At 40.7% G+C, this 115,974-nt stretch overlaps 3 protein-coding genes across 5 annotated transcripts in view; 1 reads left to right on the top strand and 2 right to left on the bottom strand.

Annotated features, from left to right (window-relative positions):
* Positions 1-694: 694 nt before the first annotated feature.
* Positions 695-55,814, bottom strand: LOC133531593 (kinesin-like protein KIF3A). 3 transcript variants are annotated; one of them, XM_061869903.1, is made up of 14 exons: positions 55,655-55,814; positions 55,107-55,316; positions 20,794-20,999; positions 17,918-18,048; positions 15,191-15,390; positions 14,122-14,319; positions 11,434-11,564; positions 10,598-10,650; positions 8,410-8,540; positions 7,483-7,559; positions 5,821-6,001; positions 4,084-4,320; positions 2,770-2,886; positions 695-1,989 (listed from the first exon to the last, which is right to left on the bottom strand). In XM_061869903.1, exons 1-14 carry the CDS (start codon positions 55,658-55,660, stop codon positions 1,870-1,872), a joined length of 1,998 nt encoding a protein of 665 aa, XP_061725887.1. In that variant the 5' UTR covers positions 55,661-55,814; the 3' UTR covers positions 695-1,869. The 3 variants fall into 3 exon arrangements, with proteins under 3 accessions (XP_061725887.1, XP_061725886.1, XP_061725885.1); XM_061869902.1 differs by lacking the exons at positions 20,794-20,999; positions 55,107-55,316; positions 55,655-55,814 and adding an exon at positions 20,616-20,740; XM_061869901.1 differs by lacking the exons at positions 20,794-20,999; positions 55,107-55,316; positions 55,655-55,814 and adding an exon at positions 20,434-20,582.
* Positions 55,815-56,528: 714 nt separating this feature from the next.
* Positions 56,529-100,545, top strand: LOC133531612 (coiled-coil domain-containing protein 186). The gene is given in 18 exon segments (XM_061869927.1): positions 56,529-57,842; positions 58,237-58,449; positions 59,424-59,543; positions 59,643-59,740; positions 70,181-70,388; positions 71,073-71,182; positions 71,582-71,741; positions 77,534-77,671; positions 78,665-78,766; positions 80,349-80,433; positions 82,290-82,396; positions 84,969-85,007; positions 86,559-86,690; positions 87,893-87,967; positions 89,527-89,547; positions 91,172-91,318; positions 93,106-98,705; positions 100,193-100,545. Coding segments are annotated over 17 exon segments (2,991 nt in total). The 5' UTR covers positions 56,529-56,675; the 3' UTR covers positions 93,175-98,705; positions 100,193-100,545.
* Positions 100,546-105,031: 4,486 nt separating this feature from the next.
* Positions 105,032-115,974, bottom strand: part of LOC133531613 (non-structural maintenance of chromosomes element 4 homolog A) — a 24,845-nt gene continuing 13,902 nt past the window's right edge. The window contains exons 6-7 of the mRNA XM_061869928.1: positions 111,994-112,100; positions 105,032-108,066 (exon numbers count right to left, since the gene is read on the bottom strand). Of these exons, the coding sequence (XP_061725912.1) occupies positions 108,010-108,066; positions 111,994-112,100 (164 nt within the window). The 3' untranslated portion in view covers positions 105,032-108,009. The remainder of the gene's footprint in view (positions 108,067-111,993; positions 112,101-115,974) is intronic.

Genomic DNA, 115,974 nt, shown 5'->3' with positions numbered 1-115,974 from the left:
CTCATGAGGCCCTGGTACTTGCTCCTAGCTAAATTAAATTTTTGGGCAGTTTATTTCTCGATTTTGGCCACAGTAGCCTATGGAGACTAACAAGCAACGCTAAGCAGTCTTCGTAGTCTGTGGGTGTTGCTATATTACGGGTATCACATGCGTGTTTCTGACTTATGAAGCAATTGTTTCTACTATGCAACCAAATGAATGTTTTGTGAGTTGGCAGCAATGCATTTAGTTATTTTAGTTTAAAAACGTATTTTGATTTTGTCAGGTTGGTAGCCATTAATCGCAGTAACGTTATAGCGGTTTTAAAGCACAAGTGCTGCTAAGAGGAATAGACAATATAGACTTATCTTCAAAACTTTTACGTATGTTCTTATATTCGTGTTATGGAAGGAAAATATTTCGGTGACGCTGCCAAATATCCGCGAGTTCCGCCAAGAGAGCAATGATGCCCCAACGTTGGCTGTAATTTGGGTCAGTGAAATATATCATAGAAAGTTTATAATATGTGTAGATAAAATAGTGTATGTAACTGTATATAATTACTAATTAGGTATTAAAACACTCGTGTGATCCTTTTAAGAAACTCACTTCGTTCGTTTCTTAAACCCACACTCGTGTATTTTAATGCCTTTTATTACGTAGCAGTCACATAAACTATTATTATGATAGAGGTTTGTAAATAAAACAATTCAAGTAGGTTATTTAAATTAATATTTATTAAATATATTAGTAGTGTGTTACAGTTAGAAGTGTAAAAATACGAATCAATACGTCGTTCGAAATCACATAATAATATCAATATCACAAGCAATACAGAGATCATTAATCTAGTGACATGAAGAAACTTCAAATAACCAAATTATACTAGTTAAAATATAATAAAAACAAAATAAAACCAAATCACTGGAATGCGACTAGTATTAAAATACTAAAGAACAGTTCATTCTAGATTCTAGTAATATAAATGTCATTTGGTTATCAAGTTATGTATAAAAATACTTTTATATTGACTAATCATTTTGTTCGAAATACAATTATAATACTATAACATAACTACGTTACTAAGTGTAAGTTACAGATAATATTATATTATATTTGATAGCATTATGGCTCAGTTTCATGGGTCGATAGGGCTCGCGTGCGGGGCGTGGGAGATTTCCAAAACGCATGCCATTATGAGTTTCATTAGGCGTTATACCACCTTACCGCCTGCGGGGAGTCACGCATGCTGTATATCGACCGAACTATCGACTTATGAGTTTCACTAGTCGTTATACCACCTTACCGCCTGCGGGGAGTCACGCATGCTGTATATCGACCGAACTATCGACTTATGTTTTTCACTAGTCGTTATAACACCTTACCGCCTGCGGGGAGTCACGCATGCTGTATATCAACCGAACTATCGACTTATGAGTTTCACTAGTCGTTATACCACCTTACCGCCTGCGGGGAGTCACGCATGCTGTATATCGACCGAAATATCGACTTATGAGTTTCACTAGTCGTTATACCACCTTGCCACCTGCGGGGAGTCACCCGCATGCTATACATCGACCGAACTATTGACTTATGAGTTTCACTAGTCGTTATATCGCCTGCGGGGAGTCCCCGCTTTATATCGACCTAGTTATCGACTTATGAAACTGAGCCATTAGGTCTGCCGGTGAAAATCGTTTGACAACGTGTTCATGAAAGATTTTAAAATAAATATCAAAGTTTTAGTAATAGAGACACACGTTTCAAATGCTCGATGGGGTTGCTAAATAGCCTCTGGCTTGACAATGATCAATTCTAGCCAGTGAATACTGAGTATAAAAGCTGCCACCCAATTTTGAGGTTGAATGGTAATACGGCTGGAATAGTTGGCTACGGGCGGGCGCGCGCCGCCGCCGTGTGCGGGCGCGGCACGGCGGACGCGGCGGGACGCGGGCGCGCGTTCACGGCCGCGTACGACAGGTAGCGGCTCGACAGGTCGGGCGGCTCCAGCTGCAACGTACACGGTGTATCGATATTAAACCCACTCAAGCATCAACACGCCACTGGAATGATAAATAAATAAATAAATATTATAGGACATTATTACACAAATTGATTAAGTCCCACAGTAAGCTCAATAAGGCTTGTGTTGTAGGTACCTACAACACAAGCCTTATTGTTATTGGAATACGCTAGCGAACGTCATTAAGTCATTACACTCGAATTCAGAAAATATTGCGTATTTTTTTTAATGCTGTGCCCTACCACACAAAGCGAAATGACATTCATAGTGCCATATTTCTCTTTTGGACGTAGTTTAAGGAATTAATATTCAAATGCTAATTTATAAAAAAATATATACAAATAATTGATGTTGTTGTTAATGCATTGTTCTTGTTAGTGCTGTTTTTTTGTATAGAAATTTGTTTTCCAAAAATAAAAAGTAAAGCTGTTGTACTTTTGCTAGCAAGAACTGTTACGCGTACGAGCACTGCCCGCGCAGCCAACGTGCACATCGTACACGCTCCGTGGCGAACGAAACGCAACCGTCACAGTCGCACTAATATTGAAGGGTGATAGAGAGAGATGACTACGCTACGCTACGGAGCGTTAACGATTGTAACGTTGCCTACGCGGCCTGTACTCCCGCAGCTTTCGGCCTCGCGTGCTTGGACGATCCGATGCAACGCTCCGGGCCTTCGGACTTTCGTTAGCGCGATGTAGGAATCGCCGCGCTCAGTTCAGCGCCACCTAGCGTGCTATTGGGTAAACTTGTTAGTAAGAACGTACGTGCTTGTGGTGGCGCGGCGGCGCGGGCGCGCTCATGTTGTTGCCGGTGTAGGCCACGCACTTCACCTGCCACTCGCCCAGCTGCTCGTTCCAGTGCACGTACTGCTCGATCAGCGCCTGGAAAACGTCATACTCATGGTAACGTGATTTATAAAGAAGCAAATTTAATTAATCATTAATATTTATTTTCAGGAAGTTTAGTAGGTAGAGTCAGACGAAGCGAACTGTGCAAGTGTTATTTTAAACGTCATAATTTTATAGAAGTTTAAAGTCTGTCTATAGGAAGTATCTTTTTAATTTGTTTAATTCTGAGTTGTCGGAGATGGCTAGATCCGTTTGTAATTTTTTTAACCCTTTTCCAAGCGTAGCACGATTTGTCGACTACATGGGCACCAATAGAATTTCAACTTTAGCATTCCGATTTAAGGTTCAAATTGGATTGTACTTTCAGAAAATGTGACTTCTTTTCAAATGAATAATTCATCTGATGGCCTTACCTGGTATTCCTAGGCCCTAGGGTATGTACGAGTCCACCAACAGACTGCCAGCTATATCTCCCTCCTCAGAGCCCTGACGGAATCCAGGATGCCCTCCAACTCACTCTGCTCATCTTATGGTCTTACCTGGTATTCCTTGGGTATGTACGAATCCAGCACCAGGTCTGCCAGCTGTATCTTCCTCCTCAGAGCCTTGACTTAGTCCAGGATCCCCTCCGTCTCACTCTGCTCATCTGATGGCCTCACATGGTACTCCTTGGGATATGGACGAGTCCAGCACCAGCTCTGCCAGCTGTATCTTCGAACTCGGAGCCCTAGGATGCCCTCCATCTCACTCTGCTCATCTGAAGGCCTTACCTGGTACTCCTTGGGTATGTACGAATCCAGCACCAGGTCTGCCAGCTGTATCTCCCTCCTCAGAGCCTTGACTTAGTTCAGGATCTCCTCTGTCTCACTCTGCTCATCTGATGGCCTCACATGGTACTCCTTGGGTATGGACGAGTCCAGCACCAGCTCTGCCAGCTGTATCTTCCTCCTCAGAGCCCTAGGATGCCCTCCATCTCACTCTGCTCATCTGAAGGCCTTACCTGGTACTCCTTGGGTATGTACGAATCCAGCACCAGGTCTGCCAGCTGTATCTCCCTCCTCAGAGCCTTGACTTAGTTCAGGATCTCCTCTGTCTCACTCTGCTCATCTGATGGCCTCACATGGTACTCCTTGGGTATGGACGAGTCCAGCACCAGCTCTGCCAGCTGTATCTTCCTCCTCAGAGCCCTAGGATGCCCTCCATCTCACTCTGCTCATATGAAGACCTTACCTGGTACTCCTTGGGTATGTACGAGTCCAGCACCAGGTCTGCCAGCTGTATCTCCCTCCTCAGAGCCCTGACGGAGTCCAGGATCCCTTCCATCTCCCTCTGCTGCTCCCTCTGCTGATCAGCCAGCTCCGCTTTGGCGGAGTTGAGGAGTTGGACGGCGCGCTTCAGTTTTCTGGTCTTGGCTGCGTTCTCTTCTTGGAGGGAGGAGTAGCGTTCTTCTATGTCTAGACGTTCGGCCTGCAAATAAACAACAAAGTAAAATTGGAGAGATCGAAACATCGGTTCAGAAATTCTCTAAAGTTTCAACTGAAGCACTCAATGAACAAGATGTACAAAATTTTCTTAACACAACCTAATTTTTAAGCGAACAGGAGAGTATGTAGTTCATTATGGACACATCACCCACGGACTATGCCTGCTGTTGATTATAATTTAGTCTTTACTAGGAGTTGAAGCTAGTTTTGTTCTGATTAATTCGTAGGCCAACCTTCACAGCTTTCCTCTCTATATTCTGGACCGCCCTGCGGACATCACATGAATATTTAGATACAAAAACACGAGAATTCGTAGGAAAGATTGCACAGTGGGTGATACATAATATAAAGGCGTGGAGAGGTTCAAGTATCTTTGCTGCATAGTTCACGAATACCAGAGTGAGGGCGAGATACAAGTCCAGATCCAGGACGCTCTACATTGTGCGGCTGCCCTACGCACAGTGTTGGTGTCCAAGCTACCAGGAACACGAAGCTCCGGATCATATCCGATCCGGTCATAAAGCCAATCCTTATGTACGGATGCGAAGCTTAGACACTAAGACAAAAGGAAGAGCGCGCGCTACTGGTAGCTGAGAGGAAGATCTACCGAAAAATCCTAGGACCCACGCGTGGAGAGACTGGAGAAGATGGAACCTGGAGACTCCGCAGGAACCAGGAGATTGAAGATCTTAGAATAAATATAAAAGTGGAAAAATTACTGCCTTGGATGAGACTTGAACTTACGGCCTCTGGATCTTTTGATCGAGCCGAACATCATTGGAGAAAAGAAAGCCGCCAGACTCCGATGGCTCGGGCGCGTAGTCCGGATGGGTGAGGATCGTGCAGTCTGGAGGGCGTAGTCTGGAGTTCCAAATGGCTGAAGACCGTCTGGACGCCTTAGGTACCGCTGGAGAGACGAAGTGCAAAAAGACCTTAGCGAACAGAGAAGCATGGCGGTCTTTGGTGTCGGAGGTTAAGATCCAGTTCGGGTCGCTGCGCCACAGCAGTAAGTAAGTAAGGAGGCGTCATCTGCAAGGCTATTATTAATACCTATTAGTGTCAAAAGATTCGAAGTTTCGATACTCTGTGAAGCCCAAAGGCAGAGCTCCGCGTAAGGCCGCACCTAAAGAGTCAGAGTTTCCGCTGCTCTAGCTCCTTGGCTGCTTGCTCCAGGAACCTGCGCTGGTTTGGTCCAGCATTTAGCAAACCTCCTTCTGCAGACCCTCCTGCAGCAGCTCGCTGAGTCTCCACTGCTGCGATTAGAGCGAGAACAGTAGTGCTATCTCTGTCACACTTGAGGCCGCCTGTACCAGGAGCCTGTCGGCCTTATCCAGGTGCCCCATACCTTCTTCTTCTGCAGACCCTCCTGCAGCAGCTCGCTGTCTCCACTGCTGCGATAAGAGCGCGAACAGTAGCGCTATCTCTGTCACACTTGAGGCCGCATGTACCAGAAGCCTGTCGGTCTTATACAGGTGTCCCATACCTCCTTCTTCTGCAAGTCCTCCTGCAGCCGCAGCTCGATGAGTCTCCGCTGCTCCAGCTCTCTGGCAGCTTGCTCCAGCAGTCGCCGCTGGGCATCGGCCTTGTCCAGCAGGTTCTCGCCGCCGACGAGCACCTTGGACTCCAGGCGTTGCAGCTTGTCCTTCAGCTCTTCCTGCTGTTTCCTGGAAATAAAAATGGGGATAAACGCGTGAATCTTAACGCAGATGGCGATGCCATCGTTTCAAATAAGGTCTTTAGGTTTAGATATATCAAATCCAAAGAAACATAAAGTGTAACGGCATAGACTTTAGTTCAGTTCCAAGACAGTTGGAACCATTAATAGTTTTAAAACAACTGATTGTGAGTCATATAGGAAGGTCAGCAACACGCACTATTTTTGGAGTGGTTGTTGCTGTTTAGCTTCTATCATTCGCTTGCCCTTATCCCATTCATTTGGGGTCGGCGCAGCATGTCTTTTCCTTCCATATCCTTCTGTCACCCGTCATCTCATCGTTCCCTCGCGTTCGTTTCATGTCATCTCTCACACAATCCATCCACCGTTTCCTAGGTTTTCCTCTGCCGTTCCATCCCTCCACATTCATTCGTAATACCTTTCTCGTCACATGACTTTCATCCCTCCGCATCACATGCCCATACCACGCTAGGCGATTCGCTCTTACTTTTTCTATTATGGGTGCAACTTTCAGACTTCCTCTTATATACTCATTCCTTATCCTATCCATTTAGCTTCTATATGACTCATTTAGTCTGTGAGGAAGGCTTTGCATTTTTTGACTCGAAACAGAAAACAGTCCCATCTGGAAGAATCAAGAAAAAGTCTCAAGAAAGTAAGTAAGTAAACACTTTATTGTACGAGAAAAATAAATATTGATTACATCAGATAGAAAATAATGGTGTAATACAAAGGCGAACTTATCTCTAAGAGGGATCTCTACCAGATGGAAGAATCAAGAAAGCACGGCAAGCATATTGATCCTAAGTACTAAGTACAGAAACTGAAACAACTCGCCAAGTGGGAGTTCCCACGTTTGTGTCCAATTTGTAGAAAAAGTATTGAAGTTACAATAAAACTGCCAAAGAGTAATGTATGTGTTTGACGACCGGTCTGGCCTAGTGGGTAGTGACCCTGCCTACGAAGCTGATGGTCCCGGGTTCAAATCCTGGTAAGGGCATTCGTGTGATGAGCATGGATATTTGTTCCTGAGTCATGGGTGTTTTCTATGTATTTAAGTATTTATAAATATTTATATATTATATATATCGTTGTCTAAATACCCTCAACACAAGCCTTATTGAGCTTACTGTGGGACTTAGTCAATTTGTGTATAATGTCCTATAACATTTATTTATTTATTTATAATGAAAGGCAAAGAAGGAGGACCCGTTAACGTTTAGGTCATACTGAGCAACTTTTACTATGGGTACAACCCCAAAAAAAAGGACTCCCATAGGAAATGTCAACATCAGACCAGAAAAATTTATGAAATAGCCAATTTTTTCACGATTTCAGGGTTGGTCTCGTAGTAAAAGTTACTCAGTATGACATAAACATGAACGGGATTAAGTAATTGCTTTATGTTCATATAATGTAATTACTGTATTCTTCATAAAATGTATAGTTATCTTAGATTTAAATACGTACTTGGTCCTCTGCAGCTCGGCCTTCTTCTCTTCCAGCACTTTTCTGGCTTGATTCGCTTTTTCTCGGTTCAGCTTTTCCTAGGAAAACAAGATTTTATAAATCAATTTTAAAGTAGAGTTTGATTATCGATTTACAATAAGGATTTGGTGTTGAGTGCCAGTAAACTTATTGATTAGATATATGTGACACGATGACACGAATTTCGAATAGCACGAACAGAGAAAATTTTAATTTTAGAAATACACTTTAATTGAGACCAAATGTACCTCCACCTCACAGAGAACAGCAGCCAAATAACACTAGACCCTACTCATAGTGTTGTGTTCCTGCTGGTGAGTAAGGTTGCCTAAGCTCAACGAGGAGGGGGGGGGGGGGGAATGCTAGGCTCTGGAGTTGCAGGCGTACATAGCTTACGGAGACTGCTTACCATCAGGCGGGCCGTATGCTAGTTTGCCACCGACGTAGTATAAAAAAAAAAATAAGATTAAGTGTTTCTACACATATATACTAGATTCTGTTATCCGCAACCAAGTACCCGTGCGGAATTACTGCAATTTGTTTATTTAAAAGGTACATTTTAAAATGAGACTGAAACGCTTTATTTTAAGGCATCTTAATGGTGGAGGGATATTATTCCAGCACTTGGTTGCGAGATAGCGAAAGCAGCCCGTAAAAGCGACGGTTTAGTGAGGGTGTTTTTCTAAAAGACAACGCCTGGTGGATCTAGTACCATGCCGTCTGTGGAATGAGGAAATATGTATTTTTAAGTATAAATATTCTTTTTTGTCATTCAGGACACCAAACAAAAAAACTTGCAAGGTGTAGTTGTCTGCAAGACGTAATGTAGTTTGGAGGGAACTAGTGACTCGCATAGAATCTTACGTACTCTATATTTAGGTTACACGGCGATTGTATTATGTATGTTACCTTCTCTTCCCGCCTCAGCCTGCGCAGCTCCTTGCGCTCCTCGGGGCCGAGCGAGTCCAGCTCGGACTCGGTGAGCGTGTCATCGGTCAGCTCGCCCTCGCTCAGTTCGGCCTCTTCCTCCTCTTCCAACTCTGTATCACACATTATAGTCAGAAAATTCAAGTAATATAATTCATATACCAAAGAAAAAAAACCGGACAAGTGCGAGTCGGACTCGCCTACCGAGGATTCCGTACTTTTTGGGTACGGAACCCTAAAAAAGGAGTGTGATGGCCGGGGATTAAACCAGCGTCTTCAGTTTCGCGGCTGAGTATGAGCGATATACACGGTGTAACACGAGGGACTCGAAAGACTTTAACCACGCAATTTTGAGGCCGAAAGAAGGGAAAAAATGTATATGAGTTTAAGTAAATTTTGCTACAAAAAAATATATTAGTATAATTTTTTTATGTATTTGATAAATGGCACCAAAAATGAATTTTAACGATTTTTTTATAACCTAGTTTTTGCAAAGGTTTTTAACATCTATCATTAAGGATGTTTAGACTACGACCCATAATGGCATTATCAATCAATCAATCAATAAATCAATTTATTTATTATAGACAACATAATGGTCCACATAATTGTTAGTTTTGAACTTAATCTACATGTTAGTTTACTAACGCTAATAATAAATTAATAAAAGTGATTTAGTCCTCTGGCTCATTTTGAGTCGATTATCGCCATCAAAAAAGCTTTTTGCACTAAGTTACAATAAGATGTTTTTTTTTTATTGGTATTTACCCTGAAACTAGGCGAAATCCAGAAAAGTTCTTATGACATTTTAATCTCTAAATGTGATCAGGAACTGTTAAAATATTTCGGTTTCCTCATGTTACACCGTGTATAAAGTTTAGTTTTGACTCTGTCTGTCTTATCTGTATATCAAATATCAAACATTTATTCAGCAAATAGGCCACAGGGGCACTTTTACATGTCCATTTTTACAAACAATAAAAATTACAAAAAACAATTACAAATATGGAATCGATGAAATAATATATACTTTATTAGAGATGTATACTGTCTCTAAATGTCAAATTACACAAAAAAAACCCAACAAATTCTTTAGAGATGTATAAGTCTATAAGTGTCAGACTAACAAGTGAACAACTTGCGAGGCTTTGTGTACGGAAGGTCTCCATGTGCCAAAAAGTGTCATCAAAAAACTTTAAATAGGTGGCGCTACAATACCTAGAGTACTTGAACAAAAAAATCAAATCATAGACAGCGCACTTCACTCCGTCAATAACGCCTAGGTTCTTAGCTACTCTAGCGCTACTCTGGAGAGATTTGAAACTATTATTTATAACTGACAGCTGTACACTTTTGCAACAGTTCTACCATAAGAGATGCCACTCCTCTTAATTCCACACTCCATAGCTTTGTGTGTGCATCCTTAGAGCATACAGTAACTGGAGTAGGCTTTCAGTAACTTACCCCTCTGTCAATAACCTTGCACAACGTCATAGATAAATAAGTAACATAGAGTGCTCACTCCATACATCAGTTTTGGTACCAAAACGATTATTATTGTCGTAGTGGACATCTACAATCGAGTAGCGGAAATAACAGTACTGCTACTTGACACTAGATGTCGCGACCAACGAAAAGTCTAATGCTCATTTTCAGCTAATATTATAACCAAATTAACCGAAACTCTATTTTCAACTCCTGCTTGTAATATTAGTTGTAAAATGTTGTACAATTTTCGTCAGTTGCAACACTTGAGACATCTACCCCCTTATTCATAAACGTGTACTAAAGTTACGATGCCGCTAATCATCGTTTGTCCCTTTCCATCATACCAATACGTCGGAAAGGGACAAACGATGGTTAGCGGCATCGTAACTTTAGTACACGTTTATGAATAAGGGGACTAGTGTCAAGTACCGGTAGTGACTTCAGAAGCTATGACACAAATACAGGAATTAAAGGAACTTTCCACTCTGGAACGTTCCCCAAAAATCTTTTAGCCATCATTATATGGGGAATTAGTAATCACTTCCAATAGGGCTAAGATTGTCGGCTCTTTATCATTTATCACCATGCCTGTCACGTTCTAACAAGTATGTAAGTGCGAAAGTGACGGGCATAGTGACATCTAATAAAAATGGAACCATGCTGCCAGTAAAACGCTGCTTACCATTCTCGTTCTCCTCCAGCTGCTTCTTGAGTTGATCGATCTCTTGTTGGAACCTGTAACCAACACATTCAGTTTATATTGAACACCCTATCACCCTATGGTTGGACTGGCACCAGTAATGGGATGGTATAGATAGACAAATCCTGTAAAATAAGTATTTACCATCAGTTTTTGAACTCTGGCAACATTTTACCAAAAACAAGAGCCCGCTTAAGTTTAATTTTTCATTAATATTTGTTAGTTTGAAATTTAATGGCGCCATACATAAGAAAACATAAAGGACGAATAGGACATTCAAATTTTAATGCACAAAACGGTAGAAATTTTAAAGGTGTCGCTGAAATATTAAAAATACTCAAAATTTTCTTTTAGATAAATTTAAAACATTAAAAGTGTTTTAAATCGACACGAGTTGCGAATTACCTATTCGATCATATATCGTACAACGTTTAACAGTACATATGGTCCTTTAAATTTTCGACATATTTACGTAATGTGCCAATTATGGCACAAGTGCGGTAAAGTAGCACCATATGTATAAAGTAACGTCCCACATCCACTATAATTTTTGGCGTTTCCAGATAATGGTTTTCTTACAGCACTATTTACAATTATTATTACTATTTATATTCTTCTCGGAATGTGGTTTAGTGGAACTCTTGATAGTCTTCCCTCATGGCATACTGATGAAGTCAGTTCTTCTTTTGTTATTTATTAACAAAGTCCATACCTTGTAAAAAGCGTCTCCTGGCTCACTGTTGACACCTGGCTCACTGTTGACGCGCCTCTTCTACTCTTGCAATCTACACATTAAACAAGACTACAACGAATCATACCTTGTAAGTAAAGCGTCTCCTGGCTCACTGTTGACGTGTGTCTTGTTCTCGATGTTCTTGGCGCGGTTGGCGTACCGTAGAGTACTGATTGTTTCCACGTAGTTGCTCTCCGCCGGTCCGATGGTCGCGATCTGTACACAAATTATTATAATAAGTATTAGGTAAATTTATACAAATTGACACAATGATACACTACCCATGCTTTCTTGGCACAACATACCGCGGCATTTTGACCTTTCCGCGCTGCTAATCAAATATCATTAAAAGTTTCAGTATGGATGTACTGACCATGACAGTCTTAGAGTTGCCTCCCAGCGAGTCCTGCAGCAGCCTGGTGAGCTTGGAGTTGCGGTACGGGATGTGGTGCTCTTGTCCATGAGACCACGAGGACAGTGTGGATGTACTGACCATGACAGTCTTGGAGTTACCTCCCAGCGAGTCCTGCAGCAGCCTGGTGAGCTTGGAGTTGCGGTACGGGATGTGGTGCTCTTGTCCATGAGACCACGAGGACAGTGTGGATGTACTGACCATGACAGTCTTGGAGTTGCCTCCCAGCGAGTCCTGCAGCAGCCTGGTGAGCTTAGAGTTGCGGTACGGGATGTGGTGCTCTTGTCCATGAGACCACGAGGACAGTGTGGATGTACTGACCATGACAGTCTTGGAGTTGCCTCCCAGCGAGTCCTGCAGCAGCCTGGTGAGCTTGGAGTTGCGGTACGGGATGTGGTGCTCTTGTCCATGAGACCACGAGGACAGTGTGGATGTACTGACCATGACAGTCTTGGAGTTGCCTCCCAGCGAGTCCTGCAGCAGCCTGGTGAGCTTGGAGTTGCGGTACGGGATGTGGTGCTCTTGTCCATGAGACCACGAGGACAGTGTGGATGTACTGACCATGACAGTCTTGGAGTTGCCTCCCAGCGAGTCCTGCAGCAGCCTGGTGAGCTTGGAGTTGCGGTACGGGATGTGGTGCTCTTGTCCATGACACCACGAGGACAGTGTGGATGTACTGACCATGACAGTCTTGGAGTTGCCTCCCAGCGAGTCCTGCAGCAGCCTGGTGAGCTTGGAGTTGCGGTACGGGATGTGGTGCTCTTGTCCATGAGACCACGAGGACAGTGTGGATGTACTGACCATGACAGTCTTGGAGTTGCCTCCCAGCGAGTCCTGCAGCAGCCTGGTGAGCTTGGAGTTGCGGTACGGGATGTGGTGCTCTTGTCCATGAGACCACGAGGACAGTGTGGATGTACTGACCATGACAGTCTTGGAGTTGCCTCCCAGCGAGTCCTGCAGCAGCCTGGTGAGCTTGGAGTTGCGGTACGGGATGTGGTGCTCTTGTCCATGAGACCACGAGGACAGTGTGGATGTACTGACCATGACAGTCTTGGAGTTGCCTCCCAGCGAGTCCTGCAGCAGCCTGGTGAGCTTGGAGTTGCGGTACGGGATGTGGTGCTCTTGTCCATGAGACCACGAGGACAGTGTGGATGTACTGACCATGACAGTCTTGGAGTTGCCTCCCAGCGAGTCCTGCAGCAGCCTGGTGAGCTTGGAGTTGCGGTACGGGATGTGGTGCTCTTGTCCATGAGACCACGAGGACAGTGTGGATGTACTGACCATGACAGTCTTGGAGTTGCCTCCCAGCGAGTCCTGCAGCAGCCTGGTGAGCTTGGAGTTGCGGTACGGGATGTGGTGCTCTTGTCCATGAGACCACGAGGACAGTGTGGGTGTACTGACCATGACAGTCTTGGAGTTGCCTCCCAGCGAGTCCTGCAGCAGCCTGGTGAGCTTGGAGTTGCGGTACGGGATGTGGTGCTCTTGTCCATGAGACCACGAGGACAGTGTGGATGTACTGACCATGACAGTCTTGGAGTTGCCTCCCAGCGAGTCCTGCAGCAGCCTGGTGAGCTTGGAGTTGCGGTACGGGATGTGGTGCTCTTGTCCATGAGACCACGAGGACAGTGTGGATGTACTGACCATGACAGTCTTAAAGTTGCCTCCCAGCGAGTCCTGCAGCAGCCTAGTGAGCTTGGAGTTGCGGTACGGGATGTGGTGCTCTTGTCCATGAGACCACGAGGACAGTGTGGATGTACTGACCATGACAGTCTTGGAGTTGCCTCCCAGCGAGTCCTGCAGCAGCCTGGTGAGCTTGGAGTTGCGGTACGGGATGTGGTGCTCTTGTCCATGAGACCACGAGGACAGTGTGGATGTACTGACCATGACAGTCTTGGAGTTGCCTCCCAGCGAGTCCTGCAGCAGCCTGGTGAGCTTGGAGTTGCGGTACGGGATGTGGTGCTCTTGTCCATGAGACCACGAGGACAGTGTGGATGTACTGACCATGACAGTCTTGGAGTTGCCTCCCAGCGAGTCCTGCAGCAGCCTGGTGAGCTTGGAGTTGCGGTACGGGATGTGGTGCTCTTGTCCATGAGACCACGAGGACAGTGTGGATGTACTGACCATGACAGTCTTGGAGTTGCCTCCCAGCGAGTCCTGCAGCAGCCTGGTGAGCTTGGAGTTGCGGTACGGGATGTGGTGCTCTTGTCCATGAGACCACGAGGACAGTGTGGATGTACTGACCATGACAGTCTTGGAGTTGCCTCCCAGCGAGTCCTGCAGCAGCCTGGTGAGCTTGGAGTTGCGGTACGGGATGTGGTGCTCTTGTCCATGAGACCACGAGGACAGTGTGGGTGTACTGACCATGACAGTCTTGGAGTTGCCTCCCAGCGAGTCCTGCAGCAGCCTGGTGAGCTTGGAGTTGCGGTACGGGATGTGCGTGCTCTTGCCGTCGACTAGAGCGGAGATGACGTTGCCGAGGACGGACAGGGATTGGTTGATCTTGGTCGCTTCTTTGAGACGCGTGCCGGTGGCTTGCGTCTTGCTTTGGCGTTCAGAACCCTGGAAATAAGAATAATATCTCATCTTGGCTTGACAATTGTTAGTTAAGAGGAGGTACTGATATGCCACTTCCCGGTTTCCGATGAAGCTGAAAATTTTCATATATATGGAAGTCGGGTGACAATGCATTATTATGGTACCATCAAGCTGATCTGATGATGGAGACAGGAGGTAGCCATAGGTTCTTCTGTGATGAAACAACGCAACCTAATTGTGTTTGGGGTTTTTAGAATTGTCTCGATGAGTATTAGTTGCCTGTGGAAAAAAAGTACAGTCAGCGATAAAAGCTTGTTCCAAAAATTAAACTATTGCCAAAAACTTATTTAAATTTCTTTATGTACATCGAAGAAACACAATGATTTTTGTTTAACAGATAGGTTTAAGAAACAATATTACTTCAGAAAATTTTGACTGTAAATCCAATGGGTTTATTGTTGCCTTGTGTGGTATTGAGACTTTGAGACGTGAAATATTGATTTTGAAATTTTGCAATCCCTTTCTGCCGGTGATTATTTTTTAACAGCCAATAAAACGTAAAGCATTTTCAAATAAATAAATGGCGCTGGTGGCCTAACGGTAAGAGCGTGCGACTTGCAATCCGGAGGTCGCGGGTTCAAACCCCGGCTTGTACCAATGAGTTTTTCGAAACTTATAATATCATTTGATATTTACCAGTCGCTTTTCGGTGAAGGAAAACATCGTGAGGAAACCGGACTAATCCCAACAATGCAGATGTCAGTTGCTTTCGTAAAAACTAGTGCCTACGCCACATCTTGGGATTAATTGTCAAGCGGACCCCAGGCTCCCATGAGCCGTGGCAAAATACCGGGACAACGCGAAGAAGAAGATTTTCAAATGAATAAACACTCACGGCGAGGTCCACAAGATGTAGCTTCCCCATCTTAACGTGGGTCTTGTTGTCGGCTCCCTTCTTGCTGCTCTCCACGGTGATGGAGAAGATGGCGTGGCTCCGGGAGGACTCCGTGTTCATGGCGGTGGCGCCGATGTGCCGGTTCTTGTTGCCCACGAACATGATCTTTTCCAGCTCGTCTGCGTTGTGGACCACGTAACCTACGATGGATAAAATAGGTATGGATTTTGGTAACTCACTAAGCTCAACGAGGGTGCAGAGTGTTAGGGTTGGCAACGCGCATGTAACTCCTCTGGAGTTGTAAGCGTCCATAGGCTATGGAGACTGCTTACCATCAGGCGGGCCGTATGCTAATTTGCCACCGACGTAGTATTAAAACAACAATAATATCAAGTTTGGATGTAAGAAACATCCGCAGCAAGCTTTTTTTTTATACCACGACGGTGGCAAACAAGCATACGGCTGCCTGATGGTAAGCAATCACCGCAGCCTATTGACGCCAGCAACTCCAGAGGTGTTACATGCGAGTTGCCGACCCTTTAAATTTATTTAAGCTCGGCTGTATTTCACATTCCCATACATACGGAGTTTCGTTCTCATTATAAAACTGTGTGTTGGATTGTAATGAAATTTTGCAAGCACAATGATATGAGGCAAACATATATATATGCCTGTAATTAGTTTATAAATCCAGCTTATAAAACGAACGAAATACAGTAAAACTAAAAACTTATATTAGCTGTATTTTTAGGGTTCCGTAGCCAAATGGCAAAAAACGGAACCCTTATAGATTCGTCATGTCCGTCTGTCTGTCCGATTATGTCACAGCCACTTCTTTAACTACGGTATCTGAAGCTACATAAACTAATTACAGCCATAGATATACCTTATCCTATTGTAAGTACAAAGTTTCAGAGTAATCTAGCTAGTCTTATTAACATGAGAACGTAAATACGTTTGTATGGAGAACCGAGCTTGCGGAAAACTCGACCCAAATTTTCAAACGATGAAACGAAGTGTAATGCTATTATACCCACTATCGCATTGAGAAACTGTAAAGATAGCTGTAAGATTTATTATAGTATTTTATGCAACAGTTGTATAAGGGTCAAAAAAGGCGAGTGGCGTGAGTTACAATGTGAGCCGGAGCCGAAGGCGTAGGCGAACATTGTAAAGGAATACGCCACGAGCATTTTTCGACCTACTTATACAACGTTGCATACAATATTTTTCCTACGAGTCAACAAAAATAAATCTTAATTTAGGTAAACAAATTACAGCAAAAGTATATAGCCAAGACGCGCGAGCATACCTTGTTCCGCGCCCGGCCCGCCCGGGCCGCGGCCGGCCGGTCGGCGACACCTCCTCGTAACTCATGAGGCCCTGGTACTTGCTACTTGCTAAATTAAATTTTTGGACAGTTTTTTCTCAATTTTGGCCACCGTAGCCTACGGAGACTAACAAGCAACGCTAAGCGGTCTTCGTAGTCTATGGGTGTTGCTATATTACGGGTGTCACATGCGTGTTTCTGACTTATGAAGTAATTATTTTTACTATGCAACCAAATGAATATTTTGTAAGTTGGCAGCAATGCACTTAGTTTAAAACTGTATTCGTTTTGGTTTTGTTAGGTTGGTAGCCATTAATCGCAGTAACGTTATAGCGATTAAAAGCACTAGAGCTTTTATGAGGAATAGACAATATAGACTTTTCTTGAAACCTGTTATGTATGTTCTTATATTCGTGTTAATGAATGCATAAATGACAGATAACAGTAGAGGAGTAGGAAAAATACATAAAATAATAATACATTACGATACAAGTGCGAAAAATAGGAAATTCGAAACGAGTGGCGATAAATTGAAACACGACCGAAGGGAGTGTTTTAAATCGACACGAGTTGCGAATTGCCTATTCACACATGTATCGTACAACGTTTTACAGTACATATGGCCCTTTAAATGTTCGACACAGTAACGTAATATGCTAATTTTCGCACTAGTGCTATAAAGTAGCACCATATGTACTGTAAATATAAATATCCTTGTCTGACTACCTACAACACAAGCCTTCTTGGCTTAGTCCCAAGGACTTAGTCAATTTGTGTAAGAATGTCCCTAAAATATTGATTTATTTACGGTAGGTACTTGTCGCTAGGCGAAAATGAAGAATATGTTGTAAATATTCGCTGCATTCGGGTAAGTCTTGTTAGCTCAGTTGGCAGAGCGATGGGCGCGTAATTCAGAGTGGCGAGTTCGTGTTTCGCCCGAGACAGGTTTTCCACTTTTCCTTTACAAAATACTTTTACTTTGCTAAAATATTTTTTCTCCGTTATTGGGTACCTAATGTGTCTATGCTTGACGCGGTATCAGTTTCTCGATTTCACTATTAGATAGACTTAATTTAAGAAATAATTATTGAAGTAATGTGTTTTTACCGTATTTTTATTACTAAATTGTTACATTTCTCAATAAAAAAAGTGTTAGAGTACCAAAAAAAAATCCAAAAACATTTGACATTGACAGTAGGTACTCCATACAAAAATGAACTGTCATAGGGATCATCATTGGCCGCGTCAAGTATACTTTCTAATCCACCAACGGAGCGCCAGCTGACGTTCACACTTCATGATCCAAATGGATATGCTAACCGCTTTACGAATTATTGCCCGGGAGTTCTGTTCGTGGTCAAATATTATTATTATTAAATATTCTGTAACGCACTAACCAGTGAGGTCCTTGACGAAGACTCCGATATCTGGTCTCTCTTTCACCTCGAGCGACTGGTGCGGATTATTTCCCAGCAGGTCCCGCACTTCTTCGTTGTAGATCTCCAAGTATGTCACGCATACCAGGAACCTTTAACAAATAAAGTATAAATAAATATTGACGACCGGTCTGGCCTAGTGGGTAGTGACCCTGCCTATGAAGCCGATGGTCCCGGGTTCAAATCCTGGTAAGGGCATTTATTCGTGTGATGAGCATGGATATATGTTCCTAAGTCATGGGTGTTTCCTATGTATTTAACTAAGTACCCTCAACACAAGCCTTATTGAGCTTACTGTGGGACTTAGTCAATTTGTGTAATAATATCCTATAATATTTATTTATTTATTTGGGGAGAATCTCACACAGGTCGTACCTAGCCCCAAATTAAGCAAAGCTTGTAATATAGGTACTAGGCGAACGATATAAATACGTATATACACAGTGTTTTTATTTATTTCAGTTAATTTCAAGGGTGCATCCCTGAGCTTAAATTAAGTAACTTTCTCAAAAACACCGGTATTTTCCTCTAATTATTGATTACCTCCATTTTGGAAATAATAATTAGGTTTTATCTGGTAAGGCCCTTACCAGCGTGTACACTTGCCTTAGGCGCTGTTTACATATTGATTAGTGATTAGTACGAATTCATACATTTGCTACTAAACGTAAATAAAGATAAAGATAGTTTATTATTCAAGTAGACAAATTACAATTTGCTTATGAACGTCAAATAAAGCTACACCGGCTCTAACCCTACACCTCTGACCCGAGAAGATTTAAATCCCCCCTCAATTGGAGGAGGGTATCCCAATATGGACCGGCAAGAAACTCGGCGGGACTCATCTTTTCAAAACATTACATCTTATAATTAACATGCATTAAATAAGAAAAATAAAATACAATTTAGATTACTATAGAAATCATGCAATTACATACAGTAGCTACTTTTCTTTATAGAAAATTGATTAAAAAAAAAAAAATATATATATATATATATATATATATATATATATATATATATATATATATATGTCATATAAAATCATACAAATACGTAGCTCTTTCAGAAAACATATCGAATTCTCACAAAAGAAAAAGAATAACGAAATGAATAAAGAAATGAGAATATACATTATATAAGTCTGACAGATTGCCATACCTATGAAATGCTATCTCGGACGATCGATGTTCGAAATGACATCGATATGTCACAGTTTTCAATTGTTTGGTTGAGTTAAATGTAATGCCCGTGTTACAACAACGCTATATGCAACTTTTAATCCTTCCAGGGCACTATGTCCAAAGGTCAAAACGTCCAAGGAGTCAATATGTCCAAGGGTCAAAACGTCCAAGGAGTCAATATGTCCAAGGAGTCAACACATCCAAAGGTCATAATTACTTTTAATTAAATTTTTTTTTTTTTGGAAAATTAACTATGCCATTCGGTTTCCTTACACGTACTACCCCGATACCCCGAAGTTAAAGGAATTGAATAACACGGTGTAATAAATACATACTTATACATACACATAGAAAACACCCATTTTTTTTATACTACGTCGGTGGCAAACAAGCATACGGCCCGCCTGATGGTAAGCAGTCTCCGTAGCCTATGTACGCCTGCAACTCCAGAGGAGAAAACACCCATGACTCCGGAATAAATATATGTGCTCATCACACAAATAAATGCCCTTACCGGGAGCCGAACCCGGGACCATCGGCTTCATAGGCAGGGTGACTACCCACTAGGCCAGACCGGTCGTCAAAAGTCAGAGGGAGGAAATTTTTAGTCAAAAGTTTCATCCTTTCATCGCGAGTATCGCGACAGTTTGTTTAAACTTTATTGCACATATTTACAAAAAGAGTACAAATGGCGGACTTAACGCCTTGAGGCATTCTCTACCAGTCAACCATTGGGCTAAACAGAAATAGTTAGTTTGGTGCAGGATTGTAAAGAGTTGATATGGATACATTTTAAATATACCTACATATAAACATACTCAATATATATAAATAGACATACTTATATATAATAAATATGTTCCTATTAGTGTGAAATATCACGCAGACATTTAGTCACGAATGGTTTTCAAATAAATGCTTACGCAACTTGCTTTTGAATGTAAGCTTGCTCTGAGCTTGTCTGATAGGCAGAGGGAGAGCATTCCACAGATTCCATAGTTCTATAGTTCGAGATTCTAATATAGTTGTGTATAAGTATAGTTTACAAAAACGCATTTTATTGACAATTTTGCCAAAAATCTTCCTGTTGCATCTTTATTCTTAATCCTTCGATCGCCACGCCTGTTGTGCGCGGCGCGCCATGGTGAACCTTGTCGGAATGCACGAAGTTTGATATTCGGATGCCGCGCGTCAGTTGAGCCAACGCGGCCATGGTGTACGTTTTACCGGTGCCCATTTGACCGTATCATGGTTTCTTTGTGTATGATGAAGGCACCATAATGTAACACTTACTTTTCATCATCCTTAGCTGTGGCGATATGACTGAAGATATGCGCGAACGAGTTGGGTATGATGCCTTGGAGCTCGGGCGCGGCCGTGGCGCCGGCCATGGTGTACGTTTTACCGGTGTCCATCTGGCCGTAACATGATTTCTTTGTGTATGATGCCTAAAGGCACCATAATGTAACACTTACTTTTCATCATCCTTAGCTGTGGCGATATGACTGAAGATATGCGCGAACGAGTTGGGTATGATGCCTCGGAGCTCGGGCGCGGCCGTGGCGCCGGCCATGGTGTACGTTTTACCGGTGCCCATTTGACCGTATCATGGTTTCTTTGTGTATGATGAAGGCACCATAATGTAACACTTACTTTTCATCATCCTTAGCTGTGGCGATATGACTGAAGATATGCGCGAACGAGTTGGGTATGATGCCTCGGAGCTCGGGCGCGGCCGTGGCGCCGGCCATGGTGTACGTCTTGCCCGTGCCCGTCTGGCCGTACGCGAAGATGGTGCCGTTGTAGCCCTTCAGGACCTGCTCGACGATCGGGCTCGCGGTTTGCACGTAGATATCCATCTGGAGAATAGAAGTTTTTATTTAGTTACCCATGTTATTTTTTGTACTAAATAAAATAAGTCAAAATTTATTGCACAAGTTTTTATCGCTGGCTGTATTATATACAAGTAGCTAAGAGGAAAGGGGGAGTGGGGGGGAGGTCGAAGATTTAAAATTATTTGCAAAATTGTATGTCAGAATTTCGGTATAATATACCAAAGAATGTTCTAATGATTTTAAATTTTGAATCAAAATATTAAATCGCGTAACATATCCACCCTGGCCTATCAAAAACTGAGTTTACATTTCCGTGTCCTGCGTTGGCAGCATGGTTCCATTTTTATCACCTGTAACTATGCCCGTCACTTTCGCACTTACATACTTGTTAGAACGTGACATGCATGGTGACAAATGATAAAGCCGACCATCTTAGCCGTACTGATGACAATGCATTTTGTACAATTAAGCTAAATACTTAATATCTTATATTACATGCTTATAGAAATATAGCTCAGAAAAATACATATTCTTGTAAAATAAGTTTTCTTTTGAAAATCATTTTTATTTTTTCGAGCTAAAAACTCATATAGTGTTAGTACATACAACAATTATTATTTATCTACCTATATATCTAAGTTAGTACAATATAAACAAAACAATAAATACCTAAAACTACTTAACATAATCTATGTCGATGATGCGTTGGTCCGTTGGGTTCATGCAGTTGGTTCCAACGCCTCATCAGTGGGCAGTCCACTCTGACGACAAATACGTTTAGGAGACTGTTGGTGCTACCCTGCAACCTATGCAATAGGGATGCCGCTCTTTTACGCATAATAGCGTAAAAGTCATCCGTACGGGCATCGGCGAACATCCCTGATGCACTGCAGTACCGAGGCAGACCCATCAGTATCCTAAACGCATTATTATATTGCACACGCAGCGCATTGTACGATCGCTGCGAGAAGCTGGTCCACAGGCTGCAAGCATAAAAAGACTGACAATAAGCTTTAAAAAGTGTAACCTTTACGTCATTGCTACACTTTGCAAACCTGCGCACCAGCATATTGCATCTGACCGTCAACGCCCTGCGCTCTCGTTCCAAATCAGGATCGTCATTAAGGCTTTCGGTGAGCCATTGACCCAGGTACTTAAACCGCTCTACTCTCCTCAGGGCGGTACCATTTAACTCAACCCTAGGAACTTCCTCTAGTTTCTTGTTGCCGGCCCTGAAGATGAGTAGTTCACTTTTTGTAGTGTTATACCTGAGCCCATGTCTCTCCGCATAATGCTCACATATTTTTAGGAGCTTCCTGAGCGCTCTGATTGAGGGAGCCAGCAGCACCATATCATCAGCGTAACTTATGTTGTTGAGGCAGGTACCGCCAATGTTACAACCAACCTTGGCGCCACTGAGTTCCTCAATCAGCCCGTCCATATATATATTAAATAGGGTCGGAGAGGTTACCCCCCCCCTGCCGCACTCCACAGTTCAGCACGTATTCGTCTGAGTGCACGCCTGCCCACCGCACAGAGTTGATTTGGTTGCTGTACCAGTATTCAAAGACCGCTAATAACTCTGCAGGGAGACTGGTCTCGGACGACACCTTGCTCCACAAGATGTCGTACGAGACCAGATCGAACGCTTTGGAAAGATCCAGAAAACAGGCGTACACTGGACTATCTTGCTTTCCATAGTACTGGACTGTACTTTTTAAACAAAATATGGCAGATTCCGTCGACACTCCTGGCTGGAAACCGAACTGAGCATCTTTAGCCTTATAGTGTTTCCGAAGCTGCCTATCCAGAAGCCTGTCCAGCACCTTAGCAGTAATTGTCGCCAGCGAAATCGGCCTATAATTGCCCAAGTCAGACACATCCCCCGTTTTGTTTTTTTATTATAGGCACTACAATAGTTTGCATCAGTGCACTCGGCAGGTACGAGTGACTAACACACAAATTAATTTGGTTTTGCTTTTGGTTATATCAGAAATCATAGCATTTATTCATATCATAGAGAAATAAGTAAGCATAGAGTACTCACTCCATACATCTTCTTACCAAAACGCTTATTATTTTCGTAGTCGACATCTAGCGTCAAGTAGCGGATTTATCAGTACTGCTACTTGACAATAGATGTCGGTCGGTCGTCAAATATTATAGAAATCTAATGAAAAAAGAGGGGTCGAACTCGCCCACCGAGGGTTCCGTACAAATCTGTAGATACATCTATATTTTACGATTTAATTACAAATGTAGTTTTCACATTTTTCCAGATACTTGTACTTAAAATGATTATCACTTGCCAAATTTCATAGTTCTATGTCAATGGAAAGTACCCGATAAATGTGGCATTATCTATGAAAAGGGACCTTATTGTCGATGGCGCTTACGTCGCGCGGTATTGTATTTGTAAAATGTAAATATTAATTGTGTTAATTATCACGTAAGCGCCATCGACAATAAGGTCCCCTTTCATAGATAACGTCACAAATATTGATTCCATTGAAAGTGTCGAAAACGTAATATACGTTTTTGTGGCACGACGGCCGTATTTTTTTTTTTTACGTTAACTTAGAAGTTTGATTTTTCCACAGCTTCAAGGGACATAGACCTGAGTAATTGAGTATATGGTTTTAATTTCAACCAGATACATCCCGAGATAAAGGGTCTTGATAGGGCTCCTCGACACGATGGCCCATCGTAGGCTAGTCTAAGGGATGCAGCTATGCGGTGAAATGAGATAGCAATATCACTTGCTCCCTCTAACGTATAAACGCGTCCCTTGGACTGGCCTACGCTGGGCCATCGTGTAGAGGAGCCAATAGACAGACGAACGGACAACAAAGTGATCATCCGTTTTTTCTTTTTGAGATATAATAACCGGCCAAGAGCATGTCGGGCCACGCTCAGTGTAGGGTTCCGTAGTTACTTTTCCGTCACAATAAGCTAAACTGGAGCTTAAAGTATAGTAAATTGTTAACCAAGGGATGAAACGGTACCTTTCACCCGAGTTAAACAAATAGGCAAATTTGCATAATCAGTACCTAATTAAAGTAAGTCTTTTTACTATGAAGGGAAAACTTTTTGCGATAACCCAAAAACAGCTAAACTGATCATGTCCGCTATAGTTTTCATTTAATGTCTTTCTTAAGCTACTTCCACGATTTTTTTCATATTTTTTGGACCTATGGTTCAAAGTTAGAGGGGGGGGGGACACATTTTATTTTTCTTTCGGAGCGATTATCTCCGAATATATCACTTTATCAAAAAATGTTTCTTCAAAACCCTTATTAGTTTTGAAAGACCTTTCCAACGATATCCCACACTCTAGGGTTGAAGCGAAAAAAAAATTCACCCCCACTTTACGTGTAGGGGAGGTACCCTAAAAAAAATTAAATTTTTAGATTTTATTGTACGACTTTGTTGGATTTATTGATTTATATATCCATGCCAAATTTCAGCTTTCTAGCACTAACGACCACGGAGCAAAGCCTCGGACAGACAGACAGACAGACGGACAGACATGGCGAAACTATAAGGGTTCCTAGTTGACTACGGAACCCTAAAAACGATGACTGAATTGAAATCGGCCCACCTATGTTTTCAAAGAAACGATAAATTCTCATTTCTGCTGACGTATGCGTTCGCAGGAGCGCCATGTCATGCGTTGCGTTACGTCATATGATAGGTGTCATGCAAGAAATAAGAGCTTTCAGTGGCGAACGTACGCGTCGCCATTAGTTAGGTTAGGTACTTAAGAGGCTGTCAATACCTAAAGCGCGCACACTGTCTATTTGTATCGGAGTAAATGAGATAGCACTGTCGCATGTTACTGGGCATGGGCGAGGGAATAATAAGAAAAATATTTAAATAAAAAAAAGTGGATTATTAGTGTAATATTTTACTCATTAGCGGTTTACATATAAATGTTTTGAAATTGTGATTTTAATTGCAGACCCATAAGTCAAAACAATAAAGACATAGAACCGTTTAATTGTGATTTTAAGACCAATCTTTGCAATTATTTTCTATCGAGCAGATTTCGTTCAATCATGTATCGAATACAACCACGGTCTTTGAAATATAATTAATATGAACATATATTTTTCTTACTTGACTAAAACAAATAGTCTTTCTTAAAAAACTGTTTAAGTAACATCAATTTCAAGGACATTGGGTGTTGACAGCCTCTTAATTATAACAAAGGCAAACAAATACAGTTTTCTAAGAAACTCTCTACAGAGGGCCGATTTTATAATTTCGATATGACAGCAACGAAACGGCCAAGCCGTACTGTTTGACCAATCTGTTGGCTTTATTGAGTTAGAGCTGATAGTTTGGGGTTACAAAGTAAAAGTCTTGGTGCCTACTAGGGGATCTCATAACTTTTTAGTGTAAAAGCCCTAATGCGCCTGTTAGTCTTAGCAACACTTTACATGAAATGTTTTTGCTGGGATACAGTTTTCTAAGAAACCCACTACAGAGGGCCGATTTTATAATTTCGATCGCTCGATTTTGTGTTTTCCTTAAGAGCAATTCCTAGCTGAGCAACTTTTCAAATCTCGAATTTTTGAAGCTATGTTTCTGTCGTGCTGCGGTGGGCGGGAGTGCGTGCGTGCGATAACGACAACTGCAGCTAAGACTAAAAATCCCACGCAAAAAACTCAAAAATCGAGGTTTCGCTCTCGACTGTTTCCTCCTCTAAAACGCAACCAATGATTATGAAATTTTGGAAACTGCAAGGGGAAGAAATAATACATGCTGCTAAGTATGTTTTGATTTTATGGATATTTGTATACTGCGCCTTTTTTTGCAGCCAATTCAATTGAGCCGTTTTCCGATTTTCGAGGCGCTGTAAGTTTCTTCAAAATAAAATAATCCAAAAAAGCAAAACATAGCGGCACAGATATTGATCTTATTGGAAAAAAACATTGCTCTAGGTTAAAAATCCAGAGAGGAAACAGTCGAGAGCGTTTGTATGGAAAAATCGCAACTAGGAATTCCTCTTAATATCTCCATTACTAACTCTTCTTTAGCCAGCCCTCTTCCTAGCGCATCTGGGGTCGGGTCTCCTTGTAGGTTTGCGCCAGAGAGCTCTGTTCTGGGTTGTCTGCGTAGTTAAGCTGTCCTGCTTCATATATCCTTTTGTGCTTTGTTCCACCATGTAGCGGGGGGTCTACCTCGTCCTATGGATCGGTTTGGTAAATCTCCACTACTAACTAAAACTTATAACTCAGCGACACAAAGAGGGTCTTGGCCTCCAAAACAGGAGCACGCTTTTTACCACATCAATCTTTGGTTAGCGATTCCACCGAAATTAGCTGAGAAGTTAGCTCAGCTGTGCTACCAACCGTTCCCCCATCCACCACCCGGGGACGCTCCTCGACGCCGTGACGCCCTGCAGCGTGACTCCACTACAATAATAATAATTCAGCCTATATACGTCCCACTGCTGGGCACAGGCCTCCTCTCATGCGCGAAAGGGCTTGGGCTATAGTCCCCACGCTAGCCCAATGCAGATTAGGGACTTCACATACACCTTTGAATTTCTTCGCCACTACAAGGCCTTTAAATTCTACCTACTAATATAACAGAAAAGGAAGTGTTCAATACCATTAGGTTTCCGTCTAACGCTCGTATTTCAAAAATAGCATTTCGTTATTTTCGACAGATTTTCGAGTGACGATATCGAGCGCTCGAAATTAAAAAATCGGCTCCCAGTTTATCTATACACCGTGTTTTTAGGGTTCCGTAGCCAAATGGCAAAAAACGGAACCCTTATAGATTCGTCATGTCCGTCTGTCTGTCCGTTTATGTCACAGCCACTTTTTTCCGAAACTATAAGAGCTATACTGTTCAAACTTGGTAAGTAGATGTATTCTATGAACCGCATTAAGATTTTTACACAAAAATAGAAAAAAAAACAACAAATTTTGGGGGTTCCCCATACTTAGAACTGAAACTCAAAAAATTCTTTTTTCATCAAACCCATACGTGTGGGGTATCTAAAATGGATAGGTCTTCAAAAATGATATTTAGGTTTCTAATATCATTTTTTTCAAAACTGAATAGTTTGCGCGAGAGACACTTCGAAAGTGAAAAAATGTGTGCCCCCCCCCCCCCCCCCCCCTCTGTAACTTCTAAAATAACAGAATGAAAAATCTAAAAAAATATATGATATACATTTATTACTCTGCAAACTTTCACCGAAAATTGGTTTGAACGAGATCTAGTAAGTAGTTTTTTTAATACGTCATAAATGGTACGGAACCGTTCATGGGCGAGTCCGACTCGCACTTGTTTTATAATGGATGCCTCATTTTCTATCCATTTAGCTAAATTCTGTTATAATATTCAACATGTGTCAAGTATGTACCCACGGCCGAATACGAACATTAGAAACCTTGCCGAATACCGAATATCCCATCGTTACTATATATATTTCTAGTGTAAAAACTAGTACCACGTGCGGGGTCAGATATCAAGGCGTGTGCCACTTCCATCTAGGTTACTCGGCCGACCAACTAGGTCGCGGCCGGCTCGCTCGCACTCGCACACTTCACACAGGTGCGAGGGGGACGGCGGAACAAAGAGATGCGAGTATCGATCGCGCGGATGCACGTTTTGATGAATTTAGGATTTTGTTTCTATGTAACAGGGCAAGGAATACACTTGAGAGGAATAAATGGGTCTCTTTGTATAGTAATAGGTTCATAGATTAGTTCTTTTAGCACAGTAACGTCATATTTTAATCACATTACGACATGGGATTCTTCAACTTCAACTCCTAAGTGGATGTTGCTTATGTCCATGGGCGACGATTACCGCTTCCCATCAGGCGCCTAGATTACTTCAAGTACAAAGCCTGCACCTAACAAAAGTGTCTTTTTGACCCAGTGGTTAACTGGTAGAGAATGCCTTAAGGCATTAAGTCCACAATTTGTACTTAATATTTTATGTGCAAGTATAAATAAATAAATTAAGCTTATAGTTTTATTTTTGACAAAAATACCTAGCTGAGCAACTTTTCAAATTTATAATTTTTGTAGCTGTGTTTCTGTCGCACTGCGGTGGGCGGGAGTGCGTGCGTGCGATAAGGACAACTGCTGCTCGTATACGTTGATGTATGTTATAAAATAAAAATCATTTATTGTTACAAAGTGAGTAATAACCAGACAGTAATAGGGAGTATTACTGCAATGTTGTATTAATATATGTATGTTTATTTGTATTAAGTATATGTGTAAGTTTATCAATATATAGTTTATATTCATATATAGTCTCGGTTACAAATTCATTTACTTTAAAAGACACTGCACCTACTTAATCTTTCTGGTTTAACCCATTGGTTGACTGGTAGAGAATGCCTTAAGGCATTAAGTCCGCCATTTGTACCTTCATGTATTGTGCAATAAAGATTAAATAAATAAATAAATGTTCTGCCGCCAGAGTGCAGCACTAGCACCTTTCGTAAACCATAGAGTAACTTATACATCTGTTTATTGACAAGTTTTCACAGAAAATAAAATATAACATTGATGCATCAAGGCGGTTTGTTTACAAAATGGCGTACCGGGATACGCAAAAATCGAAATTTAATAGCCTCCTCATCGCTCGAATATGCAAGAGTGATAGAGAGGTTAGATAACGTAATTTCGATTTACTTGTTTCGCGGTAGACCCTCAGATTGTGATGGATTGTGGTGGTGGCGCCCTCTACGTAGAGTTTCGCGTAATATTCCCTATTGGCGTACAATATATTGTTTCTAATACATGTCATTGAATAAATCACTCAATGTAAATATATTACTCGATCTTTTCTGTACTCGGTTAAAAACAGCACAAATAGCTATTTAGTCCGGGGAACCGCAGCTTCGGGGCGAAACTAGGTCGAGTCGAACTAATGGTACCTAGTGTTAAACACAGATAGAGATCGGTTATAATCAGACATAGAAGTTTTTGGGGCACAAACGAGTGTTTGACAAAATGAAACATCGATAAATCTGTTATCGATAAGTCAGTCATAGATAGAATAAGTTTCGGCAAAAATTTCTTTTTTGGTACAAGACTTTTTTCCACAGGCAACTAATACTCATCGAGACAATTCTAAAAACCCCAAACACAATTAGGTAGCGTTGTTTTATCACAGAGTTCCTATGGCTACCTCCTGTCTGCATCATCAGATCAGCTTGATGGTACCATAATATTGCATTGTCACCAAGTGAAGTTAAATAAAATCTTGTAATAATTAAAAGGTGTAACTGATACTTGCTGTAAATTACCGAGAAATAACAAGAATGAATATCAACGAGGAGGGGGGGGGGGGGGGGGGGGGGGGGTTAGGTTTAGGATCGGCAACGCGCATATAACTCCTCTGGAGTTACAAGCGTACATAGGCTACGGAGACTGCTTACCATCAAGCGGGCCGTATGCTTGTTTGCCACCGACGTAGTAAAAAAAATTACAGATCGGTACATAATTTCTTTATTAAATACATATATTTAGTACTTAAAAATACAATCTATACAATATGCCAGAAGAATAGCAAACTACCAATATATCAAAGAAGATATCGAAAACGTGTTGCGTATTTCGCGGTAGCTATCTCCTCATACAAAAATATCTATAACGTTAAGGTAATATCGATAACGGACATGTCGACATTTCATTTTGTCAATCACTTTATTCTGCCACCAAAACTTCTATGTCTGGTCATAATAAAGACTGCTAAACTCCATACAAAGTAGTTCTTTATCCTTGTTCTTTTTATAGTATAATAAGTATTATTTAAGATGACTCGTAGAAAAAGTATTGTATACAATAGTGATATAATAATAATAAATTATTTATTCACGACCAACTTGGATCATTATGTGTTAGTGACAATTTTTATCTTAATGCTAATGTTAATATATACATATGTATTTAATTATAGCAAACTATATACTATATTTGAGTTTCTTATAAATAAATAAATAAGCGGATTCAAGAAAATCCGCCTAGGTACTCACTTATATGAAGCTTTTCAATCTCGTACCTTACTTAGGCAACTCAGCAAGCTTCGCTGACTAAACTCGGTGCTCGACTGAAAAGTTCTCTAGTATATCACGATTGTAGGTACTTTAAGCGTCACGTCTTGTAAAATCCAGCATTTTTAACCAACTTAAGGCAATATTTTCTAATCCCTAATACTAAAATGACAGTTATATAGGTCAATTCACTACCCAATCCTACTTTGTAATAAGTGACAGGTCCGTTACACGATCGAACTGTCATTTTATCTGGGATATAATAACTGCGGTATTTCCGAACCTATACGACCTTCAAACCGTCAAGAAACGAGCGTACTCCCATCTTAAAAGTCGGCAACGCACTAACAACCCCCTCTGGTGGTGCAGGTGTCCATGGGCAGCGGTAATCGCTTACCATCAGATGATCCGTCTGCTCGTTTGCCTCCTCTATCATAAAACTCAACATACACATATCTCAGGGATTTAGGGTCGACAACGCGCATGTAACTCCTCTGGAGTTGCAGGCGTACATAGGCTACGGAGACTGCTTACCATCAGGCGGGCCGTATGCTAGTTTACCACCGACGTAGTATTTAAAAAAAGAACCTCAAGGCTCCGAGTTCTTATCATTCTTCGTTCTGTTTATGTAATTCTAAATACCATTGTAGAATCAACAGCCACCGCAGACACCATGGTCGACAGTTCAAATATCAACCTTAACGCACCGAGATAAGGTCCACCCGAACAGTTCATACCAACACTCCTGATCATGAACATTCAACCGAGCCATTTTAAGCCTTACTTCTTTATTATAAAGTCCAAATTGTAAGTACGTGGCGTGCAAGGTTGCTGCTGCGGAAGTAGGCGAGGACACTACAATGCCATCTAACGCGGCAGGTGTTAGGACTTGTACTTACTACACTGCAGTTATGTTGTTATGAAGTAACTGTTTGTTAACATTTCTCGTCTCCGTTACAGATAGTGTTAGTTAGGAGGAAAGGGGACGGCTGCATTTCCATAAAACGTAGTCCCAATTTGCCTCTTTAGATATTGATATTATGGAAAATATAAATAAATAAATATTATAGGATATTATTACACAAATTGACTGAATCCCGCAGTAAGCTCAATAAGGCTTGTGTTGTAGATACCTAGACAACGATATATATAATTATAAATACTTAAATATATAGAAAACATCCATGACTCAGAAACAAATATCCGTGTTCATCACACAAATATATGCTCTTACCAGGATTTGAACTCGGGACCATCAGCTTCATAGGCAGGGTCACTACCCAGACCCACTAGGCCAGACCGGTCGTCAAATATTTTTTGTATATTAACCATAGTTATGTCTCTTCGTTTGCCTCTTCGATTTTTTATGAATATTATAAGAATTAGGAGCGCAAAGCGATTTCCAATTTGTAAAACAACTAACTCTTTATAATAATTATTCGAAAAATATCAAACGTAGGGACATAGATGTGGTTGATAAACAACAAATTGTGTCAAAATATTCTCGATAATATTAATATCCAACGTAATCCTCAGGTTTGTATGAAAACCATGAAAAGGCGATTCGTCATAATCATATCGTCCTTTGAAACCTGTGCTTTAAAACGACCCGGTTTTTCAGACTGATATAATTAATTCGAAACTCAAGTTCTTTTCAACTTCTCTGAGACCTGAGTCTTGTTGTCTATTGTAGAGTAAAGAGCGTTTATTCGTGGCATAATAATAGTACATTGTGCAACGAGGGGGCTAAGTGAAACTTTGGCTACGATTGGTAATTCCCGACAGCCGCAGTCTGGAGGGAATTAAAGACCGGAGTTTGCAATATTTTTAACCCCGGAGTTACACACAATATTTTTCATCACACTTGCGAAGAAAAAACGAAATATTAAGCGAAATAATTCTTAAATACGGTGACATATCAAACATTCGTCTGCCATTTTATAATTTCTTGACAGGTTAGGCATCAAAGGCACAGACCTACTCGGCATTCAGCCACGATTGAAAATTATATAAAAATATTTAAAACGTCTGTTAAATTAAACAAATAAATTAATTTTAAAGATAAACAATAATATTAAATTATAAACGTCAGTATCAAAGAGCGTATAATCACTACGTTTTAGTCAGTATTTTAAAAGTAAAACTCATTTATGCTACTTGGTTTGTGTGAATAAGTGACAACTATTTTTTTTTACAATCCATAACTCCCGTGGGAACAAAATATGCCTTTGTCCTTCAGTACACCTGCATGACAACAGACTGAACAGACTTTTTTCGAGCAAGTGTGATGAAAAAGAAGAAAACAATAAGTAACAAAACATAAGCCACGTAATGTATAAACTTGAGTATTTTTCAAAGAACTGTTTTTACAAAAAAAGTCCACAATGCATCGTTTTCAGGTACACCATACAATAACGCTTATTTCCTTTACTGCTGCAGTCTCTGCAATTATATAATAGGATCAGAATAACCTAGATTTAACCCGATTTCCGAGTCGTTTCGTTTTATATATAAAAATTACAAAAATAAATAAAATATTTGTTTAGCCGACCTCCACTGGCTCCACTGCATCCGGGGCTAGTAGTAGGTAGGTCGTCTTTTTGGAGCGTGGCCCAGTTCCCCGGCCTGACCTATTTGGGGTGCCCTAATAACATAATTGACGATGGTTCGTAATCTAAGCGACCAAATGCATGTTGTCGTTGTATGTAAGCAGGAGTTCTCAAATCCTGGTAAGGGTATTTATTTGTGTTCTTCCTGTAGGGGTAAGATGGTCGGCTCTTTATCATTTGTCGCCATGCTTGTCACGTTCTAACTCTAACGAGTACGTAAAGCGCGAAAGTGACGGGCACAGTGACAAGTGATAAAAATGGAACCATGCTGCCACCGTTCTGGATGATTTCGAGGTATTTAAGTATCTTATCTATATCTGTATATTAAATACTGATATATTGTCGTCTAGTACTCGTAATACAAGCCTTATTGAGCGTACTGTGGGGCTAGGCTAATCTAATTTCAGTACCACTTCGAAACTTATGATAGTGACAATAAATAGTATAAGGTTCCCAGCGACTTTCATGTTGATTGTCAATGTGACAAGGTACTTGGCATTTCTATTTAAAGTTGTAATATAAATGCTAAAATCTAAAGTGTATGTATACAAACACTTTATTGTACTTACAAAGAATTTCATTTCAGTACCATTTCGTAAGTGTGTATTTCTAAGTTGTACAACTTACAAATGTACTTACCAACATTTTTTGTTGTTAGAATTGGGATTTTATATTATTTCTACTCTTAATAGAAATGCACACTTACGAAATGGTACTGAAATGAAATTCTTTGTAAGTACAATAAAGTGTTTATATAAGTACATACAATTTACAGTTCTATACAATTAAGTTTTGTTATTCTAATTATAGGCTCAATCTTGACGACCAGTTTGGCCTAGTGGGTAGTGACCCTGCCTACGAAGCCGATGGTCCCGGGTTCAAATCCTGGTAAGGGCATTTATTCGTGTGATGAGCATGGATATTTGTTCCCGAGTCATGGGTGTTTTCTATGTATTTAAGTATTTATATATTATATATATCGTTGTCTAAGTACCCTCAACACAAGCCTTATTGAGCTTACTGTGGGACTTAGTCAATTTGTGTAATAATAATAATGTCCTGTAATATTTATTTATTTATTTATTTATTTATTTATTATAAAAATCTGTACTGTACACTCCTTTTTTGAAGAACTCCATACTGTATACCCTGTTTAAAATGACACTTGCACTGTCTGGCTGTCAAAATCGCTGCCAACTTGGTGTGACTCGACAAGCTAATTCATCGTTTCTACTTTTGCATTTATACCATAGAGAAATAAGTAAGCATACAGTGCTCACTCCATACATCAGTTTTCTTACCAAAACGCTTATTACCGTAGACGATATCTAGCTTCAAGTAGACGATTTATCAGTACTGCTATTTGACAATAGATGTCGCTACGAACGAAGTCTAAAGCTCAACGATTCTCAGCTAATATTATAACGGGACCGGATTAACCGGAACTCTATTTTCAACTGCTTGTAATATTAGTTGTAAATTGTTGAGCAATACACTTTTCCTCAATCGGGACACTCGTGACATCTATAGTCAAGTAGCAGTACTGATAAATCCGCTACTTGACGCTAGATGTCGACTACGAAAATAATAAGGGCTTACTTATTTCGGGTTTGTACACACTCCACTTACAGAGCTGTAGAGCAACAGGAGCAAAACTCTTTCTTTCCGATTATCTGTAAGTACGTATTGTCTTCCTAACCGAAAATTTTATACGCCTTCCCAATTGCCACATTAACCTTCTGTTTTTGTCCCTACCGGTTAGGAAACTCCTACGAAACTCAAATGTAATTTTCGATTGCAATATTTAAAAGTCCCAGCGTCTAACTAACCAAGGTTATTTACCGTTAAAACTCGCACGTATTAGTTTGATATACGCTCATAGCAACACCACAACACATAAATTTAACTTAATTCCAACCTTATTACAACTAGATACGAGGTACTTATATTCAATGCTGCTGTTCGATGGGTTTTTCCGACTGATTTTAAATCTTGTTACAACGAGATAAGGTCTACATTATAATCAGGGCGTAATGTCGGCCATTTTGAATCGGCCGTGAGCGTACGCGCGCCAAGGCCGCGACGCATTATCTCTTATCTCCATTATTCAATAGACAGTGTTTTACGTACTTAGGGTTATGTATCTAGGTTTAACGGTTTTCTAAGGCCGTTGCGTGTCTGAACCTAGTCATGGTCGAAATGATGAAGTACTTTACACGCCTAGTTTTTCTGGCAAAAAGATAGATTATTCCTTTTCATTTCTCACTCTGAGAGTGGGTCGTTGTTGTTCTAAGTGTGCAGAAGGTGATACGTTTCTGCACTAGAGCATTTTACTTTAGTAGTACGTTTATTTCTTTTTTTTTAAGATAAGCAATTAAAATTTGGTTTTAAACGGAAACGAATAGTTTACCTAAATTGTTAACTGAAAGTACCCTCAAGAAATACTAAAAAAGTTTATATTTATAGTCATGTTTTTTAAAAGCATGTCTTTCCTCGTATTCGAGAGTGTTTAACTCTAGTAAATGTGCTTACCATTTCAGTCTCGGACTATTGACGCTCTCACTGCGTTTTATCGCCAAATTATCTCGACAGAAATGGGTGCCTTTCATCCTTCGGCTAACATTCTACTATACTGCTACAAACAACAGTTTCAGTCAGTGAATTTCAGATGTCTAGATTTGAAGAACTCGACTCGTTTTTGCGCTACGACTTTGCGCTAAAAAAACAAGTCTTTTAATACAAAGTCCCTTATATTGAGTCTTCTAAGCGCAACTTAAAAGGACTCAATCCTTCAATTCGACTCAAGTATGTACAATGATAACCATCCTTCGACCATGGCGACCACTTCAACGACTAATTAGCTCGGCGCTCGTGCGCCCGAAGATGGCTGACGTAGCCGATCTTCGAGGTGAACTCCCGCGCACATTGAGGGCACGTGACGCCACCAGCCACGCAGTGGCGGTGTATATAAGCAAGATGGCGTGTTTTCAGCTACAGTTACCAGTTTTCAGTACAATACGCGTTATTGAATCATATTGAATGTTGTGTGTACTTACCTAAATAAAAATAACCCATGAATTTCACGTGGAGGGTTGGAGACAATGCGTTTTAAAAAACTAATAAATAATGTACGAGATCTCTATAAAGGTCTCAAGTCTTTCCAAAAGACTCAAGTCTCGAACTAATGACCGGTTTAAAAAATGTAATCAAGTTTTAAAGCAGAGGGTGAGCAGAGGACTCAAAAGACTTGCAATGCATCTTAACCAACACAAGTTCAATTGGGTTATTCCCACTAGTTACCAGTGGTAACTACTGGGAAATTTTTTCCCCACCTTTTACTACTGGTAACAAGTTGGTGGTAACTAGTGGGAATAACCCGTTAAATTCTCAAATTTCTGGTAAAAAAGACAATATCAATATTGGTTGACTGGTAGAGAATGGCTTAAGGCATTAAGTCCGCCATTTGTACCTTCATGTATTGTGCAATAAAGACTAATTAAATAAATAAATATCCAATGGGCCAGTTAATATTGTCTCAAACTTGCAATGAAATGTTGATACGACTTACTTCAAATTAGGTCCGAAAATACTAAGTCCGGTGCGATGAGTGAAGATGATAAGTAAAGGAATTCCATACAACCTTGCACAACTAGGCCAATCAAGCAACCTTTTGTTTTTAAACGTCAAATTGTGACACAACGTCTTGGTATTCAACCATCAAATGGTAATATATTCGTTGTTTGTTTTTAGCTGCGTAAACGGTTTACAGTAAACCTACGAATAAAAACAAATAAGACTACTTTTTTCATTGCATGTTTGAGAAAAGCACTATACAAATCCCGGCTAAAAACGGCCTTCGTTTCCCGGCCTCTATAGTAATGTACTATAGGCATAGAAATTGGGTAAATGGAAGCAGTCAACATTTTATTAGGTCGTTGCAAATTAGCTTAAAAAAGATTTCTAGCCACGACAGAAAAGACTGGAGTTTGAAAATTATAAAAGGACGTGCATCAGGACAGATGTTCGCTCAAAAAATTGGTAACAAAGAGGACGGAGGTATCAATAAAACTTAGTAACATTTCACAAACCTTTTAATGTTTCTCATCCTAACGGATGGTCACTATTATTATATTAACCAAAGCAGTAGGGAAATAGAAGCAGTAAATATTTTATTAGACCGCTTGAAATAGTCCTTAAACAACGTCCATTGGAGAGATATGGGCACTGTGAATGTCATCTTGCTTTGTTTTGTAGGGCACAGCACAGCGGGTGTCATTCCAGATCTAAAGCAGAGCCCAAACTGGGAAGTACTACAGAAAACCGCAGCCAAATAAAACTAGATCCTACTCATCCTTCTTCTGCCTTCCTTCCTGCCTGTAAGGTTGCGAGATCTCAACGAGGGTGATGGAGTAGCAGACTTCCATAGGCTACAGAGACTGCTTACCATCAGGCGGGCCGTATGCTTGTTTGCCACCGACGTAGTAAAAAAAGCCTTCTAAAAGGTCTGCACTCAAAGAAGACTGGTTTAAAAGACGTAAGAAAGTTTATAAAAGAACTTGGCTCAAAAGGACAAAAGATTTTTGAAGTACTTCTGTTCTTTTACCAGTAACAATACAAGAGGTCAGTTATTATATTAGCCCGCAGTCGGTAAATAGAAGCAGTAAATATTGTATGAGGGCGTTGCAAATAGGTCAGGTCGGGAAACTGGGGCACGGCTGGCGGCCCCGCCCGGCGCCCGAGCGGGCCTGATTGGACATCATGGCTGGATGTTGCATTGCAGCATAGCCAGCATATTAGGCACTGGTACAGTCAAGGTATTATATATCTACACGAAGTGCAAAAAATATGTACACACTAGATAAGAATGTTTTAGCACAAAAAAAACATAATACAGAAATTAATATTTAAACGAACAGAAAATTGCCCTAATAGGTCTCCAGTGTCCTCCAGCTTGGTGACAGGAAGTGAGTCCTAGGTGTAAGGATACTATTTAGTTTATATAGATATTTTGTCATTATAATACATTTTTCTAGATTAAATAAGCTAACTATACTATTAAAAGTATTTGTAACGATCGATCACGTGAAGAGTTACGTGATCGATCCCTCCATCTTAAATATTGAACGAGCATTCGGGAGGTGACATTCGAACGATGACAGTCGATGCAAATTACAAGTGGTTACGTTGATTGTATTATTAGCAGGTCAGTACGTTTTGTTTTGTTAGAACTTGAGACAATATAATTGCTTGTCTAAGCGTACTACTGTCGTGTGGTTAGTTAGTTTGGAAGAGGTTATATTCATTGTGCCAAATAAATGTATTTTGATCACACCTACCGTTCTTTTAATAATATGGTTAGACCCCTTATATCGGACATATTGAATTAGGTCGTTTATACCTACATATGTTTGGCATATTCCTCTCTAAATATTGACATTACGGAAAATACTTTTACATAATTTGAAGCTATGCCCGTACGTGTAATATTCGTTTTTAGGGTTCCGTAGCCAAATGGCAAAAAACGGAACCCTTATATTTTTAATTAGTTATTGTAAAAAGTTGGAGCGAAAAGGAGAACTGTTTATGAAAAAATACATACAGATAGAATACACGTTCCATACGTAAACATAAGTACAATAGGTAGTCATACATATCATATTCATATTGTATATTGTAATGTAAGAATACTTAAGAGTCCTTATTCCTACAGACGAGCGTATTTTGTAAAATGCTTCCTTTTTCATTCAAGATTACGACGTAACTATTAGTATTTATTCAAAAACTGGTAACGTACTTAAATAATCGTTTCCTAAACTAGCGGCTCCAACAGTTCAAATTTTCATTTTCTCTTTTAAACCTCTTTTTTAATGAGTTTTTTTGGGAGTCTTTTCCAAATTTTGCAGTGAGATGTGGCGTTTCGGTTCTCAATTTTGCTGTAAACAAGAATCATTTGGTACATGAATGACTACAATTTGATTCAACATATCTCGTACGAGGGGCTGGAATGATTAACAATCGAAGATTCATTTGAAAAAACTGATAAAATACCTTCCGAGTTTTCTCCATTTTTTTGGCGAAAACAGGGTTTTATTATATTTTTTTTCCGCAAATTGTACGCATATTTTGCTTTAAAAATAATATTATAGCAAACTGTAACTTTATGTTAACCTATAATAAAAAAATCATAACTATGGGACCTACATTGCCGTAAATTTATATTTTTTTAAAACACGTATAAATCACGCAGCAGCGACGCCCCGCTCTCAGTCCGCGCGGAGCGCGCTTAGAGGACGGACCTGTGCTCGATTGTCAGGCATTCGTTGCGATCGTAATCAGCTACGGAGTTCCGAGAAGTGCTATATACTGCGATTAGAAAATCTTAATAAAAGTTCATTTTTTACACTATGCTTAACAGACTCTCGCTTATTGATGGATTTTCAGTGGTCCTTTTTTTATACTACGTCGGTGGCAAACAAGCTTACGGCCCGCCTGATGGTAAGCAGTATCCGTAGCCTATGTACGCCTGCAACTCCAGAGGAGTTACATGCGCGTTGCCGACTCTAACCCCCTCCCGCCCCTCGTTGAGCTCTGGCAACCTTACTCACCGGCAGGAACACAACACTATGAGTAGGGTCTAGTGTTATTTGGCTGCGATTTTCTGAAAAACGCATTTTTACTTGAAATTACGTTAGGGTTTGCATTTGCATTATTATTTTTGACCCGGATGAAGTCCAAGTTCTCATGATGGAGTCAGGAGTTGGTCACCAGAACTCCTAATCTACTCATTATAATCCCATCGTGTTTGGGCTCAAAAGATTTGCCCTGACGAACACCATCGATCTAGATGAGGTCCAGGGTCTCATGATGGAGTCAGGAGTTGGTCACCAGGACTCTTAATCTACTTATCATAACGCCATCGTGTTTGGGCTCAATAGATTTGCCCTGACGAGCACCATCAATCTAGATGAGGTCCAGGGTCTCATGATGGAGTCAGGAGTTGGTCACCAGAACTCCTAAACTACTCATCATAACCTCATCGTGTTTGGGCTCAATAGATTTGCCCTGACGAGCATCATCAATCTAGATAAAGTCCAGGGTCTCATGATGGAGTCAGGAGTTGGTCACTAGAACTCCTAATCTACTCATTATAATTCCAACGTGTTTGGGCTCATGAGATTTGCCCTGACGAGCACCATAGATCTAGATGAGGCCCAGGGTCTCATGATGGAGTCAGGAGTAGGTCACTAGAACTCCTAATCTACTCATTATAATTCCATCGTGTTTGGGCTCAAAAGATTTGCCCTGACGAACACCATCGATCTAGATGAGGTCCAGGGTCTCATGATGGAGTCAGGAGTTGGTCACCAGGACTCTTAATCTACTTATCATAACGCCATCGTGTTTGGGCTCAATAGATTTGCCCTGACGAGCACCATCAATCTAGATGAGGTCCAGGGTCTCATGATGGAGTCAGGAGTTGGTCACCAGAACTCCTAAACTACTCACCATAACCTCATCGTGTTTGGGCTCAATAGATTTGCCCTGACGAGCATCATCAATCTAGATAAAGTCCAGGGTCTCATGATGGAGTCAGGAGTTGGTCACTAGAACTCCTAATCTACTCATTATAATTCCAACGTGTTTGGGCTCATGAGATTTGCCCTGACGAGCACCATAGAACTAGATGAGGCCCAGGGTCTCATGATGGAGTCAGGAGTAGGTCACTAGAACTCCTAATCTACTCATTATAATTCCATCGTGTTTGGGCTCAAAAGATTTGCCCTGACGAGTACCATCGATCTAGATGAAGTCCAGGGTCTCATGATGGAGTCAGGAGTTGGTCACTAGAACTCCTAATCTACTCATTATAATTCCATCGTGTTTTGGCTCAAAAGATTTGCCCTGACGAGCACCATAGATCTAGATGAGGCCCAGGGTCTCATGATGGAGTCAGGAGTTGGTCACCAGAACTCCTAATCTACTCATCATAACTCCATCGTGTTGGGCTCAATAGATTTGCCCTGACGAACACCATCGACCTAGATGAGGTCCAGGGTCTCATGATGGAGTCAGGAGTTGGTCACCAGAACACCTAATCTACTGATCATAACTCCATCGTGTTTGGGCTCAATAGATTTGCCCTGATGAACACCATCGATCTAGATGAGGTCCAGGGTCTCATGATGGAGTCAGGAGTTGGTCACCAGAACTCCTAAACTACTCATCATAACCTCATCGTGTTTGTGCTCAATAGATTTGCCCTGACGAGCATCATCAATCTAGATAAAGTCCAGGGTCTCATGATGGAGTCAGGAGTTGGTCACTAGAACTCCTAATCTACTCATTATAATTCCAACGTGTTTGGGCTCATGAGATTTGCCATGACGAGCACCATCGACCTAGATGAGGTCCAGGGTCTCATGATGGAGTCAGGAGTTGGTCACCAGAACTCCTAATCTACTCATCATAACTCCATCGTGTTTGGGCTCAATAGAGTTGCCCTGACGAGCACCATCAATCTAGATCAGGTCCAGGGTCTCATGATGGACTCAGGAGTTGGTCACCAGAACTCCTAGTCTATTCATCATAACTCCATCGTGTTTGGGCTCAAAAGATTTGCCCTGACGAGTACCATCGATCTAGATTAAGTCGAGGGTCTCATGATGGAGTCAGGAGTTGGTCACCAGAACTCCTAATCTACTCATCATAACTCCATCGTGTTTGGGCTCAATAGAGTTGCCCTGACGAGCACCATCAATCTAGATCAGGTCCAGGGTCTCATGATGGACTCAGGAGTTGGTCACCAGAACTCCTAGTCTATTCATCATAACTCCATCGTGTTTGGGCTCAAAAGATTTGCCCTGACGAGTACCATCGATCTAGATTAAGTCGAGGGTCTCATGATGGACTCAGGAGTTGGTCACCAGAACTCCTAATCTATTCATCATAATGGTAATTTGATGGTGCTTGTCGGGGTAAATCTATTGAGCCCAAACACGATGGAGTTATGATAAATAGATTACGCGTTCTGGTGACCAACTCCTGACTCCATCATGAGACCCTGGACTTCATCTAGATCGATGGTACTCGTCAGGGCAAATCTTTTGAGCCCAAACACGATGGAATTATAATGAGTAGATTAGGAGTTCTAGTGACCAACTCCTGACTCCATCATGAGACCCTGAACATCATCTAGATTGATGGCGCTCGTGAGGACAAAACTATTGAGCCCAAACACGATGGAGTTATGATGAGTAGATTAGGAATTATGGTGACCAACTCCTGACTCCATCATGAGACCCTGGACTTCATCTAGATCGATGGTACTCGTCAGGGCAAATCTTTTGAGCCCAAACACGATGGAATTATAATGAGTAGATTAGGAGTTCTAGTGACCTACTCCTGACTCCATCATGAGACCCTGGACTTCATCTAGATTGATGGTGCTCATCAGGGTAAATCTATTGAGCCCAAACTCGATGGAGTTATGATGAGTAGATTAGGAGTTCTGGGGAGTTCTGGTGACCAACTCCTGACTCCGTCGTGAGACCCTGGACCTCATCTAGATCGATGGTGTTCGTCAGGGCAAATCTTTTGAGCCCAAGCACGATGGAATTATAATGAGTAGATTAGGAGTTCTGGTGACCAACTCCTGACTCCATCATAAGAACCTGGATGGACTTCATTCGGGTCATAAATAATAATACAAACCCTAACGTGATTTCAAATAACACTGAAACTCTATAGCACTAATGTGCGCAAACGATTGGCATCTTGACTAGGCAGCATGGGTGCGTAGCCACCATGCCAATCGATACGACAACGAAACACTATCTGTCTCTCTCTCGTACTAATATGCACAAACGATTGGCATCTTGGCTGGGCAGCATGGGTGCGTAGCCAACATGCCAAACGTTTACGATACGACAAGGAAACACTATCTGTCTCTCTATCGCACTAATATGCGCAATCGATTGGCTTCTTGGCTAGGTATCATGGGTGCGTAGCCAACATGCCAATCGTTTACGATACGACAACGAAACACTACTGTCTCTCTATCGCACTAATATACGCAAACGATTGGTATTTTGGCTAGGCACCAAGCAAGTGTGTGGCCAACATGCCAATCGTTTACGATACGACAACGAAACACTATCTGTCTCTCTATCGCACTAATATACTTTATTTATACCTGCAGTCATTTACTAACTTCTTCATTTTCCATTGGTGTGAAAGAGACAGAATAAAGAGCAAGGGTTATAGTACACTCTGTAGTCTGTACACTTAGTAGTAGTGTACATAAAAAAAACTACTGTGCATATAAAATAAAATAAAGAGTGCCCATATGATATCATATAACACTAAAATTAATGTTGCTTGAAATTATATTGAAAACTATCAAGATTATTCTAGTCTGCATTGAAACGCGCGTCGCGTTGCCGGCGCTCGCGTACCGAGCGCCAACGCCATCTATCGAGCGTTATTTCGTGAAATCGGAGAACACTCCAAGGATTAAGGGCTCTTAATAAGAATCATTGATTTTGGTGACACCTCTGAGAACATAAATTCCGTCCTGAATATTTTCTAGATTTTTCAACAAGTCGGAAAAATGCTAATAATAATCTTAATAGATTTAGGGCCTGTTTCACAATGTCCATGTTGAATAAATTCATCGTTGGCGGTTCAGTCTTCAAATTGACGAGACATTTTAACTATATAGATAGAGTGCTAAGTTTTGCAGGACCTTTAATCTGGCAGTTAATTTATTTGTTAATTAGCTATCCAATACTCTAAACATTGTGAAACACAAACAGGCCCAGAAAACTTTGTAACAAACACAAATGGATTTTTACATAAGATATGTCCATACTCTAACACAATATTTAAAAAAAACAGTTCAATTGGTCATCATAGGATGGGGGCTATGGTGAGAGTCAGAATGGCGGGTGTACCTAAATAAAATCAAATGAAAAGCATACCATATTTTTGTACCTAATTTGTACTATTTAGTACCTCATTTAAAAATTTTTTTACCTCACGGTACGTAAAGTTATCATCAAAAAACAGGTCACCCGCCATCCTGACAGTCAGAATGGCGGGTGTACTTTATTACGCTATGTTCCCGTGGTTATTGATAAATTTTATAAAAGCCAAATTTTAGTACCTTTTTTGTACCTTCATATTCAATTATAATACGAGTCATTTTATTTGTGCTTTCCAAGTTTTACTCATTTTATATTTTGCTTGCTATTACAATTTTGCAGGCGTTATAATTTTTCAAGTTATCGATTTAAGTTTTAAGAAAAAACGCTAAGGTACATTTATTTTTATTACGCCAGGATTTAGTACCTTTAATGTTTAATCTGTTAAGTTCAAATAACTCAGAAAATCATGTCTTAAAAATGATTTTTCTTAGGAAGATTTCTTTGAATTAGCGCCTAGCCTTTTTTAACGCTAAGGTACAATTATTTTTATTACGCCAGGATTTAGTACCTTTAATGTTTAATCTGTTAAGTTCTAATAGCTCAGAAAGTCATGTCTTAAAAATGATTTTTCTTAGGAAGATTTCTTTGAATTGGCGCCTAGCCTTTTTTAAGACATGATTTACTGAGTTATTTGAACTTAACAGATTAAACATTAAAGGTACTAAATCCTGGCGTAATAAAAATAATTGTACCTTAGCGTTTTTTCTTTATAATTTGAAAAATTATAACGCCTGCAAAATTGTAATAGCAAGCAAAATATAAAATGAGTAAAACTTGGAAACCAAAAATAAAATGACTCGTATTATAATTGAATATGAAGGTACAAAAAAGGTACAAAAATTTGGCTTTTATAGAATTTATCAATAACCACGGGAACATAGCGTAATAAAGTACACCCGCCATTCTGACTGTCAGGATGGCGGGTGACCTGTTTTTTGGTGATAACTTTAAGTACCGTGAGGTACAAATTTTTTTAAAGGAGGTACTAAATAGTACAAATTAGGTACAAAAATATGGTATGGTTTTCATTTAATTTTATTTTGGTACACCCGCCATTCTGACTCTCACGGGCTATGGGGGCCTATGATCACGGCCTCTCTGGCCAGAGACACATCATTTTACCCGCTTTGCTACTCTATCCTCCTGACGACAAGCGTCTTATGTACAGTCACGAACAATTGTTAAATCAACTGAAATAAATGTCATATACTAAGAGAAATTAAAATATTTTTTAAAAATAATTTAATTTGTTCTAATACTTCTAATAGAATTGTTAAATCATTTCGGATTTGGTTGCCAATGTATGAAATGTCCAATACAAAAAACCCGGTGGCTCAACAATTAAAGTCCGCAACGGTCACGTCTGAAAATATAGATACGGACAACACAGTGCCAAAAATATATATACACCTTAATATATGGGCAATAAGATCGTGTATACATCTTTTACTTTATTCACGACATTTTTAGACGTGTACATAATTTAAACCATCATATTTTGACACCCAGTCATCAGAGGGCTTACCGCGAACCACCTTCGACGTGTTGCCTCTCTGTCACGCTTGTGAATTCGTACGTAAGTGTGACAGGGAGGCAACACGTCGAGCGTGGTTCGCGGTTAGCCCTCTGGAGGCTAGGTATAACGTCACAGTCACAGCTTATCCTAGTGGTTATAATATAAGTAGTGTTGTCTTCTCTCGTCGAGTTAGACGCAACATTCGGGACGCAACGTCGGCAGACGCCGTGACGCTGGTGCGTTCGGAATGTTGCATCAAAAGTGCTGCTACACAAACATACACAAAAAAATATGTGGGAGAATTCATCGGCGTCGAGCGGAGATTCGGTAGCTTAGTTGGTTCAGCGAGTGTACCAACGGCGGGTGGAAACTCGCTTCAAGCGACTTTTTAAAATTCTAAACACACAGCTAAGTAACAAGTCAGTTAATAATTGAGTGTTTCTTTAAAAAAAAGCACTTTCATTCATTTTTTTTTTTATATAAAATTTGTGTTTTTTCTACTCGGAATTACGAGTTCTTTCGATCTTAATGGGATACAAAATAATCCTACAGTGTTTTCCTATTGTGTTACCATTTCCCTTTATACTTTGTACCTATGGCGGTAACAAAAAAGAAAGTTAGAAAAATGTATGGAAATATTGGGACACTTTATAAGGAGGAAAAGGGCTCGCAATCCTGAAATAACGAAAAAATGGCATTGGTACGTACGAAAATTACATGTCAAAAGTAAATCTAGCCTAAAAGGTCGGCAACGCGCATGTAACACCTCTGGAGTTGCAGGCGTCCATAGGCTGCGGTGACTGCTTACATCAGGCGGGCCGTATGCTTGTTTGCCACCGGCGTGGTATAAAAAAAAATTGCTTGATCTTTGGATACTTCTGTAAAACTTCATTGAAATACAAGTAAATGTTAAGTGGACGTAGTTCAGCGAAAAGGACCCATCCTCAATAATTTTGCCTTAAAAAATGGCCTTTCCATCAGAGAAAGGTCCTTATACACATGGAGCAATTTTTTGGCATGACCCCGAACGTTACTTTGATGTAATGTGGATGACCCCAAAGTCACATTGATGACGGTTTAACACAAAGTAAAAAAAAAATATACATATTGAAAGGTTTTTGTGGGTAACATCCTGTTCTTTAAATTACGCCCAAGTCCAGTATTTATACCTTATATACATGAAAGGGCCTAAACGACTCCACATTATGAGTCTTACGTCAACTCAATAAATAAGATTTGACAAGCGTGTATAACTAACTGTACTTTCCACAGGCAACTAATACTAATCGAGCACCAAATTATTTTAATCTTAATATTAAGTCATAATTTATTGTATTTTTATAATGTATTCATTGCTGACATTCGATTTATAATTATAATTGTTTTTTATTTTATTTTATTGATTTAATTTTACAATTTACATTTAGTTAAATGTAATACGATTGTGTAAGTATTTTGGACGTGTAATTACTTTTATCAATAAATATATGAATATGAATATGAGCGAATTCTAAAAACCCCAAACACAATTAGGTTGCGTTGTTTTATCACAGAGTTCCCATGGCCACCTCCTGTCTCCATCATCAGATTTATTTATTTTAACTTTACTGCACAAACGTTATACAACAATGTACAAATGGCGGGCTTAATGTCAATTCTCTACCAGTCAAGTCAAGACAAGTAGATCTGAAAGATTTGATTTGTGTTCGTGGGACTGATTTAAATAAAGTAGTATAAGTAGTCCGAGGTCATGGTAAAGTCGGCCATGCTGCACGCAAACAATGGGAAACGAAGGTTCTTTCTTGCTCAATGTTAGTTCAGATCGAAACTAATAGTCTATTGCGTGTCACAAGTACAGTCAGTGACGGCCGTGGCCAAATATATTTTACAGTACATATGGAGCTACTTTATAGCACTAGTGCGAGAAGTAGCATATTACGTTACTGTGTCGAACATTTAAAGGGCCATATGTACTGTAAAACGTTGTACGATACATGTGCGAATAGGTAATTCGCAACTCGTGTCGATTTAAAACACTCCCTTCGGTCGTGTTTTAATTTATCGCCACTCGTTTCGAATTTCCTATTTTTCGCACTTGTATCGTAATGTACTATTTTAGACACTTTTTTAACTTGACCTGTTAGTATGTATGGGATAAATCTTGCAAGTTAAATTTGAACGACTTCCCGGTTTCCGATTAAGCTGAAAATTTGCATACATATGTAAGTCGGGTGAGAATGCAATATTATGGTACCATCAAGCTGATCTGATGATGGAGACAGGAGGTAGCCATAGGAACTCTGTGATAAAACAACGCAACCAAATTGTTTGGGGTTTTTAGAATTGTCGCGATGAGTATTAGTTGCCTGTGGAAAAAAAGTACAGTCAGTGATAAAAACTTGCTGTTTGTGTGGGTCAAATCTTGGAAGCTAAATTTGACCCACTTTCCGTATTCCGATCGAGGTGAAATACTGCATACATATGTAAATCGGTTGACAATACAATATTATGAAGACATGGAGCTGATCTGATGATGGAGAGATGTGGCCATGGGAACTCTGTGATAAAACAACGCTAACTACTCGATGAGTATAAGTTGCCTGTGGAAAGAAAAGTACATAATAAAAGCTTGTAACAAAAATGTTCTTTTGCCAAAAACGTATTCTAGACTATGTTTGACTTAATATGTACATAGATATAGTTCGTAACGTTCATATAAAACATTGTAATATAAGCATTCTGCTAAATTAGCTTAGGTATAATAACAGCGACTCGACACTGGACTCAGTGACGTCAGCCATGACTAAACCGTGAACACATGAAATCGTTATTACCAGCACGCACAACGTTGTAATGTTTATGTTTTAGCAGTCCAAATAATTGACCTAGTAACCATACAGAAATATAAGTAGAGAAAGGGTGGTAACTGGTAACTCCATACATCAGTACCCCTAGTGTAAATATTTTCGACAGCGAAACGTTACGTACGCGTTTGCGTTAAGTGTCATTTTGTATGAGATTTTTGACTTTCCAAAACGTCCCGCTTGGCGCGCTGTTCAAAAAACCCATACAAAATGAGACTTAACGCAAACGCGTACGTCACGTTTCGCTATCGACTAAATTTACACTAGGGGCACAGTTTTCTTACCAAAACGAGAGTCATTTCGTAGTCGACATCTAACTTCAAGTAGTGGGTTTATCAGTACCGCTATTTGACACCAGATGTCACAAGTGTCGCTACTGACGAAAAATGTATTGCCAAAACAATTTACAACTAATATTAGAAGCAAAAGGAGTTGAAAATAGAGTTCCGGTTATAATATTAGCTGAAAATTGTTGTAGAGTTTTCGTTCGTGTATTCAACTATTGTCAACTTATCAACTAGCAGTACTGAACGCCACTTTTAGATATTTAACACATATTAGGGAAAGGATAAGGAACAAAGTCAAATGGCGTTCTAAGTTTTAATCGTGTGTCGAAAGAGAGCATTAAATTTACTGTGGCTAAAAAAATTCTTTGACAATCTACCTCCATTACAAATTCTCTTTGGTCAAATTTAGCTTCCAAAATTTGACCCACACAAACATACATACTAACAGAGCAAGTTAAATAAAACCTTGTAAAATATAGTTACATTTGTATATTTGTTGTAATAAAATTATATCAGATATCTGAATAAGACTTAATGTTCAGAAATGACTCACAAAGACCGGACGCGGTAGGAAGTTGGTTTCGAGTGGTGATAATGACGTCATAGAAATACCGTTCGAATTAGGTAATCCACGGGAAAATTATGATTTTAACTGGTTTTAGATTAACTTCATTTACATAACAGCTCTTTTTACAAACTTTTATTTAACTTGCAATGTAACTATATATGGGTTAAATCTTGCAAGATAAATTTGACCCACTTCCCGGTGTAAGTAAGTAGGTTGACCATGCAATATTATGGTATCACTGCTGAGCGAATCTGATGATGGAGACAGAAGGTAGCCATAGGTACTCTTTGATAAACAACGCAACCTAATTGTGTTTGGGGTTCTTAGAATTGTTTCGATGGGTATTAGTTGCCTGTGGAAAAAAAGTACAATCAGCAATAAAAGCTTGTACCAAAAATGACATTTTTGACAAAAACTTATTGCCTTTAACTGGTCATCGGTGGACCTTATTCTCTGCAACTCGCACTCTTTGAATGCGTTAGGTAAACTTCAATAGTACTGAACCGATTACCAGGAATACTACTACTACTACTACTACTTCGATTTTGTGTCCCGGTTTACATAATCGGTTTTCATGCGAAATGTATTGGATACGTTTTTAATTTGTACTATTATATTGATTCCTAAAATCAATCAATCATATTCTTTATTTCAGACCAGGTCCATAATTATGAACATTAAAATGACCGTTCGACTCCCATTTGTCCGATTAAAAATGTCTCGTCGATTTGAAAACCTATCATCATCATCATCATCATCATCATCATAATATCAGCCTTTTATCGCCCACTGCTGCTCTTCCAGTACGCCACTTGTCCCGATCCTGAGCTAATCGCATCCAGAAGTGTCCCGCAATTTTCCGAATGTCGTCCACCCAACGAGCCAACGGACGCCAGGGGCTTCTTTCATCCGAAAGCGGCCACCATTCCGTTAACATTTTAGTCCACCTGCCATCACTTTGCCTAGCAACATGCCCCGCCCAACTCCATTTTAGGTTGGTAATGACGCAACCCACGTCTAGCACCTTGGTGCGACGACGGATCTCGACATTCCTTACTCGATCTTGAAGCTTGATACCGAGCATGGCGCGCTCCATGGCTCTCTGTGCTACACAGATTTTATGCACACCTATAACCTGAAAACCTATAGGTACATTAAAGCCTTCGCGACGCCTTACATAATGCATCTGAACCAGACAAAGGCCGCACCAGATAAATATTCCATCGCCGTTGGAGGCGCGCCAAGTCGGCAACACGAATATAACGCGCCGTTGTACCTACACGACAACTATGCGCGTGGAATTCTAGTTCAATCCTTACCATACAATGTTGCATCACGATTGGCATGGGAAGTAGCGAGGGAAGTAGGCAGAGACGTGGTGTGGCCACGTTATTCGTCATGCCTATAGGGCTTCCAATCCCGCAGCCTATCTTTAATTCCCGGGACCCCGTGTGAAAATTTAAACTATGAATACAAGGTAAAAACACATTGAAATAATAAACCTACTTCCACATTTCAAATCAACCATAGGATCAAAGATAAGGAAAAATTAAAACATGCCGTCATTAATGACAACGAAAATCAGAAACTAAAAATTTTCCAAATTTTTAATTTACTATCTTTGGTCAGCTTTCTGTTGAGAATGCAAAGAAAACATAACATGGATTCCGCCTAACTACTGCGAATTTTAGAGACAATATATCCAAGCAATCCAAGCGCGAGGCAATTTCCTCACGCACAAACCGGCCAGTATAGACGTGCCTCGGCCGAGGCGGCGCGCTTGGGCGAGGAAAACGCACGCGCCGCCTCGGCCGAGGCACGTCTACACTGGCCGGTTTGTGCGTGAGGAAACTGCCTCGCCCGTACATGCTCGCTCGCTCGCTCTGTGTGGACCCGACTATTGAATTGAATTGAATAAAAAATGTAATAGGAGACAAACGAGCAGAAGCATCGCCTGATGCTAGCAGACATGTCGTAAGTGCGTTGCCGGCCCTTAAGATGGGAGTAGAGTCAGACCAAGCTAAGTTGGCAACGATTTTGATAGCACAGCCTGTGCAAGTGTTAAGTAAACGTCATAATTTCATTAAATCTTGACGTTTAAAAACCGTGACAAAACCGCTGCCAGCTTATCTTGGTCCTCTTTTCTTGAAGGTACTATTGATCCGGAAATACCGCAGACGATAATTACATAAAAATATTAAGGTACTAATTTTGCAAATTTTCAAAGGACACCTCACTAATAAATCAACGTATAAACTTACATATAAATATTGCAAGCTAAATAAGTCTGTAATTAAAACAGGACGACAATATGTGTTTAAACATAAAAATAATTCTGTATTGGTAATAACTACTGCATGTTGTTCTGGTAAGTGGCAACCTTGTATGCATGGCAACATATCGTGTAAATTAACTAATACAACATCATCACGTGGCAAGATTACCCGACACGATAATGCTTTACATGACTATACATTGAGGAAAATCTTCGCAAGAAACAGAAAGATATTATTGTGAAATGGTTTAGTATTTCCAGCTTGAACATTTAAATAAGTTTTTGGCAAAAAAACATTTTTAGCACGAGCTTTCATTCCACAGGACTAATACTCATCGAGACAATTTTAACAATCCCAAACACAATTAGTTGTTTTATCAGTTTCCATGGCCTTGGCTACCTCCTGTCTCCATCATCAGATCAGCTAGATGTTATCATAATATTGCATTGTCATCCGATTTACATATGTATGCAAAATTACTAACAGGGGAAGAGAATTAAGAGCTTGTAAAAACACTGTTTAATAACCTATCAAATTTACAAAATTATTTCATCTTGAGAAGATTTACGTCCTAATAAAATTAGTACTTATTAATAAGCTGAACAGTAATGATGACAAATACTGCTTAAGATATTTAAAGTTATCTCATTTTTATATCACTCATATATATATATATTATACTACACCTCTCGCGTCAAATGATGGCCCTGATGACTTAATTAATTGTATAAAAAAAAATCAAGAAATATTTTCGTAATTTTTTAATGTCACATTTCTAAATATGCTAAACTTTAAAGAGTTTAACTGACAACTGCTCCATATGAATGAACTATCATAGAGACCTATATACCTCGCGCTGGATAATAATTATCCAGCGCGAGGTATAGCTAAAAACATAAAAAAACATGTTATTGAAGAAGATGCCCGAAGTACAAGGCACCACCCACCCACCATTCGACAAGACTGATGCGTGGACAGCAGCAGTCAAGCCAAATGATGGACAGGGGATGCCAGTCTCTCCACCGATGTTGAACACGTCCCTGTCTCCAACTGCTGCAGGCTATTGGGGTTAATCTAGATGTACTGGATCTTTACTTCAGAAGAAATAAAGAGCTAGAATATCTAGCATTCCATGACTTCAAGTCATTGTAAGGCCTTGCTAAAATACCTAAAAGGATACATGGACAGGAAAGTAAACCTAAGGATATAGAGCAGTACATAAAACACATTTGGTACCTTGTAATTGGATTTACAGAAATTAAAATTGTGTGTCACTAGTTTAAAAAATAAATATTTATTTCATTAACACATTCACTGCCGGAAACCCACCTGGTGGGCGCTCGTGAACTTTGTTCAGATGCCGGTGTTTTGTATGCAACTATAGACCACCGGTTTCTGGGGTAGTGCGCCGTTTTTTGTCTGGCAGTGAATGTGTTAAATACCAGTATAACTATTACAATGGCAGGTCCTTGTAATGGCAGCGCCATGGCTTGCCGTGGCAATATGCTGAGTGGGATCCTGTTTAACATCTAAGTAATTTGTGTTGTGTGTGTTATTTTACAGTTTTGTCAAATGGTTGTACAAATTATGATATTAATAAATGTATTTGTTTCTTGTTTGTTTAAACTTTATTGCACAAATTTATAAAAAGAGTACAAATGGCGGACTTAACGCTTTGAGGCATTCTCTACCAGTCAACCATTGGGCTAAACAGAAATAGTTTGGTGCAGGATTGTAAAGAGTTGATATGGAAATAGACACAAGTCGAGACTACTATGATACTATAGTTACACAAATATATATTTCTTTCTTTTTCTTGTAAGTTATTTACAAAATAACATGAGTAGGTATATTAAGACCAATAACTGACTATTGGAAATGTATTGTAAATATGACTTGTCTCATCCCTAGAAAAGTATTATTAAGCCACCAGGTATGTTAGTATTTTATTTAAGTATCATTATAATTCATTTTATTGTATTATACTTGTGTAATTAGCATAATTAGTGTTTAAATGCAAATAAGTACCACTATTTTAAATAATATTTTTTATAAGCCTTTTTGACAGATGCCGTTCAATACTCGTAAATTTCGTTCTTATTCCACTGTTGCTCATCTGGTTGCCAATTGGCAAAGGCCTCCTCCAGTCTTCTCATTCTAGTCTGTCTGTGGCTACTCTGCACCAAGTTAAACCTGCCACCTCTCTTATGTCGTCAACCCATCTTTTTTGGGGCCTGCATTGCTTTCTGTTTCCTATTCGTGGATACCATAGGCTGACTATTTTGCTCCACTTGTCTTTTCCTCGGACTTTAAATAATATATGTGCATAAACTAAACAAATGCTCAAATATTTTATACAAGTTACTAATTGAATTCACAAATGAAATATTTTTAAAGCACTCTTCAGTGAAGTGGATTCTTATTAGAAAGTGAAAACATTCACATGTTGATGTAACAGTCGGCTAAATGAAAGTGAATGAGGTATCTGGAGCATGAACTAATGGTGCATCCACACCACAGTTCACTTTTGTGGAGCATCAACATGACATGTACACCATTACCCAAAAAAAAAAACATTTTTTTGAAATGAAATGACATTCCAGTGCCAGCGCGAGCTACACGCTATAAACGTAGCCGATAACCCGCGGAAAACCGTATGTAGCGAAAAGCATCTATGAACAAAGAGCTAGCAGTAAATGTGTTAACTGGAAGAGATCCCTCAAAGGGATAAGTTCGCCTCTGTACTTAATTTTTCCTAATTGTAAGTTACTTTAATTTTACGACCAGTTTGGCCTAGTGGATAGTGACCCTGCCTACGAAGCTGATGGTCCCGGGTTCAAATCCTGGTAAGGGCATTTATTCGTGTGATGAGCATGGATATTTGTTCCTGAGTCATGGGTGTTTTCTATGTATTTAAGTATCTATAAATAATTATATATATCGTTGTCTAAGTACCCTCAACACAAGCCTTATTGAGCTTACTGTGGGACTTAGTCAATTTGTGTAATAATGTCCCATAATATTTATTTATTTATTTAATTGTATTCTTGTACAATTAAGAGTTTACTACTACTAACTTAAGTTAACATTTATGTGTTGTTACAAATAGATGACCGGTCTTCTGGCCTAGTGGGTAGTGACCCTGTTTATGAAGCCGAATAGCTGATTGTCCTAGGTTCGAATCCCGGTAAGGGCATTTGTTTGTGTGATGAACACATACATTTTTCAAGTCATGGTTGTTTTCTATCTATATGTGTTTATCTACATACATATGTATATTGTCGCCTAGTACCCATAGTACAAGCTTTGCTTAGTTTGGGGCTAGATCAATCTGTGTAAGATTGTCCCCATATATTGATTAGTTACCTAATGTAGCAGTGACACTTGGACACATTAAAAAAAAAGGAACTGCGGTGTGGATGCAACTTAATAACTTAATTGCTCACGAATGTGCCTTATTTCCATGCAGGACAGTCTACAAACAGCCAGTTAATAACTATCTCTGTCACTCTAATAACACCTTAATTGGAGTAAAAGAGAAATATGCCCGAAATTTGCAAACTTAGGTGTTTGCGATAGGCCATCTGTAGTGAGGATAGAACACAATGTAATCGGCAAAACTGTGTCAAATATGTGATATACTATCAGCAAATATGTACTATCAGTCTACAACCCCTGATAAGGTATCTTACTACAAAGGACCGCACTGTTAGATAAAATGTAACGCTTATGTCTAAAATAACCCAAAGGTGTTAATAATAGAAATTCTGCAATTGATTAATTCCCTAATATACTAATGCATTGTCATCAGTGACATTACGATTGAAAGTATCTAATTAATAAGATTTATTCGAAAGAATGTAAATTCAAATAAGACCTAGCTTAGAACTTTAATCCTATTTGCATCGGAATTAACTTGGAAAAACCATTTCCAATTAGACTGAAATCTAATAAAGTCTAGAAGGTTCTTAGAGCAGAGTCCTAACACGTACCTGGCTAGTGGTCCAGTCGAACACGGCATCATAGGCGTAGACTCTCGGCGGTTCGGGCGGCACGGCGTTGGAGCGCGTCACGGCCACGGTGCCGTGCACGGCGTCCACGGACACGCAGCACGGCGCGCCCTCCAGCTTTTCCCGCTCGTCCATCGGCCGCACCCGCACCACCACGCGGACATTCTCAACCGTCGCCCCTGACTCCCCATCCTGCCAACAGACAATACGTCAACACTCGACACGTCCGCCCCGCACGGGCTCCTGCTACGTTCTAAACCGAATCAATCGCCAGTGCGCAGTTACTATGTCGCAAACGTAGGCGGTTTGTAAGTGACCCTGAAACGCGAAATACGTTATGACTCATTCCCAGAACAGCTATAATTACTATTATTACTAATAAACTATTTGAAAGAGACTTGAGAATTAGCAAAAAAAACGTGCAATAAAATCCCCATGTGGTTTTTGCAAATGAAAGGAAAGGAAACGAGTTATGAAATCATCGTGACATGATTTCCGGAAATCACATGATAGCCAACGGTTATACTTACGGGCATTTTGGACGACTCCGCCTCGACGCGAACACGAACACAATAAATCGGTTTGCACAAAGCCGCGCAACGCGTACGTTTGTCGGATATTAGGTAAAAATCAATACTCACGACCTAGTTTTTCAGGGTTTCCTATTCCTTTTGAAATGATGAAATCGGAATGACAAGACGTTTTCAGTTCTGTTGCCATGTAAAATGAAAAAAGAAATGGATTCACTACAAACAAGCTGTTTCTAATAAGAGTAATATGAATAAAAACCAATAAGAACAAATTTATAAGTATAAAGTACAAAGTAATATTTTTCCTATTTTAGCATGTTATTCTTCTAAATGTTCCTAAATATTCATTTGTTATGATTAATCCTAAAATACAAAAAGTTTATTGTCAAATAATGGCAGCACACACCGGAAGTTGGTATTTATATGGTATTTCAACTTGATTGGAGCCGCTCGTATGTGGGGCCCATAAAGCTACAAACACATAAGCGTATTTCAATAAATATGTAAATAGTAATTAGTGTGATATTAATTGTCAATTATATATTTTTCATAAACTTATCAATGTACTAAACTATTGAATGATTTTATACTAAAAGGAATTGGCGAATATTATTAGAGAAAACTATGTTATTCTACATACTTGTGTACTAACCTTTAGAAATAGGTGTTTTATAGAGCATTTCTTTTTTATCCCGAAAATTATCCAAAAATGTCAAAATAACAAACTTAGTCAAGACTGAACATCATATTTATATTTCTTTTTCGTAAAAGTTTATACAAAATAAATTTCTCAGTAAATTTATTAGTGAGAAATAAAGGTAAAATAGAATATTTTTTTATCATCGTGTCGAGTTCTCGAGTTTCTTATCTATTAAAACACCTCTGAAAGAAAATGTCAAACTAGATGTTTATTTTCGTTCACAAAAAGTTAGTCTAAATCTCAGCCTAAATGGCTTACGCGCTTTATCGTATGCTTTTAAAATCACTAGTTCGACGGTTCAATTAATTAAATGCCGTAGCAATGTCCTCCGAAGAAGCGGGAGTCCAGCAGGACCGTGCCCATATTGCGGATGTCGACGTCGACGAACCCACTAAAGGAAATGGGTCTGAACGCGATCTGGCGACTGATTCTGGCCTGGAGGCTAACTCCTCAGGATTGACAGAGGATGTAACTTCGTGCGAGTTACCTAGCTCAGCCAGGCAGCTAAAAAATAATGATGAAAAAGGCGAGTCAAAAGTGCTGGTGGATGTCACTGACACTGGAGTTTCTTCTCCTATTTCGTCCTCTGGTGCTAGCTCTCCTGGTGCTAATACGTCTGACAACGTCTCCAACCTTGAAGAACTTTCAACCAGCCAGCATGACAATTTAAATAACTCTGAAGGGCTCTTAGCTCACAAATTATCAGTAACTTCACAAAACGGGGATAATTTAGATATTCAAATTACCATGGATAACAAAACAAACAGTGCTTCTAATGATTCTTTAAATAAACAACCAAATCTTGACGCAAATAAAAACTTGGCAACATCAACCGTAAGTTTAAATGATACAATAGACACTAATGTAACAATAAACAAGTCACCGTACAGTCGGAGTGCAGAAAACATATCAGTTGACATTAAAATGGACCAAAGTGTAGATAAAGATGCAGTATTGTCCCAGTTCAAAAGCCAGAAGAATAAAGTAAGCGCTACTCAGGCAATCCCAGAAACGAACACTAATACAAATCTCGATGTACGATACACACGGTTACCTAAAGAACTACTGTCACAAGATCTAGGAAGTATTGTTAAAAATGTCCATGGGATCTTCTCTTCTGTAAGCGGCAGTTTGAAGAATGCATACACACATAGAGCAGGCCATATACCGTATATGAAAACTGTAAAACCAATGCCTAATGGGAAAGTAATGAATGATATATTTGAAGATGAACAAAATGATGAGAAGATTACGAATGGGATAGAGAATACTAAAACAGAGATTCCTAATGAGACTGAGACGTTAAATATGAATTTAGAGGATGATGTAAAGGGAGATGTGTTAAGGCTACAGGTGGAGTCCTTGGAGCGAGTGTTAGCAGAGCAGAGGAAAGAGAACACGGCATTGAGAGAGACTGTGAAACAGCAGGCAGACAAGCTGACGGAGAGAGACCAGACTTTTAGAGAATTGGAGACTAAAATGGATTTGGTGAGTTGGATTTTTGACTGTTTTTTGGACAAACTATAAATATTCCTTAATCCTAATCCTTAATATAAAATTAAGAAATCCACCATAGTCCAACGGCTCTTCATCTATGGACCAAAAGTAACTCAAATATCTTTGTTTAGATGTGATTTTAATATGATAATGCAATTATTTTTATAAAATTTGGTGACAGACTTCTCCATTTGGGCTCTGCTCTAGATCTGGATTGACATCCCCTGTGCTGTGCCCCACCAAACAAAGAGAGATGAAATTCTCAGTTCCCATACCTCTCTTTTGGACATAGTTTAAGGCCATACCTGGGTCCAACAAACAACAATTAGGATCGGTATTATATGCTGACAAGAGGTTAAAATCATTTCTTATCATTGATTTCCAGATGTCAAAACGCGTAGAGCAAGCGGAGCGAGAAAAAGACGCAGCCGTGATGCGCTACGCGAGCGTCGAGCGAGCCGCCATCGAGGCGCGCAAGATGGCGGAGCAAAGCGCGGCGCGGGAGCGCGCGGCCACCGCCGAGGCCGAGCTGGCGGCCGCCAAGCTGCGCGCCGCCCGCGACGACAAGCTGCGCGTGTGCCAGCTCTATGACGACAAGGTACCGGTGTCCACACTGTTCATAACTGCTTCTTATCCACTGTGGTCCCTGGAAGTGTCCAAAGTGGTCAACCAGTTTAAGAGCAGAATAATCTTCTGTTGAGTTTCTCGTTGTAGAAAGTATTTACCTACTTCCATACAGTTGGTGGTTCTTCTCCTTCAACCTAGCATTCTCCCGGCCTAACACCAGGGTCCGCTTTCCTACTTAATCACCTCCACTTTTCCCGGTCTTCGGCATCCTCATGTGTGAGATTGTTCTCTTTCATGTCACGACGTCCAGCCGGCGCTTCTTAGCCCTACCGCGTGATCTAGGATCTTGGACAGTGAGGTCGAGGCATCTATTTCCGACATAGTCTACTAGTCTGTGGCTTATATGGCCATACCATCGGAGGCAACTTTCCTGCAGCTTATCCCCTACGTCACGGATTCCCAGGCTGCCACGAATGTGTTCGATAGGTATGCGATCTGATCGCGTAAGGACAGTCATCCATCGCATCGCAACATCTTCATCTCGGTGACGTGAAGCTGCTGGACATGTCCCCCGAGGACAGGCCAGGTCTCGCTACCATATAGTGGCGCCATTTTGCCCAAGCAGCACTTATTCGGGCTTGGACTTCGTGATCGATTTCACCAAATTCGTGCAGTGCACGTGCGTGCATGGACCCAAGGAAGTTGAATTTATTCGATTTCACGACAAATTCGTCTCCTACCTTTATGGGGTCGGGTTGTTGGCATAAAATTCGTTTTGTCAAGCTAATCATCACTTTATCAGTCTTTTTACTAAAAAGTCAATAACCACTGGTTTAATGTAGAAATAGAAATAAAAAAACCGGATAAGTGCGAGTCGGATTCGTCCAACGAGGGTTCCGTACGAATTTGTAGGTATATAAACATATTATTGAAGACTGAATGTAATGAAGATTGCATGCAAGTTCTTGCTAGTGTAAACCTTGCTTAATGAATCATTTTTTGCAGTGCCACGAGCTTGCGAATAGTGAACGCGAGCTAGCGAAGGTTAGAGAAGAGGTGAAAGAGCTGGAGGGAAGGCTCAAGTGGACACAGAGCAAATTGCGCATGGAGATGGACGCCTACAAGGTATGAACCATGCTAGGGCGTCGCCAGGGGGCAGCTGCCATTGGCATTTATAATATTAATATACAGTATGGCTTGGTTTAATAAACATTCATGTTACAGGACAGCGCAGAGCGTGTGGAGAAGCTGACGGCACAGGTGGCGGAGCTGGAGGCGGCCGCGGCCGGCGCCTGCGACTCGCAGGCCGGCTAGACAGATGGGTGAGTAGTGTGGTGCAGTAGCACAGGTGGGTGAGGACAGCGCAGACCGCGCAGGTGTCGGAGCTGCAGGCGGCCGTGGCCGGCGCCTGCGGCTCGCAGGCCGCTAGACAGATGGGTGAGTAGTGTGGTGCAGTAGCACAGGTGGGTGAGGACAGCGCAGACCGCGCAGGTGTCGGAGCTGCAGGCGGCCGTGGCCGGCGCCTGCGGCTCGCAGGCCGCTAGACAGATGGGTGAGTAGTGTGGTGCAGTAGCACAGGTGGGTGAGGACAGCGCAGACCGCGCAGGTGTCGGAGCTGCAGGCGGCCGTGGCCGGCGCCTGCGGCTCGCAGGCCGCTAGACAGATGGGTGAGTAGTGTGGTGCAGTAGCACAGGTGGGTGAGGACAGCGCAGACCGCGCAGGTGTCGGAGCTGCAGGCGGCCGTGGCCGGCGCCTGCGGCTCGCAGGCCGCTAGACAGATGGGTGAGTAGTGTGGTGCAGTAGCACAGGTGGGTGAGGACAGCGCAGACCGCGCAGGTGTCGGAGCTGCAGGCGGCCGTGGCCGGCGCCTGCGGCTCGCAGGCCGCTAGACAGATGGGTGAGTAGTGTGGTGCAGTAGCACAGGTGGGTGAGGACAGCGCAGACCGCGCAGGTGTCGGAGCTGCAGGCGGCCGTGGCCGGCGCCTGCGGCTCGCAGGCCGCTAGACAGATGGGTGAGTAGTGTGGTGCAGTAGCACAGGTGGGTGAGGACAGCGCAGACCGCGCAGGTGTCGGAGCTGCAGGCGGCCGTGGCCGGCGCCTGCGGCTCGCAGGCCGCTAGACAGATGGGTGAGTAGTGTGGTGCAGTAGCACAGGTGGGTGAGGACAGCGCAGACCGCGCAGGTGTCGGAGCTGCAGGCGGCCGTGGCCGGCGCCTGCGGCTCGCAGGCCGCTAGACAGATGGGTGAGTAGTGTGGTGCAGTAGCACAGGTGGGTGAGGACAGCGCAGACCGCGCAGGTGTCGGAGCTGCAGGCGGCCGTGGCCGGCGCCTGCGGCTCGCAGGCCGCTAGACAGACGGGTGAGTGTTTGTAGAGGTCCGTAGCTTTCTTACGGGACCCATAAACGATTTCAATTACGAAGTAGTACTAACCTCGTATGATCACAGACTTTTTTTTTTTTTTTTTTTAATTTATTGAGAAACAAACAGTCTTAAAATAAACATATGAGCAACTTAGCTAATAGCTATGGATTGATTTCGTTACAGACCTATAGTTTCCTAATTTTAAATTATTCGATGTACAATTGAAAAAATAATAATAGTGTAAACTTATAGCGTACATAACAAAAGCGTAAATTTATATATAAAAAAAAAATATATATATATATATATATATATGTAGAGAACTGAGAAAATACTTAAATCACAGGTACCTATTATCAGGTTGCTGCAACTTTTCACCGTTATTTTAGAAAAGAATATACTGCTCTTTTAAAGAGGCCTAATGAATTGCAAAACAAATCTGCGTCCATACATTTTTCATTGTACTGCCTACATGCGCGCCCAATATATGAATGCTGTGCGTATTTCGTTCTGCTGTTAGAAATGCTAAATAATGCCTTACTGCGACAACTACGTTCATTTCTACGGGGGACACGGAAACCAATTTTATGTAATAAGTCGGGGGCATCTACAATATTATTAATAATTTTGAATAAAAATACTAAATCTGTACAGGACCGTCTAAGTGAAAGTGGCTGGATATTATGATGTGTAGCCGAGGAAGCGTAATTTACATAGTTACGACCCACTCGAAATTCCAGTGCTTTAATGAACTTTTTCTGGAGTCTTTCAATTCGAGTCTTATGGACATTAAACAAAGGATTCCAAACCACAGAAGCAAATTCCAATCTGCTGCGAACGTAACTATTATAAAGAAGTTTATAAGTGAGAGGTCTTCGAAAAGGTTTTGCCACGCGAAGAACGAAACCCAGTTGTTTATATGCCTTGTTTAAAATATGATCTATATGAGGGTTAAACGTTAGTTTTGCATCCATTAACACCCCTAGGTCACGTATACTGTGCTGTCGTGTTAGAGTACTGCCACACAGCCGGTAACTGAATGCAATGGGATCCCTTTTCCGCGTGAAAGTAATAACTGAACATTTGTCACTATTTAAAAACAGATTATTTTCCACACAATAAGTTTCAAACCTAGTTAAATCATCCTGCAACAGAGCACAGTCGACGTCAGTTTTAATGACTCGAAATAATTTAGTATCATCGGCGTATAAAAGAGCTTTTGAATTTGTTAGACACTCCGTGATATCATTTATGTATAAAATAAATAATAACGGACCCAAATGGGACCCTTGTGGGACACCTGAAGTAGTTATTTTAAAAGCCGATGAGAAACCTCCGAGTACAACACTTTGGGACCTATTTTCTATATAAGATTTTACCCATCGAAAAAGATCACCGTGGATGCCAAGGTTCCAAAGTTTCACCAAAAGCGTATTGTAAGAAATTTTATCGAACGCTTTGGCGAAGTCTGTGTAAACTGCGTCGACTTGATACTTATTATCCATGGCATCTAGTATGACTTCACTAAAGGACAAAAGATTACTCTCCACACTTCGGCCCTTGTAGAACCCGTGCTGACTCGGATTGATATGACGCCGGACAGCGTATGACAATTGATCAGTAACAATTTTCTCTAATATTTTACTGAATTGGCATAACTTGGAGATAGGCCTATATTTTTCGATGTCCTGACTTATAGAACCTTTGGGTATAGGTGTGATCCACGCCGTTTTCCAGATTTGCGGGACTTTCCCCTCCTTGATAGACTGCTGAAATATTTTAGTGACGGGAACAACCAAAGTATCAGCACATTTACTAATTAGTAAAGGATGTATACGATCAGGTCCAGCGCCCTTATTTATATCAACAGATTTCAGATATTTGAGGACAATTTCATTTGTCAAAATGATACCACTAAAGTTTAAAACTGGCTCTGGCGGAGGTTCCAGAGAGTTAATGTCCAGAGGTGGCAAAGTGGACTGTTCAAAGACTGATTGGAAGTGATCACTGAACATATTACAAATACTTTCCCCGTCGGATGCTGAAACCCCCCTGTAATTCATTGTTTGTGGTATACCATTATTGGACATTGAAGACTTAATAAATTTCCAAAAATATTTTACATGTGAATTTATTTTATCCTCGGAACTATCTATATAATTCCTGTAACACTCATTTTCAATTTTTTCAGCCCTTTTTCTTAAGATTGTAAAACTTTCATAATCTAACGGGTTACCATAACATTTCCATAATTTATGATATTTTCTTTTTTCTTTCAAAATCTTTCTTAATGACCTACTATGCCATACAGGATAATTTGTACACGAGTTTCTGGAATAACGGCAAGGTACGTGTTTGTCTATTAAGGTATATAACAAATTATAAAACTTGGTTACGCAACCTTCGACATTTAAATTATTGAAGAATGTTTCCCAATCTACATTTAATAGGTCGCTATTAATATCATCATAATTTGCTGAATAAAATTTATATATAAGAGTTTTGGCAGGTTTGATTGACGCAGTATAATTAAGTTTTAAATTTAAAATTAATGCCGGATGATGCATATCCTCTGGAGTCAAAGGAAAATTGCACCTGAGGACTGTACAAAGCCCGCTACTAAATATGAGGTCAAGGACACGATTATTTACATTAACAATATAGTTAAATTGATTTAAATTGCAGAGGGCCATAAAATCATGTAAAAATTGGACTAAAACATTACTAGAACTATTTAAAGATAGTGCACCGGATCCTCCATCTAACCATTCGGCATGGGAGATGTTAAAGTCCCCGGTAATAAGGAATACATCGTTAGGGTGATCGAGAATAAGTCGAGAAGTTATGTCAAAAAATGATTCGACAGCATCCATGTGGTTAGGTCCGTGCGGAATGTATACACATGCTATATTTAAGTATTTACACTGAGAATTATTGTTGTGATCGTTAGAAACAGGGAGCGAAATCCAAACACACTCTGCATGCGCGGGGGAGGGGCAAGGCCAGGCGCGGCGCAGCGGCTGCAGCTCGCGGCGCGCCGCCACCAGCACGCCCCCGCCGCGCGCGGCGCCGCTGTCGGCTTCCGAGCGGTCGCATCTATATACTATGTATCTTTCGTCAACATATTCTCTGTCATAAAAATTTGAGGTCAGCCAGGATTCAGTGATACAGATAAAATCGTAATCGGCCAGGGCAAGGTGTGAAAAGAAACTATGCGATTTAGTTCGTAGTCCCCGTACGTTTTGATAATAACCGTTAAATAGCTTATCTGTCATTGAAGATAAAGAATATATTTATTTGCACTATTTTAAATGTAAGAACATAGCATAGGCGTATATATATATACTGTGTGTAGCTATTAACAGCAGTAGTAACTAAAAAGGCACCGTTATAGTTTAAAGCAGTTGAGGTATTATAAAATAATAGAATACAAGAGCATATATATTGTTTATTAACAGGTAAAGTATTTGTGGCATTGCGGCGGGCGTATGTAGGTACATATAAGTGGTTGAGATAACGACAGCATTCACATTCACAATAATGTAACGCGCATGCAGGTCTGTCCACAATAGTCGTGAACAAATAATTAACGAATGATGTGATTAGTGCTAAATTGACGAAAAGTACTTTGGCAGTTATTTTTAAAGACAAAGGGCAACAATAGAGTATATAATAATCGTATTCACATGCATACATGTACATAATAATATAACATAGTCACTTTAACTTTAAAAGATCCGAATCATTATTTATCGCGACGATTTTAGATGTGTCGGTCTTACGCATGAGGATCTTGCAATCGCGCGTCCAAAGGTATGCATACTGGAGTTCAGCTTTTCCATTAATTGTTAATGAGATTTCCAATGTAAAGTAAACCCTAATTAAAGTACGTTTGGTGTGACAACTTGACAAGTGCTTGATATTTTGGGTTTTTGCATTCACTAACTGCTGCACTGGTCTTTATTTATGATACGCGTGACGTACGTGACCTAGTCTACGCATTTTTGTAATTACAGTAAAAACTACTATTGCGTTCTCAGTAAAATTTTGAAATTCATCATCAAAGACAATCAACTTAAGTACGATTCCCACGGAACGGGCCGAGTTTTTTACTACTTGCCAGGAATTTAGAGCTCCTGCAGCCTGCACAGTAGTTAGATATTTAATTTTTTATTAAATCATTTATTGCAGACAACATTGATCCATATACATATAACATTTATAAAAAGAATTAAAATAAAAACGAAAATTTAAATCGATTTAAAAACTAGACATTAAAATTTACATGATTAAGCATTTCATTGATTAAATTAAAATAATAAATGGATTTAATAAACAAGGATAAAATAAATTAAAATGTCAAGCTTCCTATAAACTATAAATGGGTGAATCAACTTTTTTTGTTTTGTTATCCTGTCCCGTTGTCCAAGGGACAACAGTGGGACAGTTTGTTTGAAGAGACGTTGTATGCCGTTCTATTAACATGCTTAGTAGGGGGCCCATTATGGACATTGGTTATAACAACCACAAAAACGCAAGTTTAATACATTTAAGTACCATAAAATCAGTATTTTAATGAACTTTTGTCCCCTGGACAACTAATCGTAACCATGGCAACGAGTGACGCTAAAAAGTTGATTCTCCCAAATAACTGCAATTAAAATTAAAAATTAAAATGTAAGAATATGAAGACTGTGCCAGTGTCTAGCAATCGGGCAATCTAGCCTGTTTGCCACCAGGCTCAGGATGCTGTTTGGGCTCTCCCGTACACGGCGCATAATGGAAGCTGTCCGTTTTCGCAATATGGCCGGGAAACTATCTATATGTGAGTCCGCAAACATACCAGAAGCGCTGCAGTACCTAGGAAGACCCAACAGCATCCTTAGTATGTTATTATACTGAACGCGCAAGGCGTTTATTGCCCTCTGAGTATGGTTAACCCACAGGCTGCACGTGTACAAGGACTGGCAATATGCCTTAAATAGGGTTATTTTAACTTCCCTTGTACATCGTGCAAACCTGCGAGCCACCATGTTGCCCCGGACAGCCAACGCCCTGCGCTCCCTCTCAATGTCTGGATCGTCCGAGAGGCACTCCGTGACCCAATGACCCAGGTACTTGAATTTCTTGGTTCTATTAAGAGGTACTCCATACAGCGAGACATCCGGCACCCTATCCACCTTATGCTCTCGCGGCTGGAAAACTAGAACCTCACTTTTAGCCACATTGTACCTAAGTCCATGCGTCACGGCATACTCCTCGCACATGCTCAAAAGTTTTCTGATTGCACAAACAGAGGGCCCCAACAGCACCATGTCATCTGCGTAACTGATATTGTTTACCATTTCCCCGGCTATGGCACATCCGACCCTGGTGCTGCTGAGACTCTCTATGAGCGCATTGATGTACAGGTTGAAGAGACGCGGAGAGGATAACCCCCCCTGCCTCACCCCGCACCTCAACCTGTACTCATCAGAAAACGCGTTGCCCCACTTGACGACATTCGTTTGGTTATTGTACCAATAATCAAACACACCTATTACCTCCTCTGGTACGTCTGTCTCTGTACGCAGCTTATGCCATAGTAGGTCGTATGACACCATATCAAAAGCTTTAGATAGGTCAAGAAAACACCCGTAAACCGGCGTTTTCCTATCGGTGTAGTATCGGACAGTGTGCTTGAGACAAAGAATTGCTGTTTCGGTCGATAACCCAGCTCGGAAACCAAACTGTGCATCATGCAACTTAAGGTATTTACACAGCTGTCGATCAAGCAAACTGTCCAACACCTTAGCTACAGTGGTCGCTAGTGATATGGGTCTATAGTTGGACTTATCCGTCGGATCACCAGTTTTATTCTTGATTATTGGTACAACCACCGTTTTCATACACTCGTCAGGCAGATACGAGTGACGAACCGCCAGTGTGTAAAACATCGCTAACACACGCGGCAGGTGCCCTCCAGCATACTTAAGATGTTCAATACTAATACCATCATGACCAGGAGATTTACCCCTGGTCATATTACGCACGACTGAAGCTACCCCTGCCGCGTCAAACTTAATAGGCGACCCACACCTTCCGGTGACACTCTTCACCGCCTGACGAGTACTTGCCTGACTATTTAGTGGCTTAACCAAAAACGTGTCCTTGAACATGTTTGCTATGTCCGCGGGCTCGTTGCAACCATCGACACCGAGAGGGACAGACGACCTAGGGTTCAGTTTATTCGTGTGTTTCCAAAAACTCTTAAAATCTTTTTTAGCGTGATGCGCAGCTAAAACATCCATCCTTATCCGTTCAGTATTATCCTGGCACCATTTCAGCCTAGACTTAAAAATGCGCCTAGTTACCGCCATCCGCTCATAAAAGGGCCCGCTCGATGGTTTACCATGCGATACCCATTGCAAGAAATGGTGCCTGGCTTCTTTGTGAGCAGGATAAACATGCTTGTTCCAGCCTACCACACACTTTCTTTTCCTGTTCCTACAACTAGACCCAGATGCACTCGCCTCACTCGCATATTTTAGCGTATTAACAATCTTATTATATAAATGATCTATCACTACTCTGTGTTCACGTTTATTACACAAACCATCACAACATTCAGTAAACTCCGTCGGGAAGTCTATACATCTAAGTCCCTCATTACATAAATAATGGTATTTTTCGATTTGTGCAGCATCCCTATGTCCCCACAATACCTTATTATACATATTGCTGGGCAGACTTTGAACAGGTTTCAAAACATTTATGTCACAGCTGATTTCCAAGGCTAAGTGGTCAGACCAAACTGCCCCGTAATGCACCTTCACGTACGTCACTGATTGCATCGCTGCCTCGGTCACTAAACAATGGTCAAGCCAGCGCGTACAACCGTGTGCATCACTCACATACGTAAAAGTATCGGACGTTACGCCTAACTTAACAATATCCGCGCATAACCACGACTGATCCTCACAAAACTTCAATAATTCACGACCAAACAAGCTAACCGGATGCGCATTGAAATCTCCTAGTATATAAACTGAGGATAGCTCAACACTCTCCACGATAGCGCATACTTCACTCAGGCACTCTGTAAAGTCACTCAAGTTGTCAGCATGGTTGACGGGCATGTAAATCGAAAACACCAAAAACGAACGATCGCAAACTTGCACCTTAATTGCAGCGAGCCGATCACTAGCACAGTCAATCACAGACACTGAGTCGAACGCACTTTTCTTCCATAATAACGCTACTCCTCCATATGGCCTACCGCGTATTATACCTACAGTGTCATCGATACTAGACTTGCCCGTAAAACCAAAGCTGTCATCAATGCTGCCTAAATATGCCAAGCTGTGATTAAATAGCCAATGTTCCTGCAAAGCTATAATATGGGCATGTTTACATAAAGATCTAACATAGTCAACAGAGCGCGTGACTGATTTACAATTATAACTAACAAAATTTCATTTACTCAAATTATTATTATACATTTAAAATATTTTATGATTTATTTATCTAAACAGCTGAGTCTATCTGCCTATTTTTAAAATGAATGAAACGCCTGAATGAAATATTCTTAGGCCATAGCGCTTCATTCATAAAAATGTCCAGACTTTGCCTAGGCACAAACATCTTGTAAGCATCATAGTCCTTATCTTGCTTCATAGATACTTTTACAAGTGTGACTTTAATATTTGTTTTTTCCCGAATGTAATCAACAATGTCCCCCGGCAACGTACTCCTGTCAACATTGTTTATAAACAACGGAATCCTGGGCTCGGCTGCTCTAAAATTGCAATTGGTGTTTGTTGTAGCTGTTCCTTTATCGCCAATAAACCGGTTCTTATAGCGCTTTTTCTGCACAGTAACCCACTCAGAGTTCGTTTCTTCTCGCTTCCACTCCCCCGGTGCCAAAAGTACGTCTACAAAAGATTTATCCTGCGCCTTAGAAACATTCTTTAACGATGAATGCCCACTCAGCTCCCCGCTTCCAGATGATGATTCTCGACCTAAGTGACTCGCGACAGTAGCATGATACGAAACGTCATTCGGCTGCGCAAGCGCTGCCGATACAGAAAGCGCAGTATTGGCTTCGCGCTGATCGCGGAGCACTTCGGCCGATGAAGCAGATGCTACGGAGCTTGTACGTACGCGCGAGCGAGACGGCAACTCGACGCAACCGGTATCGCCCGCACGGTGACTCGCCTCATCGTTTTCCGTACCAGACCGAAATGACAAGTGCGGTGGAAGGCCTATTGGTCCACTATTCAAATTTAAATGCACGTTATGCGCCCCTCGGCGGTTATTAATGTTGGCTTTTTGCGAAAAATTAAAATCCACTTCTTGATGACTATCGTTTACCACTGTGTCGTATCTGTTGCACATTAATTCTTGTTTCATCTGTTGTACGAGTAATTTGGAAGCATACGTATCCTTTATGATTTCCAAATCCTGTTTAAGCACCGTGATGTCCTTAAGAAATCTTGACACATCCAGGTGATCCCAGGTTATCGGAGGAAGCTTATTTAGGTCACAGGCCACGAACACGGGTAACTTCTCACTGTCCGTTACTTTAAAAACATTGATGATGTCAAACAAATCCTTGCTACTTTTCCCCTCCTTGCTCTTTGTCTTGCGTTTGATATTGCGCAGTTCTGTCGAAATAGAGTGAAAAAGTAAAGATTTAGCCTTCTCGATGTCTTCTACACTGAACGCTGAAGAGCATATTTTCACTAAACTGTCACTTTCCATAATCATGTGTTTATTTTGTATAAAACACAGCGTCTCATTCACAACTAAATTGCAGTTAATGCACTTCACTAAATTCACAGATGACATTATAAAACTCGTAACAGGCAGAGTGCCTACCGCCCGTTGCATACGCGCATACACATCAAGCGCACGGCGCAGACTGTTAAAATGTTATTGGAACAACTTCCGGTCGGTCGGCTCCTCGCATACGCGAATGTCGTCAAAAGCGTCAAAAACTACTCTCAGCTTCGTTGTTCGTTTTTCTTGTTTGATTAATACATGATGGGGCATGTAGTACGGACTGATATTTGGTGACTTGAATCGTTTTTTTGACATATTTTTTTTGTTTTCTGTGAATTTTACTCTCCAAGATTGTAAATTGCCGATATCTTACACATGCAGGATTTTTTTTTGTCAAACAAATGCTAAATATGTATGATATTTTTTTTTATACTACGTCGGTGGCAAACAAGCATACGGCCTGCCTGATGGTAAGCAGTATCCGTAGCCTATGTACGCCTGCAACTCCAGAGGAGTTACATGCGCGTTGCCGACCCTAACCCCCTCCCACCCTCGTTGACCTCGTTGATATGATATCTTGTTGATATAAAATTAATTTTAACAAGCAGCAACGTCTGCGAACGATGCTATTAAGTTTAGAATAAAATTAAAATTGTGTATTTCTGAAGGTTTTACGAATCATTTATTTTCAGAGACCGAGTTGAAAGAAAGCATGGCTGCTCTAATACTATGCCGGCACGAGCGTGAATCGTTAGAGCGGCGGCTAGCTCATACGACGCAGCAGCTCGACAGTACCGTGAAGGAGCGAGATGTGGCCGTGGCCAGTAACACCAGTAACTTGGCTGAGGTGAGTGACAGAGATACACACAACCTAACAATTCGACAGTACATACTGTGAAGGAACGAAATATGGCTGTCGCTAGTAATACGAGTCACGTGGCTGAGGTGTGAGGGAGAAGCACTAGAGCGGTGTTTCACTCACATAAAGCAACTTTTTGCACCAGTAATTTAGCTCACGTTGGAAGGTTTGAACACCTTTACAAAATTTACAAAAGTTTGATGACCTAGCTGATATGCCTTGGGGCTCTTGGGGGTTAGGCGTATCTTTGGCTTATTTGTAGAATACTCTCACATTTATACGAGGTGGCCAAAAAATATGTGCATTCCCGTTGCCAGGGAGGTTTTGGGCAAAAATTTTCACCCTCCTACAGAAAATGGACCAGCTAAAATGTATGAAAAAGCCAGAAATTTTTTACGCGATTTCGGGGTTGGTCCCATAGGAAACATTGCTCAGTATAATCCCAAAACTACCCTGGCAACGGGAATGCACATATTTTTTTGCCACCTTGTATAGCATCAACCAAAAAAAGATTGATTTAAGAGAAGACCAGAAAACGGGCGGTCTTAACGCTCTTGTTTTGAAGTTTAATCTTTACAGGTATGTTTAATTTGTCACACAGAAAAACATTAAGGATTACAACCTTAATCTTACAATAATTGATGTCCAGTATCGGTTTGCACCGCATTTTAGATCGAGCGACTCCTCGCTCACAACGCGCGGCTGGAGCAGGAGGCGGCCGAGCTGGCGGCGCTGCGCGCGCAGGCCGCGCTCGCCGACACGCTCAGCGCACAGCTGCACAGGTATACGGTCTAGAATTATTCTGTTTTAGTGCTTAGGGCGAATTTCATGCGATATAATATCATTATTTTTCCTTATCAGACGTTTCAGCTGGGTTGCTCCAGCTGTGGTCACGGATCATTGACGTTTCAGCAAAATGTCACACAAACAAATGCCCTTACCGGGATTTGAACAGAGGACTATCGGCTTCATAGGTAGGGTTACTACTCACTGGGCCAGACCGGTCGGTCGGTCGTATAACCGTTCCGTCGGTAGATATAAGTAAACAACACTAAACTACCCTAAAACAGTTTGGATGGGCTTTATGTATTTGTAATAAGTGTTACTTCATATTATCAATCGTAAAACTTGCGCCTGCTTTTTTCTCATATAACATAACCTAATAAACCGTGTTTTGCCAGGGAGACCGAACGAGCAGCCGCCGCCGAGGAAGCCCTGGGGCGCGAGCGAGCGCGGGCGGAGACGTGCGCGCGGCGCGAGGCCGCCGCCCTGGAGCACGCCGCGAGGCTCACGGCACAACACGTCGCCATACAGCAGCAGAGACAGCACACCGACGATCAGGTACATTTCATTGATTTTAACATTTCAAAGTGGAGTTTTACAAAAATTATTCGCTTTAAAATAAGGAACTATACCTAGTTTTTTTAGCATTAGAAACGGGGTAAACCATCTTGACGTGTCTTTATTGAATCTATGCCATAGAGAAATAAGAAGTAATAGAGTGCTCACTCCATACAGCATTAGACTTTTTGTTTGCCGCGATATCTATTGTCGCGTAGCAGTACTGAGAGTTCTGAGTACTGAGGGGGATGAATGTTGCTCACGTCCGCAGGAAGAATACCCTTAGTCGCCCTGCACGTGTCCCCTGGGTGGTGCCAAACGAGCAACAACTCTTGGCCGCTGCACATTGTTCTCTCTAGAAGGACCTCGCAGCGCTTCACACGAATCGAAGATATACATGCAATCGGAATGTTACCATATGCGAACGGCTCTTTACAGAGCCACTCGACAAAAGACATCGGCCCATCAATCCGGATATGTCAGCGAAACGTGGAAGGAATTAGTAAAGCTAAGTCGGACTACTTGCAAAAGTTACTGTACGATATTAGAGCTGACGTTGTCACAATCCAAGAGACCCACACTAAGGACGATCAGGACTTCGAATCCCGGGCAACCATCCAAGGCTTCACGCTGATCAAGGCCATAAATCACCCTAAGTACGGCATTGCTACCTACGTCAAAAGCAGTTTTCAAGATGTCAATCTCATCCACCACGCCGATGGTGGGAATTACAGCCTAATTGCCATTGAAGTCAACGGTCTGCGTGTAATCAACATCTACAAACCGCCGAGTGCATCATGGAAAGATAACTCTATCCCTACTTTCGAGCACCCCTGCATCTTTACAGGCGATTTTAACAGCCACCACACTAACTGGCGATACAAAAACGACGATGCCAACGGTATTGCCCTTGCTCAATGGGCTGAGGGTAACAACCTACATTTAGTTTTCAATGCCAAAGACAAAGGCTCCTTTCACTCGGCGCGGTGGAAAAAAGATTATAACCCGGACCTGACTTTCGTCACTCGGGACTGCAATGGTCACCCCTTGTCAACCACCAGGAATGTCCTACACGACTTTCCCAATAGCCAACATCGCCCTGTGCTCTCGGAAGTTGGCATCAAAATACCTGTGGTCAACTCCATGCCACTTCCAAGATGGAACTTCAACAAGGCTGATTGGCAAGCCTATAAGATGAAAGTGGATTCCTGCATCCGCTTTATTCCTGCTACCGCCCGAAACTACGGACGCTTCGTGGGCCTGTTGCTAAAAACTGCCAAGTCTTATATAAAGCGTGGTTATAGGAAGGAGTACATTCCCGGATGGAACAGGGAAAGCGAACGCCTCTATGACAATTTCATCAAAACGGGCGACTGTGATGTCGGAGCTGAGTTGCTTCAGTCACTGGATCAAAACCGCGAGGAAAAATGGAAAGACACTGTCTCTAAATTGGACTTTAAACACTCCAGCAGGAAAGCTTGGCGGACATTAAATAAACTCACTGGAAATAGAATATCGACTCCACCTGCTAGCTTAGACATTCATCCTAACCTGATCGCCAGCAGGATAGTGGAAACTTCTAGAGCAAAAAGTTTGAAGACAGACACCAGGATGATCCAAAATCAGTTTCGAGCCCTAAAACAAAATTTTACTACGGACCCAAGTCTAGCCGAACCTTTCTCCATAGAAGAAGTTTCGGAAGCAATTAAAAGCCTGAAACTGGGAAAGGCGGCTGGTACAGACGGAGTGTACAACGAGTTTCTACTAAACCTGGGCCCAAACTCACGCCGCTGGCTGGCTGCGTTCTTCTCAGACATTTTGTCGTCGAATTCCCTCCCAAAAGCTTTTAAAGAGACCAAAGTCATAGCTCTCCTCAAACCGGGAAAACCTGCGAGTGACGCCTCAAGCTACCGACCCATAGCACTCCTGAGCAGTTGCTATAAGCTCCTAGAAAAGCTGCTGCTAAAGCGCATCGGGCCTCTGATAGAAAACATACTACCACCCGAGCAGGCTGGTTTCAGGGCTGGTAGAAACAGCGCTGATCAAGTGCTAGCCCTCACGTCCCATATTGAGGCAGGTTTCCAGAAGGGGCTTAAAACGGGCATCGCCTTCATCGATCTTACGGCCGCGTATGATACTGTCTGGCGAGAAGGGCTACTATTTAAACTCCTCTCCGTAGTCCCAAACATGAAGATCATGAAACTCATTTCAAACATGCTAGCGCAGAGGCTCTTTACCGTTCACCTTGGCAACAAATCAAGCCGACGACGAAAATTAAATAATGGTCTCCCCCAAGGCTCGGTTCTAGCTCCTGCGCTCTTCAACCTATACACCCATGATCTTCCCATCACCAACGCCAGAAAGTTCATTTATGCGGACGACATAGCCCTGGCCACTCAAGCTAAAGACTTTGCTTCCCTCGAGTTAGTTTTGTCTGAAGACTTGGAGAGGTTGGCCTCCTTTTTGCGAATATGGCGACTCACTCCTAACCCCGCAAAAACTGAAGTCACCTGCTTTCATCTCCATAACAAACTGGCAAACTACGAGTTAAATGTACACTGGCAGGGAAAAAGACTGACGCACAACTTTGCCCCTAAGTACTTGGGAGTCACTTTAGATCGTTCACTCACATTTAAAGAACATCTTACAAAATTGGCTAGAAAACTGCAAACCAGGAACAACATCCTCAATAAACTTGCTGGTACTTCGTGGGGAGCAAACGCAGACTGCCTGCGCACCTCAGCCCTGGCCCTTGTTTACTCTACTGCTGATTACTGCTCACCGGTGTGGCTGGAAAGTGTGCATACGGACCGAGTCGATGTGGAACTCAATAAGTCGATGAGATGCATCTCAGGCACCATCCTTCCCACACCAACTTACTGGCTCCCGGTCCTATGTAACATTGCACCTCCCAGACTGAGAAGGGAAGAGGCACTTTTAAGGGAAACCCAGAAACTTATAGCAAGAGTGGACCTCCCCGGGCGCCAAGAGTTCCTCAACCCCAGTTATCACCATCGACTCAAATCACGTCACCCACCTTGTAAGCTGGCTAAGGCCCTAATAGAATCCGGACTCAGTCTTAAAGAAAAATGGACTTCTGACTGGCAGTCAAAGACAGCCCGATCTCTTAGTAGCCTAATCTCACCCGGCGTGAAAGTGAAGGGGTTCAGCCTCCCGCGACATGAATGGTGCAAGCTTAACAGATTGCGGACAGGGTTCGGCCGTACCGCACATTTTAAACATCTTTGTGGATGGATCGACTCGCCCAGATGCGATTGTGGCGCTGAATCTCAAACTGTCCAACACGTGGTACAGGAGTGCCCCCTCAGAGCCTATCCTGGAAGCCCCGATGACCTGTTCTCACTTACTCCTGACGTAGCCCAATGGCTGAAAACCTTGGATACAAACTTGTGACATACCTGATATATTTTCGATTTACTTGTGATTTTTGTTATGCCATTCGATTAAATAATAACTGAGAGTTCCGCTACTTGATGCTAGATATCGACTGCGAATATAATAAGCATTTTGGTACCAAAACTGATATATGGAGTGAGCACTCTATTACTTCTTATTTCGCTATGTCTATACTTAGAGGAATTCATTTTATTGTAAACGGTTATTTATACGGTAGCTGGTGAACGCATTACGTGCATCGTCAGACATGTGTTTAATTTAACAAACTATCATCCGCGCCCGATTAGTTGGGTTAGTTTCCGGCCGACCCCACCTTCACGTCTCTGCAGCGGAGGCCAGACTTCAAACAACGCTGGACGGAGCACCAGCACAATAACGTTACCGAATTGCAGAGTGATTTGGTATAAAATTCTGGTGGCCCATGAGGGGACAGAGCAAACTATCAACATTGTTGTTAAACATTATTAAATTATAATTATATAATTCATTTAGAAAACAAGCCTTATTGAGCTTACTGTGGGACTTAGTCAATTTGTGTAATAATGTCCTATAATATTTATTTATTTAATAATGTGTAAAAATCGTGAAAGTTTAAATCAGTGTTGTTGTTAAAGCTCATTTTTCGGCATCAACTCAGAAAATGAAAATACAAATTTTGTATTTTTGAGCACCTCGCTTAGGGATTGCAAACCGGATTGATTTTTAATTTAAATTTAAATTGCGGCCGGATTTTGGCCATAACCCGGCCGGATCCGGCCGGACCGGATCCGGTTTGGTATAGGGATATCAAAATTAATTAAATGACATATTTTTCTAGTTTTTTGCGTAATACTTATTCCTAAAACTATAATTTGAAGTTAATAAATAACTTCTTAACAATAAAATAACCCTTAGTAGTAAAAAGTGTGACCTTGTCAATATCACTTAAAAACCCAAATATGAAATCGGTCATTTATTATATATAACCATTCACAAGTGCTCAAATTTTCGTTTACAATTATAAATTTGATTAGTTTCCAAAGCCCGGTAATGGGATGTGGGGTGGGAATTGGAACTCCTTGAAATGACAAGTTTTCGTAACTGTTCCTTGATTGAATTCTTTGTAACGTTGACATCCATTCTAGTAAGAAAATAAGATATTTTACTATTAACCAAAATGATATTAAATTTTCCCTCATTTTTTGCCCAAGAAAGTAGTAGTCTGTATGATTTAAAAAAATTACCTTTTTTTATTTACAGAAAAGTATATTGGTAAATTATAGGGAATGGAACACGACACGACGATCTCATGCGAAAAATAATAGAGTGTAGGATTGAAATCCATCGCGGAAAGGGACTCCTTAAGAAAAGTTACATGGATCAAATATAAAAATTGGCTAGACGTAGAGTAGCATGTACCATTAAGGAAATTGCATAAGATTGGATGAAATTGTAAATACAAAAGATTCTCTCTCAAATTTGAATAGAAAATAAACAATATTTTATCATATATATATATAAAATCGAAGTAAACTAAAGATTATCAATGTTATCATTTCATTTCATACATTCATTTTCAATTCAAACTTTCAATCTTATATTCATTCACACATGTAACACATATTGATTAGCCCAGCTCTAGTCGGTTGAGTACCGCCGACTTAATCCTGCTCATTTGTTTACTTTTAATCTCCTATCACAACATTATGACACTCTTTTCTTCTCTTTAGCATAAATTACAAATGCCTTCCCATCCATCTCCATCGTTTAATTTTTCCTTCTATTACAGTATTTATGTAATCGTCGTATCGTGCCACCAACATGAAAGGCAACTTCTGTTCCCAGTCATCGTCATAATAAATATATTTTTATTTAACTAAATTTAAACTTTTTCATTCGTTTCATGCTCTGTTCAAGTTCATACCTCTCATCCGTCGCCTTTTCCTCATCTAAACCGCACAGTGCGTGCTGTATTTAGGCATTTTTTTTTATTTGACCGGATCCGGTCCGGATCCGGTGATTTTTACCGGATCCGGTAGCTCCTGAAAAGTGCCGGATCCGGCCGGATTACCGGATCCGCCGGACCGGATTGCAATCCCTAACCCCGCTAAAGTTTATCTTGGAATACTTTTAATATTGACCCGTGGTTAATACGGTAGGGACTTATTTGCCGCAAATATATTTATGTACTAGTTTAGCTCCCTAACCTTCTGACCGCCGAAGACGTCAACTGACCCAATATCATCCTTCGTGCGTTCCGTGGAAGTTTACAATGACGTCGATGACGCGCCGCGCACAATAGGCGTGACATTCAAAGGGTTAAAGAAATGCATCCATTTTGTAATTACCCTGTATGTGTAGATACTAGTATAAAAGTATTATCCTATTGTTTCCAGGCCTCAGCATTAAGCGCAGACAACGCAGCACTTCGCGAGCGCATCTCAGAGCTCGAGGTCGAAGTGGGTAAACTGCAGACTTCACTCGCAGAAGAAGTGGAGAGGAGACATAAGGAGAGTCGGGTGCTCGCGAGAAAGGTAAAAAAAAATAACCATTTTTGAAGGCCCAGGCGTTTTCAGAATTATAATAAATTTTCTTAAATAACTTTTACCTTAGAATTGTACCAAATTTCAATTCAATCGATCCAAGAGTTTCGGAGTACAGGATATATCGCAGCGGCCGAGGTGCTCACAAATATCTGAGCACGCACTCTAGCGCCTTGACAATAGAGGAGTTAAGATTTTTGTAAGCACCTTGGCCACTCCGCTTAAATTAAAACACTGTATTACCAAATAATCAAAAACTGTAATCTGGCAAATAAATTATTTGATTGATTGATTCCGATATATCTGCGGGCGACTGTACAATATCGATACAGACGCGCCTCCAACGCGCGTTTGTAGCGATACAGACGCGGTGCTAACGCGCCGGCTACGCGCGTTTTTAAAACGTTAAAAAAACGCGGCCTTATACACGAGTGATAATTAAAAAAAATCAGGGACCGGTCCGGTATCCCCTTCGAGGGTTTTTGAAGGGGCATTTCGTAAGGCTTTGCTTACCAAAGCCGTTACTAACCAAAACCCTTTCATTTGGCTAACCTCTTGAAGGACTATGAATTATACATTATAACGCTTATGCCATTTCCAACTTTGTCTTCAAAAAAAATTTGCTTATTTATATTTAAAGTGTCTAGCTCGTTGACAGCACAGGTGTCAAGTTATTTTTCAATTAGGAAGGGGATACCCTTTCATTTTAGCGGTATATCTGAAAGGGAAACTTCTTCCTAGAGCTAAATCAAATGAACGGGTAAACAATTAAAAGGGAAAGCCAAACGTTGGGACTATTCGATAAACGACTTAGCCATTTTAAAGGCTTTTTTCTGTGAAGGGGTGGAAGGGTCCCTGAATTTCAACGTTTTGAGAAAATACTGGATTTTTCATGAGTAGAATTGGCTGGTAAAGAAGGTTACGTATGGTGGATAGGTTAGCTTCTGTGCCATAAAAAATAAAATAAACTAAATGTTTGTTGAGGTGGCTGAGCTTCAAGAGGAAGCGGCGGAGGCGGCCAAACAGCTCGAGTGGGAGAAGGGAGAGAACGGCGTGCTCAGGAAGAAACACGCCAGCCAGGTCAAGGTACATTCACGTAGCTAGTAATAATTATATTAAAACCAACTGAATTAAACACTGTTTTCTATGTATCAAAGCATTTTTTTTTAATACCACGTCGGTGGCAAACAAGCAGACGGTCCGCCTGATGGTAAGCAGTCACCGTAGCCTATGGAAGCCTGCAACTCCAGAGGATTCACACGCGCGTTGCTTACGTTTTAAGAACCTATGCACTCCTTTTTTGAAGAACCTCATACTGTCGCCTCTTGGGGAAACCTCGGCAGGGAGTTCATTCCACAGCCGGAGCGTTCGTGGGAGGAAGTTCCTCTTAAACCGCACAGTGCGCGACCATTTAGGCTCTAGGGTGTGAGGATGAGCACCCTGCCGCCGCGAGCGGGGCGGGGACAGAACGCGGCCGGCGGCGTCATGTTAAACAATTTTTCAGAGCACAGCCCATTGTACAAGCGGTAGAACACACTCAAGGAGGTAGTCTCTCCTTAGACTTAATGGTTCAATGCCGCTTGTGAGTTTGGGATCGTCGACGATTCGATCTTTATTCTAACATCGTTGTTTAGTGGCCACAATGGCCACAACACAGACCCTGTTGCGCTTACCGTGGGACTAGGTCGGTTTGTGTACGATTATTCCATAATAAATAAATAAAGAGTAACTACGTATCAGTTTTTTCACCAAAACGCGAGTTATTTCGTATCTAGCAGCGGAATTTGACAGTAGATGTCGCGATGAACGAAAAGTCTAATGCTCAACAATTTTCAGCTAATACGAGTATTATAACCGGATTAACTCTACTTTCAACTCCTTCTGCTTGTAATATTAGTTGTAAATTGTTGAGCAATACATTTTTCGTCAGTAGCGACACTTGTGACATCTGATGTCAAATAGCGGTACTGATAAATCCGCTACTGGACGCTAGATGTCGACTACGAAATAACTCGTGTTTTGGTAAGAAAACTGATGACTGGACTTACCAGTTACCACTCTTTTTTTACTTATATTTCTTTATGTTTAGTCAATTTATGTAATAATGTCTTATAATATTCATTTATTTATTTTTCATCACACTTGCTCGAAAACGATCTTATTTTATGCAGGTGTACTGAAGGACAAAGGGCTATTTTGTTCCAGCGGGAGTTATGGATTGTGAAAAAAAAGTTTCTTTTAAATTATGTCACTTATACATACAAACCAAGTAGCATAAATGAGTTTTATTTTTAAAATACTGACATTTATAATTTAATATTTTTTTTATTAAAAATAAAATAAATAATTTAAATTTAAAAGCCGTTTAAAATATTTTTAAATAATTTTCAATCGCGGCTGAATGCCGAATAGGTCTGGGCCTTCGATGCTTAACACCCTGTCAAGAAATTACAAAATGGCGGACGAATGTTTGATATGTCACCGTATTTAAGAATTAATTCGCTTAAAATTTAGTTTTTTCTTCGTAAGTGTGATGAAAAACATCGTGTGTAACTCCGGGGGTAAGAATATTGCAAACTCGGGTCTTCAATTCTCTCCAGCCTGTCGGGTCCCCTGTGTCCAAAATTTGACTTACCCCCCCTCGTTGCACAATGTAGTATTGTTTCAGGAGCTGAACCGCGAGTTGTCGCGCGCGCTGAAGCGCGTGCAGGCGCTGCAGGCGCGCCAGCCCCCGCAGCCCGCCGCGCGCGCAGGTAACTATACTTACACGTCTGCTTTAACCCCTACCCCTATGGTACCTTTTTTTTTTTACCAGTGTTTCAAGATAAAGATAAAATTCTTTGGCAAAAATTTCATTTTTGGTACAAGCTTTTATCACTGACTGTACTTTTTAGGGTTCCGTATCCAAAGGGTAAAACGGGACCCTATTACTAAGACTCCGCTGTCCGTCCGTCCGTCTGTCGCCAGGCTGTATCTCATGAACCGTGATAGCTACACTGTTGAAATTTTCACAGATGTATTTCTGTTACCGCTATAACAACAAAAACTAAAAGTACGGAACCCTCGGTGGGCGAGTCCGACTCGCACTTGTCCGATTTTTTTTCCACAGGCAACTAATTACTCATCGAGACAATTCTAAAAACCCCTAACACAATTAGGTTGCGTTGTTTTATCGCAGAGTTCCTATGTCCACCTCCTGTCTCCATCTTCAGATCAGCTCGATAGTACCATAATATTGCATTGTCACCCGACTTACATATGTATGCAAAATTTTCAGCTTCATCGGAACCCGGGAAGTGGGTCAAATTTAACTTGCAAGATTTGTTCCATACATACTAACAGGGCAAGTTAAATAAAAGCTTGTAAAATACATTTATATTATTCACAAATATGTACGAACATGTAAATTTAGATATTTTCAAAGAAAAGCTTTCTAGCTTCAAACGACTGACCTTCCAGTCTATTAATAGGCTTTAATTTGATGGTTAACTTTAACTAAACTTTTTTTTATACTACGTCGGCGGCAAACAAGTATACGGCCTGCCTGATGGTAAGCAGTCTCCGTAGCCTATGTACGCCTGCAACTCCAGAGGAGTTACATGCGCGTTGCCGACCCTAAACCCGCCCCGCCCCCCTAGTTGAGCTCTGGCAACCTTACTCACCGGCAGGAACACAACACTATGAGTAGGGTCTAGTGTTATTTGGCTGCTGTTTTCTGTAAGGTGGAGGTACTTCCCCAGTTGGGCTCTGCTCTAGATCTGGAATAACATCCGCTGTGCTGTGCCCTACCACACAGAGCGAGATGACATTCACAATGCCCATACCTCTCTTTTGGACGTAGTTTAAGGACGGACCCGGGTCCAAAAACTTTTTGTTTGTTATTGCGATTTATCTATTTTTTTTTTGCTTCGGCTGTACGAGTTTTTATGTAACATCGATAAGACAACTCAATTCTATTTCTAGTTTATTACTTATGTAAGTTATATGGTTTTCATACTGTAATCGAGGAAACTGTAAGTCTATAAGTCTGGTTACCCTACCCTAATGTTTTCCCGAGGGACTACAGTATGGGGTTCTTCAAAAAAGGAGTGTACAGGTTTTTAAAGGGTCGGCAACGCGCATGTAACACCTCTGGTGTTGCAGGCGTCCATAGGCTACGGTGACTGCTTACCATCAGACGGGTCGTATGCTTGTTTGCCACCGTCGCGGTATAAAAAAAAAACCCTAATAATAAAAAAAAAATTCAGCCTATATACGTGCTGGGCACAGGCCTCCTCTCATGTGCGAGAGGGCTCGGGCTATAATCCCCACGCTAGCCCAATGCGGATTGGGGACTTCACATACACCTTTGAATTTCTTCGCAGATGTATGCAGGTTTCCTCACGATGTTTTCCTTCACCGAAAAGCTAGTGGTAAATATCAAATGATATTTCGTACATAAGTTCTGAAAAACTCATTGGTACGAGCCAGGATTTGAACCCGGGACCTCCGGATTGAAAGTCGGACGTCATATCCACTACCCTATATTGTAATAATTGATTACTATAACATACTTTTTGTTTTTAAATAAAGAAAAACAAAGGCTTGTAAAAGTAAAATGTAACGCCAGGTTCGGTGACGTCGCTGAGCAGCGGCGAGAGCGCGCCGCACGAGGACAGCGGCCGCGACGTCGGACACGACGTCGGACACGACGAGGGCGCCGTGCCCGACGTGCAGGTACGGGTTCTAGCGCCCATGTCGACCTGACCGGATACCCACAAACCGCATAAGATAAGATAAGATAAGATAATTCTTTATTGTACAACCGTGTTACAGAGATGTTATTTAAGAGGCTGTCAACACCCAATGTCCTTGAAATTGATGTTACTTAAACAGTTTTTTAAGAAAGACTATTTGTTTTAGTCAAGTAAGAAAAATATATGTTCATATTAATTATATTTCAAAGACCGTGGTTGTACTCGATACACGATTGAACGAAATCGGCTCGATAGAAAATAATTGCAAAGATTGGTATTAAAATCACAATTAAACGGTTCTATGTCTTTATTGTTTTGACTTATGGGTCTGCAATTAAAATCACAATTTCAAATCATTTATATCTAAACCGTGGTTGAGTAAAATATTACACTAATAATCCACTTTTTTTTATTTAAATATTTTTCTTATTATTCCCTTGCCCAGGCCCAGTAACATGCGACAGTGCTATCTCATTTACTCCGATACAAATAGACAGTGTGCGCGCTTTAGGTATTGACAGCCTCTTAATTACATGTATAAGTTTCAACGGTAACCCAATTCAGGTATACAATATACACTTAAAACTAACTTAAAAGTAAGAAACACATTTCCATTAAACACATATATCAATCTATACAGAGTATACGGTATCATGACGAATATATAATTTAAAGAAATCCTTTAGAGAGTAGAATTCATTCTTAATAAGCCATTTTTTTAAACTACGCATAAATTCTATGTCATCTAACATTTTTAATTCATCTGGATGCTGATTAAAGACTCGAATGGCAGTAATATATTTATTTATTTAATCTTTATTGCACAATACATGAAGGTACAAATGGCGGACTTAATGCCTTAAGGCATTCTCTACCAGTCAACCAATTCTCTACCATACCAATATATGTGCTTTTCGTAAGTTTTATTTCTGACTAGAGGCAGTTTTAAATTGTACTTATATTGAGAGCTAAGGTTATCGCGGAGAGAAGCTAATGATGTAAAATAATTCTTGTTACTCTTAGGAAATTTACAAGAGTTCGTATATATATATAGTACCTGGGCGACCGAGCATTGCTCGGTTATAACTATTTATTGTAATATGGTGGTGTATAGGTGATAATCTTAACTAAATTTTTTTACTACATTAAACTTGTCTAAAAGAATAAAAATTAAAAAATTATATATAAACTTGAACATATAAAAAAAAAAGTTAGTCACCGGGCGAGATTCGAACCCGTAATACTCGTTTAGCAGTCCGCGTCTTAACCCGCTGGACCAGACGGACAGTGGCCGGCAACACGAAATTAGCGACCATATTCTGCGTCGAAAGAAAAAACGCATGAAAACTCGAAAACACGCGTTTTCCCAAACATAAGACTAATCTAGATCGATTGTTTACCCCCAAAAACCCCCATATACCAAATTTCAGCAAAATCGTTAGAGCCGTTTCCGAGATCCCGGAAATATATATACATATATATATACAAGAATTGCTCGTTTAAAGGTGTAAGATATATATATATATATATATATATATATATATATATATATATGCCAGTTAAAGTTAGAAAACCTTTGTTCTTGAAAACATTTCTCAGTGATTGTCCGTGGTAGCGCAGCGGTTCCTAAAACTGGTATTTCACGGGGGTAATAAACTTAATTAAAAATAACAAAGATTAGACCCATAAGAAAGATTATTGATTATTATTGGGAGGAGGGGTAAAATCAGGATCCCTAGTTAGTCTTACGAGTGACAGGACTGAAAAGGTTAGGAACCACTGATTTTGATAGCCCAGACGGTGCACGGGTTATTTTAAACGTCAAATTTCTATGAATTTATCAGGTTATAGGTTGTCTGGAAGAGATCGCTTTTTAGCAATGTCCGCCTGTTTACTTGATTCTATTTTCATTTAAAATTTATTTGTAGTTTTACATAATATGCAAATTGTATAATTATTATTGATGCAATAAAGAATATTTACTTACTTACTAAAATTATAACGTTTACTGCTGGATTATTAATTTTCTGTTTTGCCCTATGGTTGACTGGTAGAGAATTTTTTTTTTTTTTTTATTCCGAAAAGGTAAGCATTTGACCACAATCTCACCTGATGGAAAGTGCCGATGCAGTCTAGGATGGAACATGCTTACCTAAAAGATGTCTATTCACTCTCGATTTAAAAAATGCCTTGAGGCATTAAGTCCGCCATTTATACTTTGTTTTATTGTACAATAAAGTTTAAAATAAATAATAAATAAACAATCATTTCAGAATTCAATTTCCATATTATATTAGAAACTTATTAATATACTAAACCTATGTTAATAACTATTTTATAATGTACTACATTGACTATTATGAGCATGTGGGCTATTAAAATCGTTGCCAACTTAGCGTGGTCTGACAAACGAGGTTGTCAAAAATATTGACATCAAAATTATGTATGTATTTCTTTATTTGCTATATTTATTATATTTCACGCTGTCAAGGAATCACCTCCGTCTACCGCGGTAAGAACGACTTTAAAATAACCATTTTTACTTTTTGCAGATCAAAAACCCGAACGTTTTCAATAAATTACTGAATAAGGTGTTGTCCCACATTCCTTTTATAATTCAGATATTTACACCTCTTAATAATTTAGTTTTTTTTTTCAATGTTATTATTATTTTTGTAATTCGTCATTAAGAGACCTTATACATCTTTAAGTAATAATAATACTTTAGAGTGAATTGATAATTTCAGTTAATTGTTGATGTGCTTGTTTTTGCTTGTATGTAAATTCCATGTTGACGTGTAAAAGTGCCCTTGTGGCCTATTTGCTGAATAAAAGTTGAAGTTTGCTCTGTCTTGTTTCTTTAGGTAGTATTTATACAATGAATGGTGTAGATATTTTTCGTCTAGATATTTAGTATTTTTTAAACATGTTGAATTTGTTTCGAGATGGTAGAAATTTTATATTGCTTGATTTAGGTAAATGCCACTTAGTTACCTATCGTTCAAATAACTTAGTTACCTATCGTTCAAATAACTTAGTTACCTATCGTTGAAATAACTTAGTTACCTATCGTTGAAATAACTTAGTTACCTATCGTTCAAATAACTTAGTTACCTATCGTTCAAATAACTTAGTTACCTATCGTTCAAATAACTTAGTTACCTATCGTTCAAATAACTTAGTTACCTATCGTTGAAATAACTTAGTTACCTATCGTTCAAATAACTTAGTTACCTATCGTTCAAATAACTTAGTTACCTATCGTTCAAATAACTTAGTTACCTATCGTTGAAATAACTTAGTTACCTATCGTTCAAATAACTTAGTTACCTATCGTTCAAATAACTTAGTTGCCTATCGTTCAAATATAACTTAGTCCTACTGCTGGAATTAGTAGATCTTGTATTAAGGGCGGTAAACAAGAATTTACGATCGAGGCTCGATTAATCCCGAAGCTGAAGGCGAGGGCTTAATTAACACGAGTTCGTAATTTTTGTAGCGCACGTGGTAGCACAATGTTTTTCATCACACTTGTGAGGAAATAACTAAATTTTAAGCAACATAATTCGTTAATAAGGTGACATTACAAACATTCGTCCGCCATATTGTCATTTTTGACAGGGAAGAATAGTGTCACTTTGATCCCTCCTACCAGGCAAGAATAGTGCCACTTTGATCCGTCCTAGCAGGAAAGAAAAGTACAACTTCAATCCCTCCTACCTAGCAGACAAGAATAGTGCCACTTTGATCACTCCTAGCAGGCATGAATAGGGCCACTTTGATCCCTCCTACCAGGCAAGAATAGTGCCACTTTGATCCGTCCTAGCAGGAAAGAAAAGTACAACTTCAATCCCTCCTACCTAGCAGACAAGAATAGTGCCACTTTGATCACTCCTAGCAGGCATGAATAGTGCCACTTTGATCCCTTTTGGTAGAGAGAATAGTGCCACCTTGATTCCTCCTAGCAGACAAGAATAGTTCAACTTTGATCCCTCCTAGCAGGCAAGAATAGTGCCACTTTGATCCCTCCTAGCAGGCAAGAATAGTGCCACTTTGATCTCTCCTAGTAAGCAAATTAAGTAGGTTTGACGTACCTTAAAAGACATTTACTGCAAACAAGTTCATTGAAGTTAATGTTATAGGTGCGAGAGCCAGACCGGCAGGCGCTGGTAGAACGCATCGTGTCTCTGCAGCGAGCGGCGGCGAGGCGCGCCGAGCGCTGCGAGTTCCTGGAGGAGCACGCCAGGCAGCTGACGGACGAGCTGCGGGGGAAGGTACTGACATACATACTGTGGACCTTATGTGTTGTGCAGTAAGGTTCAGGACAGACCGGCAGGCGCTGGTAGAACGCATCGTGTCTCTGCAGCGAGCGGCGGCGAGGCGCGCCGAGCGCTGCGAGTTCCTGGAGGAGCACGCCAGGCAGCTGACGGACGAGCTGCGGGGGAAGGTACTGACATACATACTGTGGACCTTATGTGTTGTGCAGTAAGGTTCAGGACAGACCGGCAGGCGCTGGTAGAACGCATCGTATGTCTACAACGAGTTTATATACGATCACGTGTCTTTAGACCGCGGGCCAGAAACAGATTTCGATGACCAATGGCATGCCGAGTAAAACCTCTTAAAGTGGTTAAGGGCGATGTGCAATGAGCCCTCGTGGACATCAGCTGCCACTGTGTTGGTCAAGGAACGGCAGCGAGCCAAACACGTAAAAGAAGTAAATAAATTCAGTTGATGATGACTGTAACTTTGTTAGATTGTTGAGATGTTATTGTAAATAAAAAAATCTACAGCCGGTTGTGTCGCGGTGAAAAGACCGTCAACTGGTCGCATGAACATGTTAAAACAACCTGCCTTCCTTGCTGTTGTCGTACATGTTTGAACATGTTTTGTGGTCGTCACGATCGAACATCTATTATCTTTATCCTTTTTATGATAAAGACCGACCTACCGGTTTGGCCTAGTGGGTAGTGACCCTGCCTACGAAGCTGATGGTCCCGGGTTCAAATCCTGGTAAGGACATATATTCGTGTGATGAGCATGGATATTTGTTCCTGAGTCATGGATGTTTTCTATGTATTTAAGTATTTATAAATATTTATATATTATATATATATATCGTTGACTAAGTACCCTCAACACAAGCCTTATTGAGCTTATCGTGGGACTTAGTCAATTTGTGTAATAATGTCCTATAATATATATATTTTTTTATGATACTGCATGATATGATGAAACTTTGCAAGTTGTATCATTTAAGACGTCTATTGAGTGAGGTGTCACAAAGAGGTAGGCACGTATTTTTTTTCACATGTTCAGGCTAACAGCTGACGGTCTTTCCACCGCGATACAACCGGCTGACAATTTTTTTAATGTTTGCTGACGATATATGTTATCTCTATTCTGTTCGCATCTGTGATTTGTCCACCCCATACATAGGTACTATCTTTTTCAATCTGTTTTTATTCGATTGCAGTCTCGGCTGCTGCGGCATTTGCTACCCAATCTACCCGCGCAGGCGCTCGCCTCCACCGCCAGCGACTCCAACAAGGTAAAACATGCTTTACTTACTTGTAATACAGTTCATGTTAGCTTCCACTGTATTCTTAACAAAGGAAAAGTTTCGTCTCGGGCAGGACTGCTATTCGCGAGTTATACGTATTACGTTCTATATTAATTAAAAGTTGCCCTAAAATTCAACTTTTATACCAAAAACGGCTTTAAATATGTTAAATTAACAAAATATATTTTGACAGATGCTTTCGCGCCCAAAACGCTGTTTGAAAGTTGTGTGACGTCACAGTTTACGGTTTGACACATAACTACATACGCACGTAGAAGATACGAATTGTCAACTGACATTTGTCATTTGTTGTTTATCGCCTAACTGTCAACAGTGTCAATCCGAGAGTTGTGACGTCATCAGAATCTTCAATGACGTTTCGAGCTTGGTCACGTGACGTGTGCCAAAAGGTATTTTAAGTAGTTTAACATGTTCTTATAATCCAAAAGAATTTATTGGGATACAATTCTGCCCTAAAATTTGTAGATGGAAACAACCCTATTAGAGATGGGCCGAATATGGAGTTCCGAATTCGAATATTATTATTTTTACACTCTCCATATAATCAAAACAACCTATGGACTCAATGTCGGATCATGTGTTTTATTCATGACTGAAAAATATAATAAAGACAAACATAATAAATATTATTTACCTAATATTCGGCACTTTAACCCAATAACTCGCGGGAACATTGAAAAATTAGCCGAATACCGTATATTTGGCCCGTCTCCATTTCCAATATTCATTTCAAAGCGGTGATCTTGTTATTATAAGCAAAGATAATGTGAAATAGAGGTGGATTGTCAAAGAAAAATTTGTAGCCAAGTAAATTTACTACCGTCTTTCGACACATCATGAAAACTTTTAGAACGCAACGCCATTTGATTTTGATCCCTCTGATCTGATTCTTTCTCTGATGTGTTAAATTTGTTAAAAAAAAAAATTATACTACGTCGGTGGCAAACAAGCATACGGCCCGCTGATGATGGTAAGCAGTCTCCGTAGCCTATGTACGCCTGCAACTCCAGAGGAGTTACATGCGCGTTGCCGACCCTAAACCCGCCCCGCCCCCCTAGTTGAGCTCTGGCAACCTTACTCACCGGCAGGAACACAACACTATGAGTAGGGTCTAGTGTTATTTGGCTGCGATTTTCTGTAAGGTGGAGGTACTTCCCCAGTTGGGCTCTGCTCTAGATCTGGAATGACATCCGCTGTGCTGTGCCCTACCACACAGAGCGAGATGACATTCACAATTCCCATACCTCTCTTTTGGACGTAGTTTAAGGACGTACCCGGGTCCCAAAAATATTACAAAGTAGCGCCATCTAATGAATCAAAGGCCAAAGGTATGGCGTCGTCGTTTTGAGCCATGTAAGACAGTACAATTCTGGGCTATCAAAATCGCTTCCAACTTATTTTGGTCTGGCTTTGATTCCCGGCACCCTTTATGCCTTATAAAGGGTTAACAACTTTGGTAAAATAATATGTATGTATGTATGTAATAATATTGTGAACAATCCCGATTTCACGCTGCATACTGATAGCCGCCTCGGAGGTTAACCAAGGTGAGTGACAAACATACAGCTACATATACAGTTTGGCCTAGTGGGTAGTGACCCTGCCTACGAAGCCGATGGTCCCGGGTTCAAATCCTGGTAAGGGCATTTATTTGTGTGATGAGCATGGATATTTGTTCCTGAGTCATGGGTGTTTTCTATGTATTTAAGTATTTATATATTATATATATCGTTGTCTAAGTACCCTCAACACAAGCCTTATTGAGCTTACTGTGGGACTTAGTCAATTTGTGTAATAATGTCCTATAATATTTATTATTATAAATATATATATATATATATATATATATATATATATATATATATATATATATATATATATATAAACAGCGGAATTGGATCATTTAGTTAAGAGGAATTCCTAGCTGTCTAACTGTTTCCTCCCTGGATTTTTAAACTAGAGCAATGATTTTTTCAAATAAAATCAATTTCATCAATATCTGTGCCGCTGTTTTGCTTTATTGGATTATTTTATTTTGAAAAAACTTACAGCGCCTCGAAATCTGAAAAACGGCTCAATTTAATTGGCTGCTAAAAAAGGCGCAGTATACAAATATGACAACAAATATACAAAAAATCAAAACATAGCAGCATAGATTATTTCTTCCTCTTGCAGTTTCCGAAATTTCATAATGATTGGTTGCGTTTTGGAGGAGGAAACAGTAGAGAGTGAAACCTCGATTTTAGAGTTTTTTGCGTGGGAATTTTAGTCCGAGCTGCAGTTGTCCTTATCGCACGCACGCACTCCCGCGCACCGCAGCGCGACAGAAACATAGCTTCAAAAATTCGAGATTTGAAAAGTTGCTCAGCTAGGAATTGTTTTTAAAACATATTTGGCCGTCAATCAATAGAAGTAACAATTGTATTTTTGTATCCATTTTCTTTTTATAATTATAGTTAATTAGGAAATTTTAGAATATATTAATGACAAGCATTTTAACTGTACAGTCACGTCTGAAAATATCGGTACGAAAAATGTGCCAAGAATATGTATACACTACCTTCATATATGGGCAATAAAGTCGTGTATACATATTTTTGGCACTTTTGTTCGTATCGATATTTTCAGACGTGACCGTACGTGATCGTAATAGTCTGAAAAAAAAATCGTTTGCTATCCAATTGTTCAGTGTCTAAAAGTGCGTTCACGTCTGGCCAACGGCGCCTTTTTTCTTAAGGCCCACTAATTGCACGTGTATTCGCCAGATGTGAACTGTATTGAACACCACTGCTACGGTATTACTGCAATGTTCTGCCGCCAGAGGCAGCACTAGCACAAGTCGTAAACCGTAGAGTAACTTATGAAAATAAGGGTAATACTAGAATATTAAGTAAACTAAGGTTAATGGTAAATGGACAGATAATGGTACAATACAGTACAGTAGTGTTTGACATCATAAAACTTTGAAAGGGTGCATTTTTAAAATGGTTAAAAATAACATAGGTATGGGGTGTGATTTGTCGATAAAATTCATCGTACTATACGTGGTTAACGGCTCGACTATACGTGGACAAACACATTGTATATTACGGTCAGTTCTACCCTAACGGACAAGACACTAGGTGTGGACGGAGTTGCCGACTGTTATTGACAACACTTATATTTTCACAGAAAGAGATAGCGAAGTTCGGGGGCGGCGCCATGGCGGCGCTGTGGGGTGGAGACCCTGGAGGAATGTCGCTGGAGCTGTCCCTGGAGATGAACAAGAGGCTGCAGAGCGTTCTAGAGGACACGCTCCTGAAGAACATCACACTCAAGGTATGTGGTGGAAACAGGACAGATGTATGATAGAGAGAGAGGAGATAAGGAGCCAGGGCGGCGCCCCCGGCGGGCTGTCGCTGAAGCAGTTCCTGGAGAACATCACACTCAAGGTATGTGGTGGAAACAGGACAGATGTATGATAGAGAGAGAGGAGATAAGGAGCCAGGGCGGCGCCCCCGGCGGGCTGTCGCTGAAGCAGTTCCTGGAGAACATCACACTCAAGGTATGTGGTGGAAACAGGACAGATGTATGATAGAGAGAGAGGAGATAAGGAGCCAGGGCGGCGCCCCCGGCGGGCTGTCGCTGAAGCAGTTCCTGGAGAACATCACACTCAAGGTATGTGGTGGAAACAGGACAGATGTATGATAGAGAGAGAGGAGATAAGGAGCCAGGGCGGCGCCCCCGGCGGGCTGTCGCTGAAGCAGTTCCTGGAGAACATCACACTCAAGGTATGTGGTGGAAACAGGACAGATGTATGATAGAGAGAGAGGAGATAAGGAGCCAGGGCGGCGCCCCCGGCGGGCTGTCGCTGAAGCAGTTCCTGGAGAACATCACACTCAAGGTATGTGGTGGAAACAGGACAGATGTATGATAGAGAGAGAGGAGATAAGGAGCCAGGGCGGCGCCCCCGGCGGGCTGTCGCTGAAGCAGTTCCTGGAGAACATCACACTCAAGGTATGTGGTGGAAACAGGACAGATGTATGATAGAGAGAGAGGAGATAAGGAGCCAGGGCGGCGCCCCCGGCGGGCTGTCGCTGAAGCAGTTCCTGGAGAACATCACACTCAAGGTATGTGGTGGAAACAGGACAGATGTATGATAGAGAGAGAGGAGATAAGGAGCCAGGGCGGCGCCCCCGGCGGGCTGTCGCTGAAGCAGTTCCTGGAGAACATCACACTCAAGGTAACAATAGCTGACGCAGAATACCGCGGAAGTGGAATCAACCCTCGCTTACCCCTAAAGCCGGACCAAGCTTTGCCATAATAAAGTGTGGCAATATCTTCCTTAATGTCAAATTTATATGAAATAATGATGTTTATGATGACACGCCCTCACTTTGTTCTGTTGAAGTCAATGCAGAGTTAAGTTAGAGTGCTCACCATACATCAGTTTTTGTACCAAAACGCTTATTATTTTCGTAGTCGACATCTAGCGTCAAGGAGTGGATTTATCAGTACTGCTACTTGACAATAGATGTCATGACGAACGAAAAGTCTAATACTCGACAATTTTCAGCTAATATTATAAACGGATTAAACGGAAATCTATTTTCAACTCCGTCTGCTTGTAATATTAATTGTAAATGTTTTGGCAATACATTATTCGTCAGTTTCGACACTTGTGACATCTGGTGTCAAGTAGCGGTACTGATGAAACCGCTACTTGAAGCTAGATGTCGACTACGAAATAACTCGCGTTTTGGTAAGAAATCTAATCATTAATGGCTTGCCAATACGAACCAAGGCAGGTGTCCTCGTGAATGACATGATGATGAATATCTTCTTCATTCCATCGTGCAGCAGGGGGGCTGGGGTGTAGAGCCCGAACCATTATCTTCCCCTGACTCCGGTCCTGGGCAGCTTGGATCACCTCCTCCCACCGCATCCCCAACACACCCAACTCTCGCTCCACGGAACGGCGCCAAGTAGATTTAGGGCGACCATGTTTCCGTTTTCCGGGCATCTTCCAGGTCAGGGCCACCTTAGATAGGTGGGTGTCAGGCTTCCTGAGGATGTGTCTCTCTCCTTATGATGAATGTAGTAATAGTTATTGTATTATTTTTCAGGAAAACATGGACACGCTGGGGGAAGAGATTGCGCGGCTAAAAGCACAGAAAAACGGTAACACCAAGTAACTTCCGAAAACTTGTTTAAACTTGTGTGCTAAGTTAACCAAACGGGGCTTGTGTAACAAAATATAGTTCGTGCCATCCACGATGGCGCGCAGATTTGTCAAATATAACCTTTAATAACATAGAATTACGAGACTTGACTCGTCACACGTCGTCATGAATGACACGATATACGAGACAAACCGTATGAGGACCGTTTCATTTAAATTAGTTCACTACTATATTTTTCAAACTTGAATCACGAGCTATTTCGATCCTAATAGGAAAACATGTGTCCCAAAATTTATATAAAATATAATATAAATAAATAAATATAATAGGACATTATTACACAAATTGACTAAGTCCCACAGTAAGCTCAATAAGGCTTGTGTTGAGGGTACTTAGACAACGGTATATATATTTTTAAATCCTTCCATTTCGTTATTTTTCATAGACTTTCTGTGGATAACAGCTTATCTGCTTCTTAGGTTTCTAACATTTACGAAAACACCATCATTTCATTATTTATTTTCAACCTTCATTTTATATATCAATTTTATCACACTTGGATTTCATAGAAACCATTTGTTAGTATTTTGTTACGAAAAAACACGAAGAGGTGTTTGTCACCCTCGATAGTCTAGATAGGTCTGTTTGTCACCCTCGATAGTCTAGATAGGTCTGTTTGTCACCCTCGATAGTCTAGATAGGTCTGTTTGTCACCCTCGATAGTCTAGATAGGTCTGTTTGTCACCCTCGATAGTCTAGATAGGTCTGTTTGTCACCCTCGATAGTCTAGATAGGTCTGTTTGTCACCCTCGATAGTCTAGATAGGTCTGTTTGTCAACTGCTTTCCGCCGTATAATTATGGATAAATCAAATCATTGTTATTATGTCCTGATACAAAAATAAATGATAAATGGATTATGTGATTGAGTATTAAAAAATTAACTAGTATTTAAAGTGCTGAATATAATTTAAAAGTAAATTAATATTAAATGTTTATATTATTCATAATTCATCGTTTAAAAACTATGGTAATTAGTAATTACCATTGCTTTAATGTATTTGTATAATTTATTTTATCTACACACTTAGGTATCAGAGCAACGATGCCCCAATGTCGGATGTAATATGAGGTTAGTTATATCATAGAAAGTTTATAATATGTGTGTAGATAAAATAGTGTATGTAACTTTACATAATAAGGCATTTGAACACTCGTGTGGTCCTTTTAAGAAACTCACTTCATTCGTTTCTTAAAGCCACACTCGTATTTAAATGCCTTTCATTATGTAGCAGTCACACAAAATACTACTTCCGCCTTAACATTTTACCGTAAAGATAACGTTCGAACAAAATGACTTAGTTAATAAGTAAAAATGAAGTATTTATTTATATTTGTCAATGTTTGCGTATTCGATATGCAACTCGTTTGACATATGTTGCAGGTGTGTGTGTAATATACGTTGTAATGTGTTGCTTTGTATAGTAATGTCTATATACTAAACGATGTCGATTATAAAAATACCCGAGATACTAAATTGACAGTGCGAATGACCAATTTACTAACAGATCTGAGAGAAGAGAGGTATGGGCATTGTGAATGTCATCTCGCTCTGTGTGGTAGGGCACAGCCAGCGGATGTCATTCCAGATCTAGAGCAGAGCCCAACTGGGGAAGTACCTCCACCTTACAGAAAACCGCAGCCAAATAACACTAGACCCTACTCATAGTGTTGTGTTCCTGTCGGTGAGTAAGGTTGCCAGAGCTCAACGAGCCAGGGGGGGCAGCTGCCCCTCTCCTGCCCCCCCCCCCCCCTCTTTGCGACGCCCCTGTGTGCGCGAGAGGTACCTGTTATTTGAGAACAAAACGAAACAGATTCGGAGTACACTGACCAATCGAACTGTCACTATAGGAGCTGTAATATAAAAACAGAATTTACGTTAAAATAAAACATTCCTAAATAAAAGTATGATTTTTGGTATAATAAAATAAAATTTGTTGAAAAATATTGTTCAGATTATATTATTTGTAAATATTTTCAATGGTACGGAACATTAAGTGGTAAACTTTATATTATAATCATTTATTTAAAGTAATTAATCTAATTATTAACTAATATGGGACTTAATCTCGTATAAAAAGCTTGAAAATGACCGACGTTTCGAAGACGACATTGTCTTCGTGGTCTCAAATAAAGACTATAAGCCAGGAGCCCGTTTTTTAAAATGAACTTGTCGTCCGGGTCCGTTTCTACTTCAGTCTATTAAATAAGCGAATGTAAAGTAGGTACAGCCATAGAGAAATAAGTAACATAGAGCTCACACTCCACACATCAATTTTGGTACCTAAACTTTTTTTTATTTTCGCAGTCGACATCTAGCATCGAGTAGCGGAATTATCAGTACCGCTATTTGTCACTAGATGCCACGAGTGTCTCGACTGACCAAAATTGTATTGCTCAACAATTTACAACTAATATTACAAGCAGGAGTTGAAAATAGAGTTCTCGTCAGTCGCGACCCTTGAGACATCTATTGTCAAGTAGCAGTACTGATAATTCCGCTACTCGATGCTAGATGTCGATACTTAGATACTTATTTCTATATGGTACAGCACAAAATAGGTTGGCGGTCCGGATCTGTGACCCCTGCTCTAAGCTAATGTTGATATTAATAGCTGCGCGAGTTTTTGAACTACCCGCTTTAATAATTAAAAAATAAACCGGCCAAGAGCATGTCAGGCCATGCTCAGAGTAGGGTTCCGTAGTTACTCTTCCGTCACAATAAGCTAAACTGGAGTAAGCTCTAAGAAGAAGTATGGTAGATTGTTAACCAAGGGATGAACTGTGGGTGTACGTCTTTTTACTACGAAGGGGAAACTTTTTGCGCTAACTCAAAAACAGCTAAACTGATCATATCCGCTATAGTTTTCATTTAATGTCTTTCTTAAGCTCTATTTCCAAGATTTTTTTCATATTTTTTGGGCCTATGGTTCAAAAGTTAGAGGGGGGGACACACATATTTTTCTTCTTTCGGAGCAATTATCTCCGAATATATTCACTTTATCAAGAAATGTCTGTTGAAGACCCCTATTAGTTTTGAAAAACCTTTCCAACGATATCCCACACTGTAGGGTTAAAGCAAAAAAAAATTCCATGCAAAATTTCAGCTTTCTAGCACTATCGACCACGGAGCAAAGCCTCGGACAGACAGACAGACAGATGGACATGGCGAAACTATAAGGGTTCCTAGTTGACTACGGAACCCTAAAAACGGACACAGGCCGAGCAAACTTAACCAAACGCAACGTCACAAATGGATCAAAAACTAATTTTAGCATTATACGTCTTTCCTGTGGACACCATAAAATATAGATTGTCTTTAGCTCTAAAATATACGGCGTCATTTTCTTCTAAAAACTGCATATTAAAAGCCTTAGGATAGTATTCCACCTATCGAATTTTATGGTCCAATGTGTATTTGCATCTCACATTTTACTTAATGAGAGAGTGAGACGTAATGCACATTGCACAAAGAAATTGGACAGGTGGAATACCATCCTTAATTAGTATAATATCTATACTGTCCATAGGAAAAATGCTGGTATTTCCGTAATTCCGTAACCATTTTAGCCCAAATAAATGTATTTATCAGAGACACATATGTAGGAAAGACTATCAATCTCCTACCTACACGTCTCTGCCCAAGTAACTGAGCTCTACTTAGCTCTCGTTTTCAGCGGTGCTGGTGTGACTGACCTCATAATATTACGAAATTGTTAGTTATTTTTATTATTATAGTATTCATGGCTCCATCAATTAATGTATAGGTAAAAAACCGCATGGAAATCCGTTCAGTAGTTTTCGAGTTTATCGCGAACATATATAGGGAGCGTGTATAAACTGTAGGGGGCAGCATAGGAGACGTCAGATTTTTAGCGCGAGGTGTAAATGTGAAGTTTATGCTTCAAATGTAGCCCATGACAGAAGCTACTATGTATGGAAGGTAGAGGCAAGAAACAGAAACTCCTTAGGCAGAATTGTTGCAAAAGTGTCCAGCTGTCAGCTATAAATAATAGTTCCAAATCTCTCCAAAGTAGCGCTAGAGTAGCTAAGAACCTAGGCGCTATTGACGGAGTAAAGTGCGCTGTCTATGATTAGATTTTTTTCTCAAGTATTCTAGGTATTGTAGCGCCACCTATTTATGGTGTTTTATCGGACACTTTTTGGTATAAGGAGATTTTGTTCCTTGCCTCTACCTTCCATACTACTATGCACAGGAAAACGTACGAGAACGGTAGATGGCAGCACTTGCTTCGGCGTGAATTGTCAATGTACATGTTTGTGTTTCCGATTCAGGCCACAAGATGGCAGTCCCTCCAAACCGGATGGTCCCTATACGTAAATACAAACATACAGCCGCTGCGGGTGGAGTGAGAGTGATTCTCACTGTGACAAGATCCGAAATAGTACGGAAATTAGATTCCTTGACTGTATAGCTATAGCAGCTATGCGGTGGTGTTCAAAATGACCTACACACGCTCTTATTGTCTTAACAATATAGCTGAGTTCAGGTTGTTTAGGAAACCTCGCTCTATGGAAGGTAGAGGTAAGAAGAACAATCTCAGGAGAACTGTTTCAAGTATCCAGCTGTCAGCTGTAAATAGTTCAAAATCTCTCCTGACTCCGGTGGCGCTAGGGTAGCACAAGGAGATGACATGAACCTAATCGTTATCGTATCGGCCAAGTTGATATAAAATATCTGAGCAAAGCCTGTATTATTAAGAAGTTTAAGTGCGTGTTCACATATTTTGAGCACTTTGGCCGCTCCGATGTATCTGAACGAGTAAAACGACGGGTGTATGAAGTGTCCATCAAAAAACCTTCAATAGGTGGCGCCACAAGACATCGCGAACAATTTTTCGACTTTGATAAAAAAAATCAGATCACTGACAGCGCACGTCAATAATGTCTAAGTTCATGTCATGTCCTTGTGCTACCCTAGCGCCACCGGAGAGTTTGCGAACTATTATTTACAGCTGCCAGCTGGACACTAGCAACAGTTCTCCCATAACAGATTGTTCTCCTTACCTCTACCCTCCAGGGGCCCATTCCCCGAACGGTATTAGTCGGTATTACGTCGGAGGGGTGCTGACCTGCAGCGAGTGTGGCCGCACATTCGCTGCTAAGATTGGCTACGTCAGTCACCTGAGAGCGCACCAGCGACACTCTCAGCGGTAGAAAGCAGTTGCTGTGGCCGAACACGGCTAGGAGACGATGATGATGATGATGATTAGTCTTTTATTATGAGTGGGTTGCCATGGTACTTCATACGATTTGACAGTTCGTGTACTAATAATTATGGAGTGTGGAATTAAGAGGAGTGGCATCTCTTATAGTAGAATTGTTGCAAAAGTGTCCAGCTGTCACCTATAAATATTAGTTCCAAATCTCTTCAAAGTAGCGCTAGAGTAGCTAAGAACCTAGGCGTTATTGACGGAGTGAAGTGCGCTGTCTATGATTTGATTTTTTTGTTCAAGTACTCTAGGTCACTGACCTATCACACATAGACAGTTAGTCCTCATAAGGCTAATCTGCCAAAAGTGAAGCCGAAACTCGATCGATGTGTGCGTGCGACGCTCGTGTCTTACGCTCAGCGACACACACATATATACAAAAACGGGTTGCCAGAGTTCATTTATTCCCCTTAAAGTAGATGGATTTTAACCACATCCTTATACTTGGCTATCAATCATTTGGGAGTGTGTATGTAGATATTAAATTTGTAGCAAAAGCTTTCAAGGTTTCTTTTAAGGACTTTGCATTTCTGTACTTTGTGAAATAATGTTTAAATAAAAAAACGTTTATTTTTTTATTTTACAAATGTGCACAGATAATAGCTGGTAGAATTGACTTTGGAATAATGATTTTAAATGATAAATATTTAATGACGATCATTTGGATTTGATTTGGTTTGATTTTATTTGACTAATATTTTCTTCGGGTTAGTGTGGTGAAAAGTTTTGTGTTTCACTTGGGGCAAAATTTGTTTAACTCTCGTAACTTGAAACCCTCGCAACGCTCAAGATTCCATTTTTCGACATTTTGGATCTTTATTTAGCTCGAGTAGCAATATTAGCACGAGCGGTTAAACAACAACTTTTCCACTTGTAAAACAAATAACTATTTATCGTCAGTACTAGTAATTGTACCTGCAGGCCTAGCCAAGGTGGCAATCGCTATTGCTTCGAACAACGAAACGATTTGTGTCTCTCTATCAGTCTTCCATATAAGTGCGACAGTGACAGTTGCGTTTCGTTTTTACAGACCTTAACTGTAACACCTGTGTTCCACAAATAAAATTTACTTTACTTGCTCATCAAAATGGCGAGAGCATATTCGACTATGTTTAGTCGGTTTCCATATTGCATCGTTCCTATTTAATCTAATTTTTTCCGTCCATCTCGCAGACAGAAGCGGATCAGTCGGAAATCTAAAACGAATATCACACAAAATAAAAATATGAATTTAAACTGTAATTTTATAAAAGACAAAACATAATTTGAAATAAAATAATGAAAAACTAAAAAAGAATATTTTCTATAGTCATACAAGGAACTTAAAGTAAGCATATTAATTTTATCAATGTAATCGTCATGCCTCATTTGGAGGAAAAAAGATTCATATCACCTGGCAACATTTATAAGTAATGGCGGCTGACGAAAATTTGGATTTTTGTATTTACAATTACGTAAAAATATCACATTAAACTGGATACTTACGCATGAAATGTTATATCAGGCGGTTTGTTTTTATTCACTGATGTGTTGTGACACCAATTCACCGCACAAACAACCATCTTTCTTGTATTTTTTAATTTATAACCAGGAGGTGTACACAAACCAACTCGACCTTGAGTACTGCGAGGGCCGTTCGGATACGATGACACGAGGGCGACATAATGTCGTACTCGAAATGGCTTCACTAGGGATGTACAGACTAGGCATCTAGGTTAGTTATAAATCTATGCTCTAGGTATTGTAGCGCCACCTATTTAAGGTTTTTGATGACACTTTTTGGCATATGGAGATTCCATTCCTTACCTCCACCTTCCATACCAATAATATTACTCTAATACCGTTCGAGAAATGGGCCGGAGTGCACACCGGCTGTGTTCGTAGACGTGACATGCGCGCGCGCTAAAATGTTCTTATAAGAATCAGTATATTACAACGCGCATGTCTACGCACGCGCACCCGGTGTGCACCAGCCTAAAGACATTATAATAACATGTGTATACCTCTGTGTAACCCAGTGACGAAGTATTGTTGTATAGTATGGAATTTTAACGACATGGTTATATTATGTAAATTATATTTTGAGCATTCCTCATGTATTTTATTGTTTTCCCATACACAGTTGCGCCGTTCTCGACAACGTTCTCCCTTTTGCATGAAAAATGTTCTCGCTTGAGAATATTTTCCATAGTGAATTAAGAATTCAAGTCTTGGACCGTTTATCTCTGACACTTAGAGACTTTTACATCTGTAAAGAATGGAAATCTTTAGAGGAGGCCTTCCCCTTCACCTAAGAGGAGGGGTTCGTGCAACAAACAAAAAAGAATATACCTAGTTGGTTACTAAATTCTGTTGCTGCAGTAATCTTTATCTACATAAAATATACGAACGAAAGTTGAATAAACTATATATCAAAATGAAGTACACAAAATCAGGAATTACATATGACAATATCATTCAAAATGGCCTCCTCTGGCCTTGACACAGGCCCTCAAACGACGAGGCCAGTTATCAATAGCGGAACGCACGATTGTCATGTCTAATTCCGTCACTGTCTTAACTATGGCTCGCTTGAGTGAGTCAAGATTAGTGGGGTTTAACACAGGCTTTCTCCTCAATAACCCGCTATATGTGGAGGACGGCCAGTCTTCGTGGGCAATAAAGTTAATTATGTTCCTTCGAAACCAGGCTTGAGTTGTTTTTGCCTTATGTGCAGGAGCTGAGTCCTGTTGAAAGACCCATGGCTGGTTTTGAAATAGGGTGTGGCTTAAGGGTTTCACTATTGGTTCGAGAACGGTTTCCTGGTAAAATTTGGCCCCAGTTTTAACACCTTTTTCACAGAAATGAACCTGTGTTAGCCCTGAGTATGACAGACCCAGCCAAATCATCACATAAGAGGGATGATGGCCTCGTTGCACTCTCGGAACAGCCGCAAATCGCCTCTTGACTGTTTTTTGCATACACTCTGTCATTCTGGCGGTTACAACATTCTTCAATGGTTGTTTATCATAGCTTTTTATTTGTGTAATTCGACATTTAGAGGCTCTATACATCTCTAATAAAGTATCTAATATTTAATTGATTCTATATGTAATTTTATTTTGTTATTTCTAATGATTGTAAAAATTTAAATGCAAAAGTGCCCCTGTGGCCTATTTGATGAAGAAATGTTTGAGAACTGCACAACTATACCCAATTACCCATCCTACGTCTATGAACAAAACTGGTCCTGCCTGTGACATCAGAGGTGTCACATGCGTGGTACTGTCTCATTTTTTGGTTTAGATAGCACGTGTCGTATGAAGGTTAATATCAGCGTACAGTCGAGTTCATAAATATGTGTACATTTCTTTAGCTCAATCCATTGCAATAAGATGAAAAATGTATACATACTTATGAAGCGTTCTTCTTATAAGCGTTCTTGGCGCTATGGGTACAACTTTCGATCACATGTTTCTTCAACCCTATGACCAGGCGGCTATTAACCGTTGCTCTTCACGCATTGCAACAAAGTGTACGATGGTGCTTGATTCATAATAGGCGTGGCATTCAAAGGGTTAAGGGTTCTCACTCAAAAGGGTTAAATTTCTGTTATATCTGCAAGGTCTTGGAGGAATTAACAACTGGAGACGCCTTGTCTATAATTTTGTGTAAACAGTCTCGAGTCTTTTGAGTCTAAATTGAAGAACTCTACTTGTTTTTACGAGACGTAAGTCCCGAGTCGAGTCCCTTATTGAGTCTTTTTTAAGCTAAACTCAAAAGAACTCGAGTCTCCGAATAAAGACTCTGTCAACAATTTTATGTTATGTATATCCATGAATATTACATAAAGACAATGCATTTTGAAGTTTAAGTTATTTGTAAAAAAAATACAAGTTCTCCGAAAAGGACTCAAGTCTCTAAAAAAGATTCGAGTCTGTAATAAGTTGAAAAGAACTCGAATTTCGTCTCAATTATAAGAGTTTGAAAAACTGAGTCGAGACTCGAAGGACTCGAGTCTTAACTAACACTAATCTGTAAGGGGCATGTCAAATAAACGTCAGTCTATACAATACACATGACCATTGGCCGAGGTTTTCGACAGAGGGGTAAGCTCTTAAAGGCGACTCCAGTTGTTAATTCCTCCAAGGGTAAGGTTAGGTTAAGGATATGGAAGGTAGAGGCAAGGAACAGAAACTCCTTAAGCAGAATTGTTGCAAAAGTGTCCAGCTGTCAGCTATAAATAATAGTTCCAAATCTCTCCAGAGTAGCGCTAGAGTAGCTAAGAACCTAGGCGTTATTGACGGAGTGAAGTGCGCTGTCTATGATTTGATTTTTTTCTCAAGTATTCTAGGTATTGTAGCGCCACCTATTTATGTTTTTTTGTCGGACACTTTTTTGTATATAGAGATTTTGTTCCTTGCCTCTACCTTCCATAGTTAAGGAGATACGATATACAAAAAAAGATTTATAAAAATCAACTTTTATTATCACAAAGTAAAAATACAATCTTAATTATTTCACAGCTCGGTTGTATAAGGCTGCGTTTCTACCAGAAATGACCGAGGATGCGTAGTGTGTTTGTTAAGTTGACTATAGGTCTGGTCTATTGGGGTGCCTATGAAACTGATGGTCCCGGGTTCTAATCCCGGTAATGGCATTTATTTGTGTGATGAACACAGATATTTGTTCCTGAGTCATGGGTGTTTTATATGAAATCTGTATACGTATATTTTTACTGTCGCCTAGTACAAACAGCAACACTCTTAACTGTCCGTCGTTGAACCTTATGCCTTTTGTAATAAGGTCCACGGATGGATAGTTAACAGTGTGGGCGATGGTACCCATAGTACAAGTGCTTAGTTTGGGGCTAGATGAATTTGTAAAAAAAATATTGTCCTCTAGAGCTGCCCTGAGCGAGGATAATTAGTGATCCTATTGGTTCTTCACACCTTCGCTACAACAATTATCTCGTAATGAACCATACTTTGCATTGCATGGGGTCTTTCGATTTCGGTAGGGGACCGCAGTGAACGTGTTAACAAACACATCCCTCAGTCGGAAACGCAGCCTGAGACCGTATCAGTGATATTTATCACTGGGATAATTTAATGTTTAAGAGGCCGTTATCGATTTTAGTCGCAGAAATGTCAAATTGATAGATTTAGTTGATGAAATTGTACAGCTTTTTGTTAACTATTAGAAATAACAAGTACTGGTTTCTATTAGCAAGTCTTATTATCTTTCATTTTAATAAAACATTTTTTTGAAAACAGACTCACTTAATTAGTAATGTTTTTTTTTCTGATGGACGTTTAGGTAAACGTGCGTAAAGCACTGATTTTGTCGATCTTATTTGTAAAATTCGTAAAATTTGGACTGCTAAATATGGTAGTTTTGTATTACACATATCCTATACTTCATAAACTACATTTTTGTTATTATAAATTAGAAGTAGTGTAAATGAAAGTTAGACGAAATCAATTTTCCCCAGAAATTACTTCATAACAAGTGACAATTTATCTGAAAATTGACTTATTTTCTATGTAACTTTGATACTTAAACAATCTACAATATTTGCTGAAATTGTTCTTATGCATCGTTTTGTATAATTTACCACCATTATTTTTTGATCAATTTTTAAAAACTGTCCCTTCTCGTCACATATTACCGGGGACGCACGCTTGCGACCTCATTATTAAAAGGCAAGTTGAGAAGACGTGCTAACAGAAACCAATACTTGTTATTAAGATATTAGGTAACAAAAGGAGTACAATTTCAACGACTAAATCTATCAATTTCACATTTTTGCTCTAAAATCGTTACCGGGGCCTTAAGTTATACACGAATCTTATTTAAATTAGAAGATAGAAAAATACAAATTGATATGAAAATATGACAAACGTCACACCGCATTTGCGTAGCATATGAGATCCAGTCTGACACATGCTTGAAACGAAAACAATCACGGCATCTAAGGGTAACCTGTAGGGCTAAGATGGTCGGCTCTTTATCATTTGTCACCATGCCTGTCACGTTCTAACACGTATGTAAGTGGGAAAGTGACAGGAATAGTGATAAGTGATAAAAATAAAACCACGCTGCCACTGCAGAAAAGAGTACATATATCGAGTTTAACTTTCATACAACGCCGTGTTTTGTCTTGTAGATGACGCTATATATTATGTGCATGCGAAAATTATTTTTTAACACCGAAATATAGACACAAAACTTCAAAATGATTACACGTTCGCTTCAAGTTGGCCGTTACCCCCCCCCCCCCCCCCCCCCAGTCATTCCACTCGGCCACTTTTGTTACTTACATTTAACAGAGTCCCAAAATTATTACACAAGGTGCCCGCGAGGAAACGGAAATAATTAAACCACGTATTCCTGAGGTCATAAGAAGGAAATAGTACATTTCGATGATAGTGCGGTTTTTTTATTTTATAGGACATTATTACACAAATTGACTAAGTCCCACAGTAAACTCATAAGGCTTGTGTTGAGGGTACTTAGACAACGATATATATAATATATAAATATTTATAAATACTTAAATACATAGAAAACACCCATGACTCGGGAACAAATATCCATGCTCATCACACGAATAAATGCCCTTACCAGGATTTGAACCCGGGACCATCAGCTTCGTAGGCAGGGTCACTACCCACTAGGCCAAACCGGTCGTCATTACTTCACGACTACCGCGATATCTCTATACCGGGTGTGGCCTGTAACACGAGCAATAAATTTAACTGTAGGCTGTACTCCTCACACTTACCAACATTTGTTCAGCGATTTTTGATAATTATGAATTCTTTAGACTTCCTATTTTTCATACATATTAAATATTACCTTCAATGTACGCTGTCATCGGTGTAATTGACGTTGATTGTCACGCTTTAAACATAACAAAATTCGAAATACATTGCGCATTAGAATAAACCTTAAAGTGTTCTAAAAATCAAAATAAAAGTTATTTACAGTACATATGGGGCTACTTTATAGCACTAGTGCGAGAAGTAGCATATTACGTTACTGTGTCGAACATTTAAAGGGCCACATGTACTGTAAAACGTTGTACGATACATGTGCGAATAGGTAATTCGCAACTCGTGTCGATTTAAAACACTCCCTTCGGTCGTGTTTTAATTTATCGCCACTCGTTTCGAATTTCCTATTTTTCGCACTTGTATCGTAATGTACTATTTTAAAAGCTGCTGTCAAATGTTGGTCAGTTTGAGGAGTACAGCCTAGTTTAATTTTTTTTGCTCCTGTACAGGCCACACCCGGTATATAAGACTCGGGATGAGTGAAGAATGTCATTTTTTGTCGATTACTAATAATTGTATCTGTGAAGTTATTATAGAACGACGCCGACGGCCAACTCGAAGCGAACGGGTATACAGTCACGGACGTTAATAGTTAAGCCATTTCGGTTTCAAGCTAATATGGTTATCAATACTAACTGTATGAAATGTCCAATGTAAAGTTATATAAATAGCTCAACTATTTATGTCCGTGAATGTATAAAGAACTTTTACAGTACATATGGTGCTACTTTATAGTACTAGTGCGAAAATTTGCATATTACGTTACTGTGTCGAACATTTAAAGGGCCATATGTACTGTAAAACGTTGTACGATACAAGTACGAATAGGTAATTCGCAACTCGTGTCGATTTAAAACACTCCCTTCGGTCGTGTTTTAATTTATCGCCACTCGTTTCAATTTTCCTATTTTTCGCACTTGTATCGTAATGTATAGGGACCGTGCGCGTTGGAGGGTCTGCCATCTTGTGCTCTGAATCGGAACCATAAACAGGCACATTTACACGTCAAGTGTTTTCTTGTGCATAGTAGGTTCTGCCATCTTGTGAGCTACATCGGAACAATAAACATCACATTTACGCCTCGCGCCAAAAATCTGACAGCTCCTGTGCTGCCTCCTACAGTTCATGCACGCTCCCTATGAATGAATTGTTTATTGCATATCACAAACCAGTTGTACTATTAGGAGAGAGGTTAGAATGGTTAGATCTGTACATTTATTTGCTCTTTGGCGCAGGAACTAAAGTAATAACTATCAATAGAATCACGAGGATTGTTCCCACTAGTTATCACCAAGTTCTTACCAGTGGTAACTATTGGGAATTTTTTCCTACCTTTTACCACTGATAAATACTGGGAAAAATAATTCCCACTAGTTACCACCAACTTGATTTGATGGTAACTACTGGGAAAATTTTTACCACCTTTTACCACTGGTAACTACTAGGAAAAATAATTCCCACTACTTACCACTAACATGATTTGATGGTAACTACTGGGAAAAATATTCCTACCTTTTACCACTGGTAACTACTGGGAAAAATAATTCCCACTAGTTACCACCAACTTGATTGGATGGTAACTACTGGGAAAAAAATTCCCTCCTTTTACCACTGGTAACAACTGGGAAAAATAATTCCCACTGGTTACCACCAAATCAAGTTAGTGGTAACTAGTGGGAACAGCCCAATCAAGAGTATCATCAGTCGACCAAATACAAAATTGCACAATTAAATTCAGTGCTAACAATTAATAAAATATTAAATTTTCAAGATAATTTGTGTCGTTCTGAACCAAAAGACGCTTTTGATATAAAGATGAAAATTTACCACGCCGGTGGCAAACAAGCATGCGTCCCGCCCGATGGTAAGCAGTCACCGTAGCCCATGGACGCCTGCAACTCGAGAGGAGGCAGGTGGAATGCGTATTATTGGTAACTAAAGCATCTTTTGGCTAAAAACGTCACATTTATTATGGTATCGTTCAATAATTAATATATTAAATCTACACAGTGGGAACGAGTAACCCGACAGATATTAAATGTGTATTTTTGACCGCATTTAGAGATTAAAATGCCATATAAAGTTTTCTGAAATCGATCTTGTTATAGAATATAGATGTTCTTGTGAAAATTTTAATAACTCAGTGAAAATCGCGTTTTTGGCTGCCACACTGGCACTACGTGACTTGGTTTAGACACACCTATACTCTGTATTTATATTTACGTATTTAAATAAAAGTAAACAAGCAGTTTGTAAATTTTCGGGTAGTTATAACATTTATTGGTTAACCAACCCAATACAAAACCGCCTGGATCTGTCACTGAACGACCTGACTTTAACCTACATTATTTGATCATGTAATGTTTTCATCTACCCTCAACTGGCTTAAGGAGCCGTTTAAGGGTAGATTTTGTTTACTTTTATTTAAATACCTTAAGATACAGAGTATAGCCACAGACACTAAAGTTTTAAAGGAAATAAGCAAAATTTATTTGTAAATTTAAAAAAACTTATTCGTTGTAATGTTCTTTTTTTTTCACTAAGGTGTATCAGTAACGTATCGTGTGCAGAAAACACACACATACATTTTTTTTTATGCCGAATTTCACCAAAAGTCATATAACATTTTTTGCTATTTACTATCTCCGGAAAGCGTGTTAAAATATGTCAGGTTACTCGTTCCCACGGTGTATACAGTGTCACTGGTCGAACAAGACATGGTCGTCACGGCTCACGGTCACTGCCGCCTGAGCACCATCATCGGCTGCTCGATGTTGAACGCCTTTATCAGCTCCTGGAACGAATATATTTGGGTGAATCTACTTTTCCTTGTCTTTTGCAAGAATTGCCCTTAAGAGGAAAGGAGACGGCCGCTTCTCCATATCCTCTGGATATTGATATTAGAGAAAATATTTTTATGCTTGGCATTTTTCGATTTTGTGAAATTAGGAGCAAAAAATAGTTTTCATACAAATTTTTAAATGTTCTTAACTCTTATAATAATTGGCTACTTGACACATGTTGAATATTATAACAAAATTTAGTTAAATGGATAGAAAATGAGCCATCCATTATAAAAAAGTGGAATTTAAAAAATTATATTGAGATTATAAAAAAATACAAGAATCCGAAAACTCAAAAAAAAATTTTTTTTGTTTTTCATAAATAGAAAAGAAAATGGTACCATTCGATTCCTTATATTTTATTGAAAAATAAATTGTACGACAACTATAGGTAGACCGCTTAAATGCGCTTCGCCCGCGCGGTACAGGGGCGCGGGGGTAAGACGACAAAGGGGATCGAGAGAGATGCGGGCGGCAGGCGCATTTTGGCACTGGTCCCACCGCCGGCTACAAACTATAAGCGAGTGAAACTATAAACTACAAACTAGTGGGCGAGCGGCGAGAAGCGAGTATAGTTTTACTAGTTTAGACGCTAAGCTATAAGCGAGTGTTTGCGTGCGACGGGCGATTACTCGCTCCACTAGCTCAGCCGGGTGGCCCAGCATAAAGGTAAAAAACTTAAGAGGGCCCTATTCGCCAATGACCTATACAGGGTGGAAATAGATTTTGGGTCAGTGAGTGCAGCCACCAGATTCCGTACTGCTAAGCGAAAATGGTCTTAGAAGACCTTCCTTCTATTTCAAATTAATAAAGATTGGCGTTTAAAGATTTTTGAAAAAACATACGGGGTGCGAGAAAATTTTTGACAAACTTTTTTATTATGTCTATCGATTCTATTCCTATCCAGTATCAATAGTTTCCGTGGGTTATAGGTTATAGTTTTATAGGAGTTACGCAAAGAACTACTTACTACAGGCGATCCGTTAAAAAGTTTTTTTGATACGATGTACTTAAGTACAAAGCAGATGCCAGAGTTTTATCAAAGGTCTATTAAAAAAAAGCTATTTCAAATGGTCACGGAAGCTGAAGATGATATAGCTAATTTATCGTTCTCTGGTTATTACTCAAACAATTATGATTACAACTCACGCCAATCACGCCCTTATACTAATCAGGCATATCATTCTTCTGGACACGGTTCTACTTACTCACCTGAACCTAGCAGGTCTAGTTTGCAACAAACTGACTCAAGAGAAGATACTACTCCTGCCCCAAAGAATACAGCTCAAGATTCAATGGGTGTTACTGCAAGTGCTGGTACAAGTAATAACTAAATATACTTAACTATATTTCTCCACTATGACGTTTGATTTAAAAAAACCTACCCTTAGTGCCCTTACCTTAATGTAATGGCGAGACGCTCTCTTGTACTAATAGCTTCTCTATAATTTGTGTTATTTTTTTTAATATCATTTTCTATTAATGTATGTATATACTCAAACTCATCTCTTTTCATTCTAAAATATGAACGAAATTGATCGTTTGTCAACTCGTAGAACAGTTTGAACTCACTGCATTCTTTTCTGAAATAATTAATTTCTTGCATCCAACATTTTCTTGTCATTCTTTTTAAAATATCTTTTTTTTTCTTCCGTCTCTTCAAAATTGCCACTGCCACTACACACACGCTTTTATAAAATACATCATCATCGTCATCCGAACTGGACAACAAAGATAGTTCATATGATTGTTTTAAATTCATTGTAAATACGTGCACTCGCATCCACCTCATAAGGTAAAATGATCGGTCTGATCGCCAAGCAGGCACCGGCGAGTACCGCTGAGCTAGTTTTATAGTCGATAGCTTTTATCGCGGCGGTCAACTAGAAAACAGTGGTCCCACCGCCAACTATCAGCGAGCTCGGCTATCAACTAGTAAAATTATGTACTAGAAACAGTTGACAATCAGCGGGCGGCTAGTAAACATTGTATGGAATTATCGCTTACTCGCCGGGCGGTGGGAGAGTGTCTTCGCCGGCGGTGTGAACAAGCCAGCTATGAACTATAAATATATATCTCTCTCTTTTATTTACACGAAAGCGATTATCTTTTGTTCGTTTCTTGAGCTAGAAAATAGCCGATAGTTCATAGCTTACTCGCTCGCGGTGGGACCAGTGCCTTTTGCCGTAGCTCAGTTTGCTAGCCACGCGGTTAGCAGTCACTGGTGTTAATAAGTTCCGGGCGCTTGGTGAAATATACACATGAGATTACATTCTCAAGATGCCTCGACTTATCTTTGGACAGAAACTTAATAGTCAAACCAAGCAAATGGCTTTTAATGTGTACACATATTTTAGAAAGAAGAAATTGGACCCGAATTCTATTGAGTATCAACAATTGATTATAAATCTGCAGGACGATTCTGATGATGACGATAACTCCGAAAGTGAAGAATCAAGTTCAAGTGATATTGATATGGACATAAGTGATTGATTTATAATTTATAAATCACTTTCGAGTCGTCATCATCAGTATCGTACTTACATATTATTATAAATTATTATAATCATAATTTGCATTGAATAAAAGTACAAAAGTTAATTAAGTTTGTTGTTTTATAAACTTTCAATAAAATTAACGTCATATTCTTTCCCATTAAAAAAACACCAACTATTAACCGCTATAACGTCACATATCTCAAAACCTGTCCAGTGCGCATTTCACCTCTTGTGTATCACACTAGGCGCGCCTGCCGCCCGCTCCTCTCTCGATCCCCTTTGTCGCCTTACCCCCGCGCCTCTGTACCGCGCGGGCGAAGACTCATTTAAACGGTCTACCTATATACACATAAACGCAATATTTCAGGGTCAAAATGGCAATTTCCTTGATATTCCATACATTTAGGACAGACTTATATGATGTGACGTCACATCACCTTATCATTTTGTTAGAGGCGTTTCAATCGTCGAGTGCGAGCGTCAGACTTTAACTCTCATTTCTGGCCTTTGTGTTGCTTAAATGCCATGAGTCCTATATAGACATTTGATCCTCAGGAAAATCAAGATCGTTTGACATTATTTACAAAAAACTGTCAAGTAGCCAATTAAAAATTCGAAAAAAATCAACATCGGGACCTAGGAGGCTCTGAACTGTGCCAATCTAAAGTGTAAAAACCGGCCAAGAGCAAGTCCGGCCACGCTCAGTGTAGGGTTCCGTAGTTACTCTTCCGTCACAATAAGCTAAACTGGAGCTTAAAGTATAGTAAATTGTTAACCAAGGGATGAAACGGTACCTTTCACCCGAGTTAAACAAATAGGCAAATTTGCATAATCAGTACCTAATTAAAGTAGGTAAGTCTTTTTACTATGAAGGGAAAACTTTTTGCGATAACTCAAAAACAGCTAAACTGATCATGTCCGCTATAGTTTTCATTTAATGTCTTCCTTAAGCTCTACTTCCACGATTTTTTTCATATTTTTTGGACCTATGGTTCTAAAGTTAGAGGGGGGGGGGACACATTTTTTTTTTCTTTTGGAGCGATTATCTCCGAATATATTCACTTTATCAAAAAATGTTTCCTAAAAACCCGTATTAGTTTTGAAAGACCTTTCCAACGATACCCCACACTCTAGGGTTGAAGCGAAAAAAAAAATTTCACCCCCACTTTACGAGTAGGGGAGGTACCCTAAAAAAAATTAAATTTTTATATTTTATTGTACGACTTTGTCGGCTTTATTGATTTATATATCCATGCCAAATTTCAGCTTTATAGCACTAACGACCACGGAGCAAAGCCTCGGACAGACAGACGGACATGGCGAAACTATAAGGGTTCCGTTTTATGCCATTTGGCTACGGAACCCTAAAAAGGTCCATACCTGCCACCGCTGCATGTCCAGGCTCACTATGAACTGGTGTTCCTTGGCTTGGCCGCCGCGGGCCTTCTCCGCGACGGGCGCTATGAAGGGCAGCCCGTGCTCTTCATCTGAAAACACAAATTCACTATACAGCTACGGGACATGCGTTTACACCGGCGGCCGGAGTCAACTGAGCGCGCGCGGGCGTCGCGCTTATATTTATGCAGCGGTTGGAGCGAGACAGAAGACAGGGCGCGCTACTCTCACATGCGTCTCCGGCAGGGTAATCCTAAATTGCTGCATTTTGATCTACCCGTCTTACGTGTTAGAAGATTAGACAGAAGACATGCTATTGCGGTCGCTACAAATGCAATCTTAGTCGAAGGGTAGAATAGATATTAATATTCTAGGATACCTATCTTTGTTTTTAGCAATATGGGAAATAGTATAATAAGGCGGCAGTTCAATAAATAAATATTATAGGACATTATTACACAAATTGACCCACAGTAAGCTCAATAAGGCTTGTGTTGAGGGTACTTAGACAACGATATATATAATATATAAATATTTATAAATATTTAAATACATAGAAAACACCCATGACTCAGGAACAAATATCCATGCTCATCACACGAATAAATGCCCTTACCAGGATTTGAACCCGGGACCATCGGCTTCATAGGCAGGGTCACTACCCACTAGGCCAGACAGGCCGCCGAAACAGTCAATACAATAAATGTTCATTATTCAACCGGCTATCACGCGTTTGACTAATACTCCTGCCCGGACTCCGGATACAGTCAATTGCGACTTATATTCCAAAAAGTTGTAAAAGTGGCAGTTTACTTTTTTTTTTATACTACGTCGGTGGCAAACAAGCTTACGGCCCGCCTGATGGTAAGCAGTCTCAGTAGTCTAAGTACGCCTGCAACTCCAGAGGAGTTACATGCGCGTTGCCGACCCTAAACCCGCCCCCCCCCGGTGAGCTGTGGCAACCTTACTCACCGGCAGGAACACAACACTATGAGTAGGGTCTAGTGTTATTTGGCTGCTGTTTTCTGTAAGGTGGAGGTACTTCCCCAGTTGGGCTCTGCTCTAGATCTGGAATGACATCCACTGGCTGTGCCCTACCACACAAGGCGAGATGACATTCACAATGCCCATACCTCTCTTATGGACGTAGTTTAAGGACGTACCCGGGTCCGACATTTAAAAAATATCAAAACATATTCTCTTGCTATAACTTCAAAATTTTTTTTTTGTTATACTACGTCGGTGGCAAACAAGCATACGGCCCGCCTCATGGTCAGCAGCCTCCGTAGCCTAAGTACGCCTGCAACTCCAGAGGAGGAGGAGGTGGAGTTAATGGTTCGGATATGAGATACTACTATACTTAGACTTGTCCGTTGCAATAGTCGCATCCAGGGTTCACTTTTGCGAGGCCGTGCCGTACAGTTGCAATCGTGGCCCACAAATGGTCTCGCCAGAAGATCAGCGCTGACCTTCAGGTCAGCATTATGCTGAGGCGAGCCCATTTCGTGGTAAACTATTTCAATATGTTTTTCATCTTATTTTTTTTTTGTAATATACACCGTGTGATATGACATTGATATGTAACAGTTTTCAATTGTTTGGTTGAGTTAAATGTAATGTCCGTATTACAACAACGCTATATGCAACATTTAGTCACTTTTAATAAAAATAAAAATAGTAAAAAAAAAACAAAAAAAAAATTGTTTTTTGAAAATTAACTATGCCATTTAGTTTCTTTAAACGTACTAACCGATACCCCGAAGTTAACGAAATTCAATAAAAACACGGTGTATACACTTTTTTTTTTATGGACCATGGCGTTTGACCACGATCACACCTGATGGTAAGTGATGATGCGGTCTACGGTGAAGCACGCTTACCTATGAGATACCTATTCTACTTATACATTATTCTTATTTTACTTCTGCATGTAAATTAAGTTTTACCACGAAATAAATGATTTATGATATATGATTTATGACAATACGTAAGTACAGCTGACACTGTTTAGAGCGTATTGTCAGACGCTTTATACGTGCGGTCTGTAGTGTAGGTAAGTTTTACACAAAGGGCCTACAATTGTAGACGTGTTCTACTGTTAGTGCGAAGCTGCCCGGGTCGAGCACGGTGTGGAAGTAGCCGAGGTGTGTTGGTAGCTCTGTGTGTATGTGTGTGTGTGCGGTAGTTACCGACGTGGCAGGACACAGCGCCCTCCCTGACCAAGAAGGACAGATGGTACACGTTCTCCACAGACCGGGCGAAGCTGCCCGGGTCGAGCACGGTGTGGAAGTAGCCGAGGTGTGTTGGTAGCTCTGTGTGTATGTGTGTGTGTGCGGTAGTTACCGACGTGGCAGGACACAGCGCCCTCCCTGACCAAGAAGGACAGATGGTACACGTTCTCCACAGACCGGGCGAAGCTGCCCGGGTTGAGCACGGTGTGGAAGTAGCCGAGGTGTGTTGGTAGCTCTGTGTGTATGTGTGTGTATGCGGTAGTTACCGACGTGGCAGGACACAGCGCCCTCCCTGACCAAGAAGGACAGATGGTACACGTTCTCCACAGACCGGGCGAAGCTGCCCGGGTCGAGCACGGTGTGGAAGTAGCTGAGGTGTGTTGGTAGCTCTGTGTGTATGTGTGTGTGTGCGGTAGTTACCGACGTGGCAGGACACAGCGCCCTCCCTGACCAAGAAGGACAGATGGTACAGGTTCTCCACAGACCGGGCGAAGCTGCCCGGGTCGAGCACGGTGTGGAAGTAGCTGAGGTGTGTTGGTAGCTCTGTGTGTATGTGTGTGTGTGCGGTAGTTACCGACATGGCAGGACACAGCGCCCTCCCTGACCAAGAAGGACAGATGGTACACGTTCTCCACAGACCGGGCGAAGCTGCCCGGGTCGAGCACGGTGTGGAAATAGCTGAGGTGTGTTGGTAGCTCTGTGTGTATGTGTGTGTGTGCGGTAGTTACCGACATGGCAGGACACAGCGCCCTCCCTGACCAAGAAGGACAGATGGTACACGTTCTCCACAGACCGGGCGAAGCTGCCCGGGTCGAGCACGGTGTGGAAGTAGCTGAGGTGTGTTGGTAGCTCTGTGTGTATGTGTGTGTGTGCGGTAGTTACCGACATGGCAGGACACAGCGCCCTCCCTGACCAAGAAGGACAGATGGTACACGTTCTCCACAGACCGGGCGAAGCTGCCCGGGTCGAGCACGGTGTGGAAGTAGCTGAGGTGTGTTGGTAGCTCTGTGTGTATGTGTGTGTGTGCGGTAGTTACCGACATGGCAGGACACAGCGCCCTCCCTGACCAAGAAGGACAGATGGTACACGTTCTCCACAGACCGGGCGAAGCTGCCCGGGTCGAGCACGGTGTGGAAGTAGCTGAGGTGTGTTGGTAGCTCTGTGTGTATGTGTGTGTGTGCGGTAGTTACCGACATGGCAGGACACAGCGCCCTCCCTGACCAAGAAGGACAGATGGTACACGTTCTCCACAGACCGGGCGAAGCTGCCCGGGTCGAGCACGGTGTGGAAGTAGCCGAGATGTGTTGGTAGCTCTGTGTGTATGTGTGTGTGTGCGGTAGTTACCGACATGGCAGGACACAGCGCCCTCCCTGACCAAGAAGGACAGATGGTACACATTCTCCACAGACCGGGCGAAGCTGCCCGGGTCGAGCACGGTGTGGAAGTAGCTGAGGTGTGTTGGTAGCTCTGTGTGTATGTGTGTGTATGCGGTAGTTACCGACGTGGCAGGACACAGCGCCCTCCCTGACCAAGAAGGACAGATGGTACACGTTCTCCACAGACCGGGTCGAGCACGGTGTGGAAGTAGCTGAGGTGTGTTGGTAGCTCTGTGTGTATGTGTGTCTGTGCGGTAGTTACCGACATGGCAGGACACAGCGCCCTCCCTGACCAAGAAGGACAGATGGTACACGTTCTCCACAGACCGGGCGAAACTGCCCGGGTCGAGCACGGTGTG

The sequence above is a fragment of the Cydia pomonella genome, chromosome 25 (assembly GCF_033807575.1).
Source record: "Cydia pomonella isolate Wapato2018A chromosome 25, ilCydPomo1, whole genome shotgun sequence".
Lineage (NCBI taxonomy): Eukaryota > Metazoa > Arthropoda > Insecta > Lepidoptera > Tortricidae > Cydia > Cydia pomonella.
The sequence above is the reverse complement of the archived record's forward strand: the minus strand, read 5'-3'. Positions and strand labels throughout refer to the sequence as shown.

Bases quoted from the DNA above. Each gene is read 5' to 3' on its own strand.
- LOC133531593 (XM_061869903.1), bottom strand. The intron at 15,391-17,917 runs GTTAGTGCGTTA...TATCCATCGTAG, and splicing joins CTTCGTCAAGGACCTCACTG to GTTACGTGGTCCACAACGCA. The intron at 1,990-2,769 runs GTACGTTCTTAC...TGTACGTTGCAG, and splicing joins CGCCGCGCCACCACAAGCAC to CTGGAGCCGCCCGACCTGTC.